The sequence below is a fragment of the Denticeps clupeoides genome, chromosome 3, assembly GCF_900700375.1.
Source record: "Denticeps clupeoides chromosome 3, fDenClu1.1, whole genome shotgun sequence".
Lineage (NCBI taxonomy): Eukaryota > Metazoa > Chordata > Actinopteri > Clupeiformes > Denticipitidae > Denticeps > Denticeps clupeoides.
Window position 1 is genome coordinate 35160368 of NC_041709.1, and position 122722 is coordinate 35283089.

General features: G+C 43.1%; 7 protein-coding genes, 1 non-coding gene and 1 pseudogene across 11 annotated transcripts; 8 read left to right on the forward strand and 1 right to left on the reverse strand.

Moving 5' to 3' along the window:
• The first annotated feature begins 10965 nt into the window (after nt 1–10965).
• LOC114785480 (glycine N-acyltransferase-like protein 3) lies at nt 10966–33908 on the forward strand. Its single transcript, XM_028971758.1, has 3 exons — nt 10966–11027; nt 12843–13118; nt 33773–33908. The coding sequence occupies exons 1-3, from the start codon at nt 10966–10968 to the stop codon at nt 33906–33908; spliced, it is 474 nt and encodes a 157-aa protein (XP_028827591.1).
• Nucleotides 33909–46251: 12343 nt separating this feature from the next.
• Nucleotides 46252–47250, forward strand: LOC114785481 (glycine N-acyltransferase-like protein 3). Its single transcript, XM_028971759.1, has 2 exons — nt 46252–46292; nt 46845–47250. The coding sequence occupies exons 1-2, from the start codon at nt 46252–46254 to the stop codon at nt 47248–47250; spliced, it is 447 nt and encodes a 148-aa protein (XP_028827592.1).
• LOC114785772 (sialoadhesin-like) lies at nt 46786–52326 on the reverse strand. Of its 2 annotated transcripts, XM_028972353.1 has the most exons (8): nt 51332–52326; nt 50796–50869; nt 50361–50720; nt 49032–49283; nt 48672–48941; nt 48513–48588; nt 48372–48414; nt 46786–48244 (listed from the first exon to the last, which is right to left on the reverse strand). In XM_028972353.1, the coding sequence occupies exons 2-8, from the start codon at nt 50845–50847 to the stop codon at nt 48098–48100; spliced, it is 1200 nt and encodes a 399-aa protein (XP_028828186.1). In that variant the 5' UTR covers nt 50848–50869; nt 51332–52326; the 3' UTR covers nt 46786–48097. The 2 variants fall into 2 exon arrangements, with proteins under 2 accessions (XP_028828186.1, XP_028828187.1); XM_028972354.1 differs by lacking the exon at nt 50796–50869.
• A 4481-nt stretch (nt 52327–56807) lies between these two features.
• On the forward strand, nt 56808–59328 carry LOC114785815 (zinc finger protein 239-like). The gene is made up of 3 exons (XM_028972439.1): nt 56808–56936; nt 57233–57359; nt 57800–59328. Exons 2-3 carry the CDS (start codon nt 57269–57271, stop codon nt 58648–58650), a joined length of 942 nt encoding a protein of 313 aa, XP_028828272.1. The 5' UTR covers nt 56808–56936; nt 57233–57268; the 3' UTR covers nt 58651–59328.
• Nucleotides 59094–59200, forward strand: LOC114787225 (U6 spliceosomal RNA). The gene has a single exon (XR_003749358.1). It is a non-coding gene; the product is annotated as a U6 spliceosomal RNA (small nuclear RNA).
• A 3240-nt stretch (nt 59329–62568) lies between the features above and the next one.
• LOC114785687 (zinc finger protein 271-like) lies at nt 62569–66105 on the forward strand (annotated as a pseudogene).
• Nucleotides 66106–67751: 1646 nt separating this feature from the next.
• Nucleotides 67752–84744, forward strand: LOC114785739 (zinc finger protein 271-like). 3 transcript variants are annotated; one of them, XR_003749091.1, is made up of 5 exons: nt 74035–74824; nt 75250–75418; nt 75623–75712; nt 77300–77487; nt 77560–77876. XR_003749091.1 is itself a non-coding variant. In XM_028972288.1 (3 exons), the coding sequence occupies exons 2-3, from the start codon at nt 81103–81105 to the stop codon at nt 82620–82622; spliced, it is 1437 nt and encodes a 478-aa protein (XP_028828121.1). In that variant the 5' UTR covers nt 80505–80666; nt 81094–81102; the 3' UTR covers nt 82623–84744. The 3 variants fall into 3 exon arrangements, 2 of the variants coding, with proteins under 2 accessions (XP_028828122.1, XP_028828121.1); XM_028972288.1 differs by lacking the exons at nt 74035–74824; nt 75250–75418; nt 75623–75712; nt 77300–77487; nt 77560–77876 and adding exons at nt 80505–80666; nt 81094–81262; nt 81346–84744; XM_028972289.1 differs by lacking the exons at nt 74035–74824; nt 75250–75418; nt 75623–75712; nt 77300–77487; nt 77560–77876 and adding exons at nt 67752–68481; nt 70038–71706.
• A 322-nt stretch (nt 84745–85066) lies between these two features.
• On the forward strand, nt 85067–105112 carry LOC114785482 (zinc finger protein 850-like). The gene is made up of 10 exons (XM_028971760.1): nt 85067–85857; nt 85958–86122; nt 89628–89738; nt 90223–90990; nt 92354–93490; nt 97072–97182; nt 99415–100086; nt 101304–101462; nt 101752–102594; nt 103439–105112. The coding sequence occupies exons 2-10, from the start codon at nt 86026–86028 to the stop codon at nt 104116–104118; spliced, it is 4578 nt and encodes a 1525-aa protein (XP_028827593.1). The 5' UTR covers nt 85067–85857; nt 85958–86025; the 3' UTR covers nt 104119–105112.
• Nucleotides 105113–105718: 606 nt separating this feature from the next.
• On the forward strand, nt 105719–118191 carry LOC114785662 (zinc finger protein 271-like). The gene is made up of 4 exons (XM_028972145.1): nt 105719–106106; nt 109908–111239; nt 114421–114831; nt 117523–118191. The coding sequence occupies exons 1-4, from the start codon at nt 105932–105934 to the stop codon at nt 117984–117986; spliced, it is 2382 nt and encodes a 793-aa protein (XP_028827978.1). The 5' UTR covers nt 105719–105931; the 3' UTR covers nt 117987–118191.
• Nucleotides 118192–122722: the final 4531 nt, after the last annotated feature.

Consider the following 122722-nt stretch of genomic DNA (forward strand, 5'->3'; position numbering starts at 1 on the left):
TGCTGTGATTCCGACGTGCGGGTGCAGGGAATTGAAATGGGGTTTGCTAGAGTCCTGTTGCACACTCTGCACTTAAAAAGCGAGTTGGTCTCTGGTGTTTTCAGGGTTGCGGTTTGTTCTCGGCTTCCGGTGAAAGGGGTTTCCTTTCTGTTGGGAAATGATGTCGCTGGAGAAAAGGTCCTTCCAGTTCCGGAAGTCGTAGACGTACCCATGCCTGTTACAGACGTGGACTCAAATTTGGCTTCAGTCTTTTCTGCCTGTGTCGTTATTCGAGCTCAAACCTGTAAGTATCAAGATGCCGTCGGGTTATCTGACACTTTTATGTTTGTCAGGATTGACTGCAGCTGGGCTCAACACCGGTGGCAATCCTGACGGCGTATAAATGCCAGAGACTTCTGCCCCTTTGAAATCTCCAGCATTTTCGTGAACTCTGGTGAATGGTAGTGAACTTGACCTTAACAACTGTTTATGTTTATAAATAAAACCCCCTTCACACCATGTCACACCTCTGTGCTTCCCGTGCGAGATCGGCGCCTGCCTCTTCTGCGCATGCACCTGAGGTGATGTCCACATCTGGTGGTTCTGCAGCTGCTGATGACGTGTGGCTGAGAGTAGATAAGGTGTCTAAACTGAGTGAAACTGATTATGTGGTTCGTACGTCTGATAGATGGTGTAAAATAAAATGATCAAGTCTTATGTTACCAGGGATGTGGAGAAAGTAGCTGCTGGGGCAGTTCCAGTTGCATCCGTATCCTCTGCGGTGACTTCTTGCTACAGTCCTGAGGAGGACGGCCTTACTCTGCGAGATGTTCCTGTGACCGTCTCAGAATTCTGAGATCATGTCTGATCTGGACTTGTTTATGTCTCATCTATCCAATCAGCATGCATGTGAGATAAAAAAAATTGATAGGCCTCTTTCCTTCTTTGTTTTCTAGGTCGGTGGTAAGTCCCATCATCAGGAATCCAGGACGCAAGGTTTCTCAACTGAAAACTGGTAAAGCATCATCCTGTTTCAGGTGTCTTGTCCTCATTTCATAGCGCCTCCTCCATAAGTTCATACTGGACTGGTTCAAACACGTCAACTTCAAGAACTGACTGTTGACTTGCTGTTTAAGGGTCCCCTATTATGAAAATGTGACTTCGCGAGATGGTTTAATATTAATACGAGTTCCCCCAGCCTGTCTATAGTCCTGCAGTGACTAGAAATTAGTGTTTTGGCCATTCTGTTTCACCGCTCAGAGGGCAAGAGCGACGGTCGGATCTGGAAATTGTCCCCTTATGATGTCATAAGGGGAAAGGTTACCTCCCGTTTCTCATGCTTTTTCCACCCAGAGAATTTCCTGCCCCCTCCCATGAAACATTATCTCCACCGACCGTCATGGCTTCCAAATGTGTGAAGCATTGCAGTCGCTTGGTGATTGGATGTAAAAATTAGCAGAAATGTTTTTTTTTTTTTAGTTCCGTCACACAAGACTCAGCAGATTCATTTTATTTTGTCTGGAAAAACGTTGACACGACTTCCTGTCTGGACCAACACCGGAGAAAGGACTACGCCAAGACGCTGGTGAGCCACATGGCGGAGAGGCTTCTGGAGCTGGGATATCCGGTCTACTGTTTCGTGGAGGAGGGGAACAGCGCCTCCTACGGGCTCTTCACATCGCTGGGCTTCACGGTCAAGGAGAGTTTCCATGCCGTCTGGCTGGAGATCAATGAGAAGTAGTGAACAGAGCTCCGGGTGTTGTGATTGTGACTTTTTTTCAGGTTTAAATCTTGCTTTCTAGCATGAGCAAGTCACGTGACCCTGAGTGTCTCCTGGGGGAGACTGTCCCTGTAACTACTGATTGAAAGTCGCTCTGGATAAGGGCGTCTGATAAATGCTGTAAATGTAAAATATATTTCTGTACCCACCCAGGGGCAGTGGTGGCCTAGCGGTTAAGAAAGCGACCCCGTAATCAGAAGGTTGCAGGTTCGATTCCCGATCCGCCAAGGTGCCACTGAGGTGCCACTGAGCAAAGCACCGTCCCCACACACTGCTCCCCGGGCGCTTGTCATGGCTGCCCACTGCTCACCAAGGGTGATGGGTTAAATGCAGAGGACAAATTTCACTGTGTGCATCGTGTGCTGTGCTGCTGTGACACATCACATGTGACAATCACTTCACTTTAACTTTACTGTAAATCTCTATATGTTCTAGACAACAGGAGACACCTTCAGGAGATCTTTTAGAAAATCCACCCCTGAAGCCCACCTGTTGGTGAAGATTTGTTAACGTGTCCTCTGTATTTAACCTCACCTTTGGTGACAGTGGGCACCATGACAGGCACCCGAGGAGCAGTGTGTGGGGACGGTACCTTCATAAAGGGGACCTCAGTGGCTCCTTGGCGGTTCTGGATTCAAACCTGCAACCTTTTACTTCCTTACCCGCTAGGCCACCACTGCCCCAACTGTCACCATCAGATGGAGGGTTTAGACCAGCAGAGAGTATATTTTAAATCATATAAAATGAACAAGTTAAATGCAAATAATGCTTTATTGCACAAATATATTTTGGATACAAGTTCTTCTATTTACCTGCCTTGAATTCTGTCTTTCTGGTCTGTTTCCTGTTCATGTATTAAGTCCAGTCCTCCATGTCTAGTTCTCCTTTAGTCTAGGACTTAATCCATAAAGAGGAAAGTGACCCTTTACCTCAGCAGAGAAGATATCGAGCATAGATAAAACCAGCTTGGAATGGAAGTGCGTGTGGATTTATGTCTCCATTTAGTTTTGCTTTGACAGAATCTAATTTTAAGAGTATTTAGTAATAAAGTTGTTGAGGAGTCTATGCTGCTGTCTTGTTGGTTTGAGGATGTAAACTCTGATAACATCATCATGTCCGGTGGTGTTGAGGTTCAGACTCTGGTAGACTGAGCTCATCTGGTCGCTTTTGTCTTCTTCATACTGGACGTTCTCATAATCATCAGTTTTCTAAAAAACAAGGAGCATGTAAAATGTTTCAACAATTCGGAACTTCTGAATGACTCTAGATGATCTCTAAATTAAAACTCTCTGTCTCCATCTTGGTCTGTAATGATAAAGTTCTGTACCGTCGTACCTCAGCAGCTTCTCTCCTCGTCTTTCTGTCTCTCTTACAGCACCTGCATTTAAAATAGAGGCAGGAGTGAAAAGTCCTGAACAGATCAGCACACGTCCTTCATGTAGTTGGAGCTGCATGTTCAGTGCAGGTTCTTCTCACCATATGAAGAAACCAGAGATGATACAAGATGAAGCCACAGCTACTCTTACTGCATATAGAAACACAGGGGGAGTCGCTGTGGAGAAACAATTCTGCTTTTTAATACCAGATTTATAGACACTGAGCACTGATCAGAACCAGATAGAAAGAGATCTGTACCAGAACCATGAACCGTTAGTGGAACAGCAGTAGAGTTCTGGACTCCTACTTCATTCCTCGCCTGGCAGGAATACAGTCCAACCTGAGCAGAGGTGAAGTAAGTGATGGTGTAGTTCTGTCCTGCTGCTACTGGAGATGTTACGTTCTCCTTAAACCAGGTGTAGTTCTGCACTGGAGGGTTGGCATCACTGCTGCAGCTCAGAGTCACTGAACCTCCTTCAGGTATCTCAGCAGGTGGATCACCCAGTACTCTGGTGTTCTTGGGAGAATCTGAAATAAAATCTGTTTTAATGTTTTCTGCACGTATGGAACACACACACACACTGATCTATCTTCATCATGTAATGTTGAAAGATCTACTGACATCTGACAGTGAGCTCCACTTCAGCAGAAGACAGGTCCTCATGGCCTTTAACAGCACAGGAGTATCTGCCCCCATCCTCCCTGCTGACTGGGTGGAGCAGCAGTTCATTGTTCTTGGTGGGTTCCTTCTCTAAAGGTTCTCCGTTCTTCTTCCATGAGTATCTAGGGCTGCTACTCAGATAGCAGGAGGTTTTACACACAAGTCTTACATCATTTCCTTCTGTTGCTGCACCAACAATTTCCACCTGCAGATCTAAGAATTAAAATAAAGCAGAAATACTCGATGTTAAATAAGATGGACATTCCTGTCATGTGATCACGGTGAGGCTGGTGACCAGGAGGACGAACCTGAAGCAAATGTCAAGTACAGTGGCTTGTACTACGGTGTTATTGGCTCTAATGTGTTTTTGGTTTTACTGACTGGTCTGGGACTAAATGAACACTAATAATAACCGGCTATGTCCCTACCAGGGACTGGTGTGGCATCAGCCTGGTTTTCAATGACTCTGATGGACTAATTGGTGGAGACTGGGTACTGGTTGTGGGTAGGTTGGTATGTCTTATAAATAGGGCCCACCTTACGTTGTAAGGGGTCGGAGAGAACAGTGACGAGGGACCGAAACCGGGACTGGTGACGTCTCCAGCGGTGCGAACGGCAGCGCAAACTGCGGCGACGCGACCAGACGCCGGACTGTGACCGGCGGTGTAGTGGAGGGCGGAGCTACAGCCAGTGACCGACAACGCGAGCTAAGTACCCCTCAAGGGACATCGGAGTTGCAATTTCCGGTTGACGCGTTATTGTGTGAGGACCTGAACCATTCCATCTAGTAGCCCGACTGTGTTTGTGTTGCAGCGGAATTGTTGTATAGCGACGGTGGCCGACGCCAGAAGGAAGTTTGGACAGAGGTGAACTCTTCTGTTACGTTTCCACTCATACGGCCTGGGCCGAGTATTCCGGAGGGCGACGTGGGCGTGTTTGCGGGATCCTGGACTACGCGATCCGGCGCAGCTGCGGAGTGGAGCGCGCGGAGACCAATGTGTGCACACTTCCGGTTTGACAATTTGTGACCATTTGGTTTGCGGGTTTGGGTAGACTAGTTTTTATACTGGTCGGGGGGGCAACCAGTATTGACTGTTTTAAGATCCTTTTCTTATTAAATAGGTATTTTTATAGGTATATAATTAGGAATGTTGTGTGTATGTGGGTTTAGATAACCAGCCTGGTTCGTCTGTTGGTCATTAATAAGAGACTGAAGAAAAATACATCAGCACATTTACATGAGCGTAAATTATGAATGAATCGAGAGAAATAAAAAATGCTTTTCTTGTACAGCATGAGTTAATTAAAGACTTTACCTGTTACTGACAACATGATTCCTGGTTGACTGGTCCATTTTTCTTCTTCTTCATTGGTTAAAATTCTGCAGTTGTACTGATGTGCATCACTTTTATTCAGCCTTGTTATGTTGAGGGAGCACCGACCTTTTGTATATTCACAGTCTGCATGAACTCTGTCTTTGTAGTCTGGATGCTGAGAGAGATCAGTATAGTCTGTCTGTTCATCCCATGGAACCCGTCCATGTTCAATACAAAATGCTTCTATCACTGTAAGTCCAGGGGGGTAAGTGTAGCTGCAGGACATCACAGCTGATGTTCCCTCTAAAGCACAGATAGATCTAGTGTTGTACTGTACACCCCACATCTGACCAACACCACCTGAAACAAACATGAAGATAAAGATCAAATAAATAAACAGACACGTAAGTAAATGTCAGTAAATAAGAGACTGACCTTGGATGGAGATCAGAATGAGAAGAGAAGTAAAAGAGGAGATTTTTATCATGGTCACTGCAGCATCCGTCACACTGTGAGAAAGAGACAGAATCCTGTTCCTCACAGCTCTACAAGACTCATTCACTGTTTTATTAAATATTTCTTCCAATATCCCACAAAGAGTCATGAAGGTCAGTAGGACAGGGACAGAATACATGTGTGTGGATGTGAGGGAGAAGAGCAGGATGGCCGGGTTACGGGGAGTAGAGCTGGTGAAGGTGGAGGAGTTTAGATACTTGGGACGTGTGTAAGACAGGGTGGGACGGGTGGAGAAGAGTGGCAGGCGGGTACCAATGAGAGTGAAAAGGAAGGTTTACAGGACAGTAGCAGGAGAAGACGGAAGTAGAAGAAGAAGATGGAAATGTTCTTATTATTCGTTCATTTAATACGTCTTATATTTAGAAGAAAAACCATTATCAGACCTCTTGACTTCAAGTACTTTGATATTTTAAAATGTAGGTTACTTTTTAAGTGGGAAGATGTTCTTACCAGATGTGGAGTGAATCGTCTTCTGATTGTGAATGTAGATGAAGGTGCAGCTCTCCACACCAACTGCACTGTGTGGTTAACACTTTTTAATCTCAGGTTATTAGCGTGCAGATGAACTGACGTGTGTTTCTTACTTCTCTGTTTTGTCCAGAACGTCCCCCTCATTTTTAGTGTTGAATGTGACGTCAACTTTAATTGTTCTACACGAACAACGTGAAGAAATCCACTGATCAGCTTCAACACTCTGCAGTTACTGCAGCTCATCTGGATCCTCGCTCTTTCCAAGACTGTACTGAACAACAGCCTTTCCATTCTTCATCTTCCTCACATCTGTCTGTATCTCCACCTCAAAAACCCAGACAAGCGTGAAAACCCGGCCTGACGTGTTCGGGGAACAGAGGAGACCTGGTCACACTAACCTGACGGCGCTACGCTAACTCTACACATCTTACTTACCAACATAAAGTCACTAAACACTAAATCTTACTTTTAGGTCCCTGGGTGCTTCATGTCAGGCGTGTTAATGGGGATCTCTGCTTGTCTTTCTCTTGTTTTCCATTGTTTAGGCCTGGAAAAGTGGAGGAGTGTCCTGGTAAGTCACAATTCCCTTATGTGCACTGGGCGGGTCTCGTATCACAGTTCTGGGTCGTGGGTTCCTCAACGCGTTCCCTCTCCAGGCTCCTTCGGCACGGCTAGTGATCCTCACGGGATAACGAGCGTCAGGTGCTTCTGGTTTTGTCTAATCTGTCTCGTTATAAAAGACCCGCGTGATCCAGAGTCTACAGAGCGATTCTCCAACTCGACTACCGGAGTCTTGGCTGTGAAGCGTGTTTGTTTGTGCAACGCCCCAGACCCCTGCGGAGTCTCACGATCGGACTCCGCCCCTTCCCTCGGTTGTTTTGTTTATTGTTTTTTTTTTTTTTTTTAGCATTTTTCCCTGCCGTTTTATTTTCTCGTGAATAAACTGTTCTCTCCCTGACACCTTGCCATCCGTCATTCTTCCCCAACAAGACTCCGGCGTGACCGTCGGAGTTCGAATTGTTGTTCATTGTGCTTCCTTCTTGTCTTTAGTGGTGCAGATGCCGGCAACATTTCAGCACCTCATGCAGGCCACCATGAGTGACTTAATATTTCAGGTGCTGCTGGTCTATTTGGATGACATTTTGTTTTTTTTCTTGTGAGTTTCACGGCACCCTGAACGGCTGGAAATTGTGTTAAATTGTTTGGGGGACACCGGTCTCAACATTAAGTTGTACAAATGACATTTTCTTCCACTTTTTGGGACATCGTGTGTCAGCTGAGGGAATTGGAACCGACCCAGACAAAGTAGCATCAGTGAGAGGGTGGAAAATCCCTGAGACATTGAAGGACATTTAAGGTCATTTCTGGGGTTCTGCAGTTATTACAGGAAATTCATTAAGCGGTTCTTTCAGATAGCAGGACCACTTGTAAATAATCTTTTACTGGAAGGGAGGACACAACAACAACAACATGTATTTCTTATTTAGCCCCAAATTACATACAGTACGTCTCAATGGACTTTGACAGACCCTACAGGTAACACCCCCCACACTTGACCCTTCTGCACACAATGAAACATTCCACACAAAAAACTATAGGAGAGAGGGAAAAAAAGAAAGGAAGAAACCTTAAGAGGGAGTGATACAGAGAGGGCAGAAGCAGCGGCAGACGGTGGCATCATACGACTGGTACGGAAATATGTGGTTATAGTGGTATATTGGGGCTACAGTGGTCCGGTACCCTAACTAGGACAGCATAACTAGGGTGATTTTAACACTGTCTGTGTCTAACAGGGGGACTGAGTGATAAAGTGGACTTTATAATTGACGCTGTGTCTGGGACTTTAACAGAAGGCCAGAAAAAAACAGATGTGTTTTCAGTTTAGATTTAAACACTGAGTCCCGGACACTGACTGGCAAGCCGTTCCACAACTGCGGAGCTGTACCTCTCAGATCGGCAAACAAAATGAGACTGAAAATTCCCTCTTCACGGGGTCTCCGATTCCAATCAACTCTGTTCTCCTGTGTTGTCCCTGGCTGGTGGAACAACCTGCAGTCCTCCATTCGACTAGCCGAGACTATCACCACTTTTACGAATCAGCTGAAAACCCTCTCATTCAAAAAGTATTTCAGACGAATCTAACACTTACACATGCACATGCGTACACACTGCACAAAATATATATATATTAGAGGTGGGCATAGATTAATTTTCTTAATCTAGATTAATCTCACTGTAATCTTGGAATTAATCTAGAGTAATCTAGATTCTAGATTAATCTATATTAAAATGGCTCATTTGAATTCTGCCAAGGGCATTCAGAATATGTGTGCTACCCAAATAATGACTAAAAGTAAGTCTTTGAGAACGGATTTCTCAAGCCAGGTGGCGCATTAGACCAGGGGCTCATCTCCTGTTTCCAAAATGCATCACAAACTGCTTGAGAAAGCTGTTCTACTATGATAATTGGTGATGAAAATAAATTATGTTCAATAAGATGTACTTGTGTTTACCAACAGTTTATTCAGTTAAATAGCTGCATCCATGTTACCACGTCACGTTTGATGTGGTAATTTCACAGTTCGAAGACTCGTTCTCGCCCCCTACAGTGCAATTCGGCTAGGTATACATCCGCGCTAAAATATCAAAGTGAAAGTCATCATAGTGTAGTGCTTCTTCTTCTGCGTTGTGTAACTTTTTGATTTCGTTTCTTGAACCGCAAATGATGAGCTGACACCCAAGAGATTTTCTGTGCAAAGTGTATTCTGTACAAAAAGCAAGGTCGCGTCAGAACATCGCGTCAGAACATCGCGTCACACATCGTGTCTTTCTGCACCTCTCTCTCTCACAACTCACGCCATGTGTCCAAGAGTTTCAGTCCAAGAACTGAACATTAACATAAAGCATTCACAATTTACAATACTGCATTCCTGTACAAAAAGCAAGGTCACGTCAGAACATCGCGTCTTTCTGCACCTCTCTCTACAATATACAGTATTAAAAGAACATAAAAAAAAATGCTAAATATTTCTAATATGTACATAAATTAAAATGAAAGAGATAACTTTTTGCACACAAACCCCACGCACCTCTCACAGCTCACGCCATGTGTCCAAGAGACCTGAAACGGGTCTCAAAAACAAAATAAAAGTCTTTAGGAAATAAGAAACTAAAAGACTTATAAATCTAGTGTAACCATTTAACTCCGGCACAATAGCTTGTGTAGTATAGACCCAGCTCCCAACCCAACTTTGTGAATAGATTAACGGCAATATTTTTTTTAATCGCCCGATAAGAGTCTCACGTTAATGCAGCACGTTTTTAATCGCCCGATAAGAGTCCCACGTTAACGCCAATAACGGCCCACCACTAATATATATATATATATATATATATATATATATATATATATATATATATATATATATATATATATATATATATATATATATATATATTTTTTTTTTTTTTTTTTTTTTTTTTTTATTACGAGCCGGTCTAGGGGCTCCAGCCCATAACAAAAGAAAGGACACAAACGTAAATCTACTAAGACAAAACGGATAGTTTTAACAAGTATTTTATTTCTTTTTTTTAAACAAATACCGAAGCAGGTCGACAAGTTGCGTCGCCTCCTAGGGGAAGCGCAGGGGAAACTGGAAGTGATGTCAAAGGGAAATGGTAGGGAGGCGGGAAGGGTGGATGGTACGGCAAGCGCAGCCCCGAAAAAGGAGAATGAGGCTCCTTTTATTCAGTCTGTCCCACAGCAGGTACAGGTGGGCTCAATTTACAATCACCAGGCACCTGCAAACAACACAAACACAGAACAGAAACACACCCAAAATACCAGGACGTAACAATATATATATAATTTTTTCTTCGTCTAGCACTTAACAATCTCTGAGCATGCTCTTTGCTGACAAGTTCGGCCTTATCAGAGACACGATATGCAGCACCAAAAAAAATAGTTTTTGTAAACTCAAAATGTATAGAAATCGAACGAGACTTGCTGGTGTCTTCCTCCTGTAAGTCGCTTTGGATAAGAGCGTCAGCAAAACAAAACAAAGTAAAGTAAAGTTCAGTTGCGAGTGGTTTCTGAAATATGGTTCACCTGAGAGATTACACTTAGACCAAGGACAGTTATCTGTGCACCAGGAAAGACTCAGGGAGGCACATGAACGAGGTAGGGAGTATTCAGAGCGTAAAGCAGCTGAAAGAATCCTTTTACAAAATGAGAGGGTTTTTTTGTCCACCTGTGGAAGTAGGACAGCATGTCTACCTACGTCACCGTCCTGTGGGCAGAAACAAAATTCAGAATGCATGGGGACTACAGTATATTGGGTGGTGGGCGTATGTGGTACAACTTTTTCAGTTGAACCTGTGGAAGGTGGACCATTGAGACAGGTTCCCAGGTCGGAGCTACATCCATGTGATGTGCCTGTTTCGAAGCCTAGAGCTTGGAAAAGGAAGATTCCAGCTGCAAGACCAACAGTCACAAAATGAATAGCAACTGGGGTCCAATGCAGAGTCTGGTTATCTAGTTATTGTAGAGCAGGACTGTATGCATGAACCCAGCCGGTCTGTGGAAGAAACTTTTACAGCTGTGATGGAGGATGGGGGGGACTTGGTTGAGATGAGAGCTGATCCACATGGGGACACACATAACGATGGCCAGTCACAGAGCTCAGAGCGAAGTCACCCTATTCCTGCAGTTAGGAGAAGTCAGCAGGGTACTGCTGGACTACATACTAACCCTTACCGGTTGGCTAGGTCAATGTGAAATGCAGTTGCAGTAAGTACTGAGATGGTTTGGACCAGTGTGGACACAGGTGGGTACTGCTCTGTTTGAGAAAGCGTTACAAGGGGCGATGTGTCCTGCACAAAATGGTGGAGCAGTCACCGAGGGCATTGACTGGTTGCAGGGGAGAAAGTAACCGGGTGGGAAATTTCTCCCTATTTAAATGATGCACGCATTTGGCCCATGGGTGGCGGAAGATCACTGGGTCACTGTGAAGTGAGGACTCAGTTTGTATCTTCCGGCTTCCGCAAGTCTTTCCGGGGCAGTGCATGCGGGCGTGCAAGCGGCAAAGGGACACATGTCAAGACGTGGCAAACTCGGTATTGTTGAGAAGTGAAAAACGATCTTGTGTCACCAGAGCACAATATGTGAGTTTCTATAGATTTCAGTTTACAAAAATGAAGAGCCCTGATAAGGCCCAACTTGTATATATATCGTATTATTTTGTGCAGTGTGTCTGCATGTGCATGTGAAAGTGTTAGATTTGTCTGAAATACTTTTGGAATAAGCGGGTTTTCACCTGCTTCTTAAAAGTGGTGATAGTCTCGGCTAGTCGTGTGGAGGAGGGCAGGTTGTTCCACCAGCCAGGGACAACAACGGAGAACAGAGATGATTGGAGTCGGAGATCCTATGAAGAGGGAATTTTCAGTCTCATTTCATTTGCTGATCTGAGAGGGCGTGCAGGAGTGTAGCTAGGTAGTATTGTGTTGATGTAGGAGGTAGTATTGTAGCTTCTGTGCAGGGGTGTAGCTAGGTAGTAGTGTGTTGATGTAGGAGGTAGTATTGTAGCTTCTGTGCAGGAGTGTAGCTAGGTAGTATTGTGTTGATGTAGGAGGTAGTATTGCAGCTTCTGTGCAGGAGTGTAGCTAGGTAGTATTGTATTGATATAGGAGGGTGCAGTTCCATTTACAGCCCTGTAGGCAGCATCAAGGATTTGAACTCGATGCGAGCAGCTACTGGGAGCCAGTGGAGAGAGGTGAGAAGAGGCGGGACATGGGTGTATTTTGTCTGATTGAAGATGAGACGGGCTGCCATATTTTGGACCATCTGGAGGGGTTTTATGGTGACTGCAGAGGCGAAGAGCCTCGTAGCCTGATGCCGCGTAGCCTGTTGTGAAAGAAAAGGCCGAATCTTGCGAATGTTGTAGAGAGTGAACCTGCAGGATCTAGAGATCGCAGCAACGTGATGGTTCAGACACAGTTTGTCGTCAATCCAATAACTAAATGCTTCCATAAAGTGCAACCGCGAGCAGAATTAAAATGCATAAAATGGATGTGTTGATTGCGGGCAAAAAGCGCAGATTTCCTGTTAACATCCATTTTCAGACATTTAACAACATGAGTTTTCTTTACTGCCGTGCTGTGTGGCATAAGCCATTTTTGAGCGAAGTTATAAGGGGAGTTTCTAAGGAACCTGAGATGTAAGTTCCAGAGGTTATGCCATCATGTCTGTTTCTGTTTTGTTTCATTGGAATGGATCTAATTTTCTGTCAGAGGCCACTGCCGTATTTTGTTCACCGTTGTTTTGTTGGAATTAGTGAGCCATACAAGATTGTATTATATTTTATTTTTGTAAAATATAATACAATTTTTGGGGTCCATGTTCATTTATTTATTTTCTGTTAGTGCAAGAAAACAAAAACCCAGCTGCTTCTCTGTTCTGAACAGCTAGCAAATAAAGAACCCCACGTTAAATTTACAGTTGTGATCACCACACATGATCTCCACCGACCGTCATGGCTTCCAAACGTGTGATGCATTGCAGTTGCTCGGTGATCTCATCTTGGGACTGGATCAAAGTGGCTGTAATTCTGCACCAAGAGACTTCAGATACAGTATTAGTGGACCAACAAGACGTATATAGAAGCAATAAAAATAAATTCATGTCACAGGACCTTAAATATGTCCACCTGGGAAAAATTTGACAAGAGCTTCTTCCTCTTTTCAGTGTTCCAGAAGATCGGATCCGTCCTCTCCAAGTGGAGCATGCAGCTCTAGTTAACAACACATGGAAGTACGGAGGCGACCACAACAGCTATAACTCCGTACTCGGCTACATCTCCAACCACCCTAGCCTGTGCGTGATGGACGAGGGGGGAGGTGGCCCGCTTTCCTGGGTGCTGCTCTACCACCACTTGGCCCTGGGGCTTCTCTACACCCTGCCTCAACACCGGAGAAAGGGCTACGCCAAGACGCTGGTGAGCCGCATGGCGGAGAGGATCTGGTCTACTGTTTCGTGGAGGAGGGGAACAGCGCCTCCTACGGGCTCTTCACATCGCTTGGCTTCACGGTCAAGGAGAGTTTCCACGCCGTCTGGCTGGAGATCAATGAGAAGTAGCGAACAGAGCTCCGGATGCTGTGATTAATACTATTTTCAGGTTCAAATCTTGCTTTCGAGCATGAGCAAGTCATGTGACCCTGAGTGTTTCTTGGGGGAGACTGTTCCTGGATAAGGGCGTCTGATAAATGCTGTAAAATAAATTGTATATAATGTAAAATATATTTCTGTACCCATCTCTATATGTTCTAGACAACAGGAGACACCTTCAGGAGATCTTTTAGAAAATCCACTCCTGAAGCCCACCTGTTGGTGAAAGTGAAGATTTGTTAACGTGTCGTCTGTCTTTAACCATCACCCTTGGTGACAGTGGACACCATGACAGGCGCCCGAGGAGAAGCGTGTGGGGATGGTACCTTCATCAAGAGGACCTCCTTGGTGGTTCTGGATTCAAACCTGCAACCTTTTGCTTCCTTACCCACTAGGCCACCACTGCCCCAACTGTCACCATCAGATGGAGGGTTTAGACCAGCAGAGTGTATATTTTAAATCATATAAAATGAACAAGTTAAATGCAAATAATGCTTTATTGCAAAAAGATATTTTGGATACAAGTTCTTCTATTTACCTGCCTTGAATTCTGTCTTTCTGGTCTGTTTCCTGTTCATGTATTAAGTCCAGTCCTCCATGTCTAGTTCTCCTTTAGTCTAGGACTTAATCCATAAAGAGGAAAGTGAACCTTTACCTCAGCAGAGAAGACATCGAGCATAGATAAAACCAGCTTGGAATGGAAGTGCGTGTGGATTTATGTATTAAAAATTAGTTTTGCTTTGACAGAATCTATTTTTAAGAGTATTTAGTAATAAAGTTGTTGAGGAGTCTATGCTGCTGTCTTGTTGGTTTGAGGATGTAAACTCTGATAAACATCATCATGTCCGGTGGTGTTGAGGTTTAGACTCTGGTAGACTGAGCTCATCTGGTCGCTTTTGTCTTCTTCATACTGGACGTTCTCATTATCATCAGTTTTCTAAAAAACAAGGAGCACGTAAAATGATTCAGCAATTCTGTACTTCTGAATGACTCTAGATGATCTCTAGATTAAAACTCTCTGTCTCCATCTTGGTCTGTAATGATGAAGTTCTGTACCGTCGTACCTCAGCAGCTTCTCTCCTCGTCTTTCTGTCTCTCTTACAGCACCTGCATTTAAAATAGAGGCAGGAGTGAAAAGTCCTGAACAGATCAGCACACGTCCTTCATGTAGTTGGAGCTGCATGTTCAGTGCAGGTTCTTCTCACCATATGAAGAAACCAGAGATGATACAAGATGAAGCCACAGCTACTCTTACTGCATATAGAAACACAGGGGGAGTCGCTGTGGAGAAACAATTCTGCTTTTTAATACCAGATTTATAGACACTGAGCACTGATCAGAACCAGATAGAAAGAGATCTGTACCAGAACCATGAACCGTTAGTGGAACAGCAGTAGAGTTCTGAAGTCCTACTTCATTCCTCGCCTGGCAGGAATACAGTCCAACCTGAGCAGAGGTGAAGATAGTGATGGTGTAGTTCTGTCCTGCTGCTACTGGAGAAGCTATGTTCTCCTTAAACCAGGTGTAGTTCTTCACTGGAGGGTTGGCATCACTGCTGCAGCTCAGAGTCACTGAACCTCCTTCAGGTATCTCAGCAGGTGCAGCACCGAGTACTGTGGTGTTCTTGGGAGAATCTGAAATAAAATCTGTTTCAATGTTTTCTGCACATATGGAACACACGCACTGATCTATCTTCATCATGTGAAGTTGAAAGATCTACTGACATCTGACACTGAGCTCCACTTCAGCAGAAGACAGGTCCTCATGGCCTTTAACAGCACAGGAGTATCTGCCCCCATCCTCCCTGCTGACTGGGTGGAGCAGCAGTTCATTGTTCTTTGTGGGTTCCTTCTCTAAAGGTTCTCCATTCTTCTTCCATGAGTATGTAGGGCTGCTACTCAGATAGCAGGAGGTTTTACACACAAGTCTTACATCATTTCCTTCTGTTGCTGCACCAACAATTTCCACCTGCAGATCTAAGAATTAAAATAAAACAGAAATACTCGATGTTAAATAAGATGGACATTCCTGTCATGTGATCACGGTGAGGCTGGTGACCAGGAGGACGAACCTGAAGCAAACACATTATTCACATTATTATTAACCAACATCACAAGCCTTGCACACTAGTCCACTGCTCACTTTGGACAGTTAAAGCTGTGCTGCTTCCACTTTTACTTTCTGCATTTTTATGAGGTCTCACCCTCCAACTCTGAGTGGCTGGAGAGACAAGATACCTAAGCAGCATGGAGCTGTATGGGAATGGAGATCTTGCTCTGCCTCTACAAATGAGCCTATAAAGGACTAGATACGTCTCTCAAGGAATCCTGTGCACCAGCTTTAGAAATGGGACCCAGCGATGGTAGCAGCAGAAGTTAAGGCAGAACTCAGATAGCAGGACTTTGTGGGGCGGGTCCTACAGAGGGGGTCTTGGTTTGGGTGGAACAGCATCCACAATGCAAAAGGTGACACCAAAAGAACATCAGTATCTGGCGGTGGAGATGGTCAGATGCCTGCAGGAAGCAGCCTGGTGAAAAATGTCTAAATTCAACTATTAACTTGACTTTCACCTCCATACATCTAAACAGTGAAGAAATAACCGTGTCACTGTTGGTCTGCTGGTCATAAATAAGAGACTGAAGAAAAATACATCAGCACATTTACATGACAGTAAATTATGAATGAATCGAGAGAAATAAAAAATGCTTTTCTTGTACAGCATGAGTTCATTAAAGACTTTACCTGTTACTGACAACATGATTCCTGGTCGTCCGGCCCATTTTTCTTCTTCTTCATTGGTTATAATTCTGCAGATGTACTCCTGCTCATCACTTTTATTCAGCCTTGTTATGTTGAGGGAGCTCCGACTTTTTTTATCTCCACAGTCTGCATGAACTCGGCCTTTGTAGTTTGGATGCTGAGAAAGATCAATATATTCTCTCCGTCTATACCATGGAACCTGTCCATATTCAGTCCAAAACACTTCTATCACTGTAAGTTCAGGGGGATAAGTGTAGCTGCAGGACATCACAGCTGATGTTTCCTCTAAAGCACAGATAGATCTAGTGCTGTACTGTACACCCCACATCTGACCAACACCACCTGAAACAAACATGGAGATAAAGATCAAATAAATAAACAGACACGTAAGTAAATGTCAGTAAATAAGAGACTGACCTTGGATGGAGATCAGAATGAGAAGAGAAGTAAAAGAGGAGATTTTTATCATGGTCACTGCAGCATCCGTCACACTGTGAGAAAGAGACAGAATCCTGTTCCTCACAGCTCTACAAGACTCATATTCACTGTTTTATTAAATATTTCTTCCAATATCCCACAAAGGAGAGTCATGAAGGTCAGTAGGACTGGGACAGAATACATGTGTGTGGATGTGAGGGAGAAGAGCAGGATGGCCGGGTTACGGGGAGTAGAGCTGGTGAAGGTGGAGGAGTTTAGATACTTGGGACGTGTGTAAGAGAGGGTGGGACGGGTGGAGAAGAGTGGCAGGCGGGTACCAATGAGAGAGAAATGGAAGGTTTACAGGACAGTAGCAGGAGAAGACGGAAGTAGAAGAAGAAGATGGAAATGTTCTTATTATTTGTTCATTTAATACGTCTTATCTTTAGAACAAAAACCATTATCAGACTTCCTGACTTCAAGTACTTTGATATTTAAACTATAGATTATTTTTTAAGTGGGAAGATGTTCTTACCAGATGTGAAGTGAATCGTCTTCTGATTGTGAATGTAGATGAAGGTGCAGCTCTCCACACCAACTGCACTGTGTGGTTAACACTTTTTAATCTCAGGTTATTAGCGTGCAGATGAACTGACGTGTGTTTCTTACTTCTCTGTTTTGTCCGGAACGTCCCCCTCATTTTTAGTGTTGAATGTGACGTCAACTTTAATTGTTCTACAAGAACAACGTGAAGAAATCCACTGATCAGCTTCAACACTCTGCAGTTACTGCAGCTCATCTGGATCCTCGCTCTTTCCAAGACTGTACTGAACAACAGCCTTTCCATTCTTCATCTTCCTCACAGCTGTCTGTATCTCCACCTCAAAAACCCAGACAAGCGTGAAAACCCGGCCGGACGTGTTCGGGGAACAGAGGAGACCTGGTCACACTAACCTGACGGCGCTACGCTAACTCTACACATCTTACTTACCAACATAAAGTCACTAAACACTAAATCTTACTTTTAGGTCCCTGGGTGCTTCATGTCAGGCGTGTTAATGGGGATCTCTGCTTGTCTGTGACGTCCCGTGGCAGACTATGGGTGTTTTCTGTTGTGTGTGTGTGGGTGTGTGTGTGTGTTTCTCTCTCTCTTTCTGTCTCTGTAATGTTGCAGGGTGGCTCCTCATTAGCCCATGATTGGACTCCTTCCACTTCCTGCCATGATTGGTGGGCTGTAATAAGGAAGGGGACTCAAAATGGCGGCTGCTTTGGGACAAGAGGAGAATGTTCGTGTGACAGAAGAATGTTGTTGGGAAGTGAAGGATTGTAACCAGAAGACAAGACTTCGACTGCCCAGACATGTTTTGTGTGTGTTTTGTTGTTTCAATGTCCTTGTTTGTAATAAACTATTAGCCTTACGTGTTGTCGCGTTATTTTGGAGTTTCTGCTCCTATGTCCCATTTGTTATGTCCCTGACCCTAGACCGGAGACGTAACAAATTTTGGGGGCTCGTCCGGGATCTCCTATCGCGTAGGTAAGATATCGTGTAGGCTGTGGACCTTGCCGGCTGTTCTCATCTGGGTGAGTTTGAGTTTTTTTCTGTTTATGTGGGTTTTCTTGTGAACTCAGGTTAGGTAGAGCTGTCCAGCTGGATTCTGCCTTGAGCAGGTCCTTCCAAAGGAAGGTTTCTTGTTTTTGGGGAAAAATCCAGGGGGAGGTACGCGTCAAGCATTTCTGTCTCAGTCAGAGACTGTAAATGTTGCGAGCTTGCGTTTAAAGGTGCCTAAAACTGGTAACTTCCCTGAAGACTAGTTAGATCTCAGCTGACTGGTTAGGTAGATTAGGAGCTGGAGTTCCTAGGATCCCACAGGAGCAGACTGACTCTGGTATACAACCCAGTGTGCTGTTGTAGTTAGTTCTGTGTAGTGTTTTTCTTATTGTATTGGTGGGTTCACAAAGTATTTCAATTTATATTTTGCTGTGAGGGGTTAGAATTACTGGTCACTATGGCTACAGCTTTTGAGGGTTTTGTTCAGTTCCCTTCCGATGAGATGCTAGCAGAGTTAACCAAGGAGCTATTGGGTGTAGCTGACATATGGAACACACGCACTGATCTATCTTCATCATGTGAAGTTGAAAGATCTACTGACATCTGACACTGAGCTCCACTTCAGCAGAAGACAGGTCCTCATGGCCTTTAACAGCACAGGAGTATCTGCCCCCATCCTCCCTGCTGACTGGGTGGAGCAGCAGTTCATTGTTCTTTGTGGGTTCCTTCTCTAAAGGTTCTCCATTCTTCTTCCATGAGTATGTAGGGCTGCTACTCAGATAGCAGGAGGTTTTACACACAAGTCTTACATCATTTCCTTCTGTTGCTGCACCAACAATTTCCACCTGCAGATCTAAGAATTAAAATAAAACAGAAATACTCGATGTTAAATAAGATGGACATTCCTGTCATGTGATCACGGTGAGGCTGGTGACCAGGAGGACGAACCTGAAGCAAACACATTATTCACATTATTATTAACCAACATCACAAGCCTTGCACACTAGTCCACTGCTCACTTTGGACAGTTAAAGCTGTGCTGCTTCCACTTTTACTTTCTGCATTTTTATGAGGTCTCACCCTCCAACTCTGAGTGGCTGGAGAGACAAGATACCTAAGCAGCATGGAGCTGTATGGGAATGGAGATCTTGCTCTGCCTCTACAAATGAGCCTATAAAGGACTAGATACGTCTCTCAAGGAATCCTGTGCACCAGCTTTAGAAATGGGACCCAGCGATGGTAGCAGCAGAAGTTAAGGCAGAACTCAGATAGCAGGACTTTGTGGGGCGGGTCCTACAGAGGGGGGTCTTGGTTTGGGTGGAACAGCATCCACAATGCAAAAGGTGACACCAAAAGAACATCAGTATCTGGCGGTGGAGATGGTCAGATGCCTGCAGGAAGCAGCCTGGTGAAAAATGTCTAAATTCAACTATTAACTTGACTTTCACCTCCATACATCTAAACAGTGAAGAAATAACCGTGTCACTGTTGGTCTGCTGGTCATAAATAAGAGACTGAAGAAAAATACATCAGCACATTTACATGACAGTAAATTATGAATGAATCGAGAGAAATAAAAAATGCTTTCTTGTACAGCATGAGTTCATTAAAGACTTTACCTGTTACTGACAACATGATTCCTGGTCGTCCGGCCCATTTTTCTTCTTCTTCATTGGTTATAATTCTGCAGATGTACTCCTGCTCATCACTTTTATTCAGCCTTGTTATGTTGAGGGAGCTCCGACTTTTTTTATCTCCACAGTCTGCATGAACTCGGCCTTTGTAGTTTGGATGCTGAGAAAGATCAATATATTCTCTCCGTCTATACCATGGAACCTGTCCATATTCAGTCCAAAACACTTCTATCACTGTAAGTTCAGGGGGATAAGTGTAGCTGCAGGACATCACAGCTGATGTTTCCTCTAAAGCACAGATAGATCTAGTGCTGTACTGTACACCCCACATCTGACCAACACCACCTGAAACAAACATGGAGATAAAGATCAAATAAATAAACAGACACGTAAGTAAATGTCAGTAAATAAGAGACTGACCTTGGATGGAGATCAGAATGAGAAGAGAAGTAAAAGAGGAGATTTTTATCATGGTCACTGCAGCATCCGTCACACTGTGAGAAAGAGACAGAATCCTGTTCCTCACAGCTCTACAAGACTCATATTCACTGTTTTATTAAATATTTCTTCCAATATCCCACAAAGGAGAGTCATGAAGGTCAGTAGGACTGGGACAGAATACATGTGTGTGGATGTGAGGGAGAAGAGCAGGATGGCCGGGTTACGGGGAGTAGAGCTGGTGAAGGTGGAGGAGTTTAGATACTTGGGACGTGTGTAAGAGAGGGTGGGACGGGTGGAGAAGAGTGGCAGGCGGGTACCAATGAGAGAGAAATGGAAGGTTTACTACAGGACAGTAGCAGGAGAAGACGGAAGTAGAAGAAGAAGATGGAAATGTTCTTATTATTTGTTCATTTAATACGTCTTATCTTTAGAACAAAAACCATTATCAGACTTCCTGACTTCAAGTACTTTGATATTTTAAACTATAGATTATTTTTAAGTGGGAAGATGTTTCTTACCAGATGTGAAGTGAATCGTCTTCTGATTGTGAATGTAGATGAAGGTGCAGCTCTCCACAACCAACTGCACTGTGTGGTTAACACTTTTTAATCTCAGGTTATTAGCGTGCAGATGAACTGACGGTGTTTTCTTACTTCTCTGTTTTGTCCGGAACGTCCCCCTCATTTTTAGTGTTGAATGTGACGTCAACTTTAATTGTTCTACAAGAACAACGTGAAGAAATCCACTGATCAGCTTCAACACTCTGCAGTTACTGCAGCTCATCTGGATCCTCGCTCTTTCCAAGACTGTACTGAACAACAGCCTTTCCATTCTTCATCTTCCTCACAGCTGTCTGTATCTCCACCTCAAAAACCCAGACAAGCGTGAAAAACCCGGCCGGACGTGTTCGGGGAACAGAGGAGACCTGGTCACACTAACCTGACGGCGCTACGCTAACTCTACACATCTTACTTACCAACATAAGTCACTAAACACTAAATCTTACTTTTAGGTCCCTGGGTGCTTCATGTCAGGCGTGTTAATGGGGATCTCTGCTTGTCTGTGACGTCCCGTGGCAGACTATGGGTGTTTTCTGTTGTGTGTGTGTGGGTGTGTGTGTGTGTTTCTCTCTCTCTCTTCTGTCTCTGTAATGTTGCAGGGTGGCTCCTCATTAGCCCATGATTGGACTCCTTCCACTTCCTGCCATGATTGGTGGGCTGTAATAAGGAAGGGGACTCAAAATGGCGGCTGCTTTGGGACAAGAGGAGAATGTTCGTGTGACAGAAGAATGTTGTTGGGAAGTGAAGGATTGTAACCAGAAGACAAGACTTCGACTGCCCAGACATGTTTTGTGTGTGTTTTGTTTGTTTCAATGTCCTTGTTTGTAATAAACTATTAGCCTTACGTGTTGTCGCGTTTATTTTGGAGTTTTCTGCTCCTATGTCCCATTTGTTATGTCCCTGACCCTAGACCGGAGACGTAACAAATTTTGGGGGCTCGTCCGGGATCTCCTATCGCGTAGGTAAGATATCGTGTAGGCTGTGGACCTTGCCGGCTGTTCTCATCTGGGTGAGCTTTGGAGTTTTTTTTCTGTTTATGTGGTTTTCTTGTGAACTCAGGTTAGGTAGAGCTGTCCAGCTGGATTCTGGCCTTGAGCAGGTCCTTCAAAGGAAGGTTTCTTGTTTTTGGGGAAAAATCCAGGGGGAGGTACGCGTCAAGCATTTCTGTCTCAGTCAGAGACTGTAAATGTTGCGAGCTTGCGTTTAAAAGGTGCCTAAAACTGGTAACTTCCCTGAAGACTAGTTAGATCTCAGCTGACTGGTTAGGTAGATTAGGAGCTGGAGTTCCTAGGATCCCACAGGAGCAGACTGGACTCTGGTATACAACCCAGTGTGCTGTTGTAGTTAGTTCTGTGTAGTGTTTTTCTTATTGTATTGGTGGGTTCACAAAGTATTTCAATTTATATTTTGCTGTGAGGGGTTAGAATTACTGGTCACTATGGCTACAGCTTTTGAGGGTTTTTGTTCAGTTCCCTTCCGATGAGATGCTAGCAGAGTTAACCAAGGAGCTATTGGGTGTAGCTGACATATGGAACACACGCACTGATCTATCTTCATCATGTGAAGTTGAAAGATCTACTGACATCTGACACTGAGCTCCACTTCAGCAGAAGACAGGTCCTCATGGCCTTTAACAGCACAGGAGTATCTGCCCCCATCCTCCCTGCTGACTAGGTGGAGCAGCAGTTCATTGTTCTTTGTGGGTTCCTTCTCTAAAGGTTCTCCATTCTTCTTCCATGAGTATGTAGGGCTGCTACTCAGATAGCAGGAGGTTTTACACACAAGTCTTACATCATTTCCTTCTGTTGCTGCACCAACAATTTCCACCTGCAGATCTAAGAATTAAAATAAAACAGAAATACTCGATGTTAATAAGATGGACATTCCTGTCATGTGATCACGGTGAGGCTGGTGACCAGGAGGACGAACCTGAAGCAAACACATTATTCACATTATTATTAACCAACATCACAAGCCTTGCACACTAGTCCACTGCTCACTTTGGACAGTTAAAGCTGTGCTGCTTCCACTTTTACTTTCTGCATTTTTATGAGGTCTCACCCTCCAACTCTGAGTGGCTGGAGAGACAAGATACCTAAGCAGCATGGAGCTGTATGGGAATGGAGATCTTGCTCTGCCTCTACAAATGAGCCTATAAAGGACTAGATACGTCTCTCAAGGAATCCTGTGCACCAGCTTTAGAAATGGGACCCAGCGATGGTAGCAGCAGAAGTTAAGGCAGAACTCAGATAGCAGGACTTTGTGGGGCGGGTCCTACAGAGGGGGTCTTGGTTTGGGTGGAACAGCATCCACAATGCAAAAGGTGACACCAAAAGAACATCAGTATCTGGCGGTGGAGATGGTCAGATGCCTGCAGGAAGCAGCCTGGTGAAAAATGTCTAAATTCAACTATTAACTTGACTTTCACCTCCATACATCTAAACAGTGAAGAAATAACCGTGTCACTGTTGGTCTGCTGGTCATAAATAAGAGACTGAAGAAAAATACATCAGCACATTTACATGACAGTAAATTATGAATGAATCGAGAGAAATAAAAAATGCTTTTCTTGTACAGCATGAGTTCATTAAAGACTTTACCTGTTACTGACAACATGATTCCTGGTCGTCCGGCCCATTTTTCTTCTTCTTCATTGGTTATAATTCTGCAGATGTACTCCTGCTCATCACTTTTATTCAGCCTTGTTATGTTGAGGGAGCTCCGACTTTTTTTATCTCCACAGTCTGCATGAACTCGGCCTTTGTAGTTTGGATGCTGAGAAAGATCAATATATTCTCTCCGTCTATACCATGGAACCTGTCCATATTCAGTCCAAAACACTTCTATCACTGTAAGTTCAGGGGGATAAGTGTAGCTGCAGGACATCACAGCTGATGTTTCCTCTAAAGCACAGATAGATCTAGTGCTGTACTGTACACCCCACATCTGACCAACACCACCTGAAACAAACATGGAGATAAAGATCAAATAAATAAACAGACACGTAAGTAAATGTCAGTAAATAAGAGACTGACCTTGGATGGAGATCAGAATGAGAAGAGAAGTAAAAGAGGAGATTTTTATCATGGTCACTGCAGCATCCGTCACACTGTGAGAAAGAGACAGAATCCTGTTCCTCACAGCTCTACAAGACTCATATTCACTGTTTTATTAAATATTTCTTCCAATATCCCACAAAGGAGAGTCATGAAGGTCAGTAGGACTGGGACAGAATACATGTGTGTGGATGTGAGGGAGAAGAGCAGGATGGCCGGGTTACGGGGAGTAGAGCTGGTGAAGGTGGAGGAGTTTAGATACTTGGGACGTGTGTAAGAGAGGGTGGGACGGGTGGAGAAGAGTGGCAGGCGGGTACCAATGAGAGAGAAATGGAAGGTTTACAGGACAGTAGCAGGAGAAGACGGAAGTAGAAGAAGAAGATGGAAATGTTCTTATTATTTGTTCATTTAATACGTCTTATCTTTAGAACAAAAACCATTATCAGACTTCCTGACTTCAAGTACTTTGATATTTTAAACTATAGATTATTTTTTAAGTGGGAAGATGTTCTTACCAGATGTGAAGTGAATCGTCTTCTGATTGTGAATGTAGATGAAGGTGCAGCTCTCCACACCAACTGCACTGTGTGGTTAACACTTTTTAATCTCAGGTTATTAGCGTGCAGATGAACTGACGTGTGTTTCTTACTTCTCTGTTTTGTCCGGAACGTCCCCCTCATTTTTAGTGTTGAATGTGACGTCAACTTTAATTGTTCTACAAGAACAACGTGAAGAAATCCACTGATCAGCTTCAACACTCTGCAGTTACTGCAGCTCATCTGGATCCTCGCTCTTTCCAAGACTGTACTGAACAACAGCCTTTCCATTCTTCATCTTCCTCACAGCTGTCTGTATCTCCACCTCAAAAACCCAGACAAGCGTGAAAACCCGGCCGGACGTGTTCGGGGAACAGAGGAGACCTGGTCACACTAACCTGACGGCGCTACGCTAACTCTACACATCTTACTTACCAACATAAAGTCACTAAACACTAAATCTTACTTTTAGGTCCCTGGGTGCTTCATGTCAGGCGTGTTAATGGGGATCTCTGCTTGTCTGTGACGTCCCGTGGCAGACTATGGGTGTTTTCTGTTGTGTGTGTGTGGGTGTGTGTGTGTGTTTCTCTCTCTCTTTCTGTCTCTGTAATGTTGCAGGGTGGCTCCTCATTAGCCCATGATTGGACTCCTTCCACTTCCTGCCATGATTGGTGGGCTGTAATAAGGAAGGGGACTCAAAATGGCGGCTGCTTTGGGACAAGAGGAGAATGTTCGTGTGACAGAAGAATGTTGTTGGGAAGTGAAGGATTGTAACCAGAAGACAAGACTTCGACTGCCCAGACATGTTTTGTGTGTGTTTTGTTGTTTCAATGTCCTTGTTTGTAATAAACTATTAGCCTTACGTGTTGTCGCGTTATTTTGGAGTTTCTGCTCCTATGTCCCATTTGTTATGTCCCTGACCCTAGACCGGAGACGTAACAAATTTTGGGGGCTCGTCCGGGATCTCCTATCGCGTAGGTAAGATATCGTGTAGGCTGTGGACCTTGCCGGCTGTTCTCATCTGGGTGAGTTTGAGTTTTTTTCTGTTTATGTGGGTTTTCTTGTGAACTCAGGTTAGGTAGAGCTGTCCAGCTGGATTCTGCCTTGAGCAGGTCCTTCCAAAGGAAGGTTTCTTGTTTTTGGGGAAAAATCCAGGGGGAGGTACGCGTCAAGCATTTCTGTCTCAGTCAGAGACTGTAAATGTTGCGAGCTTGCGTTTAAAGGTGCCTAAAACTGGTAACTTCCCTGAAGACTAGTTAGATCTCAGCTGACTGGTTAGGTAGATTAGGAGCTGGAGTTCCTAGGATCCCACAGGAGCAGACTGACTCTGGTATACAACCCAGTGTGCTGTTGTAGTTAGTTCTGTGTAGTGTTTTTCTTATTGTATTGGTGGGTTCACAAAGTATTTCAATTTATATTTTGCTGTGAGGGGTTAGAATTACTGGTCACTATGGCTACAGCTTTTGAGGGTTTTGTTCAGTTCCCTTCCGATGAGATGCTAGCAGAGTTAACCAAGGAGCTATTGGGTGTAGCTGACTTCTACCAGCGCCGATAGAAAGTTGAAGGATTTATTAATAAAAGCATTAAAAATCGCGTTGGAGGAAAAGGGGGTTCCGTGTGGTAAATCCGTTAGTCTACTCTCGGCTGAGGGCTTGGAAGAGTCCGGCGACAGTTTTTCTAGTGAAATGCGGTTAAAGGAAAGGTCACTGCAAGAGAAGCAGATGCAGCTTGAAGCAGCAAAACTTCGGGCTGACCGAGAAGCTCGCGGCCTGCGTGAGAAGGAACTAGACTATCAGCTACAACTCAAGGAATTGGTAGAATGTGATCGCGAACGCCAGTTTGAGCGTGAACGTCAAGAACGAGACTTAGAATTAAAACGTCTTGAACTTGAATTGGCTTCCAAGTCTGTCCTGTCACCTCCTCAAACAGAATCGTAAACCCCTGCTTTCGACGTCAGCCGATATATTAGACTAGTGCCTCCATTTTCTGAGAACGAGGTGGAAAAATGTCATTTTGAACGAGTAGCAACAGAGCTCTGACTATGATGTGGTAAAGACTTCAATTCTGAATGCGTACAAACTTGTCCCGGAAGCGTACCGTCAAAGGTTCCGGAAGTCTAGGAAAGGTGAGCAAATTACGTATGTGGAGTTTTGTTTAACCAGTGGTGTGTTTCCAGTAAAGTCAGTACGTGGGGAAAAGCTTCGAGAATTAATCCTTTTGGAGGAATTTAAAAACTGCGTCCCGGAAGCTGTTGCCACTCATCTGAATGACCAGAAAGTGTCAACGCTGCCGCAGGCAGCCGTCTGCGCAGATGAATTCGTGCTTATTCATAAAGTTGTGTGTTATTCAGTCTCACGAAAACCAGATCAGGATGTGTGTTTCCGACGGGATCGGAGCGTATTTCGGTCTTCGCCGTGTCCTATAGTGATGGTCGCGCATGTTTTTATTGTCACGAGACCGGCCACCTCATCGCTAAAGCACGGTTCACCTCCTAAATCCTCACCAAAAGGGGTTGGGTTTGTTCAGTCTGCTGTGAGTGTCCCCACTATTGTTGATCCTGTCTATGAACCTTTTGTGCTTGCTGGTACAGTTTCCGCAGCTGCTGGAAACAGTAGTGCAGTGCCAGTGCGCATTTTACGAGACACCGGTGCTGCGCAGTCTTTTGTTTTAGCGAATGTCTGGCCCTTTTCTGATGACACGTTCTGTGGCTCTTATGTACTGGTGCGGGATATTGAATTGGGCATCGTTAAAGTGCCACTGCACATTGTAAACCTGCACTGGGCTTTATTTTCAGGTTCGTGCAAAGTCGCAGTGCGCCCCGAACTGCCTATGCAGGGAATCTATTTTATTCTTGGGAACGATTTGGCTGGAGGGAAAGTTCTTCCCCTTCCGGAGGTCATCGATAACCCTGCGGTTCCACCCTCTTCAGTGGTGCCGGGTTATGAGTCAGTTTTCCCTGCTTGTGCAGTCACCCGAGCGCAGGCACGCCGGCAGAGTACGGATGAGCTGTGTGATACGTTTATGGCTGTTTCTGACCCTCTGGTCTCCCGTGCAGCGCCATCAGACGGCGGAGTGGTAGAGGGAGCGCCGCGGACGCGCGCTGTTAATGTCCATGATGATGAGACAATGTCGCTGCCTGTAAGTAAAACGCTTATATCCAAGGAGCAGCGAAAAGACTCTACTTTAACGCAGTGTCGTTCGGCTGTTGTTGAGAAGGCCAACATAACTGCAAATTCGGTAGCCTTTTTCTGGGATCAAGGGATCTTGATGAGGAAGTGGAATCCTCCAACTGCTGATGATGTAGGTTGGAATTCAGTATATCAAGTGGTGGTTCCTCTTAAGTTTCGGTCTCAGGTACTGTGTTTAGGGCACGACAACGTGATGTCTGGACACTTGGGAGTAACAAAAACATATAACCGCATTTACGCCATTTCTTTTGGCCTGGGTTGAAATCTGATGTTGCTCAATATTGTCGATCGTGTCACGTTTGTCAATTGGCTGGTAAACCGAACCAGTCAATTCCACCCGCGCCACTCTGTCCTGTGCCTGTCCTCACCGAACCATTTTCGAAGATAATTTTAGATTGTGTTGGTCCACTTCCTCGTACCAAAACAGGTTTTAAATACTTGCTGACGATAATGTGTAGTGCCACACGTTTCCCGGAAGCAGTTCCGTTACACTCACTAAAGGCTAAGAATATAGTGAGGGCCTTAGTGAAGTTCTTTTCTACTTTTGGATATCCAAAATTGGTCCAAAAGGACCAAGGTTCGAATTTCCTGTCTCACCTTTTTAAGCACGTTTTGGAGGAATTACAAATAAAGCATCTGGTATCTAGTGCTTACCATCCTCAGTCGCAAGGAGCATTGGAACGTTTTCACCAAACTCTGAAGTCCATGCGGCGTACTTATTGCTTAGCTTTGGCTAAAGAATGGGATGAGGGTCTCCCACTATTCTTGTTTGCCATTCGTTAAACTGTTCAGGAGTCCTTTGGATTCAGTCCTGCTGACCTTGTATTCAGTCACACCGTGCGTGGTCCACTCAAGCTTCTTAAAGAAGCCTGGGTAGCTGAACCATTTACAGAGACTAATGTGTTGGATCATGTCAGTTCCTTTCGGGAACGGCTTCATAATGCTTGTGCTACCGCTCGAGCTTCCTTACAACATGCACAAGGGTCTATGAAAGCCCGATATGATCAGAAAGCAGTCTCTTGATCTTTTCAGCTGGGTGATAGGGTTCTGGTTTTATTACCACAAATGGGGTCTGCTCTCCAAGCAAAATTCTCAGGCCCTTATGCGGTGGAGTCCCAGTTAAGTGGCACTGATTACGTTGTTCGCACACCTGACTGAAAACGTGAAATGCGTGTATGTCATGTGAACATGCTCAAGAAATACGTTATCAGAGACAGTGATGTCCTGTGTTGCAATGTAGATCCACTGAGAAAAGGAGCTAATATGTTATGGCTTCTATGCCCCTGCTGGATGTATATTCTCCCGAGGAGGATGGGTTACTTGCAAAACTTAGTTGCTCATCTGTCACATTTGCCTCTTAACAAACGGGAGCAGGTTATGAGGTTAATTCGGACATATAAGACATTGTTTCACATGTTCCGTACTACAATGACATTGGGCCATGTTCACCAACATCAATCAGACAGCACCCGTACAGACTAAATCCCACTAAGCGTACAGTAATGCAGTCTGAGGTCGATTATTTGTTGGAACATGGGTTCTCCGTGCCAATCTGTAGTCCATGGAGTAGTCCCTGTCTGCTAGTACCTAAACCTGATGGTACAGTTCGTTTCTGTACTGATTACAGAAAAGTAAATGCAGTAACTAGACTAGATTCATTTCCATTGCCCCGAATGGAAGATTGTGTTGATAGGGTTGGTTCGGCTCATATAGTCAGTAAATTAGACTTGCTTCGTGGTTACTGGCAAGTTCCGTTCACTCCCCAAGCTTCTGAAATCTCTGCTTTCGTCACACCAGATAATTTCTTACAAAATACGGTTATGCCTTTTGGGTTACGTAATGCGGCAGCGACTTTTCAGCATCTAATGTCTAAAGTGCTTTGTGGAATTTAACGACGCTTATTTAGATGACATTATTGTCTATTCGTCCACATGGTCCGAGCATATCCACACTCTGACTGCTGTGCTCAAGACGCTGCAGGATGCATCGCTGACTTAGAACTTGGCGAAGTGTGAGTTCGGCAAAGCCACTGTGACTTACCTGGGTAAAGAGGTGGGTCAAGGCCAGGTAAAACCTGTGATGGCCAAGATTTAGGCCATTCTTACCTTCCCAGTTCCCACGTCGAAAAGGGAACTGCGACGATTTTTGGGAATGGCTGGATACTACCGGAGGTAGTGTGTCCTTTAACTGACCTGCTGCGAGGCAGAGTACAGTTTAGTTGGAACGATGAATGCCAGAATGCTTTTATGTCTGTGAAAACCCTTCTCTGCAGTACCCCTGTTCTTGCTGCTCCTGACTTCCAGTGCCCTTTCAAACTGGAGGTGGATGCCAGTGCTGTTGGAGCTGGGGCTGTGCTGTTACAGGAAGATGCGGATGGAGTTGATCATACCATCTGCTGCTTCTCAAAAAAGTTCTTAAAACATCAGGTGAACTACAGCACCATCGAAAAAGAGGCGCTAGCACTGATTTAAGCATTGCAACATTTCGAAGTATACATTGGGTCCACCACACAACCTGTTTTAGTTTTTACTGACCACAATCCCCTGGTGTTTTTATCTCGGATGAAAAACACAAATAGGCGTATTATGCGCTGGTCCTTGGTTTTACACTGTTTCAATATCGAAATCAAATACAAACGTGGGACGGACAATGTTTTTGCTGACTCCTTGTCACAGGCCTTTTAGTTTTTTTGGGAGAATCAAGGCAGACTATGGGTGTTTTCTGTTGTGTGTGTGTGTGTGTGTCTCTCTCTCTCTTTCTGTCTCTGTAATGTTGCAGGGTGGCTCCTCATCAGCCCATGATTGGACTCCTCCCACTTCCTGCCATGATTGGTGGGCTGTAATAAGGAAGGGGACTCAAAATGGTGGCTGCTTTGGGACAAGAGGAGAATGTTGGTGTGAGAGAAGAATGTTGTTGGTGAAGATAGGATGTGGTGTGAGGAGAGAATGTTGTTGGGAAGTGAAGGATTGTGACCAGAAGACAAGACGTAGACTGCCCAAACCACAGGGGTTCCACAAGGCGCTGTCCTTGGCCCCCTTCTATTCTCAATATACACTCGCTCATTTGGTCACATCATCCAATCACATGGCTTTTCCTGTCACTCCTACAATTGGTAACACTCTTTGAAGAAGAGAAGGTTTATTTAGTGTGATCGTGTTAGGCAGGTATAGGGTTCCCATACGTTGTTGCGTTGACAGGTGGTGGAAAAAGCGCACGTTTTACTCCTTTCACAGCCTTATCTTTTTGGTGCTGCATAACGTTCCGCCCATGTCTCTTGGTAACATGTCATTGGCAGACGAGTTTATTCAGAGCCCTTCGTACGAACTTGTCGCGTTGCACCAAAGAGAACTTGTTGCAAATTGCACAAAATTACACGATTGAATTAACAAGCGAAGATAAAAAGTTGAAGGAATCTCTGTTTAAAGCCGTAGAACGAGGTTTACTGGGCATTAATGTCATTGTGGCATGAACCGAGGGTCCGGCGTCCCCGCAATCTGCAGCCAGTAGCGTCTCTGAAATTGAATTAAAGATGCGTGAATATTCTTTTCCGGAACGTCAGATGCAATATGAAGCAGCCAAGTGGAGATCTGAACGTGACAGTCGTGATGTGCGGCCGTGATGAGAAGGAAATCGAGAAGTAGTTGCAAATTCGTAAATTGGAGATTGAATTAGAGTGTGAGGAATGCGAGAGAGAGCGGAACCGGGAATATGAAAGTCAGCGCGAAAGGGAAGAGCGGGATTTCATTTTAAAGAAATTACAATTAGAATTGTCCGCTAGAAAAGACGCCGTAGTTCGGGCGGTTGTAGGTGTTTTCCCCCGTCTCTGTTCCACCCGTGTCTCCTCCTCACGTCCATCCTGTTGACCCGACTTCTTCTGATCCAGGGGATCATGGGTTTGATATTTTAGTCATTTTGAGAGGGTTGCCATTACATTAAAATGGCCAACTGGTGTCTGGAGTCTCCTGTTACAGTGTGTGTTGTCTGGTAAAGCTCAGGTTTATTCTGCCCTCACAGTTGAGCAGAGTTCGAACTACAGTACTGTTAAAACTGAACTGGTACCTGAAGCATACAGACAAAAATTCCGTCGACTGAGTAAAAATGACGAATTACGTATGTTGAATTTGCACGTGAGAAGGAGAACCTGTTAGACCGCTGGTGTACATCAGAGCACGTTACATCCCGCGAACAGTTGAGTGAGTTAGTGCTGTTGGAGGAGTTTAAAAACTGGGTTCCTGATGCTGTCGCTACCTATCTGCATGATCGACAGGTGACCACTTTGGCTCAAGCTGCTGTTTGTGCTGATCAGTATGTTCTGACACACAAGTGTCTTCGTCCCATTCTCTTCGTCTCCCTCACGCTGCATTCGCTCGCCACCTTCCAGCCCGAAACAAAGCTGGAGGATTTCCCGAAAATCTTCACCCCCCAAAGACCCTCGTGGGTGTTTTTATTGTCATGAACCGGGTCATTTAATTGCTGCATGTCCTCGTTTACAGAAAAATAATCTAGCATAGTCAAAATCACTCCCAAAGAAAGTTGGGCTGGTGCACACTTTAACTTTGGACAGCATTAATGATGAAATTGATCCTGGTTATGAGCCATTTATTTTAAGTGGAACGGTGCGCTTACTGGCCGTGTGGAAGATGATGTGGCTATCAAAATTCTGACGTGCTGGTGCGGGGAATTGAAATGGGGTTCACGAGAATCCCGTTGCACACTCTTAAAAAGCGAGTTGGTCTCTGGTGTTTTCAGGGTTGCGGTTTGTTCTCGGCTTCCGGTAAAAGGGGTTTCCTTTCTTTTGGGGAATGATGTCGCTGGAGGAAAAGGTTCTTCCAGTTCTGGAAGTCGTAGACGTACCCATGCCTGTTACAGACGTGGACTCAAATTTGGCTTCAGTCTTTTGAAGTTATGTGTCGTTATTCGAGCTCAAACCTGTAAGTATCAAGATGCCGTCGGGTTATCTGACACTTTTATGTTTGTCAGGATTGACTGCAGCTGGGCTCAACACCGGTGGCAATCCTAACGGCGTATAAATGCCAGAGACTTCTGCCCCTTTGAAATCTCCAGCATTTTCGTGAACTCTGGTGAATGGTAGTGAACTTGACCTTAACAACTGTTTATGTTTATAAATAAAACCCCCTTCACACCATGTCACACCTCTGTGCTTCCTGTGCGAGATCGGCGCCTGACTCTTCTGCGCATGCACCTGAGGTGATGTCCACATCTGGTGGTTCTGCAGCTGCTGATGACATGTGGCTGAGAGTAGATAAGGTGTCTAAACTGAGTGAAACTGATTGTGGTTCGTACGTCCGATAGATGGTATAAAATAAAATGATCAAGTCTTATGTTACCAGGGATGTGGAGAAAGTAGCTGCTGGGGCAGTTCCAGTTGCATCCGTATCCTCTGTGGTGACTCCTTGCTACAGTCCTGAGGAGGACAGCCTTACTCTGCGAGATGTTCCTGTGACCGTCTCCAGAATTCTGAGATCATGTCTGATCTGGACTGTCGCATCTATCCGATCAGCATGCATGTGAGATAAAAAAATTGATAGGCCTCTTTCCTTCTTTGTTTTCCAGGTCGGTGGTAAGTCCCATCATCAGGAATCCAGGACACAAGGTTTCTCAACCGAAAACTGGTAAAGTATCATCCTGTTTCAGGAGTATTTTCATTTCATAGCGCCTCCTCCATAAGTTTAGACGTGGTCCAGCTGTGGTGCTCACCTACTCATTAGAGGAGCTTTGGATGTGAACGATTTAATTGGTGGTTCATCCTTCTTACTATTTTGGAGACTGGACTGAGTCGTTTAATACCTCAATTTAGAATCAAAGTTCCTCAGATATTTACACTTATTTTTTTTGTGGTTCAAAAACTTCAAGATCTGACTGTTGACTTGCTGTTTAAGGGTCCCCTATTATGATAATGTGACTTTGTGAGATGGTTTAATATTAATACGAGTTCGCCCCAGCCTGTCTATAGTCCTGCAGTGACTAGAAATGAGTGTTTTGGTCATTCTGTTTCACCGCTCAGAGGGCAAGAGCGACGGTCGGATCTGGAAATTGTCCCCTTATGATGTCATAAGGGGAAAGGTTACCTCTCGTTTCTCATGCTTTTTCCACCGAGAGAATTTCCCGCCCCCTCCCATTACACATTATCTCCACCGACCATCATGGCTTCCAAACATGTGAAGCATTGCAGTTGCTTGGTGATTGGATGTAAAAAATGGCAGAAATGTTTGGGGTTTTTTTTAGTTCCGTCACACAAGACTCGGATTCATTTTATTTTGTCTGGAAAAATGTCGACACGACTTCCTGTCTGGACCAACACCGGAGAAAGGGCTACGCCAACACACTGGTGAGCCGCATGGCTGAGAGGCTTCTGGAGCTGGGATATCCGGTCTACTGTTTCGTGGAGGAGGGGAACAGCGCCTCCTACTGGCTATTCACATCGCTGGGCTTCAGGGTCAAGGAGAGTTTCCGTGCCGTCTGGCTGGAGATCAATGAGAAGTAGCGAACAGAGCTCCGGATGCTGTGATTGTGACTTTTTCAGGTTCAAATCTTGCTTTCTAGCATGAGCAAGTCATGTGACCCTGAGTGTCTCCTGGGGGGGACTGTCCCTGTAGCTACTGATTGGAAGTCGCTCTGGATAAGGGCATCTGATAAATGCTGTAAATGTAAAATATATTTCTGTGCCCATCTCTCTATGTTCTAGACAACAGGAGACACCTTCAGGAGATCTTTTAGAAAATCCACCCCTGAAGCCCACCTGTTGGTGAAGATTTGTTAACGTGTCCTCTGTATTTAACCATCACCCTTGGTGACAGTGGACACCATGACAGGCGCCCGGGGAGAAGCGTGTGGGGATGGTACCTTCATCAAGAGGACCTCTTTGGTGGTTCTGGATTCGAACCTGCAACCTTTTGCTTCCTTACCCGCTAGGCCACCACTGCCCCAACTATCACCATCAGATGGCGGGTTTAGACCAGCAGAGAGTATATTTAAAATCATATAAAATGAACAAGTTTGGTAAATGCAAATAATGCTTTATTGCAAAAAGATATTTTGGATACAAGTTCTTCTATTTACCTGCCTTGAATTCTGTCTTTCTGGTCTGTTTCCTGTTCATGTATTAAGTCCAGTCCTCCATGTCTAGTTCTCCTTTAGTCTAGGACTTAATCCATAAAGAGGAAAGTGACCCTTTACCTCAGCAGAGAAGATATCGAGCATAGATAAAACCAGCTTGGAATGGAAGTGCGTGTGGATTTATGTATTAAAAATTAGTTTTGCTTTGACAGAATCTAATTTTAAGAGTATTTAGTAATAAAGTTGTTGAGGAGTCTATGCTGCTGTCTTGTTGGTTTGAGGATGTAAACTCTGATAAACATCATCATGTCCGGTGGTGTTGAGGTTCAGACTCTGGTAGACTGAGCTCATCTGGTCGCTTTTGTCTTCTTCATACAGGACGTTCTCATAATCATCAGTTTTCTAAAAAACAAGGAGCATGTAAAATGTTTCAACAATTCTGTACTTCTGAATGACTCTAGATGATCTCTAGATTCAAATTCTCTGTCTCCATCTTGGTCTGTAATGATGAAGTTCTGTACCGTCGTACCTCAGCAGCTTCTCTCCTCGTCTTTCTGTCTCTCTTACAGCGCCTGCATTTAAAATAGAGGCAGGAGTGAAAAGTCCTGAACAGATCAGCACACGTCCTTCATGTATTTGGAGCTGCATGTTCAGTGCAGGTTCTTCTCACCATATGAAGAAACCAGAGATGATACAAGATGAAGCCACAGCTACTCTTACTGCATATAGAAACACAGGGGGAGTCGCTGTGGAGAAACAATTCTGCTTTTTAATACCAGATTTATAGACACTGAGCACTGATCAGCACTGTGGTGTTCTTGGGAGAATCTGAAATAAAATCTGGGTGTTTCAGTGTTTACTGAAGTTGAAAGTTCTACTGACATCTGACACTGAGCTCCACTTCAGCAGAAGACAGGTCCTCATGGCCTTTAACAGCACAGGAGTATCTGCCCCCATCCTCACTGCTGACTAAATGGAGCAGCAGATCATTGTTCTTGGTGGGTTCCTTCTCTAAAGGTTCTCCGTTCTTCTTCCATGAGTATGTAGGGCTGCTACTCAGATTGCAGGAGGTTTTACACTCAAGTCTTACATCATTTCCTTCTGTTGCTGCACCAACAAGTTCCACCTGCAGATCTAAGAATTAAAATAAAGCAGAAATACTCGATGTAAAATAAGATGGACATTCCTGTCATGTGATCACGGTGAGGCTGGTGACCAGGAGGACGAACCTGAAGCAAACACATTATTCACATTATTATTAACCAACATCACAAGCCTTGCACACTGGTCCACTGCTCACTTTGGACAGTTGAAGCTGTGCTGCTTCCACTTTTACTTTCTGCATTTTTATGAGGTCTCACCCTCCACCTCTGAGTGGCTGGAGAGACAAGATACCTCAGCAGCATGGAGCTGTATGGGAATGGAGATCTTGCTCTGCCTCTACAAATGAGCCTATAAAGGACTAGATACGTCTCTCAATGAATCATGTGCACCAGATTTAGAAATGGGACCCAGCGATGGTAGCAGCAGAAGTTAAGGCAGAACTCAGATAGCAGGACTTTGTGGGGCGGGTCCTACAGAGGGGGTCTTGGTTTGGGTGCAACAGCATTCACAATGCAAAAGGTGACACCAAAAGAACATCAGTATCTGGCGGTGGAGATGGTCAGATGCCTGCAGGAAGCAGTCTGGTGAAAAATGTCCAACTTCAACTATTAACTTGACTTTCATCTACTTACATCTAAATAGTGAAGAAATAACCGTGTCACTGTTGGTCTGCTGGTGGATTTGTTCACTGATTCCAGTAAAATAATAAAACTGACACCAGATTCAATGTCATAAATAAGAGACTGAAGAAAAATACATCAGCACATTTACATGAGAGTAATTTATGAATGAATTGAGAGAAATAAAAAATGCTTTTCTTGTACAGCATGAGTTGATTAAAGACTTTACCTGTTACTGACAACTTGATTCCTGGTCGACCGACCAAAATTCCTTCATAGGTTTCGATGGTGCAGCTGTACTCCAATAAACTTCGTCATTGTCATCTGAATATTGATGGTTTCTAGCGATAATATATTCAGTAAATTCAAAAGCGGCCCATGCAACCCGATTAGGTACAGACCAAAACGCTTCCTTCACTGTAAGTCCAGGGGGGTAAGTGTAGCTGCAGGACATCACAGCTGATGTTCCCTCTAAAGTACAGATAGATCTAGTGTTGTACTGTACATCCCACATCTGACCAACACCACCTGAAATAAACATGGAGATAAAGATCAAAAAAATAAACAGACACGTAAGTAAATGTCAGTAAATAAGAGACTGACCTTGGATGGAGATCAGAATGAGAAGAGAAGTAAAAGAGGGGATTTTTATCATGGTCACTGCAGCAGCTGTCACACTGTGAGAAAGAGACAGAATCCTGTTCCTCACAGCTCTACAAGACTCATATTCACTGTTTTATTAAATATTTCTTCCAATATCCCACAAAGGAGAGTCATGAAGGTCAGAAGGACTGGGACAGAATACATGTGTGTGGATGTGAGGGAGAAGAGCAGGATGGCCGGGTTACGGGGAGTAGAGCTGGTGAAGGTGGAGGAGTTTAGATACTTGGGACGTGTGTAAGAGAGGGTGGGACGGGTGGAGAAGAGTGGCAGGCGGGTACCAATGAGAGTGAAAAGGAAGGTTTACAGGACAGTAGCAGGAGAAGACGGAAGTAGAAGAAGAAGATGGAAATGTTCTTATTATTTGTTCATTTAATACGTCTTATATTTAGAACAAAAACCATTATCAGACTTCCTGACTTCAAGTACTTTGATATTTTAAACTACAGGTTATTTTCTAAGTGAGAAGATGTTCTTACCAGATGTGAAGTGAATTGTCTTCTGATGGTGAATGTAGATGAAGGTGCAGCTCTCCACACCAACTGCACTGTGTGGTTAACACGTTTTAATCTCAGGTTATTAGCGTGCAGATGAACTGACGTGTGTTTCTTACTTCTCTGTTTTGTCCGGAATGTCCCTCTCATTTTTAGTGTTGAATGTGATGCCAGACCTGGTCACACTAACCTGACGGCCCTACGCTAACTCTACACAACTTACTTACCAACATAATTCAAATTCATATTTTATATGTCACATACTCAGTCGTACACGGTATGATATGTAGTGAAATGCTTTAGCGACTGTACAGACCACAGTACTGCAAATATTGCAAACATAACCAAATATTACACTTTTATGTCTTTAACAAAAAATATGTGTAACAGGTAGCGTGAAGGTGTGCAAATGAGTGAAAGTCAATGTATAAGATTAAAAAAGCAAAAAAAAAAAGAGTAAAAAGCGCAGAGATTTCGTGCAAAGTGATTTTGTCCAGAGTGATTGAAAGTGAAAGTGCTGGAGTGGATTGGAGTTCTATGTAGTATTGTGGTTGTTGAGAGCTCTTATAGCCTGCAAGATGAAGGCTCCTCCTCATTCTCTCTGTGTTGGACTTCATTGATCGCAGCAGAGAGAAGAGTCCATTGTTGGGGTGGCTGAGGTCCTTCACTATCTTTCTGGCCCTGGTCCAGCACCGTTTGCTGTAGATGGATTGAAGGTCAGGGAGCTTGGTACAGATGATGCATTCGGCTGATGGAACCACCCTCTGTAGGGCTCGCCTGTCATGGTGCTGTTCCTGAACCAGGTTGAGATTTTTCCCATCAGGATGCTCTCTATGGTGCAGGAGTAGAAGTTCCTGAGCACCTTGGAGGGCAGTCTGAAGTCTCTCAGGCGTCTGAGGTGGTAGAGACGCTGCCGGGCCTTTTTCACCACAGTGTTGATGTGATAGGACCATGACAGGTCCTGCGTGATGTAGACACCGAGGTAACAGAAGCTGTCCACTCTCTCCACTGGGCTGATGACAGGGGTCTGATAGGTCCTCTCCTGCATGGTACTTAAGTCCACTATTAACTCCTTTGGAGATCCACTGACAGAGAGATGAGCTGAGTCCCAGGTGCTCCAGCTTGGTGGTGAGTGTGGAAGGGATTATCGTGTTAAATGCTGAACTGTAGTCAATGAAAAGCATTTTAACATAATTTCCCTTCCGAGTGTCCAGGTGGGTGAGTGCTGTGTGGAGAAGATGTGAGATGGTGTCGTCTGTACATCGACTGGGTCGGTAGGCAAATTGTAACTAAAGTCACTAAACACTAAATGTTACTGTTAGGTCCCTGGGTGCTTCATGTCAGCGCGTGTTAATGGGATCTCTGCTTGTCTTGTCATAAGAGAAGGCCTGAAACAGGAAGATGGTGGCTTAGTGCTCACAGAGGAGTTTGGAGTGGAGTGAGAGAGAGGCGGAGTTGGAATTGTTGTTCATTGTGCTTCTTTCGTGTCTTTAGTGTTGCTCTCCCTTCTATGTGTCCCCTCATTTACATTTACATTTAAGGTATTTGGCAGACACCCTCATCCAGAGCGACTTACAACGTGCTTCCATGTTACCATGGATGAAGTGGTCAGTTCTGGTTCACTAGGACCCCCAACTATGAATACAATCTTTTTATTCACTCTGTTCTAGTTTCTATACAGAAGTCAGACAAGAAGAAGGTTACAAGTTCATCTAAATATTCTCTAAAGAGGAAGGTCTTGAGCTGCCGTGTGAAGGTGCTCAGTGACTGAGCTGTTCTGACCTCGAGGGGAAGTTCATTCCACCACCGAGGAGCCAAGACGGAGAAGAGTCTAGATGAGCGTCTTCCTTTTACCTTCAGAGATGGAGGGACCAGGCGAGCAGTACTGGAGGCTCGGAGTATATGAGGTGCAGTGCGAGGTGTAATAAGGGCTGTGAGGTAGGATGGTGCTATTCCATGTTTGGTTTTGTAGGTCCGTATCAGTATTTCGTACCTTTTAATGGAAATAATGAAGATGAGAACTGAGCTCCGTTACTGGAACAGTCAGTGTCAAATGGACTGGAAAAGCAGTCACATTGATGTTTCATGAAGTTCCATCTATGACTTCAGTTGTCTTGCACTAGAAGCAGTTACAGTAAGAAGTAAATATCATGATGTAATATCAAGATCTTTAGAAGTTCTGGAAGTCGGGTCGGGCCTCTGTGAGTGAGCTGTTTTTCACGGTCCTGAAACCAGTTCTGAAAAATCTATAGGTCAATGGAAAGTAATTTAAGGCCTTTGGCAGACAAAGGCCCTTTTCAGGTGGCTTGTCCTTATTTCATAGTGCCTTTTCAAAGTTCCTCAGATATTTTGGAGAAACTGTGGACTTGTGTGTGATCAAACGCACATATTCTGGGACTGTCCCATTGTTCAACATTTTTGGACTCAAGTTAAGGGGCACGTAGAAGGGCTACTTAAAGTGAATCTTTTGTGGTGGGAATTTTCCCGTCTGGGGAGCTGCAATAAAGAATGTCAATTTAGCTGATTTTACAAGAATCTGTCTTATGTCCAGCATAACATGCTTGTTTGGAATCCATCTTAGCCTTGTACATCACCAAGGTTTAAAGTGGGATACAGTTGTTTTCTGACTGGCTCTGCAGTAGCCAAGACATTCTATGACCAAAGGTGAATTTCACATGACACATGAAAAGTCCAGTCCCATACATTTTTTCTTTCACACTCCCCCCTTTTGATCATTATCATGATCACCACAATAGGCACATAAATGTATATGACCTAAACGCAAGGTGAGGAGTACATAATTACATAAGTACATAATAACACAAAAATCAAAGAATCATAATGATAATAATAAGATTTGATTTTAAGGCAAGCAGTAAAGTAAAGTAAACATCAAAGAATATCATTCCAGCAAGGGTATAAGGTAACTCATCACAGGCAGTTGTATTGAAAAAATAAAACTAAAAACAATGAAAAACAAAGCAATAAAGATCTAGAATTATATGTCTGTATCATTCTCATCCGAGGAGGAGTCAGATTCAAAGCAGGATTGATCACTATAAACAAGAGTTACATCATTGTCATCAGGGGTCTGGGGTCTGTTGGGGTTCTGTTGGGAATAGAGAAGGTGGGGAACTTTTTGATCTAAGGTGGTATCAATAATCCTGACTACCAATGCTCTAAGACAGGGGATGCAACAGCATCTGCATAGAATTAAAACAGGGAAATATGGCAAGGGCCATGCAAATGGAGACAGCTAGATTTTTATATTTCCCAGACATATTCTAGTGTTCTTTCAATGTAGTTCTGAGGTTATCTACTGCATGAGTTTCTCTAGTAATAACATATCAACAGCAATACGTTTCTGCAAGGCCATAAGTGAGGTGGCTCATGTACAGCTTCAAATCTGTCTCTTGTAAAGTTTGATAAGCGCTGCATATTGTATTTGATTCTATAAATATTTTTGTTAGGAGTTATCAAAAAAAACTTATTCAAGGCCTGCAGCTACTTGATGAACTAGTTTGTATCCATCAGGTGCTCCTCTGGGAATACTTATGGCATCTATGTAAGTTGGATCTTTCAACTAAACGAGACCGGGACTTCCGATGCAGCTACGGGAAAACTAGATACAGGCAGATTATGAATGGATGCACAATACACAATGCATAATACCAACATGGAACAAAACATGTAAAATTGTTATGAGCTACTTCAGCATCAAAAACAGGTTCAAGGTTATCTTGAGTCATAAGACAGGTCAAATTCAGCTCAGGTGGAGTGGGAACAACCTTCAACAATGGGCGAGGTACCAAACATGCAATGCAATCAGATTTTACAGTTTCATCAGTAGTTTCTGCAAATAGTAATAACTAGTTATTAGTGTGGCCAGATATTCCTGTGATCAAATCAAAATAGTTGTGAGTAGTTAGGCTAGAGACAACACTAACACCAAGGGAGATAGATGTGGGGCTCTGAGTGGGCTTGCTAGTGACATTCACAGGTTCCTGGCATAAATTAATAGAAAACGGGACATCAGTACAGCTACAATAAGAGGAAAAGCTAGTTAGTGGAACTGAAATGGTGGATGAAGAAATAATGGGAAAACACACTTGTATGAGAGACCTGTAAGCATGATTAATATGGCATCGGGAAACAGGAGTTGGCACTTCGGCAGTTGCCATCCTTTTTGAGAGGACGGGAAACAGAAGAGGGTATTGAGCTCGAGGAGGGGGTAGAGTTGGTGGGGACAGATGTGGGGACAGAGGTGGGGCTAGCCGTCGGCTGGTTGAAGTGTTCATGCCACAGAAGGATGGGGAGTATAATGATAATGCTGATGAGGAGCCTCTCAGGGGCAAGGTTGGGTGCCAGGGGCGAGGTTGATCCATGATGAGCTGGGTTGGTAGCTTGGCACGCTACGTGTTGCATTAAGGACACAGGTTTCTTTACTTATCTTGCTCGGGTTAGCTGTCATCTCGGGTTGGAGGGCCTTCTGGTGGCGCTGGAACCCTCTTACTGTGGGACGCGGGGATCCATGTAGCTCTGTCTGCGATCATGACTGCTGTGTGGGTTGTCAGCAGGATCTGGAAGGGTCCCATTCAGGAAGTAATGGAGTTGGATCTCAGCTAGTTGTGGAAGGGCAGCAACAACTGGGAATGAATATCTGACATACGTTTGGTGAGAGACATGTAATTTACACATAGGGCAGTGAGTGCTTCTTGTCCATCATTGTATTTGTCTCTTCTGGAAAGGTAGGATCTAGATTTAGTTCTGTCTATTTGTAAGCTCAGCTGTAGGACTGTGTAGAAGTATCAATTGTGTTGTGTGTATTTGAAAGGTAGATTGTGTTTTAAGCAGCACCAAGTGATTGCCATCATTATCATACTCAGCTGGTCAATCACTGATAGTTTCGGATTCCCTGAGGTGTAAATTAGGGGGCTGGACTTAGGGATTTATAGGGAATGACTATGTCTGTAGCGGAAAAGCAGCAGCTGTCAAATTCAAACCTGGCATCTCTCCTTAAACCTCCATTTAGCCTTTTTCTTCACAGTAACTATGTGTCTGAAAACTATCCCAGTAACTGTCTCCTACAGGCCCAGGAAAACATACTCATGCTGCAGAGGCTCTGTTACAAACAACCTCATCTACCCCACCCTGTCATCTACTTCTCAAACAAGTGTGGTAGGTGGGCCCTGGAACTGTCAATCCGCTGTTAAAAAAGCTGACTATATCTCTGGTCTCACTACTCTCCACTCCCTAAACCTCCTGGCACTAACAGAGACCTGGATATCCCCACAGAACACTGCTACACCTGCTGCCCTCTCTTCTGCCTACACGTTCTCCCACACTCCTAGAAAAACTGGGAGAGGAGGGGGTACTGGCCTTTTAATATCAAGAAATTGGTCCTTCACACCAATGCCTCTGACACATCTTAACATCTCTTCTTTCGAATTCCATGCAGTCTCAGTTTCTTCTCCTGTGAACATCATTCTCATAGTCTTGTATCGCCCTCCAGGGCCACTTGGGTCCTTTATAGATGAATTGGACACTCTCATCAGCACTTTCTCTTTAGAAACCCCCCTAACTCTCCTTGGTGACTTCAACCTTCCATCAGCCCAGCTCCAATCATCCTGCCTTCTTCCCCTTCTCCACTCTTTTTCCTTGACCAACAGCAACATCTCTCCCACACTCAAAGGAGGGAATGTCCTGGACCTGGTCTTCAGTCGTCCTTCTCCAACTTCTGACCTTTCTTTCACTCCCCTTCACATCTCTGACCTCCTGCTTTCTCCATCTGTAAGCTATTTGGTCGCTGTTTTCCCAGGTCCCTCCGGGTCTCGGTCACCTCGCTCCGGCGAACTTGTTTTGCAACACTTATCTTGTTCCACGGATTCTCTTCCAAGCAGCTAATGAGTAATGTAGCTGATGTCTTTTAGAGATTAACATTACAAATACAGATGTTGGCTAATGTTTTCTATAGCTGGTGTTTTCCAGAGGTTAACATTCCAAATACAGAAGTAATACTAAAAGATGATTGCATGATAACTTATATACATTTTCCAACACTCAACTTCATCTGTATCTTCCTGCATCTCAGCATGGCAGTGGTTTGCTTCCTACCTGGATGAGCGATCTTACCAAGTGACTTGGAAAGGATCCACCTCTACCTCACGTAGACTCTCCACTGGTGTCCCTCAAGGCTCGGTGCTAGGTCCTCTCCTTTTCTCCCTCTACACGAGATCACTTGGTGAGGTTATTTCCTCACATGGATTATCCTACCACTGCTATGCTGACGACACACAAATCCTATTCTCCTTTCCTCCCTCTGATCTACATGCTGCTTCCAAAATCTCTGCATGTCTAACCGACATCTCATCTTGGATGGCAGCCCATCACCTCCAACTCAATCCCACCAAAACTGAACTAATATTCATTCCAGCAGATTTTTCACCACATCAGGATCTTGCTATTTACCTGGACAACTTGCAGCTCTCTCCTTCTGCAACAGCCCGCAACCTTGCGTAACAATAGACAACCAACTCTCCTTCTCAACTCATATCAGCAATCTTTCCTGCTCATGTAGATTCCTTCTCTACAATATCAGACGCCCTTATCTGTCAACCCAGGCCACCCAACTACTGGTTTAGTCCTTAGTAATCTCACGACTGGACTACTGTAACTCCCTTCTAGCTGTTCTACCTCTACGTACCATCCGACCTCTAATACAAAATGCAGCAACACGACTAATCTTCAACCTTCCCAAATTCTCCCATTCTCGCAATGCACCTCGTATACTCCGAGCCTCCAGTACTGCTCGCCTGGTCCCCCCATCTCTGAAGGTAAAAGGAAGACGCTCATCTAGACTCTTCTCTGTCTTGGCCCCTCGGTGGTGGAATGAACTTCCCCTCGAGGTCAGAACAGCTCAGTCACTGAGCACCTTCAAACGACAGCTCAAGACATTTACATTTACAGCATTTATCAGACGCCCTTATCCAGAGCGACTTACAATCAGTTACAGGGACAGTCTCCCTGGAGCAACTTAGGGTTAAGTGTCTTGCTCAGGGACACAATGGTAGTAAGTGGGATTTGAACCCGGGTCTTCTGGGTCATAGGCGAGTGTGTTACCCACTAGGCTACTACCACCCTACCACCCTACGACCTTCCTCTTTAAAGAATATTTAGATTAAATTGTAATTTTCTTGTTGTTGAACTTTGTGTGCAGAATCTACAACAGAGTGAATAAAATAGATGTATTCATATTTGAGGTCCTAGTGAACCGGAATTGATCTCTTCATCGATGGTAACTTGAAAGCACGTTGTAAGTCGCTCTGGATAAGGGCGTCTGCCAAATGCCGTAAATGTAAATGTAAATGTAAATGTACAGCGAAAATGTCCTTCTGGGAGGAGAAAGACCTGTGTTAGGTGGCATTGCAAACAAGATTTCATATGGACTCAAGCCGGTTCTGCTGCTTTTTCTCATTCTCATGTACATCAGGACAAGAGGTAGAACTTTAAACCAATTTAGACCCGTGTCTGTGGTACATTTAGCCAGCATGTTTTTTAATGTGCTATTCTCACACCACTGCAGAGGCGTCAGCTTTAGATGTGGGGAACGCCTCCACCCACTTTGACCACATATCACTAAGCAATATTTTTTTCCTTCGGCAGGAGAGAGCTCAATGAAATCCAGCATCATGTGCTATAAAGGCCTAGATGGAGTTGGTGTTCTGTGTTCATTTTCCAACATCATGTGAAGCACAAATCATACATGATTGACAGTATTTTGTGCAAAAACAGTGAAATCTGTTGTGAACCAATGAGCTGCAATAGCAGACATCATCCCTCCTTTTGACACAAGCTAATCCAGGGGTCAATTTAACATAAATTGGCAATTTTGGCAGAGAGAAATCATCTACTGAAGTGAGTTGAGTGGAAGAAGCAGAGCTGGCCTGAATCAGAGTTAGAAGTGCTGAACGTGCTGCAGTCTTTCCTGCAGAGATGGGATCAGAGCTGTTAGTACAAGTCATACATTTACACACAGAAATCTGCACGCATACGTGCACTTTAGCACGTCAGCTCAGCAGTCTGGGCCGAGAACCCAAAGAACCCAATTCCAAGTGGAGTGGGCATCACAGAATGCATACCCAACGCAAGAAGAAGCATCAGGTAGGCAGAAAGCTGATCCATCCACAAAGAGAACAAAATTCAGGTTTATCAAGTGGACTGTCCAAGAAATCAGGCCTAGGAGAGCATAACAAAGAAAGTTCACCTTATCAGTCAAATTGGGGATGTCCATGGTGGACATGTCCTCCTCTGTGTCCATGTCCTCTGTTTTGTCCTCTTGCTCTGTTGGGACATTCTCGTACCCAATGTCCGCTTCGTGGAGTGGGGGTGGCAGCAGCATGCTGAGTTGGGCCCTCTGGGTCAAATCTTTGATTTTTTGTCTTCCTTGACCCTTGTTTCAACCTGTCTGGCCTTGGAAAATATTTTCCAATATTCCTATTAAAGCTGAGTAAAGTGGAAACCCGCTGTAAATCACTGTGCTGATGCCCCAGACGGTAAAATCTATTACTAAGAGTTTAGTCCCAAAACAAAGCGAGAGAGAGAGAGGGAGAGAGAGAGAGAGAGAAGGAGAGGCGCCTCACATACACACATACCAGAGAGAGGGAGAGATAAGGTCTGCCAATGCGTGCAGATGCTCACACATCTGACAGTGCAGCCAAGAACGCAGCCCCAGTCACTCTGAAACTCTAAAACTAGTTTTTTTGTAGGTGGACCTTGGGGACCCTGGTTCAGGTCCCTTCCGGTCAGGTCCTGCCGGATTCATGCGGATCCTATTCGTGACACCAATTGTGCAATAAAGAAAGTCAACTGAGTTTATTACCAATTTTAATTTACCATGGGGGGACTCGCAGGAAGAACTCCCAAGACTCAGTTTCCGTAGTTAGAACCGTAGGTGCCGAAGTTAGAACCAAAAGAGGTCACAAAATTCTTTTATCAGCTTCTGTGCAGCATAAATGTTTCTGGTTGCTGTCAATGTTCTCTGATCCCTGCTATGTTTGTGACTCTTCTTCTGTCCCCTTATGACGGCATAAGGGGGAAGGTTTCTCATTTCTCATGCTTCTCAGAGAATTTCCCACCCCTCCCAAGAAACATTATCTCCACCGACCGTCATGGCTTCAAAACTTGTGAGGCATTACAGTTGCTCAGTGTTTGGGAGTAAAAATAAGCAGATATGATTTTTCACGAGACTCTGAAGAACCAACTTCTATAGGCCTCTCTCCTCCTCTCTCCTCCAGATACTAAAACGGCGCATCCTGGGAAATGTCAAACTGGATCAAAGTGGCTGTAATTCTGCACCAAGAGACTTCAGATACAGTATTAGTGGACCAACAAGACCAATATAAAAGCAAAAAAAAATACATTTATGTCATGGGACCATAAATATATCCACCTGGGAAAATTTTGACAAGAGCTTCTTCCTCTTTTCAGTGTTCCAGAAGATCGGATCCGTCCTCTCCAAGCGGAGCATGCAGCTCTAGTTAACAGCACATGGAAGTACGGAGGTGACCACAACAGCTATAACTCCGTACTCGGCTACATCTCCAACCACCCTAGCCTGTGCGTGATGGACGAGGGGGGAGGCGGCCCGCTTTCCTGGGTGCTGCTCTACCACCACTTGGCCCTGGGGCTTCTCTACACCCTGCCTCAACACCGGAGAAAGGGCTACGCCAAGACGCTGGTGAGCAGCATGGCGGAGAGGCTTATGGAGCTGGGGTATCCGGTCTACTGTTTCGTGGAGGAGGGGAACAGCGCCTCCTACGGGCTCTTCACATCGCTGGGCTTCACGATCAAGGTGAGTTTCCGCCCTGTCTGGCTGGAGATCAATGAGAAGTAGCGAACAGAGCTCCGGATGTTGTGATTATTACTTTTTTGAGGTTTTAATCTTGCTTTCTAGCATGAGCAAGTCACGTGACCCTGAGTTGCTCAAGGGAGAAGGTCCCTATAACTAATGATATTTCAAAATCCAGTTAAAAAACAGCACCACTATATTAATTTTTAAATCCCAAGCTTTACTAATCACAACACAGAAGACACTGTTCACCACCACTTACATGACTGCAAGTTATAGAAACATGTAAAAGTATGTAGATACGGTAGAATTGTAGAATGTAGACATAATAGAATTGAACTGGACTAAATGCAAGTCTCAAGGCTGAAATGCAGAACAAAGTAAATAGGTGGGTAGTAACCAGGTGGGTAACATACTCACCTATGAACCAGAAGACCCAGGTTCAAACACCAATTACTACCATTGTGTCCCTGAGCATAACGCTTAACCCTGAGTGTCTCCGGGGGGGACTGTCCCTGTAACTACTGATTGTAGGGCGTCTGGTAAATGCTGTAAATTTAAAATATATTTTTGTATCCATCTGATCTTTTATAAAATCCACCCCTGAAACCCACCTGTTGGTAAAAGTGATTATTTGTTAACGTGTCCTCTGTATTTAATCATCACCCTTGGTGACAGTGGGCACCATGACAGTCCTCCATGTCTAGTTCTCCTTTAGTCTAGGACTTAATCCTTAAAGTGGAAACTGACCCTTTACCTCAGCAGAGAAGATATCGAGCATAGATAAAACCAGCTTGGAATGGAAGTGCGTGTGGATTTATGTATTAAAAATTAGTTTTGCTTTGACAGAATCTATTTTTAAGAGTATTTAGTAATAAAGTTGTTGAGGAGTCTATGCTGCTGTCTTGTTGGTTTGAGGATGTAAACTCTGATAAACATCATCATGTCCGGTGGTGTTGAGGTTTAGACTCTGGTAGACTGAGCTTATCTGGTCGCTTTTGTCTTCTTCATACTGGACGTTCTCATTATCATCAGTTTTCTAAAAAACAAGGAGCACGTAAAATGATTCACCAATTCTGTACTTCTGAATGACTCTAGATGATCTCTAGATTAAAATTCTCTGTCTCCATCTTGGTCTGTAATGATGAAGTTCTGTACCGTCGTACCTCAGCAGCTTCTCTCCTCGTCTTTCTGTCTCTCTTACAGCGCCTGCATTTAAAATAGAGGCAGGAGTGAAAAGTCCTGAACAGATCAGCACACGTCCTTCATGTAGTTGGAGCTGCATGTTCACTGCAGGTTCTTCTCACCATATGAAGAAACCAGAGATGATACAAGATGAAGCCACAGCTACTCTTACTGCATATAGAAACATAGGGGGAGTCGCTGTGGAGAAACAATTCTGCTTTTTAATTCCAGATTTATAGACACTGAGCACTGATCAGAACCAGATAGAAAGAGATCTGCACCAGAACCATGAACCGTTAGTGGAACAGCAGTAGAGTTCTGGACTCCGACTTCATTCCTCGCCTGGCAGGAATACAGTCCAACCTGAGCAGAGGTGAAGTTAGTGATGGTGTAGTTCTGTCCTGCTGCTACTGGAGATGTTACATTCTCCTTAAACCAGGTGTAGTTCTGCACTGGAGGGTTGGCATCGCTGCTGCAGCTCAGAGTCACTGAACCTCCTTCAGGTATCTCAGCAGGTGGAGCAACCAGTACTCTGGGGTTCTTGGGAGAATCTGAAATAAAATCTGTTTCAATGTTTTCTGCACATATGGAACACACGCACTGATCTATCTTCATTATGTTAAGTTGAAAGATCTACTGACATCTGACACTGAGCTCCACTTCAGCCGAAGACAGGTCCTCATGGCCTTTAACAGCACAGGAGTATCTGCCCCCATCCTCACTGCTGACTGGGTGGAGCAGCAGTTCATTGTTCTTGGTGGGTTCCATCTCTAAAGGTTCTCCGTTCTTCTTCCATGAGTATGTAGGGCTGCTACTCAGATTGCAGGAGGTTTTACACTCAAGTCTTACATCATTTCCTTCTGTTGCTGCACCAACAATTTCCACCTTCAGATCTAAGAATTAAAATAAAGCAGAAATACTCGATGTTAAATAAGATGGACATTCCTGTCATGTGATCACGGTGAGGCTGGTGACCAGGAGGATGAACCTGAAGCAAACACATTATTCACATTATTATTAACCAAAATCACAAGCCTTGCACACTGGTCCACTGCTCACTTTGGACAGTGAAGCTGTGCTGCTTCCACTTTTACTTTCTGCATTTTTATGAGGTCTCACCCTCCAACTCTGAGTGGCTGGAGAGACAAGATACCTCAGCAGCATGGAGCTGTATGGGAATGGAGATCTTGCTCTGCCTCTACAAATGAGCCTATAAAGGACTAGATACGTCTCTCAAGGAATCCTGTGCACCAGCTTTAGAAATGGGACACAGCGATGGTAGCAGCAGAAGTTAAGGCAGAACTCAGATAGCAGGACTTTGTGGGGCGGGTCCTACAGAGGGGGTCTTGGTTTGGGTGGAACAGCATTCACAATGCAAAAGGTGACACCAAAAGAACATCAGTATCTGGCGGTGGAGATGGTCAGATGCCTGCAGGAAGCAGCCTGGTGAAAAATGTCCAACTTCAACTATTAACTTGACTTTCACCTCCATACATCTAAATAGTGAAGAAATAACCGTGTCACTGTTGGTCTGCTGATGGATTTGTTCACTGATTCCAGTATCTGCCAGGGGTATCTGGCAGATAGCCTATCGGTTAAGGAAGCGGCCCTGTAATCAGAAGGTTGCCGGGTCGAATCCCGATCCGCCGAGGTGCCACTGAGCAAAGCATCGTCCCCACACACTGCTCCCCGGGCGCCTGTCATGGTGCCCACTGCTCACTCAGGGTCATGGGTTAAATGCAGAGGACAAATTTCACTGTGTGCATCGTGTGCTGTGCTGCTGTGTATCACATGTGACAATCACTTCACTTTACTTTACTTATAATAATAAAACTGAGACCAGATTCAACATCATAAATAAGAGACTGAAGAAAAATACATCAGCACATTTACATGAGAGTAATTTATGAATGAATCGAGAGAAATAAAAATGCTTTTCTTGTACAGCATGAGTTGATTAAAGATTTTACCTGTTATTGACAACATGATTCCTGGTTGACTGATCCATATTTCTCCTTCTTCAACTGTTATAATTCTGCAGTTGTACTCATGCGCATCACTTTTATTCAGCCTTGTTATGTTGAGAAAGCAGCGACTTTTTTTATCTCCACAGTCTGCATGAAGTCGGTCTTTGTAGTTTGGATACTGAGAGAGATCAATATATTCTCTCCGTCCATACCATGGAACCCATCCATATTTAGTCCAAAACACTTCCTTCACTGTAAGTCCAGGGGGGTAAGTGTAGTTGCAGGACATCACAGCTGATGTTCCCTCTAAAGCACAGATAGATCTAGTGCTGTACTGTACACCCCACATCTGACCAACACCACCTGAAACAAACATGAAGATAAAGATCAAATAAATAAAGAGACACGTAAGTAAATGTCAGTAAATAAGAGACTGACCTTGGATGGAGATCAGAATGAGAAGAGAAGTAAAAGAGGGGATTTTTATCATGGTCACTGCAGCATCCGTCACACTGTGAGAAAGAGACAGAATCCTGTTCCTCACAGCTCTACAAGACTCATATTCACTGTTTTATTAAATATTTCTTCCAATATCCCACAAAGGAGAGACATGAAGGTCAGTAGGACTGGGACAGAATACATGTGTGTGGATGTGAGGGAGAAGAGCAGGATGGCCGGGTTACGGGGAGTAGAGCTGGTGAAGGTGGAGGAGTTTAGATACTTGGGACGTGTGTAAGAGAGGGTGGGACGGGTGGAGAAGAGTGGCAGGCGGGTACCAATGAGAGAGAAATGGAAGGTTTACAGGACAGTAGCAGGAGAAGACAAAAGTAGAAGAAGAAGATGGAAATGTTCTTATTATTCGTTCATTTAATACGTCTTATATTTAGAACAAAAACCATTATCAGACTTCCTGACTTCAAGTACTTTGATATTTTAAACTATAGATTATTTTTTAAGTGGGAAGATGTTCTTACCAGATGTGAAGTGAATCGTCTTCTGAAGGTGAATGTAGATGAAGGTGCAGCTCTCCACACCAACTGCACTGTGTGGTTAACACGTTTTAATCTCAAGTTATTAACGTGCAGATGAACTGACGTGTGTTTCTTACTTCTCTGTTTTGTCCAGTTCCTCTCTCGCCTGCAGATGACTGTGACCTCGACATGCTGAGCCGTTCATGTCTCTGTCTGAGGGCGGAAGGAGCAGCTGAACACCGACCTCCCAGAGAGGTTCGAATTCCAGCAGGTTCTGTGCAGGGAGGGCGTGTCTGAGTGCTGCTACTGGGATACCGAGTGGAGTTGTTGTCATGGCTTCTACATCCATCAGCAGGAAAGGAGATGATTCTCGGCTGAGATCCGGACCCAAGGCCTGTAGTCCAAGGTGCACTGAGGTCTACTGCAATTTTCATGTCTGCGCCCCAATCTCCAGCTCATGCAGAGTCGGGGTGTATCTGACCTCCTGACCTTCTACAGCGTCTCTGTGGATACGCTGACCGCCCTACGGGTCACTCCACTATTGTTCCTCATGTTCTTCAAAGCACAGTCACATAAAAAACTGATGTCATGATGTCTACTTGCTCCCCAGACATTCGAATTCAAATATTTTTGTCACATACGCAGTCATACGCGGTATGAAATGCAGTGAAATGCTTTAGCGACTGTACAGACCAAAGTACTGCAAAAATATTGCAAACATAACCAAATATGACACTTTTATGTCTTTAACATAAAACATAAAATGGTGGACGAGGTGGTGGGGTGACTAGACTGGAGAAGACACGTCCGACTCGGAGAGTGGAGTGAAGGAAGACAGTGTTCTGGTTTCAGAGGTAACGGCTGCTCTAAGATGGGTCCTGTGGCAGCGAACCTCATAAGAGAGTGGAGTCGCACGTGTCGGTTTTGAGGTGAGAGGTTAGTGTGGAGCAGAAGATGTCTGTGGCACAGTTAGTGTCCTGAATAGAGAGGATCTGGTGGGGGGAGCTCAGAGGAAACAGCAGAAGACAGTCGAGTAGGGCAGAGGGTGCGGAGATTACGGCGAAATTGTGTTAAGTGTGAGGTGGGTGTGGTGCGTGCCAGGGGGGATATAATGAATAAAAGAGTGATCATGTAGAGGAATGACAGATGTGTTGGCTGTGGAGCAGTTGCTTCTAAGATAAGATCAACCTTTATTAGTCCCACAAGTGGGAAATTGCATTTGTTACAGCAGAAAGTGGATAGAAACAGAAGTTATAGCAGCAAAAAATAAATATGTATATTTACAAAAGTGGAAGTGGAAGTACGAGATCTAGTTGCTTTCCAGCTCTGTGCGTTGGCGTGCTGAGAAGTGTGAAGTTGGAAGCAGAGATGAAATTTTGGAAATCAGCTGTTTGTGGCTTGAGGAGATCGAGGTTGAAGTCTCCTAGTAGCACAAGGGGCAGTTCCTCATCTATAATGGTGGAGAGGGATGTGTCTAGTTCCTCTACAAAGTTCCCCAGCGGACCTGGAGGACGATATACAGCAACTATGGACATTTTTAATGGATGCGTAATAGTTACTGCATGGAACTCAAAACTGGTAGTTTCAGAAACCGGAGTGAAACCGGAAGCGATGCGATGGGGTAATGCCAGGGAGGCGGGCGGGGTGGATGGCACGGCAAGCACACCCCCTGAAAAAAGGGAACTGAGGCCCGTTTTATTCTGGCTGTCCCCAGCAGAGTAAGAAACAGCAGAAACAGGAGCAACCTTGTTCTCGTTCAGCCCAGACCTCGCACCGACACCACAACTGACGTTTATCTCTCCGTATCTCTCTGTAGGTCCGACGGTTTACCTGGTTTTGATTCGGCCTTCGTCGTGCCTGTTGTTGGCTTATTAAAATTCACGTCAGTACGACAACGACTACAATTCGTGTCGAAATAGACGCGTTCTCGTTCATACATCTTCATCTGTCTGGTCAGGAGACACATTGCGGTGATGATTCGGAGCTTCACAGCATGGAACCCAGTCCGTCTGCAGATATGAGGCAGGGAGCAGCCAGAAGTGGTGATGGTCCAGATGACCAGAAGGACTTGGACGAGTCTTCAGATGAGCGCTGTAAAATGACGCCGTTTCCTAAACTCTTTGACTGTGTTCGTATGTCCAGTTCAACTTATAACTCACAGTCTGAAGACCTGATTAAGTTCCTCTGCTACGCTGTCCAACCAATCGAGGTTTTTGACGAAATAAATGAAAATTTAAGATTGCTAGAAGCAGGGCTGATAACGTTCAGGTGCCACCAGCGTCCCAACGTGTCTGCGAAACGTAATAAATTCATAGATATAAAACCGGCTCGTCCACAGATCTGACAGTACATCTAAGCACTGCAATCAGCGGCCAATCAGAGAGAGGGAAGGGGGCGGGCCAAACAGACCCAGATCCGGCAGTCCCTCCACCTGCGAATGTGCTCTGCGTTTCCCAGACTGGTAACATCATGTACAGCACGTTTATAAAACCAGGGAGGACGCCGGAGATAAATGGCGCCGGGCCATGAGCTCCAGTGACCAGGAGCGGACTTCTGCACTCTGCCCGCAAGGAAGCTGCTGTATGGAACCAGCGGGAAGAAGTTCTGACCCCAGTTATGGAACCAGCGGGAAGAAGTTCTGACCCCAGTTATGGAACCAGCGGGAAGAAGTTCTGACCCCAGTTATAAAGCAGTAGGCCGAGGAACGCAGCACCTTCACGTTAGAGCTGAAAATCTTGCAGGGTTCCTGTCGGGTCGAGCTGGTGCCGTAAATCAGCGGTCAGCAAACACACTGAAAGTGTTTCACGTGTTATAAATGAGTTTTATTAAATGTTAGTTTGAACGATCACGTGTCTAATTAAAAAAAATTGTCCTTCATTGCTGACCACGACCTGTCATTTACTGTCGCTCATCCTCTCATCACTTTATATAAGAAATTAGAGGAGGATGAACCCGCCCTCACACATCTGTCCAGAGGCAGCATCTCACCCGATTTTAAAAAACATCCATATGAGAAGCAATTTTTAAACTTTTTTTTTAAGTTCTATCATTTATTAAATGTCAAATAGTTTTGAATAAACTTTAGTGTCCTTTAGTCAGTGGCAACTAATCAATTCCTAGTCTACTTTGGAAAACCACAATTGCATAATTGACCTTTCTTGGTATGGCTGTAGTATCTCAGTAGGTGAGCTACGAGCAGGGATGGATTACTGAATGGACTCCGGGTCTCTGTCCACAGATGCTACTGAAAATATGGCCAAATATACGGGGTTTTGTTAATCCCATGTCTGAATATTGTTAATTTGTCTTGAGATTTGTAATTTAAGAGTCTACTTTAAACAAATTCTGGCTGCGGAACGTACCCACGGACAATGACGATCCGGGTTATACACAAGCTTTTTATTAGGGCTGTGCAAAAAAAATCGATTCACAAAAGAATCGCGATTTTTATCTCTTAACAATTCAAAAAACGGTGCGGCCTGTGCGGCAGGTGCTTTTCAAAGACCACAAACCTCAAGATGCACCAGAGGATCCATTCCGGAGAGAAGCCCTTCCAGGGCGCCAGCTGCGGCACGAGCTTCACACAAGCAGGGAACCTGAAGGTCCACCAGAGACGACATGGTTGCCTGGCGGTGAAGGAAGAGGAATTGTGATCAGGTCGTGGCTTCCAGGGGCCACTGGGACACCGGCGTCGGAATACCTGCCAGCGTCCCTCGCTGGGTGGGATTTTCTACTTAAAAAGATGAGCGCGGTCTGTCATTTTCATCATAGAAGAAAGCGAACTGATCGTCACGTGTGATACACAGCGGCACAGCACACGGTGCACGCAGTGAAATGTGTCCTCTGCATTGAACCCATCATAGGTACACTTCACCTGTAGGAGACAGAATGTAAATAATGAAAATAAATCCAGGAATTCACATTGTATGATTTTTAAAGAATTTATTTGAATAATGGTGCAGGAAAAAAAAGTATTTGGTCAATAGCAAAAGTTCACCTCAAAACTTTGTAATGTAACCTTGTTTGGCATTGACAGAGGTCTTCACCAGGTTTGGTATTTCGGCCCATTCTTCCATGCAGATCTTCTCTAGAGCGATGAAGTTTTGGGGGTGTCACTGGGCTCAGATTCTCTATTGGATTGGGGTCTGGAGACCGGCTCGGCCGCTCCAGAACCTTGTAACGCTTTTTACGTAGCCACGCCTTGTGTTTGGGATCATTGTCGTGCTGGAATATCCAGCCGCGTTTCATCTTCCCCAACACGTAATGTTTCCACCGCGTACTTCACATTGGGTATATGGTGGTGTTCTCCCCCCCATTACTGCTATTTCTATCTCATCTCACTACATGGGCTTCTCCCAATCCTCCTCTGGACCATCCAGAAGTTTTTTTTACGTTATTCTACGGTCTTGTGTCTCTCTGTGTTTGTGGGATAAATGACGTTTTGTGCATGACAAATTATGCAAGTTTTTAGAGGGGAGTAAGTTTTTACTTTTTTTTTTTTTATTTCGTTTTTACAAATTAGAATAATGCAATGGCACAACGTGCATATATTTTTTTACTTCTGCGCCATGAGAAGCGAGGATTACTTTTCTGTTTGGCTCAAAAAGAATGAAATACATTTGTTTCATTAATTCTTTCATTTATTTATTTTTTAGTTGATCAGTTTACATTATCATTTCATTTTGTAACGTGTGTATATATGTGGTGTTCTGACTATTAAAAAAATATCCTAATATATTCTTTATTTATTAAAAAAGTGTTTGTTTTTTCTGCCCCCGTAGTACCATTCCTCAAACCGGCATCTGAAATTTCCGTATCGTGACAAGCCTGGCCTGGACATCCACTGGCCTTGTGATGACATTGTTATTGTGGTCCCAGCTCTCTTGATCAGTCCCCGCCCCCAGTATCCAGGCCATTAGTCCAATTAACTGCAAATTTGACTAATTCCAAACTTTTTTTTAATAACTCGAATGGTCTTGAAATGTGTTCAGTATGTTGAGATGTTCCTTATGAAGTATTAATAAGGATTATTTTTATGTGTTGAACAGTTTCTTGTTCATGACATTTCAAATGCAGGGTAGATGCAGATTACAATTTAACCTGCAAACCCAAAACTTGGTCACAAACCACGGGTACCAATACAATCTGAACAATCCACTTCACATCCATTAGCTAAAATGCATAAAATATATTTATTTACATTTACGGCATTTACCAGACGCCCTTATCCAGAGCGACTTACAATCAAGTCTTCTGGCGAGTGTGTTACCCCACTAGGCTACTATTACTATATTTTTTTGGTTCTATGTGTTTTCTCACATCCCAAACTTTCATGCTCAACATTTGACACGTCAGAAATCGCATTGCTTTGAGGGCTCCAGCAGCCACGACCCTTAGTCAGAGTGGAGTAGATCAGGACAGGCCCCTCTGTGGCGGATAGCTGCTGTTGCGCGGAACGGCCGTCAGGTGGCAGCAGTGCGCGGAGCCGCGACGCTTCCACTCCCGACCCGACAGAAGAAGAAGCAGCGGGCGGAGTTTCTTTCGCTTCTCGCTGCTGCCGGGTCTCTTTCTGTCAGGAAGGAGAACCGAACCCCGGAATAACTTCATCGTGAGTCCGTCTGCTTTCCTCTTCAGCGTGTCGCTGAAAGAACGTCAGAAGCGGCTCCGTTTTCAGCGTTTAGCTGCTTCATAAACGCGGAAACGTTGGCGTTTATATTTCGCCCAGACCTCGCACCGACACCACAAGTGACGTTTATCTCTCTCTAGTTCGGACGGTTTACGTGGTTTTAATTCGGCCTTCGTCGTGCCAGTTGTTGGCTTATTAAAAAAATCTACGTCAGTACGACAACTTGTACAATTCGTGTCGAAATAGACGCGTTCATTCATCTTCATCTATCTTGTCAGGAGTCATGTTGCGGTGATGATTCGGAGCTTCACAGCATGGACCCCAGTCCGTCTGCAGATATGAGGCAGGAAGCAGCCAGAAGTGGTGATGGTCCAGATGACCAGAAGGACTTGGACGAGTCTTCAGGTGAGCGCTGTAAAATGACGCCGTTTCCTAAATCGTGATCCATGTATTGTGGTGGCCTGGCGGTTAATGACGGGCCCCGGAACCAGAAGGTTGCCACTGAGGTCCCCTTGATGAAGGTCCCATCCCCACATACGGTTCCCCGGGCGCCTGTCATGGTGCCCACTGTCACCAAGGGTGATGATTAAATACAGAGGACACGTTTCACCGTGTCACCGTGTGCTGTGACGTGTCACTTTCGCTCTCACAGTCTGACATATATTCTAACAGCCCTATTGAGTTGTAATAATTCCTGTATGGACTGTGTTCCTCAGTCCTGATTAAGCAGTACTCTACTACTGAGGAACTAAATGAGAATGAAAGATTGCCAGAAGCAGTGTTAAATATACGGTTTATGAATGTAATTCATTATAAATAATTAACACGACGTGTTCTGCTTGCAGAGAGCGGAACGAAACTGACTGACGGCAGACTCGAGCACGATGAAGCGCGGTGGAGGGCTCACGTCGCGGAGAACCCGTACCGCTGCGAAGAGTGCGGCGTGTACTTCCCGCTCCCGTCCGTCCTCAAAAAGCACGCGAAGACGCACGCCGGCGAGAAGCCGCACCGCTGCGAAGAGTGCGGCGGGGCTTTCTCGCTCCCGTCCATCCTCAGAAAGCACATGAAGATACACGCCGGCGAGAAGCCGCACCGGTGCGAAGAGTGCGGGGCACGCTTCTCGCAGGCGGCGCATCTGAAGACCCACCAGAGGACGCACACCGGCGAGAAGCCGTACCGCTGCGACCGCTGCGACATGCGCTTCTCACAACTGTCCTCGGTCACGGCGCACAGGAGGACGCACACCGGCGAGAAGCCGTACCGCTGCGACCGGTGCGGCATGCGCTTCACGCAAGCCGGCAACCTCAGAACGCACCAGCGGACGCACACCGGCGAGAAGCCCTACATCTGCGCGGTCTGCGCCAAGTCGTTCGTAACGCTGACCGAGCTGAAATTGCACATGCACGTCCACACCGGAGAGAAGCCGCACCGGTGTGCCGAGTGCGGGAAGAGCTTCTCCCGGACCACGAACCTCAGGAAGCACCAGAGGAGGCACACCGGCGAGAAGCCCTACCGGTGCGGCCAGTGCGGCCGGTGCTTCTCGCTGACGACGAGCCTGAAAGTGCACCAGAGGGTCCACGCCGAGGTGAAGCCCTTCCGGTGCGCTGCCTGCGGCGCAAGCTTCACGCAGGCCAAGAACCTGAACGTGCACCAGAGACGATGTGGTCGCCTGGCGGTCAAGGAAGAGGAACCGTGAGCAGGTCGTGCCGCCGCCGGCGTGCCGTGGCCGCTCCCTCGCTGGACGCAGAGGTCACGTCGTCACAGGACGCGCCGGAGAGGGGTTCTACCGCCATCAACAGCGTTACAGGGTGGTAGTAGCCTAGTGGGGTAACACACTCGCCTATGAACCAGAAGTCCCGGGTTCAAATGTCCCTGAGCAGGACACTTAACCCTGAGTGTCTCCGGGGGGGACTGTCCCTGTAACTACTGACTGTAAGTTGCAATGGATAAGGATGTCTGGTAAAATGTTGTAAATGTTACGGTGAAATGCCCATTATATCCCTTATATAGAAGGCCCGTCTCTGCGTTCTTTATTAAAGAGGAATAAATAACGTGGGTTGCTCATAAATTGAGGTGTAAATTATCACATCGTGAAATTGCAGCGCCTCATAAATTCACTGTTTTAGAAATAACGGCCATGTGCTTGCTATTGCTGCACGTTTATTAAAATTGGATCGATGCAGAGGAGATAAATATGGCCCCTGTGAAAGGATGATACGAAAATCCGTGAAGCGCTCCATATTTTTTGTGGGCCTAGCGGTTAAGGAAGCGGCCCCGTAATCAGAAGGTTGCCGGTTCGAATCCCGATCCACCAAGGTGCCACCGAAGTGCCACTGAGCAAAGCACCGTCCTCGCACACTGCTCCCCGGGCGCCTGTCATGGCTGCCCACTGCTCACCAAGGGTGATGGGTTAAATGCAGATGACAAATTTCACTGTGTGCACCGTCTGCTGTGCTGTGCTCCTTTTTTCACTTTCAAATCCGTTAAAGTGCAGTGGAGGTGGTGGTCCGCGATGAACGAATGATCCGTATCAAGGCACATTGTCCGAGGTGACGGTCAAGTAAGTTCCTTCCGCCATAAAACCGCGACGGCAGCTACATTTCTTTTGCCCGAGATGAAAAGCGAGCCCGTCTCAGTGGGCTCAGACGCAGATCAGCATGGCCTACGCTCACGAGAAACTTCAACGTTCTTTTAATACTTCAAGAACCGAACTGCAAATGTAAAATACTGGGTGGCGTATCATTATTACTACTACTGCCCCTCAATAGGCTTCGCCACGCAGGTAGATTCATGCGGGCGCGTTCTTTTCATATTAACACACAGTAATACCAACTACTTTTAGGAATAGCGGAACGATTTGTCTTCCTTCGTTTGTGGTACCTTTAGCCACACATGGCAGCCCTGCGTCCACAGTTTACATCCCCCATACTTGAACCCGTTAGATCTATCAAGACCAGCCTGTGAGGTGAAACCAACTCTGGGCTCGAGTTTCCTCGCCGTTCTGCAGTCAAGCCACATAAAATTAAGCAAAATTAATAGTCACACATGACTGCAATAGCGATTTAAATTATATTGTGAAATACGTTGGCATCTATTTTAAAAGTTTATTCACATGAAAAAAAAACTCCTTGCTCTGAGAAACATGAGAGAAATATGAAAACAAAAATTAATTCTAAAGTAAATGTTTGTGGCAAATGCATCGTTTAAAAAAAATTCCGTATGTACCACATCCGGATGCTTCCTCAAAACCACACTTTTGCAATTACGGTTACAATTACGGTGGCCATAATTGTAACATGCAGCAATTGGATTTTAATCATCTGGATGCATTTGTGTTGTGCAGAGATAATAACGAGAATGCTCACATTTTTTAATGAATCCTTATGTGAGGAATAAATGTTGTGAATGTAACTGGGCCAGAACTTGTCTCTGTGATTTGTTGTGTTGTTTCTTTTCGTTGGTCCTATAGTGTTTGGGCGCAAGGTGCGGCGAAGGATGGGACAAATTCCGCTTTGTGCTTTATTTTCCCAGTACATTTGCATATTTCTGCATGGGATTTATAGCTGCCCTAACACCTAATGGGTGGATGAAGACTTATCTTTAAACTCAACATATATCATTTTAACACATCTCATACACCCCATGTCTAAATATTTATGTAATACATGCAATAAATATCTATACCCATAAAAAACGGTTTTGGGCAGTTTTTAACCTTCTTTTGTGTTCGTATATCACGAATTTCAACAACTTTGTAATTCACGGTTTCCACACAATGTGCAATGTTTTTTATTTCCAGTTTGATTTTGAGCGTAATCAGCCAGTTTGAATCCCAATCCGCTGACGTCCCCTTGATGAAGGTACCGTCCCCACACACTGCTTCCTGGGCGCCTGTCATGGTGCCCACTGCACACCAAGGGTGATGGTTAAATACAGAGGACACGTTTCACTGTGTCACCGTGTTTAAATACAGAGGACACAGCAGGGGTGTAGCAGTAGCAGACTGAGCACAGGAGTTCCTCAGGGCTGTGTTCTAAGCCCACTGCTGTTTGCTCTTATGACCCACGACTGCACTGCTCTAAGTCAACAAAACCAAGGAGATGATTGCCGACTTCAGGAAGACGTGCTCCACCAACACAGCACTTGACATCCACAGTTAAATCATAGAAACTGTAAACATTGCCAACTACCTGGGAGTTCACATCTCAGATGACCTCACCTGGACCACCAACACCTCCTCCATCACCAAAACAGCGACCTTCCTCCTCCCATCCTCACTGTGTCCTACAGGGGTGTTCTGACTTAAGTTTCTGTGGAAAAATAAATCTAATCACCTTAAGAAAACAGTTACTATGAAGCCTTATGAAAGGGGTGGACTAAACTGTCTGTACTTTTCAAGTGTGAAAGGTAAACTGGATAAGAAAAACCATCTCATATTTGGAATAGAATTCCTCACCTTACTCTTATGCAAACTACGTTTCTTATGTGCCGCTGTAACATTGTTAAAATCCAGGTAAAGTTATCTGCTTTTCATCCACGAGAGACCTATCTTGGTCTCTCATCTACAAAAACAATATCTCACCCCATGAATATTTCATGTGGAACAATAAGGACATTGTGTATAAACACAAATCTGTCTTTTTCAGTCATTCAGCCACAACCATGTTCTTTTGCTCGATGAGTTGTTTAATGAAAAGGGATCTTTGCTTTCATTTCCTGTAGCTCCTGGAGAGTATGCCATGGTGCAATCTCATCTACCACCACATATCACCACCGCCAAATTTTTATTGGAATCGTTTTGTGGATGGTTTGCCCAGTTAGAACATATTGTAAATGATTTAAAAGAGATCTTGAATCGGATTGTACATTCTGTTGTAACTCCCCTGAGACATCTGTCTAAGACTTTTGTTCTTATATCAAATTGAATATTGATGAAAGTTAGGTTTTATTCTGGTAGGATGTATTGTTTGGCCATCAAAAACCTGCCACTTTTTCACCTCAAATGTATGTCTCGAATTTACAGATTTTTAGGGAATTTCATTTTATATGATCTGTGTTCATTTTTATTCATTTTCTGTTGTCCTTTACTCATTATCTTCGACTATATTTAACTAAGCAGCACATAATCATGTTTAACCATCTTTTCATATGTGAGTATTATTAATCGTATCTTATGAAGATTTCAGGACTCTTCCGACAATCCTGTACCACCGTGCTGACCTGGACAAGAATAAACGCTTCCTCAACTCTGGTCCAACGAGTCAATGGGATATTTCCCACTAAAGAGAAATGACAAGAAACCTCAGTTGATATACATTTTTAAAGGAGGCTGAAATGTACTTTTTTTTATCAATTTTTTGTTGATTATTCAAAGGCTAAAACTTTTGTATGAATCCTGTTCCAATTAGTTTGATTATTATAGTAGATCTAGTATAGTACTGTTTCATATTTTGTTATTGTATTTAATAGTTTAATAAAAAATAAAGAAATAAAAGCGCTTCATTGTTACATTGCAAATGATATATTAAAGCTAATTACTTTTTTTTTTAATCATGATGTTTCATTTTTCGTTCCGGTTTTAGGACGTAAAACGTCAGTCCCGTGTCACGTGACGCCGACTTCCGGTCGCTCCTTTCATCAAATCGTGTTTCCCTTTGGACAATATAACGAATTACATTACGGATTAAATTACGGACAATTCATCTGAAGAGGAGAATCCGAGATCCGTCCTGACTGAACCTACTCTGGACCCTGCTGCCTGATACGAGTTCATATGTCGTGAGTCCGTCTCCTCCTGCTGTTCTGTTGTGGGGGGCGAATTTGAGGAGCTTTTCCTGGCTGTGACGAGACAGAATAGTTTCTGCTTTAACCTAATTTAAAGCTAATAGGGGAAATAGTTCTAATAACGTATTAGTATCAGCGAATACCAGTTCAGAATCTGGTACCATTCACGCCAAGTCACACGACGCGGTTTCTTATTGGCCTAATAAAGCTCCAGTCCTGCACTGAAAGGTCAGTTAGAACATAAGGTCCCATCTTCTTCTTCTTTTTTTTAAATGCCATTCATTTATTTATCTGTTTCAGTAAGTTTGAGTAAAGCCCTTTGGTGTGTGTCCAGTACAAAACAATCATTAATAAATATTGCAGCTGTTGAGATATTTATTCAATAACTGAAACCAGATTTCTTTCATATCAAGAATCCCAGGATGGATCCCAGTCTGTCACCATCGACTAATTTGAGGAATGTGGATCAGAATTCCTCACAAAATGATCTCATGTTGATCTCAGATATCAGTACAGTCCTGGACTGTTCTGAACCAGACACAAATGGTGAGAACCGGGACATGGATTATGTCATTTCTTCAGGTGAGCGAAGCAAAGTGACTCTAACATTGTAGTTCAATATTATTTTTAATGTAAATCAAGTCATTCAAACATTCAATCATCCAATGGATTAAAATCAGCTAATACGCTCAAATTGACTAAATCTTTATTATTACATTTGTAGTGAGTATGTATTGATTGGACAATGTAGAGGCATGTGTTTCGCAGACCCAAACCAGGATACAATGCATAACACAAAAACGTGCAACAAAACAATAGTTTTGAAAGTCTGTACATAATATAGAGATAAAGCAAGAAAGGAATGAGTGGAAATTATTGTGTTACTATGTGTTGCGGTTAGTGCAGCTTTCAAGCTGTTCTCCTGTTGCCTACCATACTGTGATACAGTGCTTCAGATTATATTCTAATGCTGTCAAATGTTTTTTGTTCTTGCAGAAAACGGAACCCAATTCACTGAGCGAAGACGAAAGAAAGTAACTGAAAAAAGACGCAAGTGTGGTGACCTTGAAACACAGCAGAGAACACGTAATGGAAAAAAGCCCTACCATTGTGATGAATGTGGGATGCGTTTTTCACATGCAGCAATGTTTAAAACACACAAGAGGATCCATACTGGAGAGAAGCCCTACCCATGTGAACAGTGTGAGATGCGTTTTTCACAAGCATCACAGCTTAAAACACACCAGAGGACACATTCTGGCGAGAGGCCGTACAAGTGTGAGCATTGTGGAGTGTGTTTTTCACAAGTTGCATCTCTAAAAGCACACGAGAGGACACATACTGGTGAGAAGCCCTACCAGTGTGACCAGTGTACAATGAGTTTTTCACAAGCATCAAATCTCAGAAGACACCAGAGAAAGCACACTGGAGAGAAGCCCTACATCTGCATTATTTGCACTAAAAGTTTTGCATCATTAGGTGAACTTAAAACCCATCAGCATGTGCATAGTGGAGAGAAAACCGTACCAGTGTGACCAGTGTGCAAAGAGTTTTTCACAAGCATCAAATTTCAAAAGACACCAGAGAAGGCACACTGGAGAGAAGCCCTACATCTGCAATATTTGTAAAAAATTATTTGCATCATCAGGTGAACTTAAAACCCATCAGCATGTGCATAGTGGAGAAAAACCGTACCAGTGTGACCAGTGTGCAAAGACTTTTTCACAAGCATCAAATTTCAAAAGACACCAGAGGAGGCACACTGGAGAGAAGCCCTACATCTGCGTTATTTGTACTAAACGTTTCGCATCATCGGGTGAACTTAAAATACATCAGCATGTGCATACTGGAGAGAAACCGTACCAGTGTGTAGAGTGTGGGAGGAGTTTTTCACAACTGTCAATTCTTCAAGGTCACCAGAGAAAGCATACTGGAGAGAAGCCATATCAGTGTATCCATTGTGGCATGTGTTTTTCACACTCGTCAAGTCTTAGAAAACACCGGGTAATACACACTGGAGAGAAACCCTACCACTGTGAACAGTGTGGTATGAAGTTTTCACGAACGACACACCTTAAGATGCACCAGAGGGTGCATACTGGGGAGAAACCGTACCAGTGTGAACAGTGCAACAAGTGTTTTTCACGATCATGTAGTCTTAAGTTACACCAGAGGATACACACGGGCGAGAAACCCTACAACTGCAAAGAATGTGGGATGAGTTTTTCGCTTAAAGCACACCTTAACAGACATATATTGATTCATACTGGTGAGAGGCCCTTCCAATGTGATCAGTGTTTGAAGAGATTTACGCAGTCAACAACCCTTAAATCCCACAAGAGGATCCATACTGGAGAGAAGCCCTACCCGTGTCAACAGTGTGAGATGCGTTTTTCACAAGCATCACAGCTTAAATCACACCAGAGGAAGCATACTGGTGAGAAGCCGTACAAGTGTGAGCATTGTGAGGTGTGTTTTTCACGAGTAGCTTCCCTTAAGGAACACGAGAGGATACATACTGGTGAGAAGCCCTACCAGTGTGACCAGTGTGGAATGAGTTTTTCTCAAGTATCAAATCTTAAAAGACACCAGAGAAAGCACACTGGAGAGAAGCCCTACATCTGCATTATTTGCACTAAATGTTTTGCATCATCAGGTGAACTCAAAACCCATCAGCATGTACATACTGGAGAGAAACCGTACCAGTGTGACCAGTGTGCAAAGAGTTTTTCACAACTGTCAAATCTTAAAGCTCACCAGAGAAAGCATACTGGACAGAAGCCTTATCGATGTGTCCAGTGTGGCAGGTGTTTTTCACAATTATCTAGTCTTAAAACACACCAGGTACTACACACTGGAGAGAAACCCTATCGTTGTGAACAGTGTGGGATGAACTTCACACTCGCATCGTACCTAAAATTACATAAACGTAAACATACTGGATTCAAGTAAAACTGAGAGAAGAGCAATCTCTGTATTTGTTTAGAATAGAATAAAATGTACTTGTATAATGATACAAGTGTACAGTTTGTACAGTTGTAATGTACAGTTTATTCTTATATGATTATTAATCACATATTTACTATACTACTAAAAAAAATTAAGGGAACACTTAAACAACACAGTGTAACTTCAAGTCAATCACGCTTCTGTAAAAATCAAACTGTCCACTTTGGAAGCAACATTGATGTGACAATTTCACATGCTGTTGTACAAATGGAATAGACATCAGGTGGAAATTCTAGGCAATTAGCTAGACGTCCCCAATAAAGGTGGTAGTAGCCTAGTGGGTAACACCAGAAGACCCGGGTTCAAATCCCACTTACTACCATTGTGTCCCTGAGCAAGACATTTAACCCTAAGTTGCCCCAGGGGGACTGTCCCTGTAACTACTGATTGTAATTCGCTCTGGATAAGGGCACCTGATAAATGCTGTAAATGGAAATTTAAAGGCGTGGTCCTGCAGGTGGTGACCATAGACCACTTCTCACTTCCTGTGCTTTCTGGCTGATGTTTTGGTCGCTTTTGAATGCTGGTGGTGTTTTCACTCTAGTGGTAGCCTGAGACGGAGTCTAGAACCCACGCAAGCAGCTCATCCAGGATGGCACATCAATGTGACCTGTGGCAAGAAGGTTTGCTGTGTCTGCCAGCGTAGTGTCCAGAGCATGAGGCGCTACCATGAGACCTCATGAGGCTGGAGTGTATCAGCAGTTCCTACAAGACGAAGGCATTGATGCTATGAACTGGCCCACCCGTTCCCCAGACCTGAATCCAAATGAGCAACTATGGGACATCATGTCTGGAAACCTGGCATTTTACATATTAACACTAACTCTGCTGCACCATTAACATTAAGGTAACTGTTAGCATGCAAACAGCTAACAGCTAATTAGCTCCCCACAGCGCCCAGCATTAAACATGACAACCAGAGGTCAGACATGGCTGAAACACATAAACCATAACAGCGTAACAGGTTACTACACTGAACATCTTAACCCCCATGACCGATGAGTAACCTTTTACATACATACAAACTAAATTTTACAGTTTACAATCCAGATAGCTGACTGAAGTGATGGCTAACTTGCTAACTGTGACCATTTACAAAACCAAAACACTTTAAGACCATAACCTGTAGTCACACATTGCACATTTCTAGAACAACTTGACATCTAAACTGTTACATTCACATTTGTGGCATTTGGCAGACGCCCTTATGCAGAGCTACATACAACGTGCTTTCATGTTACCATCAACAAAATAATTCTGATTAAAATAATGATGGCAGTTCATTACCAAACTCTTACAGAGGCTAACACCCAAATCCATTACACTTGTTTCTTGGAAACTTCCGCTCATGTATGTAGTGATTCAAATCGCTTTGTTCATTGAATCAGTTCACTTTTAGACTGGTTCGTTGGTGACTTGCACATACCTGTTACAGACCAACCATGTTATACATGTTATCAGTAATACTGTCACAAGTGTTGCCAATAAAGATCGGCACCGGTACAGATCTTTATCTAATAACACTGGGGAGGTCAATGCTGCAATGAACAAAAAGCCGCTTTTATTTTTAAACTGCTGCTGGTTATAGTCCTTCCATGAGGGCCAACACACGACCGACCAGGGATATAAATATGCATAAAATTGTAAATTCCACAATAATCATGGTGCAAAGACATCAATCTTATGATTACAGCATTTCTGTACATGTCAAAAAAGTTATTATAAGAGACGGCAATTTAGAAATCACTGCGAATCACATCACCACACACCATCCCAGCCTACCATCTAACCCCGCCCTCCTTTTAACAAATATTCCCAGCCTACCATCTAACCCCGCCCTCCTTCTAACACATATTCCCAGCCTACCATCTAACCCCGCCCTCCTTCTAACAAATATTCCCAGCCTACCATCTAACCCCGCCCTCCTTCTAACACATATTCCCAGCCTACCATCTAACCCCGCCTTCCTTCTTACACATATTCCCAGCCTACCTTCTAACCCCGCCCTCCTTCTAACAAATATTCCCAGCCTACCATCTAACCCCGCCCTCCTTCTAACACATATTCCCAGCCTACCATCTAACCCCGACCTCCTAACACATATTACCAGCCTACCATCTAACCCCGCCCTCCTTCTAACACATATTCCCAGCATACCATCTAACCCCGCCCCCTTCTAACACATATTCCCAGCCTACCATCTAACCCCGCCCTCCTTCTAACACATATTCCCAGCCTACCTTCTAACCCCGACCTCCTTCTAACACATTTTCCCAGCCTACCTTTTAGCCCCGCCCTCTACATTCTAACCCCGCCCTCTTTCTAACGGCCAGTGACGTGTTCACATCTCCAAGGAAGTTGCGTATTCAGGTGTTTACAGATTCAGGCTTTTGGCATAAGAAGTTACTATGAAACGTACTTTTATATTCGACCGTTACAATGCCAATGTAATATATTAACACACATTATAAAATGTATATGGGTTCTGGATGTTAGATTTATTTATTTTGATTTTGAGACGCAAAAGTCCTCACCAGCGGTCCAGAAATCTCCCGTGTCACGTGATGCCGACTTCCGGTCGCTCCTTTCATCAAATCGTGTTTCTGTTTGGACAAGGCGAGGTTGGCGAATATAACATTACGGATTAAATTACGGACAATTCATCTGAAGAGGAGAATCCGAGATCCGTCCTGACTGAACCTGGACCCTGCTGCCTGATACGAGTTCATATGTCGTGAGTCCGTCTCCTCCTGCTGTTCTGTTGTGGGGGGCGAATTTGAGGAGCTTTTCCTGGCTGTGACGAGACAGAATAGTTTCTGCTTTAACCTAATTTAAAGCTAATAGGGGAAATAGTTCTAATAACGTATTAGTATCAGCGAATACCAGTTCAGAATCTGGTACCATTCACGCCAAGTCACACGACGCGGTTTCTTATTGGGCTAATAAAGCTCCAGTCCTGCACTGAAAGGTCCCTGAACTGAGTACAGGAACCAGGGTCCCATCTTCTTCTTTTTTTTATTTTTATTTTTTATGCCATTCATTTATTTATCTTTTTCAGTAAGTTTGAGTAAAGCCCTTTGGTGTGTGTCCAGTACAAAACAATATTGAGATATTTATTCAATAACTGAAACCAGATTTCTTTCATATCAAGAATCCCAGGATGAATCCCAGTCTGTCACCATCGACTAATTTGAGGAATGCGGATCAGAATTCCTCACAAAATGATCTCATGTTGATCTCAGATATCATTACAGTCCTGGACTGTTCTGAACCAGACACAAATGGTGAGACCAGGGACATGGATTATGTCATTTCTGCAGGTGAGCGGCGCAAAGTGACTCTAACATTGTAGTTCAACCAAAATCATACTTCACGTTAATAAATGTAGTCATCAGCTAAAAAAATAAACCAAAAAAGAATTGGATAACACACATAATCTCAGTAATCAGATTATAACTAGTTCTCCTAATGACCAATAGACTGTTATACAGTGCTTCAGACTAGTGCTGTGCAATTAATCGGCAAAAAAATCGCGATTTAGGCACATGCGATTTCTAAACCGCTTATGGCTGCGATTTTATCCATTAATTTATTTATTCAGAATACGTTCTTGTGCGCATGATTTTAATATGTTAACCAATCAGAGCAGCGCACCGGGCAATTACAGCTAAGAGAAAAGCGGGAGAAAGATGTTAACCAATCAGATTGCACGACAAAGCTGAACGGGGACAGACAATTGAACTAATATAGTCTGTCACTGTTCATGCTTAAAACTAGAAATGGTGGACATGCTTTTTCTTGCAAAAAACCTTTACGAGAACAATCTGTTTTCTGGTTTTGATTTATATTAGTTTCTATTTATTGTTCTGACTGGAATTGAGGTTAGTTAATCTTTATTTTTTTTCATGTGTTTTTTAGACAATTTATTACAGTTTTGTTTATCAAGCAGTTAGCACTACTGTGTACACTATGTTATTAACTAGAGTTGAGGTTAGTTAATCTTAATTTATTTTATGTTGTCTGTTTTAAGGACAATGTTTCTACAGTTTTGGTTAGTATTAAGTTTAATATGTTATTTCATTGTGAAAATTTGTTATGCACTTGTTGTGCACTGAATACATTTAGAATGTATGTATGTAGCTTATTTGAAAAAACAAAAACAGTTGCCAAAATTGCAAATAAAATCACAATCGCAATATTCGTTAAAAAAACGCAATATGATTATTTTGTCCATATTACACAGCCCTACTTCTGTCTAAATACTAATGCATGAATTTCTTTTTCTTGCAGAATATGTAAACCAATTCACTGAGCGAAGACATAAGAAAGTAACTGCAAAAAGACGCAAGTGTGGTGACCTTGAAACACAGCAGAGAACGCGTAATGGAAAAAAGCCCTACCATTGTGATGAATGTGGGATGCATTTTCCATACGCATCAAGCCTTAAAACACACAAGAGGATCCATACTGGAGAGAAGCCCTACCCATGTGAACAGTGTGAGATGCGTTTTTCACAAGCATCACAGCTTAAAACACACCAGAGGACACATTCTGGCGAGAAGCCATACAAGTGTGAGCATTGTGGAGTGTGTTTTTCACAAGTTGCATCTCTAAAAGCACACGAGAGGACACATACTGGCGAGAAGCCCTACCAGTGTGACCAGTGTACAATGAGTTTTTCACGAGCATCAAGTTTCAGTAGACACCAGAGAAAGCACACTGGAGAGAAGCCCTACATCTGCTTTATTTGTACTAAATGTTTTGCATCATTAGGTGAACTTAAAACCCATCAGCATGTGCATACTGGAGAGAAACCGTACCAGTGTGACCAGTGTGGAAAGAGTTTTACACAACTGTCAAATCTTATTTCTCACCAGAGGAGACATACTGGAGAGAAGCCATATCAGTGTATCCATTGTGGCATGTGTTTTTCACGGTCTTCAAGTCTTGGAAAACACCTGGCCATACACACTGGAGAGAAACCCTACCACTGTGAACATTGTGAGATGAAATTTTCAAGAACAACACACCTTAAGACGCACCAGAGGGTGCATACTGGAGAGAAACCCTACTGCTGTGTCCAGTGTGGCAGGTGTTTTTCACAACCATCTGGTCTTAAAACACACCAGGTAACACACACTGGAGAGAAACCTTATCAGTGTGAACAGTGCGGGAGGAAATTTTCACATACGTCAAGTCTTTATAAACACCGGAGAATACACACCGGAGAGAAACCTTATCAGTGTGAGCAGTGTGGTAGGAACTTTTCACAAGCAACAGACCTTAAAATACACCAGAGGAGACATACTGGGGAGAAACCGTACAAGTGTGCAGAGTGTGGGAGGAGTTTTTCACAACTTTCAACACTTAAAGCTCACCAGAGAAAGCACACTGGAGAGAAGCCCCATATCTGCATTATTTGCACTAAAAATTTTGCAACATTAGGTGAACTTAAAACCCACCAGCATGTGCATACTGGAGAGAAACCGCACAAGTGTGCAGAGTGTGGGAGGAATTTTTCACAACTGTCAAATCTTAAAGCTCACCAGAGAAGACATACTGGAGAGAAGCCTTATCGATGTGTCCAGTGTGGCAGGTGTTTTTCACAATTAACTAGTCTTAAAACACACCAGGTGATACACACTGGAGAGAAACCCTACTGCTGTGTCCACTGTGGAAGGTGTTTTTCACAGTCATCTGGTCTTAAAACACACCAGGTCCTACACACTGGAGAGAAACCCTATCGTTGTGAACAGTGTGGGATGAACTTCGCACTCGCATCGTACCTAAAATTACATAAACGTAAACATACTGGATTCAAATAAAACTGAGAGAAGAGCAATCTCTGTATTTGTTTAGAATAGAATAAATGTACTTGTATAATAATATATGTATAAATGTACAATTTATTCTTATATGATTATTAATCACGTATTTACTATACTGCTCAAAAAATAAAGGGAACACTTAAAGTGAAGTGATTGTCACATGTGATACACAGCAGCACAGCACACGGTGCACACAGTGAAATTTGTCCTCTGCATTTAACCCATCACCCTGAGTGAGCAGTGGGCAGCCATGACCAGCGCCCGGGGAGCAGTGTGTGGGGACGGTGCTTTGCTCAGTGGCACCTCAGTGGTACCTTGGCGGATCGGGATTAGAACCGGCAACCTTCTGATTACGGGGCCGCTTCCTTAACCGCTAGGCCACCACTGCCCACTTAAACAGCTCAGTGTAGCTCCAAGTTAATCACACCTCGGTAAACACCAAACTGTCCATGTAGGAAGCAACACTGATTTTGCTGTGTTTGTCAGCGTTGTGTCCAGAGCATGGAGGCACTACCATGAGACCTCATGAGGCAGGAGTGTATCAGCAGTTCCTGCAAGACGAAGGCATTGATGCTATGGACTGGCACCTCTGCCTCATGTAGACTTTCCACTGGTGTCCCTCAAGGATCAGTACTAGGTCCTCTTCTTTTTCTTCCTCTACACAAAATCACTTGGTGAGGTCATTTTCTCACATGGATTATCCTACAACTGCAATGCCGACGACACACAACTCATCTTCTCTTTTCCTCCCTCAGATCTACATTCTGCTTCCAAAAACTCTGCATGTCTGACTGACTTCTCATCTTTGATGGCAGCTCATGACCTCAATCACACTGAACTAATATTAATTCCAGCAGATTCTTCACCACAGGATCTTGCTATTCACCTGGACAACTCACAGCTCTCTCCTTCTACAACAGCCCGCAACCTTGGAGTAACAATAGACAACCAACTCTCCTTCTTGACTCACATCAGCAATCTTTCCTGCTCATGTAGATTCCTTCTCTACAATATCAGACGAATCCGCCCTTATCTGTCAACACAGGCCATCCAGATACTGGTTCAGTCCTTAGTAATCTCACGACTGGATTACTGTAACTCCCTTCTAGCTCCCTTCCCTCTAAGCTTCATCCAACCTCTACAACTCATACAAAATGCAGCAGCACGACTGATCTTCAACCTTCCCAAGTTCTCCCATACCGCCCCTCTGCTACGTTACCTCCACTGGCTCCTAGTAGCTGCACGCATCAGGTTCAAAATACTGATGCTGGCCTACAAAGCCAAACATGGAGTAGCACCATCCTACCTCACAGCCCTTATTACACCTCGCACTGCACCTCATATACTCCGAGCCTCCAGTACTGCTCGCCTGGTCCCTCCATCTCTGAAGGTAAAAGGAAGACACTCATCTAGACTCTTCTCCGTCTTGGCCCCTCGGTGGTGGAAGGAACTTCCAGCTCAGTCACTGAGCACTTTCACACGGCAGCTCAAGACCTTCCTCTTTAAAGAATATTGAGATGAACTCGTAACCTTCTTCTTGTCTGACTTATGTATAGAAGAGTGAATAAAAAGATTGTATTCCTAGTTTGGGGTTCTAGTGAACCAGAATCGATCACTTCATCGATGGTGACATGGAAGCACATTGTAAGTCGCTCTGGATAAAGGCGTCTGCCAAATGCCTTAAATGTAAAATGTAAATGACTTTCCCACACGTTCCCCAGACCTGAATCCAACTGAGCACATCTGGGACATCATGTCTGGCAACCTGGCAGCAAAAATCATATATGGCACTCACAACAACCAAATAACACATTTAACATATTAACACTAACTCTGCTGCTGCACCATTAACATTAAGGCAACTGTTAGCATGCAATGGCTAACAGCTAATTAGCTCCCCACAGCGCCCAGCATTAAACATGACAACCAGAGGTCAGACATGGCTGAAACACATAAACCATAACAGCGTAACAGGTTACTACACTGAACATCTTAACCCCCATGACCGATGAGTAACCTTTTACATACATACAAACTAAATTTTACAGTTTACAATCCAGAAAGCTGACTGAAGTGATGGCTAACTTGCTAACTGTGACCATTTACAAAACCAAAACACTTTAAGACCATAACCTGTAGTCACACATTGCACATTTCTAGAACAACTTGACATTTAAGCTGTTACATTCGGATTTGTGCTGTTTAGCAGACGCCCTTATGCAGAGCTTCATACAACGTGCCATCAACAAAGTTATCAGTTTTGTACATTGAATCAGTTCACTTTTAGACTGGTTCGTTGGTGACTTGCACATACCTGTTACAGACCAACCATGTTATACATGTTATCAGTAATACTGTCACAAGTGTTCCTAATAAAGATCTGTACCGGCACCGGCACGACCACCATTTTTATTCAATAACACTGGGGAGGTCAATGCTGCAATAAACAAAGAGCCGCTTTTATTTTTAAACTGCCGCTGGTTATAGTCCTTCCATGAGGGCCAACACACGACCGACCAGGGATATAAATATGAATAAAATTGTAAATTCAGCAATAATCATGGTGCAAAGACAGCAATCTTATGATTACAGCATTTCTGTACATGTCAAAAAAGTTATTATAAGAGACAGCAATTTAGAAATCACAGCGAATCACATCACCACACACCATCCCAGCCTACCATCTAACCCCGCCCTCCTTCTAACACATATTCCCAGCCTACCTTCTAACTCCGCCCTCCTAACACATATTCCCAGCCTACCTTCTAACTCCGCCCTCCTAACACATATTTCCAGCCTACCTTCTAGCCCCGCCCTCTACATTCTAACCCCGCCCTCCTTTTAACGGCCAGTGACGTGTTCACATCTCCAGGGAAGTTGCGTTTACAAGTGTTTTCAGATACCGGCTTTTGCCATAAGAAGTTACTATGAAACGTACTTTTATATTCAAACGTTACAATGCCATTGTAATATATTAACACACATTATAAAATGTATATGGGTCCTGGATGTTAGATTTCTTTCATTTTGATTTTGAGACACACCAGCGGTCCAGAAATCTCCCGTGTCACGTGACGCCGACTTCCGGTCGCTCCTTTCATCAAATCGTGTTTCTGTTTGGACAAGGCGAGGTTGGCGAATATAACATTACGGATTAAATTACGGACAATTCATCTGAAGAGGAGAATCCGAGATCCGTCCTGACTGAACCTACTCTGGACCCTGCTGCCTGATACGAGTTCATATGTCGTGAGTCCGTCTCCTCCTGCTGTTCTGTTGTGGGGGGCGAATTTGAGGAGCTTTTCCTGGCTGTGACGAGACAAAATAGTTTCTGCTTTAACCTAATTTAAAGCTAATAGGGGGAATAGTTCTAATAACGTATTAGTATCAGCGAATACCAGTTCAGAATCTGGTACCATTCACGCCAAGTCACACGACGCGGTTTCTTATTGGGCTAATAAAGCTCCAGTCCTGCACTGAAAGGTCCCTGAACTGAGTACAGAAACCAGGGTCCCATCTTCTTCTTTTTTTTAATGCCATTCATTTATTTATGTTTTTCAGTAAGTTTGAGTAAAGCCCTTTGGTGTGTGTCCAGTACAAAACAATCATTAATAAATATTGCAGCTGTTGAGATATTTATTCAATAACTGAAACCAGATTTCTTTCATATCAAGAATCCCAGGATGAATCCCAGTCTGTCACCATCAACTAATTTGAGGAATGCAGATCAGAATTCCTCACAAAATGATCTCATGTTGATCTCAGATATCATTACAGTCCTGGACTGTTCTGAACCAGACACAAATGATGAGACCCGGGACATGGATTATGTCATTTCTTCAGGTGAGCGAAGCAAAGTGACTCTAACATTGTAGTTCAACCAAAATAATACTTCACGTTAATAAAAGTAGTCATCAGTTAAAAAAATAAACACATAAGAAACATAATCTCAGTAATCAGATTGTAACTAGTTATCTTAATGCCCAATAGACTGTAATACAGTGCTTCAGACTAAATACTAATGCATTAAATGTTTTTTTCTTGCAGAATGTGTAAACCAATTCACTGAGCGAAGACATAAGAAAGTAACTGCAAAAAGACGCAAGTGTGGTGACCTTGAAACACAGCAGAGAACGGGTAATGGAAAAAAGCCCTACCATTGTGATGAATGTGGGATGCATTTTCCATACGCATCAAGCCTTAAAACACACAAGAGGATCCATACTGGAGACAAGCCCTACCCATGTGGACAGTGTGAGATGCGTTTTTCACATGCATCACAGCTTAAAACACACCAGAGGACACATTCTGGCGAGAAGCCCTACCAGTGTGAGCATTGTGGAGTGTGTTTTTCAAAATTTGCCTCTCTAAAAGCACACGAGAGGACACATACTGGTGAGAAGCCCTACCAGTGTGACCAGTGTACAATGAGTTTTTCACGAGCATCAAATTTCAGTAGACACCAGAGAAAGCACACTGGAGAGAAGCCCTACATCTGCTTTATTTGTACTAAAAGTTTTGCATCATTAGGTGAACTTAAAACCCATCAGCATGTGCATACTGGAGAGAAACCGTACCAGTGTGACCAGTGTGCAAAGAGTTTTTCACAACTGTCAAATCTTAATGCTCACCAGAGGAAGCATACTGGACAGAAGCCATATCAGTGTATCCATTGTGGCATGTGTTTTTCTCAGTCTTCAAGTCTTGGAAAACACCTGGCCATACACACTGGAGAGAAACCCTACCACTGTGAACATTGTGAGATGAAATTTTCAAGAACAACACACCTTAAGAGGCACCGGAGGGTGCATACTGGAGAGAAACCCTACTGCTGTGTCCAGTGTGGCAGGTGTTTTTCACAGGCATCTGGTCTTAAAACACACCAGGTAACACACACTGGAGAGAAACCTTATCAGTGTGAACAGTGCGGGAGGAAATTTTCACAATCGTCAAGTCTTCATAAACATCGGAGAATACACACTGGAGAGAAACCTTATCAGTGTGAGCAGTGTGGGATGAACTTTTCACGAGCAACAGACCTTCAGATACACCAGAGGACACATACTGGGGAGAAACCATACAAGTGTGCAGATTGTGGGAGGAGTTTTTCACAACTGTCAAATCTTAAAGCTCACCAGAGAAAGCACACTGGAGAGAAGCCCTACACCTGCATTATTTGCACTAAAAGTTTTGCAACATTAGGTGAACTTAAAACCCACCAGCATGTGCATACTGGAGAGAAACCGCACAAGTGTACAGAGTGTGGGAGGAATTTTTCACAACTGTCAAATCTTAAAGCTCACCAGAGAAAGCATACTGGAGAGAAGCCTTATCGATGTGTCCAGTGTGGAAGGTGTTTTTCACAATTATCTAGTCTTAAAACACACCAGGTGTTACACACTGGAGAGAAACCCTATCGTTGTGAACAGTGTGGGATGAACTTCACACTCGCATCGTACCTAAAATTACATAAACGTAAACATACTGGATTCAAGTAAAACTGAGAGAAGAGCAATCTCTGTATTTGTTTAAATGTACTTGTATAATAATACATGTATAAATGTACAATTTATTCTTATATGATTATTATTCACGTATTTACTATACTGCTCAAAAAATAAAGGGAACACTTAAACAGCTCAGTGTAGCTTCAAGTTAATCACACCTCGGTAAACACCAAACTGTCCATGTAGGAAGCAACACTGATTTTGCTGTGTTTGTCAGTGTTGTGTCCAGAGCATGGAGGCACTACCATGAGACCTCATGAGGCAGGAGTGTATCAGCAGTTCCTGCAAGACGAAGGCATTGATGCTATGGACTGGCACCTCTGCCTCATGTAGACTTTCCACTGGTGTCCCTCAAGGATCAGTACTAGGTCCTCTTCCTTTTCTCCCTCTACACAAAATCACTTGGTGAGGTAATTTCCTTATCCTACCACTGCAATGCAGACGACACACAACTCATCTTCTCTTTTCCTCCCACAGATCTACATTCTGCTCCCAAAATCTCTGCATGTCTTAACTGACTTCTCATCTTTGATGGCAGCTCATGACCTCAATCTGAACTAATATCCATTACAGCAGATTCTTCACCACATCAGGATCTTGCTATTCACCTGGACAACTCACAGCTCTCTCCTTCTACAACAGCCTGCAACCTTGGAGTAACAATACTCTCCTTCTCGACTCACATCAGATATCTTTTCTCGCTTCTGTAGATTTATTCTCTACAATATCAGACGAATCCATCATTATCAACACAGGCCACCCAGATACTGTTTCAGTCCTTAGTAATCTCACAACTGGATTACTGTAACTCCCTTCTGGGGGCAGTGGTGGCCTAGTGGTTAAGGAAGCGAACCCATAATCAGAAGGTTGCCGGTTCGAATCCCGCCAAGGTTTCCATTGAGGTGCCACTGAGCAAAGCACCATCCCCACACACTGCTCCCTGGGTGCCTGTCATGGCTGCCCACTGCTCACTCAGGGTGATGGTTAAATGCAGTGTGCACCGTGTGCTGGGCTGCTGTGTATCACATGTGACAATCACTTCACTTTCACTTCTAGCTGGTCTACCTATATGCACCATCCAACCTCTACAACTAATACAAAATGCAGCAGCACGACTGATCTTCAACCTTCCCAAGTTCTCCCACACCACCCTTCTGCTACGTTCCCTCCACTGGCTCCCAGTAGCTGCACGCATCAGGTTCAAAATACTGATGCTGGCCTACAAAGCCAAACATGGAGTAGCACCATCCTACCTCACAGCCCTTATTACACCTCGCACTGCACCTCGTTTACTCCGAGCCTCCAGTACTGCTGGCCTAGTCCCTCCATCTCTGAAAGTAAAAGGAAGACATTCATCTAGACTCTTCTCCATCTTGGCCCCTCAGTGGTGGAATGAACTTCCAGCTCAGTCACTGAGCACCTTCACACGGCAGCTCAAGACCTTCCTCTTTAGAGAATATTTACATGAACTTGTAACCTTCTTATTGTCTGACTTATGTATAGAAATTACAGCAGAGCGAATAAAAAGATTGTATTCCTAGTTTGGGGTCCTAGTGAACCAGAATGGATCACTTCATCGATGGTAACATGGAAGAACGTTGTAAGTCGCTCTGGATAAAGGCGTCTGCCAAATGCCTTAAATGTAAAATGTAAATTACTTTCCCACCTGTTCCCCAGATCTGAATCCAACTGAGCACATCTGGGACATCATGTCTGGCAACCTGGCAGCAAAAATCATATATGGCACTCACAACAACCAAATAACACATTTAACATATTAACACTAACTCTGCTGCTGCACCATTAACATTAAGGCAACTGTTAGCATGCAATGGCTAACAGCTAATTAGCTCCCCACAGCGGCCAGCATTAAACATGACAACCAGAGGTCAGACATGGCTGAAACACATAAACCATAACAGCGTAACAGGTTACTACACTGAACATCTTAACCCCCATGACCGATGAGTAACCTTTTACATACATACAAAGTAAATTTTACAGATTACAATCCAGATAGCTGACTGAAGTGATGGCTAACTTGCTAACTGTGACCATTTACAAAACCAAAACACTTTAAGACCATAACCTGTAGTCACACATTGCACATTTCTAGAACAACTTGACATCTAAACTGTTACATTCACATTTGTGGCATTTGGCAGACGCCCTTATGCAGAGCTACATACAACGTTCTTTCATGTTGCCATCAACAAAGTTATCAGTTCTGGTTCACTAAGACCCCACTGTCACTGGCAAACTCTCATGCTTGTTTGACACGAAACCCGTTTGAACATAAGTTCGATATACTTGTATATACACCAAAATGTATGTCTTGCTCAAGTGTCTTGTAGTTTAATGCCGCAAGATTGAGCAATTGTCTCCCAGGCAACCAACTGACAGACATTGGCATAATCTTACTGGTGTGGTAGTGGAATGGTTATTTTTAGTTACTTATAACAATTCTGATTAAAATAATGATGGCAGTTCATTACCAAACTCTTACAGAGGCTAACACTCAAATCCATTACACTTGTTTCTTGGAAACTTCCGCTCATGTATGTAGTGATTCAAATCGCTTTGTTCATTGAATCAGTTCACTTTTAGACTGGTTCGTTGGTGACTTGCACATACCTGTTACAGACCAACCATGTTATACATGTTATCAGTAATACTGTCACAAGTGTTCCTAATAAAGATCTGTACCGGCACCGGCACGACCACCATTTTTATCTAATAACACTGGGGAGGTCAATGCTGCAATAAACAAAGAGCCGCTTTTATTTTTAAACTGCCGCTGGTTATAGTCCTTCCATGAGGGCCAACACACGACCGACCAGGGATATAAATATGCATAAAATTGTAAATTCAGCAATAATCATGGTTCAAAGACAGCAATCTTATGATTACAGCATTTCTGTACATGTCAAAAAAGTTATTATAAGAGACGGCAATTTAGAAATCACAGCGAACCACATCACCACACACCATCCCAGCCTACCATCTAACCCCGCCCTCCTTCTAACACACCATCCCAGCCTACCTTATAACCCCGCCCTCCTTCTTACACATATTCCCAGCCTACCATCTAACCCCGCCCTCCTTCTTACACATATTCCCAGCCTACCTTCTAGCCCCGCCCTCTACATTCTAACCCCGCCCTCCTTTTAACGGCCAGTGACGTGTTCACCTCTCCAGGGAAGTTGCGTTTACAAGTGTTTTCAGATACCAGCTTTTGCCATAAGAAGTTGCTATGAAACGTACTTTTATATTCAAACGTTACAATGGCAATGTAATATATTAACACACATTATAAAATGTATATGGGTTCTGGATGTTAGATTTATTTATTTTGATTTTGAGACGCAAAAGTCCTCACCAGCGGTCCAGAAATCTCCCGTGTCACGTGACACCGACTTCCGGTCGCTCCTTTCATCAAATCGTGTTTCTGTTTGGACAAGGCGAGGTTGGCGAATATAACATTACGGATTAAATTACGGACAATTCATCTGAAGAGGAGAATCCGAGATACGTCCTGACTGAACCTACTCTGGACCCTGCTGCCTGATACGAGTTCATATGTCGTGAGTCCGTCTCCTCCTGCTGTTCTGTTGTGGGGGGCGAATTTGAGGAGCTTTTCCTGGCTGTGACGAGACAGAATAGTTTCTGCTTTAACCTAATTTAAAGCTAATAGGGGAAATAGTTCTAATAACGTATTAGTATCAGCGAATACCAGTTCAGAATCTGGTACCATTCACGCCAAGTCACACGACGCGGTTTCTTATTGGCCTAATAAAGCTCCAGTCCTGCACTGAAAGGTCCCTGAACTGAGTACAGGAACCAGGGTCCCATCTTCTTCTTCTTTTTTTAATGCCATTCATTTATTTATGTTTTTCAGTAAGTTTGAGTAAAGCCCTTTGGTGTGTGTCCAGTACAAAACAATCATTAATAAATATTGCAGCTGTTGAGATATTTATTCAATAACTGAAACCAGATTTCTTTCATATCAAGAATCCCAGGATGAATCCCAGTCTGTCACCATCGACTAATTTGAGGAATGTGGATCAGAATTCCTCACAAAATGATCTCATGTTCATCTCAGATATCATTACAGTCCTGGACTGTTCTGAACCAGACACAAATGATGAGACCCGGGACATGGATTATGTCATTTCTGCAGGTGAGTGAATAAGGGCGTCTGATAAATGCTGTAAATGTAAATGAAGTAAAAATATTAATGCTTTAAATGTTTTTTTCTTGCAGAATGTGTAAACCAATTCACTGAGCGAAGACAAAAGAAAGTAACTGAAAAAAGACGCAAGTGTGGTGACCTTGAAACACAGCAGAGAACGCGTAATGGAAAAAAGCCCTACCATTGTGATGAATGTGGGATGCATTTTTCATTCGCATCAAGCCTTAAAACACACAAGAGGATCCATACTGGAGAGAAGCCCTACCCATGTGGACAGTGTGAGATGCGTTTTTCACATGCATCACAGCTTAAAACACACCAGAGGACACATTCTGGCGAGAAGCCGTACAAGTGTGAGCATTGTGGAGTTTGTTTTTCACAAGTTGCTTCTCTAAAAGCACACGAGAGGACACATACTGGTGAGAAGCCCTACCAGTGTGACCAGTGTACAATGAGTTTTTCACAAGCATCGAATCTCAGAAGACACCAGAGAAAGCACACTGGAGAGAAGCCCTACATCTGCATTATTTGCACTAAAAGTTTTGCATCATTAGGTGAACTTAAAACCCATCAGCATGTGCATACTGGAGAGAAACCGTACCAGTGTGACCAGTGTGCAAAGAGTTTTTCACAACTGTCAAATCTTAAAGCTCACCAGAGGAAGCATACTGGACAGAAGCCATATCAGTGTATCCATTGTGGCATGTGTTTTTCACAGTCTTCAAGTCTTGGAAAACACCTGGCCATACACACTGGAGAGAAACCCTACCACTGTGAACAATGTGAGATGAAATTTTCAAGAACAACACACCTTAAGACGCATCAGAGGGTGCATACTGGAGAGAAACCCTACTGCTGTGTCCAGTGTGGCAGGTGTTTTTCACAGTCATCTGGTCTTAAAACACACCAGGTAACACATACTGGAGAGAAACCTTATCAGTGTGAACAGTGCGGGAGGAAATTTTCACAATCGTCAAGTCTTAATAAACATCGGAGAATACACACTGGAGAGAAACCTTATCAGTGTGAGCAGTGTGGAATGAACTTTTCACGAACAACACACCTTCAGATACACCAGAGGACACATACTGGGGAGAAACCGTACAAGTGTGCAGATTGTGGGAGGAGTTTTTCACAACTGTCAAATCTTAAAGCTCACCAGAGAAAGCATACCGGACAGAAGCCATATCGATGTGTCCACTGTGGAAGGTGTTTTTCACAATTATCTGGTCTTAAAACACACCAGGTGATACACACTGGAGAGAAACCCTATCGTTGTGAACAGTGTGGGATGAACTTTGCGCTTGCATCGTACCTTAAATCACATAAACGTAAACATACTCGATAAAGGTAAAGTAAATATGATAGAATGACGGTCCACCATCAGATGTAAACGTGTCCACCAAAATCACTGCTTGCCTGTCTGACATCTCATCCTTGATGGCACCATATCATTTGAAGCTCAACCCCAGTAAAACTGAACTGCTATTCATCCTTGCCGAGTCCTCCCCCCTGGACAATTCTCCACTCTTGTCCTTCAACCACTGCACGCAGCCTTGGGGTAACCATGGACAATTCCTCTCTCCTACTCGTCTCACATTCGCAATCTCTCTCGTTGATCTCGAAGTCCTTTTCTACAACAAAAGGAGGATTGGTCCATTTCTACCAACACCGGTTACTCAGATACTCGTCCAATCTCTGTTCACCTCCAAACTAGGCTACTGTAGCTCGCTCCTGGCTGGTCTTCCTCTTCACGCTACACGACCTCTCAAGCTGATCCAGAACGATTTGTTTTCAACCTTCCCAAAATCTTACACACCGCTCCACTGCTGCGTCAGATTCAAAATGCCAATGATGGCCTACAAAAACACGGAAGGGGTCACACGGTTGGGTTCTGAGATGTTAAGCGAACGGTATCTATATTTTGGGTCCTAGTGAAGCAAACAAGGGATTTCACTGATGGATATTTAAAGCACTTATGTAAGTCGCTCTGGACGAGCGTGTGCCACAGGGGGTCACCAATGCTCCAGCCAACCTAGCACATCTGCACAGCATCCCTGACATTTATCGATGGAGTCGGGTCTGGGCTTGCAAAAATTTATTAAAATTTATTAAAATCGCGATTTCGGTTCAAATTTGATAAATCATTTAGCCCCACTGCTCACCAAGGGTGATGGTTAAATGCAGAGGACACGTTTCACCATGTGCAGTGCTGTGTATCACAATGACAATCACTTTGCATGGCTCATGATACGATTATATCATGATATTTTGTGATACTGTACATATTATAATATTGTACAGTTTGCTGAAACTGTAAAAACAGAGCTGATGTACCAGATGCTGTATACGATCTATTGGGTTCATATTACATTAACAATTCAGCCAAAACAACATAACTCAAATGGAATTTTAGACTGAATTTGTATACAAAAATATCAGTATTTGATGTGAAAATATTGTGATATATTGCTTTATTTATATATTCTAACACCCCTAAGAATTAAATAAAATAAAACATGTAATAAAAACATGTGTTCACAGGTATGTAGACTATATATTAACACAATTAGAATTTTATATACTCTTTTCCGTTCCATTTTCATCCACAACACTTAATCTGGCCACTCGATGGCAGCGCTCTACAAAAGATTTTGTGAAAGAATCAACCCCAGGACGTCATAGTCAGTGAATCGTTCAGTAAATCATTCTGACCGTGGTCGTGGCCACCATGGTCAGGGTCAATGTTGCATCGCTGCAGTCAAAAACCTGGAACTAGTTGGATTGTCTATAAAGGCTTAGTGCTTGTTATTTTTTTTTAAAAAAAAAGCTTAGCCAAAACCAAGGATTTATATTTAAAATATCTACACAGTTACCGATTTTCAAATTCGTAATACTGTAGAGCCATTTTGAAAAGTCAACTTTATGAATAGTTGAAGATGAGCTTTACTGTCATTTCGGCTATATACATGTTAGACGGTACATAGTGAAACGAAATAACATTTCTCAGGAACCTGGTGCTACCTGGAACATTTGAACGATTAGAAAAAGTTACACACTGATATAAAGTGCACGTGTGTGACACCGACAAACTGCCAAGTAGACAACAATCAGACAGACGGCACTAAACGGGTGAAATGAATAATAAATAAATGTGCAAAGTAAAATAGTGCAAATATTGGCGAGCAAAATGGAAAAGTGCATTAAGTGAAAGTGAACTGATTGTCATTGTGATGCACAGCACACGGTGACACAATGAAATGTGTCCTCTCCTTTTTTTGTGGGCACCTCAGTGGCACTCTTGGCGGGTCGGGATTCGAGCTGCTTCCTTAACCACTAGGCCACCACTGCCCCTGTGCAGACATGTATGTAGAATATATGTTCTGCAGTGCTATATACAGTACAGGCCAATGTGTTCAAAAACACATTCGATGTGTTTTCTTTATTTTCATGACCATTTACGTTGGTAGATTCTCACTGAAGGCATCAAAACTATGAGGAGTTCTGTACTTAACAAAAAAAGGTGAAATAACTGAAAACATGTTTTATATTCTAGTTTCTTTGCTGCTTTACACACTCTTGGCATTCTCTCGATGAGCTTCAAGAGGTCGTCACCTGAAATGCTTCAGTCTTGAAGGAGTTCTCAGAGGTGTGTAGCACTTGTTGGTCCAGCTCACCCCAAACCATCTGGACTGGGTTCAGGTCCGGTGACTGTGGAGGCCAGGTCTCCACTTTTTGTTAAGTACATAACTCCACATGTGTTCATTCATAGTTTTCATGCCTTCAGTGAGAATCTACCAACGTAAATGGTCATGGTCAAAGAAAACACATTGAATGAAAAAATGGTCTTGTATACACATTTGGCACCACAAAGGCATGGGCCTTAGGTGAATTTGTCATTGTCCACAGGTGTGTGTCCTGCACACGGCTGGTGGCCCACCCTGTGCCCAGTGCCCAGGGTAGGGCTCAGGCAGCCACACCGATCAAAGAAAGAGAGAGTATTTAGTCTTACCAATTCTAATTTGTGGTATGAAAATATATTAAAGAATAGCAAAGGCAAGCACAAAAGAAAAATTACACACAACTTGACATCTCTGCTGACCTCACCTGGTCTACCAACATATCACTCAAGGCGGGAAGGTACCGTGCTGACTAACTCCCACCAGTCCACATCGAGAGCCTCCTGACCCACTGTGACCTACTGGAAGGACGGGAAGAACCTGCGGCTGATACTGGGATGTACTCTTCTCCCCAGAATCCCCACACTCTGCTCTCCAGGCACATTTCATGGCTGCCCACTGCTCAGCAAGGGTGATGCAGGGTGAAAGGCAGGGGACACGTTTCACTCACTTTCACTTTAATATCAAACCTACAACAATAACAGTATCTCGCACCTTATAAAAAAAATATATATATATATATATAAAATGTAATATTTAATTATTCAAGTTTTTGTTGTGAACCAGCCCAGGGTGTTGCGTAAAAAAAAAAAAAAAGACGTCACATCCGGCCGCCCGGACGGGAGGCGGAACTCGGGCCGAATTAAAACCCTGAAGCGAACCGAACCGAACCGACAGATACGGGTTCGTGCCAACGTCCGTCCGTCCGTCGTTTTATCGGATTTTCGGATTTGCTGTTCGTCCCAGGCGGTGTGGGTTTAACGCGTATTTTTTATCGCTGCAGATCCTGATCTGAGGAGTTTAGACCAGAAGAGCGGGCATGCTGACCTGAAGAACCTGCTGGACGTCATCATGACCCAGAACAGCGGTGAAATGCTGGATCCAGCAGGAATTGAAGTGAAGAAAGAGTGGGATGATGATGAGGACGATGATGAAGTCTATTCATCAGGTGAGTGGACTTCTGTCACACCCCCAAATAGAATTTCACTTACGTTTACAGCATTTACCACACGCCCCTATGCAGAGCGACTTACAATCAGTAGTTACAGGGACAGTCCCCCCCTGGAGACACTCAGGGTTAAGTGTCTTGCTCAGGGACACGATGGTAGTAAGTGGGGTTTGAACCTGGGTCTTCTGGTTCACAGGCGAGTGTGTTACCCCACTAGGCCACTACCACCCATTATCACTTTAATCGTTTTCAAAGAGCTACTGCATTAATGCGTCTTGTTGCGATGGCAGGCAGGCATTCATTCATTCATTCATTCATACCATGGTACCACATCCTACACATCTTGCACATGTTTGTCTTGTCTTGTGTGTCCTTTTTGAAATATCCAACATATGATGTTGTCCAGTTATGTCCTGTTTGTCCTGATCATTGTACAGAAAAGTTTTACATAATCCTGTGCAGTATTTAAGGTTTAGTTTTAGTTAGTATAGTTTAGAGTTTATATACATATTTTTCTTTTATGATTGCACTATGGGGGTGTCTGTGTGAAACATTATTTTAATACACGGTATACTGTGTATACTGTTGTACTGACAATAAACCAATTTTGACTCTTGAATCTTGCATTTTCTATGCTTTAAGTTTTATGAATGATTCTGCTTAAATTATTTTGGGATTAAGCCTGGATGTTTTTGCATTAATTATAGGGGTTAAAATATGTTGAACAGGCCCAATAATGTATTCAAAGGAAAGTTGTGGGTTTGAATCCCACTAAGTGCCACTGAGGTCCCCTTGATGAAGGTACCGTCCCCACACAATGTTCCCCGGTGCCCACTGCTCAGTCTGGGGATGCAGGGTTAAATGCAAAATAAAATATATTAATTTCACTTTTTTCCACTTAATATATTAAAAGTTTAATGTGCAGAACAATAATTTAGTATAACAATGTCAATCCATTTTAGATTAATGACATCTGTAATTTTTTATATATATTTATACATAATGACTGAAACTTAAGCATTTAGTACAGATGTAATAAGCATTAGTGCATTAATGTGTTCTTTTAAACCTTTTCACTCAGTTCTAAATGCCAATACTTGTATATATTTATGTAAAATAAAACATACTTATTCTGGTGTTTAGTGTTTAGCCGGATATGTGTTTAAAGCCATGTTGCAGTATAACATTTCAGTATACACGGATGTTTACTTAAATAAAAATATATAAAATAATTTCGCAGCATGGCATTTCAGTGTCCCTGCTCTTTAAACCAAGGAAATACATTTCTTCTGTATTAGTAACTTCATTGTTATTTGAATGTTATGTAGTTATATGTCTGATTTGAGTAATATTGGTTTAGTTTATCCACAGTTAGCAGATGGACTAAGATGCTAACTGGGCCTTAAAAAGTGTCTACACAACTCTCCAGCAAGCATTTTCCAACCTTTTCATATTAAGACCAGCGGCGAAAGCTTCATGTTAAAGAAATTCTCAACAGAGCGAGTCCAACCCCTCCCATCTCACAGACACACACCTTTCCTCAGAATTTCCTCCTCATTTTCTCCACTTAAACTGAAGTACATGTATCTACTGCAGGTTTTGCCCCCTGATGTTAGTCTTAAAAATAAATAAATAAATAAATAACAGCACTACCAAATGTGCTTCATCCCAAGATGCATCACAGGTGACACCTCACACACCGACACAGAAGATATTGTAGTTACAGTAATGTCTTTGATTGCTTCAAATTGTGTTCCTCTTTACAGAAAATGAAAACAAATTCACTGATCAAAAATGTAAGGGGGGGGTTGCACAGGACATTTTGGAAACGTTTTGATTAGTTACTTTATAATTAGTGGTCAGAACTGTGAACAAGTGTGACATGTATGAAATACTCGTCATGCTTTACTACTGGCTAGTTCAATATAATGTTATGACAAAAGCCTCACAAGCAGTTTGAAAACTTGCCGTGCAATGCACAGGACACAGAAAACTAGTCTTCTGTGTGACCCAGATGGTGTGATGTACAGGACTGTATGTCACTGGTCTAAAAGCTACACGAGTGCTGTTAAGTTTAACACATGATGGCCAGTACTAAATGTGGTGCATTGTATGAATATTTAAATTAAGCCTGATGTACTATTCAATATAACATATATAAACTGAACTTTGAATGTCTGGGTTACAATAATAATTTGCTTTGAATCTTACTGGAATTAGTAAAAATGTTTGATGTTAAAATTAAACGATGTTCCACATTATCTGAGTACCCATCTTGAAATCTAGGACTAGTAAAAGTGCAAGTATTACAGATTTCTATTTATTTATTAGCTTTTTTGTTTTCATTTTTGCCCTTGTGCATTTCTAACTTGCTTTTGTAAAAGCATTTACATGTAAATGACGTGTGTTTCATGTAAAGAACGATTTTCCAAATATTACATATTATTCTTCCATTTGTAAAATAAAAGTGCTTCACATTTGAAATCAACATAAAAACATATAAAATAAATAAACAGTAGCAGGTATCTGAAAGCCTCTTTCTGATGTTCTCCTCCGCACCTCTGGTTTCAGGGGAGCCATGCCGGCCTGTAGCCCATTAATGACCCTTCCACAGGTTCATCTATGGAAACCTCGTTTACCACGTTTACTTGATCATCTTCTCAGCACTGTGCCAAGACTGCGAGGAGCCATGGTGGGGCCGGTTTGAGGACTTCACTAGACCATCCAGTCAGTAGTAGTGACAAGTGGAGTGTACAAGGGGAACCTGATCTGACCTATGGCATGGCCCGAATGCTGCTTTAGATCTTTATATCTGTAGTGTCTTCATCCTTAATATTACTTTTAGTTGTCTTGCGCTTTCTTCATGGTCAAGTTGCTTTTTCCCATAAATACTGGAAAAGCTGCTTAATGCAAAGAATAATGATCTTCTTCTCATGTCACACACTTGGACCAAACCCAATTTGGTGAGTGAACAGGTTCCAAAGCGTGATGTGAAAAGATCATTATTATGGTTGTTTTAGTTGTTTTATTATATATATTTTGCGTGATTTGTATTGTGTATTGGTTGCTTCTCTGGATCATGATAATGATAAATTCTATTTAACTATAAGCTGCCCTTTTATCAGCAATGGGAAGCCATGAGCAATGGGGTGGTGTGGGAGAACTTGGGGAGAGGCTGAAGATAAGTCATGCAGGGTTGCTCTGGATTGTAATTCTGAGGCAGCCCTGGCAGTAGAGATTTACAGTGGTCAAGCAAGAATGGGACTGAACATGTACTTGGGTGGCTTGTGTGGTAACAAATGGTTGGTTTTCTTCTGGTGTTCTAGAGGAGTCCAAAATGGGAGTGAAAGGTAATTGTCCAAGATTGAGTGTAGTTCTTGGAGGTATTAACAGACATTCTCCAAAGTGATCTCACAAATGACGTGTGAATTAATCACATGGGATGAACATTAGTTCTGTGTTTCGATATTTGTTTAAATTAAAACGTCTTCTGTTTCATTCCAAGGTTCCAAGATTGATCCCAGTCTGCCTGTGTTGCCTGCTGATTTCGCCAGTGTAGACCAGAGCAGCACACAAGTTGATGTGAAGAAAGAGTTGGATGATGAAGTTTATTCAGGTGAGTGGAGTACCAAAACTGAGTTGCTTATAGTGATCTGAATAGCAGCAGGAATTGTAGAAGTGAGCGTATTCTGTGGGACATGCTGCTTCATCAGCATCCTATGGTGTAAATAGGAATCAGTTTAGTCATGAATGTGCACAACCTGTATGCTACTCTGATGTTGTCAAGTGCTCTGCAGAATGAGGAGAGCACCACATGATCCTGCACTGCCTACTACCTTTTTTTTTTTTTTTTTTTTTTTAAACTAACACCTCAAAGATGGATGAGCTGGAATTGATCATTGTAATACAGAAGTTGAAGCATGGTGCAGTGGTGATGATTGAGACATGGCACTCAACACATCATGCGATATCTCAACTCTTTGCCATTGGTTATTAACAAGTCGCAGTTGGTAGAACCACCATCCGTACGAAATTCCATCAGCATTTGATGCATTGACGTTCAACATATCTTTGATGCCATCAAATGTTTATCTTTACAGAAAATGTAAACACATTCATTGATCAAAGACTTAAAAAGGAAACTGACGAAAAGATGCACCAATCCAACGAGTGTGTCAACAGTTTTGCGCGAGCATCAACCCTTGAAAGACACCAGAAGATAGATACTGAACAGAAGCCCTACCAGTGTGTGGTGTGTGGGAACGGTTTTGCACGAGCGTCAAACCTTACAAGACACAAGAGGACCCATACCGGAGAGAAGCCATACAAATGTTTACTGTGTGGGCGGAGCTTTGCGCATGCATCGAGACTCAAAACGCACCGGAGAGCTCATACTGGAGAAAAGCCCTATCAGTGCTTACAATGTGGGAAGAGTTTTTCAGACGGTTCACACCTAGTGGCGCACAAGAGGATGCACAGTGGAGAGAAGCCCTACCAGTGTAGACAATGCGGGAAGAGCTTTACACGAAAGCCGTACCTTAAAATACACCAGAGAGCACATACCGGAGAGAGGCCCTACCAGTGTCTACAGTGTGGGAAGAGTTTTGCCGTAGCGTCATACCTTAAAGTTCATCAGCGTGTACATACTGGAGAGAAGCCCTACCAGTGCACTGTATGCTTTAAATACTTTACAACGTTAGGGCAGTTCAAACGTCATCAGTGTGAACATTTTGAAGAAAAGCCCTCTGAGTGTAAAGAGATTGTTGAAGTGAAGATATCAGATACCGTCACACCTACCAATCGTGATCAAACGCTGGGAACAACAGGAAATGATGACAAGCGGGGCTTGAATGATGTGGTTGATTCAGGTGAGTGAAGTACAGTTTGACTCTCAGACAGTACAACAATGTGAAAGTGAAGCGATTGTCATTGTGGAACAGTTACGGGTCCGTTTCCCTCCTACCTGCTAGGCCACCACTGTCCCAAGGCCATCCACTGCCATGTATAGTAACTCAACATAGATTTACAAGTTAATCTAGGTTTTCTCACATTTTCCACGTTGCTGACACTGTTGTGGTTAAATGTACGATTGGTGAATTTTTTGTATTAATTTTTTTTTTTTTTTTACACTTTAGGGCATACCAAAAATTAACCGTGGCAGTGGTTGCCTAGGGGGTTCGGAAGTAGACCCGTAATTGGAAGGTTGCAGGTTTGAACCCTGTACCAGCAAAGTGAAGTGACACACCTTGTCACAAAGGCTGTGGGGACACAAAGAGCAAGCGTAGCCAAACACCAGGAATCAGATTTGTGCCAAAATTTTGGAACAAAACTTTCTTAATATCAAACGAAAAATACGACGTGGAATTGTAAAGTATTGAACATTTTTGCTTACATCTCGCTCTTTTTACAGTTTCACTGCTAGCTTTTCAATCACTCCGCCCGTTTGACGTTTACGCTGCTTGAGAATGTGGTTGGACTTTAAGCGCTGTTCTCTCGTGTGGGCGGGGCTTTGCCTTATTGGCCAGCAGGTACTTGAGTGACCGCTCCGTTCCTCTGAACTAGTGATGGGAAGTTCTGCTCTTTTCAGATTGCCTCATATTTTAAGCCTTACTTGTCAAATTACAATTATGAATGTATGTTGATAAATCATATTTGCTCTGAAAAGAGCAGAACGTCCCATCACAACTCTGAACCTTATCACTGCGAGATGCGAGAACCCTATTACAACACTAACAGCCATTTGCTATCATTTACGGAATGAGATTAACTGCACGATTAACCAATTGTATTGATTAAATACGCTGATTATGATGTGATCCATATGTGATCTCTAATAGCTGTTGCTGCTCTGCATGATCAGTCTGACTTAAAGTCTCACAAACGAAAATTAAAAAGCGCAAGATGTAAGCAAAAACGTATGTTGTCAAGATTCCAACATCTTGTTTCACATTTCAACGTCGTATTCTCGTTTGAAATTAGGAAAGTTTTGTTTCCAAATTTTGGCACAAATCTGATTCCATAACCTCCTGTGTGCTTCCTTGTATGTGTTTTGGTAGCCAATCAGCAGCTGGCGTGGAGCTCCTCCCACGAAGGAAGCCTAAAAGGAAACATATCCAAGCAGAATACCACAGGCAAACACACGTGGGAGCATATGTTCAGGATGTTACATGTTGTAAACTGTATATAGGAAGTTTTAACGTGACTGATGGCTTCAAATGTTTATCTTCACAGAAAATGAAAAATTCTCTGATGAAAGATATGAAATTAAAATTGAAGAAAATATGCACCAATATGTCGACAGTTTACGCGAAGCAAAGAATCTTGCAACACAATGTCGAAACCGTTCTGGAGGGAAGACCTTCCAGTGTGAGCAGTGTGGGAAGGCTTTTTTACATCATTCACGTCTTGAAGCGCACAAGAGGGTACATACTGGAGAGAAGCCCTTCCAGTGTGACCAGTGTGGGAAGAGTTTTACACAAACATCAACCCTTAAAAAACACCAGAGGATCCACAGTGGAGAGAAGCCCAACAAGTGTGTACAGTGTGGGAAGAGTTTTCCAGAAGCATCAGACCTTAAAAGACACGAGAAGATACATACGGGAGAGAAGCCCTACCAGTGTGACCAATGTGGGATGAGTTTTGCTCTCAAATCAAACTTCAGGGCACATTATCGCGTGCACACCGGAGAGAAGCCCTACCAGTGTGTCCAGTGCGGGACGCGTTTCACACACACATCAAGCCTTAAAAAACACCAGAGGACCCATACTGGAGAAAAGCCCTACAAGTGTGTGGAATGTGGGAAGAGTTTTCCACAGGCATCAGACCTTAAAAGACATGAGAGGATACATACCGGAGAGAAGCTCTACCGGTGTGTACAATGTGGGAGGAGTTTTACAACTACATCAGAGCTTAAAAATCACCAGAGGACACATAGTGGAGAGAAGCCTTTCCAGTGTGTACAGTGTGGGAAGAGTTTTACAGAAAAGTCGAGCCTTAAACGACACCAGAAGCTACATACTGGAGAAAAGCCCTACCAGTGTGACCAATGTGGGATTAGTTTTGCTTTCAAATCAAACCTTAGAGCACATAATCGTGTACATACCGGAGAGAAGCCCTACCAGTGTGTCCAGTGCGGGACGCATTTTACACACAAATCGAGCCTCAAAAAACACCAGAGGACCCATACTGGAGAGAAGCCCTACAAGTGTGTGGAATGTGGGAAGAGTTTTCCACAAGCATCGAGCCTGAAAATGCACCTCAGGATCCATACTGGGGAGAAACCGTACCAGTGTAAACAGTGTGGGAAGAGTTTCCCACGGATGTCATACCTTAAAACACACCAGAGGACACACACTGGACCGACGCACTAGATGTATCTTCTCTAAATATGTTTTTGTTGTAAGCACTGAACAAAAAATTTTTTATTTTAATAGGTAGGTAATAGGACTTTAATATAAAAGTAATAAATAAATGAAATATGATAAATGCAATAACATTCCTGTCCACTTTACCCCATATCAAAGAGAGGGTGTGGCCCTATCAGGAGGCTGAAGGCAGTCATAAAATTGTAGGATACGGTCTCACGTTAATTGAGGAAGTAGCAAATTTTTTTGCTTCTCTCACCCATTGCACCGTGGTGGGCGGGTCACTACCCTTCCATCCCAGAAGCACCAACCTGGCCAGTGACACTGAATGTCAGGGCCTGACACTGAATGGACGATAGATGAGTCGTACCTTCTCCAGGGTTCGGGCTGCATATGCTGGTTAAAGACAATGTATGGAAAACTACAACAGCGTGAATAAAAATATTGTATTCATAGTTGGGGGTCCTAGGGAACCAGAATTGATCAGTTCATCCATGGAACATGGAAGCACGTTGTAAGTCGCTCTGGATAAGGGCGTCTGGTAAATGCCTTAAATGTAAACTTAATGAAAACATGTTCACAATATTGTTCAATATGTAAGCATGACCTGTACAAATGTATAAGAGATGCGTCCTGCATAAATGGCGGAACAAATTTTGTCGTTCCCTGGTGGCCTTGTGGGTTTTGTATTCGGAAGTTTTGAAGTTGTTTTTTGCTTATTAAGCAGCTGGGAGCATAACCACATTTATCACGAGGATGTGTATGGATAAATATGTGATAGTTTTTCCCTGCATTTTTTAAATTATGTTTTTAAGCATTACGGGCTCCCAGATATCCTTATTCCGTTGCCTTTTTTTTATTAATGTCTGACTTGATTCTTCCCTAATCCATTAGGAAACAGACAACTCCACAACTTCAAGTAAAGTACTATGTTAATATAATATCTGTGGTTACTGCATGGTACTGTCTGGACTCAACTTGCCTGAGGTTGAGGTTTCCAGTTCGAACTTGACTGGAAAAAGAATACTGAGTGGTGAGAGAGACAGAGTGGTTTTTTTCTGGGTAGGGTTGCTGTGAAACTGCTGAAATTAATTTCAAATTCGTACAATAAATAAAAAAAATGTAATTATGCCATTTAATATTGTTTATTTAAATAAATGCACTGATACACTTTTTTCCCCAACAAGGCACTTCAGAAATGGCTATAGTCAACATAAATGAAAAAGAACCTTGACTTCATGGAAGGACAAATTTGTAATCAGAATCTTGAACCACCAAGGTGCCACTGAGCAAAGCACCGTCCCCACACACTGCTCCCCGGGCACCTGTCATGGCCGCCCACTGCTCACCAAGGGTGATGGTTAAAAGCAGAGGACTCACCCGTGGGAGTGCTTTGCAGTATAAAAATGGTTTTCAATTGAGTACTTTACATCCCACCTGATGAAGACCCTATAGGGATAGGGTGTTCTGCAGTACGGGAGCCCCACAGGGAACGGTTCTGGCACTGTTCCTCTTCACCGTCTACGCGGTAGACTTCACCTACAACTCCAAAAACTGCTTCATACAGAAGTTCTCTGATAGTTGGGCTCATCACAAATGGGGATGACAGGGAGTACAGAGAACTGACCAGGGACTTTGTGGACTGGATCCAGCAGAACTACCTCCAGATCAACGTTGGAAAGACCAAGGAGCTGGTGGTAGACTTCCACAGGCACAAACATCCTCCACTGCAACCACTAAATATCCAGGGTATGAGGCTGTGGAGAGTTACAGGACAACTATGAGCTCATCTGAACAATAAACTGGACTGGATTCACAACTCTGTACCTTCTGCGGAGGCTCAGGTCTTCTGCAGTGATTTTTATGACTTTTTGGTGGCCTGCCTGGGAGGTAGCATCTCTGCTTGGGACATAAAGAGACTGAACAGTCTGATTTGGAGGGCCAGCTCTGTTCTAGGATGCCCTCTGGACCCAGTGGAGGTGGTGAGTGTCAGGAGAACAGAGGCTAAGCTGTCATCTCTGCTGGACAACATCTCCCAGCCCATGCAGGAGACCCTGACAGGACTGAGAAGCTCCTTCAGTGGCAGGCTGCTGCACCCACGATGTGGGATGGAGATTCAGAAGGTCTTTCCTGCCAGCTGCTTTACAACAGCTCACCACATGTACATAGACTAACATGTAATCCACCATGTCTTTTTTTATGTGCAATATGTGTATATATTTATTCAATTATTAAAAATTTAAGCATTATTTTTGTCGTGATATTAACATTTAAATAGTGGACTCTGCTGCATATCAAATCAAGCAATTTTTCAAACCCATCTACCAAGGGCCAAACGAAAGCATGGACTGTATGAGTGACAACCTCTTGGCTCGGGCCAAGAATTACAGCTTTAGTTCCAAGCTCATTCAACCACACTTCTCTGATGATACAAGCAAAAATGAGCAAACGAAGAATCAATACATCAACTTTCATAAGTAAGATTTTATTTCATCATCTTGTATATTACAAAATTTTGTGTTACAGACCAGAGAATCTGTCTTCCCACCCATCAGAGCTGCTGTTCTGACACCTGTATATATATATATTGCAGTTCTTGAGAAATCTATACAAAATGCCTCTGTGTATGGACTGTAATGACCCTTTCCAAATAATCAGGCAAATTATTTTTATTATATATTATTTTTAATATTAAATATAAAAAGTGTGAAGTATTTTCATAGTGATTCGACTCGTCATATCTTAAGCCAGAAAATGTTGTTGTAATCACCAAAAATCTAGTATATTCCTGTTCCCTGTAGTATGTGCCTTTTCTGCATAGGCTTTTTTTTTTTTTGCACTTTATTGTTGAACTCTGCAATTGCTATTTATATTTTTTTGCCTTTGTCTTGAGTAAATTTTTTGTATTATTTATGAATTATTTTTATTTGTTAAATGTTTGTGAGTGCAAGATGTGTTTTACATAAAATAAAGGATAATCGTGATTAATGTTTCTGTGTGTTTCACAATAATACTTTCACTTTACTGTCCACTTTCTGTCCACTTGAACTAATAAAGGATCATCTTATCTTCATGTAATCTCAGAATTCTGTAATGTCTGTAGGGCTGTGCGAAATGGCCTAAAATTCATATCAATATATGTAACCATAGCTGGCAGACGTATATATTGTGGTATAGAATTTGATAAATAAATGTAAATGTAACTGTTTCTGAAAGGCTAGCATGTGTACATAGCAAAGGCCCTGAAGCAGGAAGTTGCATAATCAACATATGGACAAGTGAAACAGCAGGTATTGATGCGAGTGGTTTTATATAATCGTAGGATCTTCTGTATTCAGCTGTAGAGTTTAAATTAAAAGAAAATATGTCAGAAAATATTTTCTGCGGTAGGCTGGTATAATCAAAATCTCTCATTGGCCAAACTGATATCACATACCTCTTATACCGCGCAACCCTACGTGTCTGTTTTAATGGTATTGTGTCATTGTAGAACTTTGTAGTAGGAATATGGTAGATAACATTACTACAATGTAACTGGTGATGATATTTGTTGAAATAATTACAATTCTTCTGCTTGATTCCAAGATCTCAAGGGGGATCCCAATCTCTCTCTGTTATCTACTGATCTAAGACGTGTAGAAGAGAACAGCGTACATTTTGATGTGAAGGAAGAGTTGGATGAGGACGTCAATTCTGGTGAGTTAAAATATTGGAGGGGCTTATGATGATCTGGATATAAGAAGGGGTCTAAAAGTGACCATATTGTATGGACCATTGCACGAACAGTGATGTCTCCGAGGCTAAATGAGCTCAGTCACTGAGCACCTTCAAACGACAGCTCAAGACCTTCCTCTTTAAATAATATTTAGATTAAATTGTAATTTTCTTGTTGTTGAACTTTGTGTACAGAATCTACAACAGAGTGAATTAAATAGATGTATTCATAGTTGGGGTCCTAGTGAACCGGAATTGATCTCTTCATCGATGGTAACTTGAAAGCACGTTGTAAGTCGCTCTGGATAAGGGCGTCTGCCAAATGCCATAAATGTAAATGTAAATGTTTTGACGTGGCATTATTAGAATACCATATATTTAATTAAAGCACACATACTAAAGGAAATAAGCTTTCGGGTTCACAGCATAGACACAAAATCTTCACTGAATATGGATTGAACTATATTAAAATGTCTTCCCTTTTACCTGCCCCTGGAATAACCTGACTGCTCACCAAGCATGATAGATAAAAGCAGAGGATACATTTTGCTGTGTGCACTGCGTGCTGGGTTGTGTCTCACAATGACAATCACTTCACTTTCCTCATGCTGGAATACCCACCCACGATCCATTTTCAGGGCCCTGGCTGAGGTAAGATGGTTCTCACCTAAGATCTGATGGTGTGTGGCTCCATCCGGCCTTCCCTTCGATACGCTACATGTCCCCTTGGATGAAAAACGCCCTCTCAATGTATGAAATAGGCTGCCTTCATCCTCCATCAAACATGGGGAGTTGAGCGGGGCAGTGGTGGCCTAGCGGTTAAGGAAGCGGCCCCGTAATCAGAAGGTTGCCGGTTTGAATCCCACTGCTCACCAAGGGTGATGGTTAAATACAGAGGACAAAGTTCACTGTGTGCACCGTGTGCTGTGCTGCTGTGTATCACAATGACAATCACTTCACTTTACTTCATAAAAGAATTGATGCCAAAGAGCTCGATTTTGGTCTCATCAGACCACAACACTTTGACCCACCCGTCCTCTGAATCATTAACATTTTGGCATCAACTGTACATGTACTTTCTTGAGCAGGAGGACCTTGTGGGCTGCAGGATTTCAGTCCTTCATGGCATAGTGTACTACCAACTGTTTTCTTGGTGACTATGGTCCCAGCTGCATTGAGATTATAGACAAGTTCCTCCTGAAAAGTCCTGGGCTGGTTCCACAATGTTCTCATTCTCATTGGGCCTCCATGATGTGTGAGCTTGTGTGGAGCTCCAGACTGAGGGAGTGAATATGGTGAATATGGTCCCAGCTCCCAGCTACATTAAGCTCATTGACAAGTTCCTCCTGAGAAGTCCTGGGCTGGTTCCAAACCATTCTCATTCTCACTGAGCCTCCATGAGGTGAGAGCTTGCGTGGAGCTCCAGACTGAGGGAAATTAGCAGATATTTTACTTCTCACCCAGCTGCTTGGCAATGGTCTTGTAGCCCATTCCAGCCATATGTAGATCCACAATCTTAAGTTGCAGTGGTGGCCTTGCAGGTAGTGAAGCAGACCCGTAATCAGAAAGATGTGGGTTGAAATCCCGAAACGCCAAAGTGCCGCAGATGTTACCCACACACTGCTCCCCAGGCACCTTTCATGGTTGCGTGCTGTGCTGCAGAGTTTGACAATGACGATCACTTCACTTTCACTTAAGTGCCCTTCCCACCCAGGGCATTCATGCTTCAGGAACCTTCTCTTGCTGCGGAAAATTCTAAGATCAAACTTTCAAATCTCCATATTAAAATAGAATGTATTGATACATGTAAAATGCAATTGAGATTATTATAAAGAAAATTTAAATGATCCATGTCCAGGTTTTATTTAAGTATTATTCAGTTATTAAATGAATCAGCTGTGAAGCAGGATTGACGGGATTTACCAGAGATCATTGTTTATTACTGCTTGTTTATTTATTGGTGTATTTTATCGGGTCTTTTCTGTTCAATCTTATTGTTCTTTTAGTCAAAGGGAACACAGTTTTTACTAATGACATTTTTGTTCCCCTCTTTAAAATGCATAGTCATCTGGTATTTTTGTCCCACAAAAAATGTCACTTTTCAAAAACAACTATTGTGTATACATTGTGGAGAAAAAACTTTTGGAAACTAGTTACACTTACTGTAAATTGTGTTAATTTGACTTTTAATGGCTTGAAATTGTGTATTTTCAGAAAATTGGAGCCAATTCATCAAACAAATATGTAAAAAGGAAACTGAAGAAACGCACCAGATCGACAGTCCTGTCTACAGTTTAGGAAAAGTGAATAACCTTGATACAGAACAGAGCATCCATTCTGAACAGAAGCCCTACCAGTGTGTGGAGTGTGGGAAGAGTTTTGAACGAGCAGGAACCCTTAAAAGACACCAGAGGACGCACACTGGAGAAAAGCCCTACCAGTGTGCACAATGTGGGAGGAGTTTTGCACAAGCATCACATCTGAAAACCCACCAAAGGACACATACTGGAGAGAAGCCCTACCAGTGTGTGGAATGTGGGAAGTGTTTTGAACGAGCAGGAAACCTTAAAACCCACCAGAGGACACATACTGGAGAAAAGCCCTACCAGTGTGCACAATGTGGGAGGGGTTTTGCACAAGCGTCACATCTTAAAACCCACCAGAGGACACATACTGGAGAGAAGCCTTACCAGTGCACACTTTATTGTAAGCCCTCCACAACATTAGGCCATCTCAAATATCATCAATATGAACATATTGACGAAACGTCCTACAGATGTCATACACGGATGACAAAAATGAAGATATCAGATGTCATACCACCTGTTAACTGTGGTAAGACAGAAACTTATGAAAAGCAAAACCTGGAGGATATGATTTCATCAGGTCAGTGAAGGACATTTCTATGTTTCAGATAGAAGCACATATGCATTTCATACCCATTATCAAACATGTTCCCCTGATTTTGACTAGTGTGTTGCACTTTTTCTGTCATACATGCTTCCTAGTCTAGATGTCATTAAATGTAATGAGATTGAGAAGCCCACAGGTTTCGTATTTTCTTATTTTATATTTTCTCTTCAACGAATAATGCAAAGTTGTTACGTTCCACCTTTTCTGTGCTAGTAGATGATTGACGTGATGTATGTTACGTGAATTTGAGTATTTCTATGTGTAACTTCGTGGACGTGTGCAGCTGCAGGTGACAATGGCAACAGCGTATAACAATAAAATGATAGAATGTACAATCTAAAATGTTTTACTATGCACTTGAAGTGAGCTCACCTCAAAGTTGCTTATTGACTGAAAGTGAAAGTTCATTACAAGCCACCCTGTTGAGAGATGGTGGTATCAGTCAAGCAGATGCTGGAGGATCGAAGAGATGGAGGTGCAGAGCGAGGAGTGATGAGAGAGTGTGCTGAACATATCTGACCTTGGCTTTGTAGGCCAGCATCAGTATTTTAAATCTGATGTGGCCAGCTACAGTTGAGGGAGCACCAGTGGAGTGGTGTGGGGGGTGCTGCAATGTTCTGGATCAGCTGGAGAGGTCGAGTAGTGCTAAGAGGAAGACCAGCCAGAAGTGAGTTACAGTAGTCTAGTTTGTTGTAGAGAAGGAATCAACATGAACGAGAGAGATTGGAAATGTGAGATGATTAGGAGAGGGGTTGAGTTTCATGCTGCCGTCACAACAAAAAAACTCCCTGTTTTGGAAAGACTGAATGAATAAGCATTTTATTACCCCATGCGTAGTGAAAGTGATGTGATTGTCATTGTGAAACCCTGCAGCACAGCACACGGTGTCACGGTGAAACGTGTCCTCTGTATTTAACCATCACGCTTGGTGAGCAGTGGGCAGCCATGACAGGCGCCCGGGGAGCAGTGTGTGGGGACAGGACCTTCATCAAGGGGACCTCAGTGGCACCATGGCCATTTGGGATTCGAACCGAAAACCTTCTGATTACTGGGCTGCTTCTTTAACTGCTAGGCCACCAATGCCCCAATGTTCAAGTCTTCAGTTTTGTAAAAATGTAAGACCCATAACGTAGTAGAGGTGGCCAAAATTTTGACTGCTACTGTACATGCACCTTCTGCTTCATTCCAAGGGCCCAAGATGGATTCCAACCTGTCTCTGTCATCTACGGACCAGAGGAATGTAGACCAGAACAGCACACACGTTGAAATGAAGATATCATCAGATGACATCACATCACTGGAAGCAACGGGGATTGATGTGAAGGAAGAGTTGGATGAAGTCTGTTCAGGTGAGGGGTGTACAACAACCGAGGGGCTTGCAGTGATATCAGTGTCAGTCAGACACATGTCGCCATATTATGTGGGAGACAGTGGGATCTCGGTGGACCTTCTGACATAAGTTAACCAGATTGGGAATACGCTACACACTACTCTACTCACCAGGAATGTACCGAAATACATAATAAATATTAAATCACAATATTAAATTGTGAATGTGTGAGCTACATTAAGTGGCACTTCATCAGATCGTTGGATTTAAATGAGTGTGAACATGACAAATTCTGTTTATATTTACAGAACATCGACCTTGTGTGCGGGAAACTGAAATGGGCCAGTTCAACGTGTGTATGTACAGTTTAACAGACGTGAAGAAGCAGAGTGGGAAGGTTTTTACACGAGCACCACAGCTGAAAAGAGCCAAGGAAACACACGCTGGAGAGAAGAACTACCAGTGTTCAGTCTGTGGGAAGAGCTTTGTACAGATATTAACCCTTGAAAGACACCAAAAGATGCATACTGGAGAGAAGCCTTACGAGTGTGAACACTGTGGGATGAAAATTAAACACAAATCACATCTTTTAGTCCATCAGAGGACACATACTGGGGAGAAGCCCTACCAGTGTACACAGTGTGAGAAGAGCTTTGCCCGGGCATTAACCCTTAAAATACACCAGAGGATACATACTGGGGAGAAACCCTATCATTGTGTACAGTGTGAAAAGAGCTTTGCGCGAATATTATCGCTCAAAAGACACCAGAGGATACATACTGGAGAGAAGCCCTACAAGTGTGAAGAGTGTGGGATGAAAATTAGACACAAATCACAGCTTGTAGCTCACAAGATAACACATACCGGAGAGAAGCCCTACCAGTGTGTCCTGTGTGGGAAGAGTTTCACACGAGCATCGACCCTTAAAACACACCAGAAGGCACATACCGGAGAGAAGCCCTACCAGTGCACTCTTTGCTCTAAATACTTTGCAGTATTAGATGAACTCAAATGTCATCAGTGTGATCATGCTGATGGAAAGCCCTACACGTGTTCAGAGATCGTCGGATTGAAGATGTCAAATAACACTGAAACACTGGGAGCAGCAGTGAATGATGAGAAGCAGGACTTGGATAATGTGACCTCTTCAGGTGAGAGAAATATAAGCATTTCACCAGCGTTGGGAAGATTTGTTTTTTGGAAATGTAAGATGTAATGAGCAGTGGGCGGCCATGAAAGGTGCCCGGGGAGCAGTGTGCGGGATTCGAACCGGCAACCTTCTGAATACGGGTCTGCTTTCTTACTTGCTAGGCCACCACTGCCCCATTGACTACTGTCAAACTCCTTTCAATCGTTTTAATTGGTCAGTTTAATAAAGATAATATAACAACAGCCACCACAAGGTCAGACTTCAGGCCTCGTTTTTCTGTAAGATCATACAGTTATACGCCAAATGCGGCAGAATGGTGTTATATGCATATTACTAGCACAGATATGCATATAGGAAGGGGATGATCACACAATTTTGTATCATTATTATTATTATTTCTACTACTTAATGGCCTTTGCTAAGGAGGTAAATTCACATGGGCTTGTTTTTTTCATGTGACGGTACAGTAATACCAAGAATAGTGGAATGTTAAACTTTTATTGTGCCCCCTGGATGGATGGTGCCCTTAGCATTTGCCAATATTGCCTATGCCACAGAAAGGTGCTGATGGGGGTCTTCCACCCTTTCCTGACCCCTGTGGCAGCCCCGTAGCATTTATTCTCCTGCATACCACCTTCCTCACGGTATTCTGGTAAGATGATGATGAAATCAACCTCTCCTCCATCTCGGTTCCAGAATCTGTTATCATGTTTTCTTTCTATCGGAGAGGCCTTTTCATGCAGTCGTAGCATTTTGTGACATAAAACATGTAAAATATTTTAAATCTTTTGAAACTGTAATTTGAGTGGAGGGGTGAAAGCTTTAAATGTTTTTAATCTTTACAGAAATGGAGAAAAATCTGAACCAGTGTGACAACAGTTTAAGACCGGCCACGAACCTTAAAAGACAACGGCGCAACCGTTCTGGAGGGAAGACCTTCCGGTGTGAACAGTGTGACAAGGCTTTTTCCGACCATTCACATCTTGAAGCACACAGGAGGATACATACTGGAGAGAAGCCCTTCCAGTGTGACCAGTGTGGGAAGAGTTTTACGTACAAATCCAACTTCAGAGCACATTACCGGGTACACACCGGAGAGAAGCCCTACCGGTGTGTCCTGTGCGGGACGCATTTTACACGAGCGTCAACGCTTAAAAGACACCAGAGGATCCATAGTGGAGAGAAGCCCTACCAGTGTGAACATTGTGGGAGGAGATTTGTGCACAGGTCCCACTTAATCTCACACAACAGGGTACATACTGGAGAGAAGCCCTACAAGTGTGTGGAATGTGGGAAGAGTTTTCCACAAGCGTCCAACCTGAAAATGCACCTGAGGATCCATACTGGGGAGAAACCGTACCAGTGTAAACAGTGTGGGAAGAGTTTCCCACGGACGTCGTACCTTAAAACACACCAGAGGACACACACTGGACCGAAGCCCTCCCACTGTACCCCGTCTCCATGTGGCCTGAAGTGTCACCAAGGTGTAAATCATGCAGAGAGACCCAACCGGCATACAGAGTGAAGGCCAGAATTTTCCTCTTAAACACAAGAAAGCCCATACTAGAAAGAAAATCAACAAGTGTGAACAGTGTGCGTTTAATATGAGGGAATAAAAAGATTGTATTCATAGTTGGGGGGGGGAGTCCTAGTGAACCAGAACTGATCGCTTCATCGATTGTAACATGGAAGCACTGGATAAGGGCATCTGTCAAATGCAGTAATATACGACAACTTTAACGTTATATAATTTCTGTGGTCTTGACTCAGCTTGTTGATGTTTCCAGTCGAACGCTGGCAGGAAAAAATACTTTACTTTACTTTACTTTATTTAGCAGACGCTTTTATCCAAAGCGACTTACAAAATACTGAATCGTTGGACTTCAATACACTTATATTATTTCTAGATTTTTTCCTGGCTCAGGGTCTTCTTGATAATCCTATCGGCGGTAGGGGTGTAGCTGAAAAATGTCCCCATTTTCAGCACTATGTGACAAGCATGTCAAATGTATGATGTAGATTGTAACACATTTCTGTATGTTTTACAGCATTACTACTGTATAATGCATAATTCCGTACTGTATTGACTGTTTACAGCATATTGCTTTATAGATCAATATTGCAATGCATTCTGTTTTAAATGTATTGGCAAGTGAATGATAGTCTGTGATCGCCTGTGAATCATAATACGGCCATTTTGAGCAGGTTTAGAAATTAGTTGAATTTTTCAGGAGTAGAAATTAACGTCTTTCTGTCTTCCATTATGTTACTTAGAATTTACATTCAGCATTACCTATCATTAAGGTCATTTAGGGATTCGAACCCAGAACCTTCTGATTAAAGGGTCCGCTTCTGATACCATCCCAATTTAGGTTTCAAGTGATCAAATTCGACCTACTATACCCGTTTAGGCTTAAAAAATATTATTGAGGTTCACAGGGGTTAAGTTTTGGCATTAAATACGAGGTTGTAAAATATAGAATTGGGGTAGAATATGCCCTCAATGTCCACACACCACAGTCCGCACTGACACCAACTCTACCCTGGAAGGGGGTCCCTCTCTCTATCACTCCTTCCCAACGTTTCATCCTTTCTTTTTTTCTCTCTCCTAGAGTTCTTTTTGTGTACAGAAGGGTCAAGTGTGTTGGTTGTCAGCTGTAGGGTCTGTCAAAGCCCATTGAAAAATACTGTATGTGATTAGTGAAAGTGAAGTGATTGTCACACGTGATACACAGCAGCACAGCACACAGTGCACACACTGAGAAATTTGTCCTCTGCATTTAACCATCACCCTGAGTGAGCAGTGGGCAGCCATGACAGGCGCCCGGGGAGCAGTGTGTGGGGACGGTGCTTTGCTCAGTGGCACCTCAGTGGTACCTTGGCAGATCGGGATTCGAACCAGCAACCTTCTGATTACGGGGCCGCTTCCTTAACCACTAGGCCACCACTGCCCCGGTTATGGGCTTTATAAGAAATAAATGTTGGTGTTGTTGTAAAAGTGAATGTAAATATTAACGCTGTGATGCCTTTTTATGTTTATGTCTGCATCTGGTCGCTTCCCCACCCCTGTTCTGCTGTAACGGGGTTCCGCTTTTTTCCCCTCGGGGCTCGCCGTACTCTCGCAGCGCGTACTCTCGCGAGATCGTGGATCCCGGCCTGGGGGCAGCGTAAGCGACCTCACCGCTCGGTTACGCCTGCTGGGGAGGCGGGATGCGGCGGGCACATGTGGACTGAGACGAGGGGGACTGCGCTACTGCACATCTCCGCCCTCGGAGCGGCGTTCCGCGCCCCGGAGACGCTGACGCGAGTGTCGAAGGGGACGCCATTTTTGCCCCGAGATGGATCCCAGTCCGTCTCCGTTACCTGCTGACCTGAGGAGTTTGGACCAGAACAACGTACGAGTTAAAGTAGAAGTATCACCAGCAGACACCATCACATCTCTGACCAGCGGCGAAACGCTGGAACCCGCAGGAATTGTCGTGAAGGAGGAGTTGGAGGATGAAGGGTATTCAGGTGAGATCGGAGGGGCTTTACCTTCATTGCCCGTTTTTTCTGTTCATCAGCTGAGACTGAAGTGGCAGGATTTAATTTACATTTACAGCGTTTACCAGACGCCCTTATCCAAAGCGACTTACAGTCAGTAGTTACAGGGACAGTCCCGCCCTGGGGACACTCAGGGTCAAGTGTCCTGCTCAGTCTCCCGATGGTAGTAAGTGGGGTATGAACCTGGGTCTTCTGGTTCATAGGCCACGAGTGTTTTACGCACTAGGCTGGTGATTTACCGTCTCTTTCTCGGTTTCATTATGGACTCGTATCTTCGTGGCCTAGCGGTTAAGGAAGCGGCCCCATAATCAGAATTTTGGGGGTTCGAATCCCGATCCTCTAATGTACCACTGAGGTCCCCTTGATGAAGGTCACTGCTCCCCGGGCGCCTGTCATGGTGCCCACTGCTCACCAAGGGTGATGGTTAAATACAGAGGACACATTTCACCGTGTGCTGTGCTGCAGTGTTTCACAAGTGTTTGACTTTCACTTTCATGACTGGCTGCTACAGGACATCAGCTTTATCTGCACACGGCATGCATTTAGGGCGGTGCGATATGGCTTAAAATTAATTTTGCAACATGAACACAAATGGCGTGTATTGCAGTATATAATTTGATCTGTTCATTTGAAAGTGTGACATGTCCATAGCAAATGCCCTGAAGCAGGGATTTGTATGATAAACTTTTTACACATTTCTACGTAACCATGGTTGTTACAAAAAAACCCTTTTTTTATCCTTTTGTCAATGTTTCTTTGGTGTATCGAAGTGTAATTACAAGCATTTTATAATTTTCAAAGGCTTTTGTTGACAATTAGATCAAGTTTATTCAAACAGTCAATATTTGCAGTGTTCAACTCAAACCTGACTGATGGCGACCCGTTCCTTCATAACCAGTGCTTGGAGTTTGTCCTTGGATGTTCTTGCTGTCAGAGGACATTTTGGTACCATTCTTTATTCATGGCTGCTGTATCAGACACTGTCAAAAATGATTTATGAACCCCCCCCCCCCCCCCCCCCCCCCCCCCCCCCCGTTAACGTGGAGAGATTTTATGATTTATGGTTTTGTCTGAAGGAACTGAGTGTTATAATTTATGGCAGCCCCAACCATGACAGGCGCCAAGGAGCAGCGTGTGGGGACGGTGCTTTGTTCACTGGCACCTTGATGGTTTGGGATGGCATCTCGCCCAAAAAGACCAGGCTTCACCCGAAATGTTGGCCAGTTATTAATAAAACCCACTTTATTTTTTGGACACCACTCCGACAACCAGCGATTTATATCGAGGAGCCTGCTACAGGTCTCGTCGCTACGCCGAAACTGCGGTAATGGGCCAGAGTAGGTTACTTTATCCGACATCGTTTTGGCCAGTTCAAGCATCTCTGTAAAATTCTTTAGTTATTTTCGACTGCTGAAGCTGGGCATAACGCCGTAGCACGGACGTAAATCACTATACTAGAGTACCTGAGTAGTGTAATCATATACTTTAGGTCAAAATGATTGATAACCTATCGATATAAGGTAAAGCGTGTGATTTATGCCCTCTTTCCCTGTCTCCCTTCACTAGCCCACACTAGAGGTGTGAACCTTCACGGGTCTCACGATTTGATTCGATTACGATTATCAGTGCCTCGATATCGATGCATCGCGATGCAACCATGAAATACGACCTTTGCCTGCCCCCGACTTCGAGAATTGCCTGTCCCCCTTGAAACCACGAAAGAACCCCGACTGGAACTTCCTGGCCACGACCTCTGCCTGCCTCTGACCTTGAGCCTGCCTGACCCTTCGGTTAAGACGTGAATCCACGCTCCCCTACCTTCCTGCCGACCAATACGTCCTCCCGTCCAGTCCATGCTCCCGGACCATCCTGAAACCCGCTGTCTTCCGGTTCTCCTTCTTCTCCCGGTACTTCCCACAGATCCCGAACTCACTCCCCGCTGCGCAGCAGCGCGTCCACTGCTTCCTCCCCGTCCTCATTCCCCGCCAGTCTCTCCCTCACCGACCAAATGCGTCCAGTGTCCTCTCCCGGTACGACAGCTTGTCCCGCCACCCATAATATGTCTGCAAGTGCGTCACCGGATTCCCCTTGTGACAAAAACATGTCTAAAAACCCGCATTCCACAAGTTCGAGGATGTCCTGACCACCCTATTAGAACCCTTATTCAGAGCGACTTACAAACAGTAGTTACAGGGACAGTCCCCCCCTGGAACAGCTTAGGGTTAAGTGTCTTGCTCAGGGACATGATGGTAGTAAGTTGGGTTTGAACCTGGGTCTTCTGGTTCATAGGCGAGTGTGTTACACACTAGGCTACTACCACCCATTCGAACTATCGCTCCAAACCCGAGTCAGTGAATCGCCCTGTTAATTCCTCCACAGCTGAAAACATGCAGGTGAATATGAATCGCCCGGAGCAGTTTAGTGAGTCCCTCACAGGGAGACATTTTAAACAGTATTCTTTACAGAATTCCAGTTTGATGATGGGATCGATTATGTTCTGCACTGCATCGATGCAATGTGCACACATGCGATGCATCGATTATACGATTAATTTCAACACCCCTAGCCCACACAGCCTCTGACCATTCTCTAACCCCGCCCCTCCCCTGCCTGTGGTAATGTGTGTGTGTGAATGACATCTGTAAGGCAACACGTTGATTCAGCGTTGGCGAGAAAGGGTAGAGGAATGTTGGTTTATGACCTCTCCCTCCCTAAACTAACAACCATAGTTTGTAAAGAGGTGGTGACATTTTTTTTGCGACACAAGGGGAGAGAGGGGTGTAATGTGGGGTGATGCTTCCTACATATCATTGTGTGATTTGTATCTTTTGGAAAAATTGGGAATCTACCTTATTCAGACAGTATTTGAATGGCGTATTTTTTTTAAATAAGTATTGTGTTTAAACGAGTTTAACACTGAAACAGTAGGCTGAATAAAACCATACACTTTAAAACATGTTTCTGTTTTAAAGAATGCACAAGACACACATCGCAACTGATAATTACAATCACATATTAACAATTCTGAAATTATACTATAGACAAAGTTAGTGTCAAAATGTTTAAGATATCTGTGTTATGTAGTTTCAACCTTGTGTGTGTGTGTGTGTGTGAATATGGGGTCTGCAGTGTGATGGGGGATGTTGTGTGGATGAAGGAAGAGAGGGAAAGAGGGGAGAGGACATAAATCACACGCTTTACCTTATATCAATAAGTCATCAGTCATTTTGACATAAAGTATATGATTACACTACTTACCTGCGGTTATGTTTTGCCAGCGTTTTTAAATTTGCCCGGATGTCTGGCGCTCTGGCTCCAGGAAGACGCTGGCTCCTTGAAACGCTGCATTCAAAAGCATGGTGTGTGGAAGACCGGCTGCATTATTTAGCATTTTTTAGCATTTTAGAGTTTTGAATATTGTATCATTTTCCTATTGGTTCAGTTCCCATTCACAGAGGGAAAGATCCGGAGGAGCCTAAATGTCTCTTTCTTTCTGCTGATTGATCTGGTGTAAATAAAGTAAATACAAGAAGCAGATTTGTTGGAGGTACATGATGGAAGTAAATTTACACACGTTGGCTGTTACCCTGGCAATAATTTTTTTTTATTTCATGCGTTTACCACTTCAGGCAAAAACATACATTTGGAAAATGTAGTGCGGTTACGTCTTGAAAACAATAGGCTGATGCACGGGTGTCGCCGAAGACAACACTGATGCAAATATTGTATAAGTGTTCGATTAACAGCTTTAAATTGTATTTATATTTACAGAAAATGAAAGCAAATCCGTGGAAGAAAGATGCAAAAAGGAAACCGAAGAAAACGTGCACCAGCTGAACAACAGTGTCTCCAGTATAAAACAGGTTATCGATTTCAAAGAAAAGCCCTACCATTGTGCAGAATGTGGGAGGAGTTTTACATATCTATCACAGTTAAAAAAACACCAGAGGACCCATACTGGAGAGAAGCCATACCAGTGTGAACAATGTACAAAGAGGTTTGCACTATTAGAAACCCTTAAAATACACCAGAGGACACATACTGGAGAAAAGCCCTACCGGTGTGAACAATGTGGGAAGAGTTTTACACAAGCGTTCGGTCTTAAAATACACCAGAGGACACATACTGGAGAGAAGCCCTACCAGTGTGTACAATGCGGGGAGAGTTTTACATATCTGTCCCAGTTAAAAAAACACGAGAGGACACATACTGGAGAGAAGCCACACCAGTGTGAACAATGTGGGAAGAGTTTTGCACTATCGGCAACCCTTAAAATACACCAGAGGATCCATACTGGAGAAAAGCCCTACCGGTGTGAACAATGTGGGAAGAGTTTTACACAAGCGTTCGGTCTAAAAATACACCAGAGAATCCATACCGGAGAGAAGCCCTACCAGTGTGAACAATGTGGGAAGAGTTTTGCACGAAAAACGTATCTAAGGCAACACAAAAATATACATATTGGAGAGAAGGCCTATAGGTGTGAAGAGTGTGGGAAGAGTTTTGCAGAAGCAGGAATCCTTAAAATACACCAGAGGATCCATACTGGAGAGAAGCCCTACCAGTGCGAGCAATGTGGGAAGAGTTTTGCACGAAAAACGTATCTAAGGCAACACAAAAATATACATATTGGAGAGAAGGCCTATAGGTGTGAAGAGTGCGGGAAGAGTTTTGCAGAAGCAAGGACCCTTAAAATACACAAGAGGATCCATACTGGAGAGAAGCCTTTCCAGTGTGTACAGTGTGGGAAGGGTTTTACACGAGCATCATGCCTTAAAAGACACAAAAAAACACATAATGGAGAGAAGCCCCTCAAGAGTGTACAATGTGGGACAGGTTTTACAAAATCAAGTCTAAAATTACACAAGAGGATCCGTACTGGACTAACCCTAACCCAGTGTGAGAAAAGATTTAGACAAAAATCGGTCCTTAAATTACACCAGAGGACCCTATGCTCTGAACGATTTAGAACATTAGGCAATCTCAAACATCATCAACATGTCCATACTGTAGAAAAGGCCTACAAGTATACAGAGAGAGTTGAAAAGCTGGAAGTGACAGTGATTGATGAGAAGAAGGACTTGGATGCTGTGATGCCATTAGGTGAGTGAAATAAAATGAAAGCCTTTGGAATAGTGGCCGAATTCCTATAAGTATGTATTTTCTACACACAAACATAATTGTTTTTCCAGGCCATAATTTCAGTAGTAATTGGTTCCCTGAGGTTCAGTACAATATAAATGTTTTTTAAAAAAATGTACTCAGTTGAATAAAAACCATAATAATTTCCATAATTTGTCATGAATGGGAGTCAATTTTCTAAAATTTGAGTAAAGAGAAGGGTTAGTTCTTCTAGTTACTTGCACTATATTTGACGGGGTTTAATTGCTTTGCTAAACAATAAGACTAAAATACAATAGATTTAAACTAGACTACAATAGTCATGGATAATTCTGACTGAAATACTCTCACTTTTAGTCAACTGAAATTTGAATTAAAATTTAGCATGGACTTGACCGCTGGACGAAAAGACTACAATTGACAAGCCACAAAGAACAACTATAGAAGCAACGCAACACACCTCACGTTTGTCGTTCAGGTTCGGGAATTTTTATAACGAAGTTGCTAACTCTTGTAACACCGTTTTAGGAAATCGTTGTACACTGTAACCCTCAATAACGTCCCTTAATATTGCGTAAAAATGATCCACATTTTCATCATCACTCTGACGTCACTTGTTTAACTCTGTCCTGTTAACTCTAGCTTTGTATTTAGTCTGGAATCAGCTCGTAAGGCCATCTAACCTGAACTTCAATGTGCCATTATTGTAGGGGAGGCAGCTGACAATCTTGATTATTCGGATTCCAATTGGCCCTTATGCAAACCCAATTTGGCCCCATGACCTGCTGCACTGCTGCCTCCAACCCCTCCACATTTAATCTATATCTGTGGTACACTATTTTGGACTAGTAACCCGGCAGCAGTGGTGGAATGTAACAAAGTATTTGTACTTCGTTACTGTACTTAAGTACATTTTTACGTATCTGTACTTTACTTAAGTAAAAATAATAATGCATACTTTTTGTTTTACTCAATTACATTTTGCGGCAATTATCTGTACTTTCTACTCCACTACATTTCTACAATTTATGCCGTTACTCGTTACATTTTATGAACACAATTTCCTCAAAATCTTGCATGAAAAAATAGTTTGCATATTGCGTTCTGGCGTGGTTTGCCATTTCCTACCAATCAGGATTTATTAACTCCAATGATGGCAGAGCGCGCGTCAGTTCGCACCACGAGCTGGTAGACCGGCTTGATTTCAAGAAGACGAGACATTCAACATGGACCCAGAGCCTGCATCAACTGAGCGTGAACACGAGCCCTGCAGCTCTGAGTCACAAAGAAATCCTTGGCCGGATTTAAGAAATTGATTTGAGTACAAAGGAGCAAAGAATGAGTCCTCGCAATTTCTTTGCATCCAATGCCTGCCTCAACATAAAGAATTGTTGGCATTTAAAAACTCCCCTTCAAATTTGAAAAAACACATAGAGGTAAGCAATGCTATGGTATGCTATGCTTTTGGGTATGTTATGACTGGTTATGATACTCTTATCTAGCGAAATGTATGCTGACATACAGAAATAGTATAAAAATCACACCAACATTATTTTTTTAACACGGTGGTAGGATAAAACTGGTTTGTTAGCTCAGAGAAGATAGCTTAATGTCTTTGCTAGCAGAATGTCCAGCTCAGTGTTGTGCCAGTTCACACTGAAAAATAACTAGTTCACGTTCATAGTTAATTTTTTACATTTTTGAACCAAGTTCACAGCTCAAAAAATTAACTAGTTCACGTTTTTTTTTTTTTTTTAACATTTTCAATACAACGTCCTTCTATCTGAACCTCCTTCAGTCTTCTCCTTCTATCTGTCATACAACTGAACAATCACAGATATGTTACATTAAAAACCAATTCTGAGGTTGAGAATAGATTTTACCACTTAAGCAACACATCGTGTTATGCTGACAGTGGGGAAAAAAACAAGGTGCAGGTATACTGTATATGGACATTTTATTCAGACAACATTAACACGAAATGTAAACAAAACATGTCTGCCTAAAACGCGATATTCAGACATCTTTTAAAGTGCTCAGAAAAGAACAGAAAGTAAACAATCAGTAACACCTGCTGTCTTTCAGTCCGTTTTTTAACCTTATCCAACTAGTGAAAATGTAAACAAACTGTTTCTGCAGTGGCGTCCGGACACGAAGCACCAGCCATGCTAGCCTGTAACCAGCAAACTTTAAAACGTGAGCGGCGTTCAGTCTCGCCAGAGTCATCTCTGACTAGAGATGTGATCACAATAGACCAACACTCCTGTATTTCCTGGGTTTCTCACATATTTCAGGACCCCCTCCAATTTGGTTTTGTATTCTCTTAAATGCAATCTCTCATAATTATAAGGTTTATATACATAGTTTAACACAGTAAATAGGCCTAATAATATACTTGATTTTGCTAGTTACTTTACCACTGGTGTTTGGTTACTGTTGTGTTTCCCTGTTACTGCTCTTAACAGAAGTGTTGAATAGTTTTGCAAGTACATAAATGATTTAAAGATATATCATGTCCTGACATCAGTACAGGCATAAGTCAGTATATGTACTATGCTTTTACAAAATGGCACACCCCAGATGTTGACAAACCATTGTGTGAGTACTTTTACTTAAAAAATACTTTAAAGTTTAAAAAAAAAGTTAGGATTTTAACTTAGATTGTTGATGTAGCACTTCTACTTTTACTTGAGTACATATTTTGCAGGTTACTTGTACTTTTACTTACATCATGCACTCCTAGACTTATTAATTAATAACTACGAAATATATTTTTGAGTTCACTGCACAATTAGTACTGTTTGTTTACTGTTTCTTTGTGTTGAATGGGTTTTATTGTCATTGTGTCCCAATGTTTACAGCAATCCTATTTGCTATTAGCAAGTACACACAGACTGCAATATATCTCATTCAAAGAATGATTCATTTTATGAAAATAAACAAATAATTTGGCAAGCTGCTTGTCAAAAAGTATTCCAATGATTTGGTACATTGAGCAAATATGTTTAATATGTTTATTTCACTAGTGCAAACACTGTTTCAGTACGGAATCTATTCTTTACTCACTGTGTGTCCAAAACCAGTGCTTACATGTTCTATAATTTGACTAAATAAGTCAGGTTTAAATATGTCTTTGATTGCATTCATTTCTTACTTCTTACAGAAGAACGGTGGAAAGAAGAAACTAAAGAAAAGTTTTACCAGTTCAGCATTTGTGAGAACACTTCAAGACAAGTGAAGATCCTTGAAACACAACAAAGAAACCATTCTGGAGGAAAGTCCTACCAGTGTGGACAGTGTGGGACGAGTTTTTCAGATGCAGCATATCTTAAAATACACCAGAGGATACATACTGGAGAGAAGCCCTACCAGTGCACACTTTGCTCTAAATACTTTACAACATTGGGTCCATTTAAATGTCATCAATGTGAACATACTGATGAAAAACTCTACAAATGTATAGCAGTCGTTGAACTGAAGAAATCAGATATCATCACACCTATGTATTGCGGTGAAATACTGGAAACAAGAAGAACTGATGTGAAGAAAGAGTTGGATGATTACATGTATTCAGGTGAGTGGATAACAAAAGATTGAGGAGATTATAGTGATCTGGATATCAGTAGGAATTACAGTGACTATATTCTGTGGGAGAACTCTCTCTCTCTCTCATATATATATATATAATGAGAATGGCATGCCCATAGTTAATGCACATATACTAAGGAATATGCTGATGTACATATGCAAACTTTTTCCAACTTCCGAGCATAATACCTCTGTGTATTACAGTTGGAAAATCTCTTATGTGGCTTTCACTGAGTGGTGTTCTATTATAACAAAATATTCCAAATAATATATGCGATATGCTGAATATGACGAACACTGGAGGAAGATATTTACATTTACATTTACAGCATTTATCAGACGCCCTTAACCAGAGCGACTTACAATCAGTATTTACAGGGACAGTCTCCCTGGAGCAACTTAAGGTTAAGTGTCTTGCTCAGGGACACAATGGTAGTAAGTGGAGGAAGATATTAATTACAGTGGATAAAATAAATTCCTGTTAAATGGCATTGTTCAACAAAAACACCACAAATAATTTCAAAACAATTACCACCTTCAATTGAAAATTAATACCACCTTCAACTGAAGTTTAATTACAGTATTCAGTCTTGTTTATCTGTTGGTGGTAGTAGCCTAGTGGACCATGAACCTATGAACCAGAAGACCCAGGTTCAAATTCCGCTTACTACCATCGTGTCCCTGAACAAGACACTTAACCATGAGTGTCTCCAGGGGGGGACTGTCCCTTTAACTACTGATTGTAGTGGTGGTCAGTGGTGGTCTAGCAATTAAGGAAGCGGCCCCGTAGTCAGAAGGTTGCCGGTTCGAAACCTGATCCCCCAAGGTGCCACTGATGTGCTACTGAGCAAAGCACCGTCCCCACACACTGCTCCCCGGGCGCCTGTCATGGCTGCTCACTGTTCACCAAGGGTGATGGGTTAAATGCAGGGGACAAATTTCACTGTGTGCACCGTGTGCTTTGCTGCTGTGTATCACAAGTGACAATCACTTCACTTTATTATTTGTAAGTTGCTCTGGATAAGGGCGTCTGATAAATGCCGTAAATGTAAAATGTCTATCAGCATCTTTGCCAAGTACAACGGCATCTGTTCTGTGTTTACTGATATATGTGAGAAGAAGAAAAGTATGAAAAACAGCACAATACTTGCTTAAATAAACAAATATAAAAAGGTCCCACTGAGCAAAGCACCGTCCCCACACACTGCACCCCGGGCGCCTGTCATGGCTGCCCACTGCTCACCAACTGTGCTGTGCTGTGTATTACGATCACAATCACTTTTTTCAAAGAATATGTGTCTGGAGGTATAAATGATAAATATTGTTGTTTAAGTCAAATCTTTACATTAAAAGGGAGAAGGTACTCTTCTCTCATGCTTCTCTACAGATGCCGCCCATTAGTTCAAGGTCATGGAGGTTTTTCTTTCATCTAGCAACTCTTCCACATATTCCAAAAACAGGAGGAATTCAGAGGTGGTTGGAGGGAAGTCTACTTCTTAACAATGTCATTGGGGTAGTGGTTGTTTAGAGGTTAAGGAAGTGGATCCTAATCCCAAACAGTCAAGGTGCCACTGAGGTACCATTGAGGAATGTATCGTCCCAACACACTGTCCCCAAGGGCACCTTTCATGGCTGCACACTGCTCACCAAGGGTGATGGTTAAATACAGAGGACACATTTTGTTGTGCTGTGTTTGACAAAAACTATGAGACTTTCACTCCACACTCCCCCACCTTGTCATGTCGAATCACCCGGGCGCATTAACCTTTCATCAATGCAAGTATGTGAGTTATGTGAGTTTTAATGATAGATAAGCAAGTGCCATTTATCATATTGCAATTATAATCACAGTCTCGAGAATCAAGTCTCGTCTCCATTCCTGTTTTCATGGACATAGCCGAGTGTCTGGTCTGGGGACCTGCAGGAGACATACCTGCTAGTTGCTCATGATGATGGTCGCAACTGCCCACGACTTTTGACGTGCACTCGGCCGATTTGCAGTTGACCATGAACCAGCTGGGATGAGAATCTCAAAATCAGAGACCGTGGTTCTCTCCTGGAAAAGGGTGGGCTGCTCTTTCTGGGTCAGGGGTGAGATGCTGCCTCAAGTGGAGGGGTTCAAGTATTTTAAGATCTTGTTTGTGAGTGATTGGTAAGCACCGATACAAGGTTCTGTTGGGAGGATGCTGGAGTTACTCTCCTTAATAGGATGCGGAGTTCAGAACTTCAGGAGAGGGCTTCAGAGTTGAGCTGCTGCTCCTCTGCATTGAGAGGAACCAGTTATGGTGGTTTCCACCTGGGCAGGTTGTCACTATGTCTCTTTTAGGCACATTTCTCTAGGTGGAGACCCTGACAAACCCTGACAATATCCTTTGCATTTATCAGTCATAAATTATTCTTTATTTTGCTTTTTATCTAATCGCTTTTGACTAATTTGTTAACCATGTTTAGTCCACAAGTCCGGTTTATAATTTTGTCATCTGATCATTGCATTTAGTCTCGTGAAACATAAAATATAACTTGTAAATTGCACAAGTAAATGCAAGTATTGTCTATACATTGGGGAAATATATTACTATTTGTAACTAGTTAATGTAAATGTAAACTAGTTACACTTACTGTGAACAGTTTGACAACAATAGTTCGGATCAAATATGTCTTGTGTTTATTTTTACAGAAGATAAAAACAAATTCACAAAGAAAACTGAAGAAAACCTGCAGCAGTTCACCAAGTGTGAGGACAGTTCAAGTCAAGTGAAGATCCTTGAAAGACAATGGAGAGTTCTTTCCAATCTTAAATCCTACCAGTGTGAGCACTGTGGGAAATATTTTGCATTTCCATCAGTTCTTAAATTGCATCAGAGGATACACACCGGAGAAAAGCCATATCATTGCGTTCATTGTTGGAAGAGTTTTTCAGCAGCAACAACCCTTAAAAAGCATCAGAGGACGCATACTGGGGAAAAGCCCTATCATTGTGGACAGTGTGGGAAGAGATTTGTATCAGCAAGAAACCTTAAAATACATCAGAGTATACATACTGGAGAAAAGCCCTACCAGTGCACTCTTTGCTCTATAGGCTATACAACATTAGGTCACCTCAAGCGGCATCAAAGGAAACATCCTGAAGGAAAATCCTAAAAGTGTACAGAGATTGCAGAATTCATATGAGCTGAGTGTTAGCATAGCAAATAGTAGTTGAGTGGGTAATACATTCGTGAATGAACCAGAAGACCACAAAGACACAAGTTCAAACCCCACTTACTACCATTGTATCCCTGAGTGGCTCCAGGGTGACTGTCCCTGTAACTACAGGTTGTAAGTCGTGTGGTAGTAGCCTAGCTGGTAACACACTCGCCTATGAACCAGAAGACCCAGGTTCAAATCCCACTTAGTACCATTGTGTCCCTGAGCAAAACACTTAACCCTGAGTGTCTCCAGGGCGGGACTGTCCCTGTAACTACTGATTGTAAGTCGCTCTGGATAAGGGCGTCTGGTAAATGCTGTAAACGTAACTCATTCTGACAAAAGGGCGTCTGCTAAAAGTCATAAATGTAAAACTTCACTTTCAATAGAAGTTGTGCTGCTTTGATACATTCTATGCCTTTCAACTGTGGATCAATTCTCAATTCTGGGGCAGTGGTGGCCTAGCGGTTAAAGAAGCAGCCCCGTAATCAGAAGGTTGCCGGTTTGAATCCCGATCCACCAAGGTGCCACTGAGGTGGCACTGAGCAAAGCACCTTCCCCACACACAGCTCCCCGGGGCGCCTGTGATGGCTACCCACTGATGGGTTAAATGCAGGGGACAAATTTTACTGTGTGCACTGTGTGCTGTGCTGCTATGTATCACATGTGACAATCACTTTCACTTTATCACTATGACTAGTTATCTGCTGGTTGTCACGTTTTTCGCTCCACCATGCACTACTGTCTGTTTCCCTGAACCTCGACCACTCTTTGCTCAGAACTACATGTCTGACTGCCTTCATGTACATGAATCCTGTCATCAGCTTCTCTTCCTGTTTCTCCCCCATGTATTTTACCTTTTAATATACTTTTCTTCTAATAAAAGTTTAATAACCCTTTTCACTCAACAGTCTGCATTTTTGCATTCAGTCCAATGCTGACATCCGGATTTGAACATTAGTGAATTCTCTTCTAGCTGCATCTTAGTGAAAGTGCACATTAGCAAATCTTCAGGTTGACTTCTTCCATAATTCAATTCATTATGCACCAGGTGCACCATGCTGCCAGATACATTATTGGTTCAGAGACATAAGTGATCAAAGTCAACTTTATGGTCATTTTAGCTATATAGAGTACAGTATAAAGAAAGATGAGAAACAAATAAGACACAGGGTAGGCATATTTACGTGGAGCAGGCATATATAAAAAAAAGAATAAATTGACTGCCAAAAAAAAAAATAAGACATCCTAGATCTGAATGAATGAAATATTCTTATTAAATACTATTTTCTTTACATAGTTAAATGTGCTGATGACAAAATCACACAAATTACAGATCAAATTAATCAACCCATGGAGGTCTGGATTTGGAGTCACACTCAAAATTAAAGTGAAGAAACTCACTACAGGTTGATCCAACTTTGATGTAATGTCCTTAAAACAACTCAAAATGAGGCTCAGTAGTGTGTGTGTGTGTGTGTGTGGCCTACATGTGCCTGTATGACTTCCATACAATGCCTGGGCATGCTGATAAGGTGACTTTTTTTTTTTTTTCTTTGAAATACTGAAAAGCATGTGATCATTCCATAGTCCATAGTGGCAATGCCTTTTGTCTTGCTGGAACTGCTGACACACCAGCATATGGTCTGACAAGGGGTCTGAGGATCTTATCTTGGTACCAAATGGCAGACAGGCTGCCTCTGGTGAACACATTCGGCCCCGCAAAAAAAAACCTCCCCACACCATTACTGACACAATGCCAAACTGGACATGCTGGAGGATGTTGCAGGCAGCAGAACATTCTCCATGGTGTCTCCAGACTCTGTCACATGTGCTCAGTGTGAACCTGAAGATCACAGGGCGCCAGTGACGAATTTGCCACTTTTGGTTTTCAAAAGTGCACATTCTGCACAGTGTTGGCTGAAATATCTCAAGACTGATTTTTCTAAGGTTTTATGGACTGATGAAATGATTGTGAGTCTTGATGGGCCAGATTGATGATGAACCCCATTGAGAACCTGTGGTCCATCATCAAATGTGAGATTTACAAGGAGGGAAAACAGTACACCTCTCTGAACAGTGTCTGGGAGGCTGTGGTTGCTGCTGCACGCAATGTTGATGGTGAACAGATCAAAACACTGACAGAATCCATGGATGGCAGGCTTTTGAGTGTCCTTGCAAAGAAAGGTGGCTATATTGGTCGCTGATTTGTTTTTGAATGTCAGAAATGTATATTTGTGAATGTGGAGATGTTATATTGGTTTCACTGGTAAAAATAAATAATTGAAATGGGTATATATTTGTTTTTTGTTAAGTTGCCTAATAATTATGCACAGTAATAGTCACCTGCACACACAGATATCCCCCTAAAATAGCTCAAAATAAAAACAAACTAAAAACTACTTCCAAAAACATTCAGCTTTGATATTAATGAGGTTTTTGGGTTAATTGAGAACATGGTTGTTGTTCAATAATAACATTATTCCTCAAAAATACAACTTGCCTAATAATTCTGCACTCCCTGTATAGTAAAACTGGGGTTTTAAGCCTACATGTAAAAGGAAAGGCCAGGTTGTATTTAACAGCACTGTTTAACCCCACTTAAAACCAATTAGACGAGTACAAATTGTATTATACTGAATACATAAAAACTATATGCAATCACAATAATAAACATAACTAATAAAAAAATCCATAACCTGATTGAAACTGAAGGGAATTGATTTGTGGTTATGGGTCAGAAACTACATTAAACAGTGAAGAAAATGGCAATCTTTCGAGTGGCACCCGGGGGGGGGGGGCAGCACCAGTGGATTCTTCAGTCTGCTTAACGCTGATAAAATAACTGGAATCAAATACTTTTATCCTAAACTAATTCCTACAATGCAAAAACGTTCAGCAAAATATAAACTCATAAATAAATTTATTTACCAATCCACAATATCACCACAATGTATAATATTAAAAGGAAAAATAAGTCAAACAAAATGCACTTCTAAGTCCTAGCCAGACAGAGGTCTCTAGTCTGAAAAAGAATAGGTGGACGACCCTAAAATGAATGAGTAGCCACATCTGTGTGTAAACTGAAATAATATCTAAATGCTGTTAACAGCCATTGAAAATTATTAAAGCAGATGCCTCTTCCAGTCCAGCACAGATAGAAAGCTCTGATAAGGTTGTGGATAAGCCATTCACACGATAAAAGAGGACTTTACATAGAGATTTGATGTTTACTATGTGCTATTCAGGGTATTCAAGGAGAATTGAAGTCAGTGTCAGCTCACATAACAGAGGATGGAGAGAGATCTAAATAAATTATATATACATACAGCGAAGGACCCCTTGCTGATTTTGTAAGTTTGTCCAATGACAAAGAAATGAAAAGTCTCAGAACAGTATAATTTTAATGGTAGGTTTATTTTAACAGTGACAGATAGGAAGGAAACAGTGACATCAAAAGGAAATTTGAAAAAATAACTTTAAATAAAAGATAGAAACTGATTTGCATTTCAATGAGTGAAATAAGTATTTGAACCCCTACCAACCATTAAGAGTTCTGGCTCCCACAGAGTGGTTAGACATGCCTGCAGATCATCTCTAAATTTTCAATGGCTGTTAACAGCATTTAGATATTATTTCAGTTTACACACAGATGTGGCTACTCATTCATTTTAGGGTCGTCCACCTATTCTTTTTCAGACTAGAGACCTCTGTCTGGCTAGGACTTAGAAGTGCATTTTGTTTGACTTATTTTTCCTTTTAATATTATACATTGTGGTGATATTGTGGATTGGTAAATACATTTATTTATGAGTTTATATTTTGCTGATCGTTTTTGCATTGTAGGAGTTTGTTTTGGATAAAAGTATTTGATTCCAGTTATTTTATCAGCGTTAAGCAGACTGAAGAATCCACTGGTGCTGCCCCCCCCAGGTGCCACTCGAAAGTTGGCCATTTTCTTCACTGTTTAATGTAGTTTCTGACCCATAACCACAAATCAATTCCCTTCAGTTTCAATCAGGTTATGGATTTTTTACTAGTTATGTTTATTATTGTGATTGCATATAGTTTTTAAAGTGAAGTGAAGTGATTGTCACACGTGATACACAGCAGCACAGCACACAGTGCACACAGTGAAATTTGTCCTCTGCATTTAACCCATCACCCTGAGTGAGCAGTGGGCGGCCATGACAGGCGCCTGAGGAGCAGTGTGTGGGGACGGTGCTTTGCTCAGTGGCACCTCAGTGGTACCTTGGCACATCTGGATTCGAACCAGCAACCTACTGATTACGGGGCCGCTTCCTTACTTCCTTAATCACTAGGCCACCACTGCCCCAGTGGTGGTTTTATGTATTCAGTATAATACAATTTGTACTCGTCTAATTGGTTTTAAGTGGGGTTAAACAGTGCTGTTAAATACAACCTGGCCTTTCCTTTTACATGTAGGCTTAAAACCCCAGTTTTACTATATTAAAATGATGTGAACACTTATCAAACTGTTAATTTTTTTGTTAACACAAACAGCTCATCTGCCAGATTATATCAGATTTGCATTTAGGCATCTAGACTTGGTGAAAACAATTTTCTGACGTCCAAACCGATCATTAGAATGGGGGTAAAAGAATATTTAAGCGGTTTTGGACAAGATACGGTTGGAGTTTTTAGAAACTGGTGATCTACTGTCATGCACA

Excerpts from the sequence above, each read along its gene's own strand:
- LOC114785480 (XM_028971758.1), top strand. The coding sequence starts at position 10,966 with ATGTGTCCTGCACAAAATGGTGGAGCAGTCACCGAGGGCATTGACTGG. Across the intron at positions 11,028-12,842 it reads GACTGGTTGCAGGGGAGAAA|TGTTCCAGAAGATCGGATCC; the intron begins GTAACCGGGTGG and ends TCCTCTTTTCAG. Across the intron at positions 13,119-33,772 it reads CGCATGGCGGAGAGGATCTG|GCTTCTGGAGCTGGGATATC; the intron begins GTCTACTGTTTC and ends CATGGCTGAGAG.
- LOC114785481 (XM_028971759.1), top strand. The coding sequence starts at position 46,252 with ATGGGGGGACTCGCAGGAAGAACTCCCAAGACTCAGTTTCC. Across the intron at positions 46,293-46,844 it reads ACTCCCAAGACTCAGTTTCC|TGTTCCAGAAGATCGGATCC; the intron begins GTAGTTAGAACC and ends TCCTCTTTTCAG.
- LOC114785772 (XM_028972353.1), bottom strand. The coding sequence starts at position 50,847 with ATGATAAAAATCCCCTCTTTTACTTCTCTTCTCATTCTGATCTCCATC. Across the intron at positions 50,721-50,795 it reads CATTCTGATCTCCATCCAAG|GTGGTGTTGGTCAGATGTGG; the intron begins GTCAGTCTCTTA and ends TGTTTGTTTCAG. Across the intron at positions 48,415-48,512 it reads ATCTCTGGTTTCTTCATATG|GCGCTGTAAGAGAGACAGAA; the intron begins GTGAGAAGAACC and ends TTTTAAATGCAG.
- LOC114785815 (XM_028972439.1), top strand. The coding sequence starts at position 57,269 with ATGGACCCCAGTCCGTCTGCAGATATGAGGCAGGAAGCAGCCAGAAGT. Across the intron at positions 57,360-57,799 it reads GGACTTGGACGAGTCTTCAG|AGAGCGGAACGAAACTGACT; the intron begins GTGAGCGCTGTA and ends TTCTGCTTGCAG.
- LOC114785739 (XM_028972288.1), top strand. The coding sequence starts at position 81,103 with ATGAATCCCAGTCTGTCACCATCGACTAATTTGAGGAATGTGGATCAG. Across the intron at positions 81,263-81,345 it reads GGATTATGTCATTTCTGCAG|AATGTGTAAACCAATTCACT; the intron begins GTGAGTGAATAA and ends TTTTTCTTGCAG.
- LOC114785482 (XM_028971760.1), top strand. The coding sequence starts at position 86,026 with ATGACCCAGAACAGCGGTGAAATGCTGGATCCAGCAGGAATTGAAGTG. Across the intron at positions 90,991-92,353 it reads GAATGATGTGGTTGATTCAG|AAAATGAAAAATTCTCTGAT; the intron begins GTGAGTGAAGTA and ends TTATCTTCACAG. Across the intron at positions 97,183-99,414 it reads GGATGAGGACGTCAATTCTG|AAAATTGGAGCCAATTCATC; the intron begins GTGAGTTAAAAT and ends GTGTATTTTCAG.
- LOC114785662 (XM_028972145.1), top strand. The coding sequence starts at position 105,932 with ATGGATCCCAGTCCGTCTCCGTTACCTGCTGACCTGAGGAGTTTGGAC. Across the intron at positions 106,107-109,907 it reads GGAGGATGAAGGGTATTCAG|AAAATGAAAGCAAATCCGTG; the intron begins GTGAGATCGGAG and ends TTATATTTACAG. Across the intron at positions 111,240-114,420 it reads GGATGCTGTGATGCCATTAG|AAGAACGGTGGAAAGAAGAA; the intron begins GTGAGTGAAATA and ends TACTTCTTACAG.